Below are 144,179 nucleotides of genomic sequence, written 5' to 3' on the forward strand. Positions count from 1 at the left end.
TGGATCCTGACCCTTTATTATCTAAGTGTTCATCAGAAGAGGGAAAAGTAGCACAGATAGAGAGTATATACAGAGTGTAGGGAATAAGTCATTCCACAGTAGGAACAATGGGAGAAGATGAAGAAGCCATCTGTACACAGTGTGAAGTGCTGGGTCTATGCTCTTCACAACAGGACAAGTGACTGTTGCTGAGGATCTTTGATAGTGAGAGAAGAGTAACGACATGAAAGTTGAACGTTTATCGGCTTCACACTCCTTCACAAGCAGGAGTCTGTCCGAGGAATTAAAATCAAGCATGGAGCATGGGAGGAGATCATTACTGCAAGTTACAGCTGGTTCTGTAGATCCCAGGCCTATTGGAAACTGTACAACATCAAAGCGGAAAGAAAGGCTGAAAGTGCTTATAATGTTTTGCTAAGAAGGCGAGTTCTTCACCCAGTAAAGATGAAATGGATCTACTTTGTGGAAAAGAAGCTGTCAAAATGTATACAAGGAAGTAGAAAACAGTATGTAAGATGTTATGTTAAAGGTTTGAAGAACTAATTTAAATGCCCCAGGCAAATGCTTCCTTTTAATTTTAAACATCATTGTAGATTAAGATTATTTTATCATTGGCGTTTATATGCAGAGAGATAAAATAATGGATTTTTAAAATTGTCACAGCTCTTCAAGAGAAATAAGAAGGCAAAAATAATTTAAAAAAAAACAAGAGGGAAGGAAGGAGGCAAGTAAGATCAGGATGACTTACAGGCGATACTGAAGTAGACATGAGCGAAGTGAAGGGAGAGTGGGAGGAAGTAAAGGAGGAAGAAGATGATCAACCATGAGAAATAAAATGAACTGAAGGAGGAGATGAAACAAATTTAAAGTAGTAGTAATAAATTACCACACAGAGATAAAAGTGGATTTAGTATAACCTTTCTTGCAGATTAACAAGAAATAAACAAGTGTAATGAATTGCCAAGTAGGGAAAGTGAGAATATAAAAAGCAAATTTAGAAAAAAAAAATTGTCACAGCTCTTGTGATTTCATTTATGAAGGCATAGAGATCTACATAATCTATCTATCTATCTATCTATCTATCTATCTATCTATCTATCTATCTATCTATCTATCTATCTATCTATCTATCTATCTATCTATCTATCTGGCTTAAATCTTACAGATGTTTTAGCTATTTTTTGGGGAGAGGTCTGGTCGTGGGGCCTGAACTCTGGGCCTGGGCACTGTCCCTCAGCTCTTCAGCTCAAGGCTAGCACTCTACCACTTGAGCCACAGCACCACTTCCGACTTTTTTCTTTTTACTTATGTGGTGCTGAGGAAATCGAACTCAGGGCCTCAGACATGCAAGGCAAGTGCTCTATCACTGAGCCACCTTCCCAGCCCCTTAGCTATGTTTTTGATCATAAATAATTCCTTAAAATTATGGCTAAGAATACATGAGGTAATGTTTACCATCTTTTTTTAATACTGGTACTGGACTTGAGACATGAGCACTTTACAAGTAAGTTTCTCTCTCCTGTTATCTTCCCTGTTAACATGCTTCAATCAACCTTACATTTCCTGTAGCACCTCTGGGTATTGTCTTCTGTCTCCTGACAACTAGCCTCATTGTCCTAGAACATCTGGCCTATGACCCTCTACCATCTAAATGTACAGAAGAGGGAGAATTAGCAAAAATTAAGCACTTTATAAGTGCTCGTGGCAGGTACTTTACAATTTAAGCTCTACTTCCACTTCTTTTTTTCTTTTTCTTTTCTTTTGGCTGGCTCATTGGAGATAAGATTCTCATGGTTTCTGTCCATCCAAGCTGGCTCCAAACCACTGTCCTGAAGTTGATAACTAGGAATATAGGCATGAATCAAGTGTTTGGCTAAAATTTGTCGTCTTACCATGGATAATGTTAGGTTCTGTGATAGTAAGTATGCTAGCAATATTGTGCTACCATCACCATTATCGATCTCTGGAACTCTTTTGTTTTTCCTAATTATAACTTTGTACTTTTGTACTCTAGCTCCCCATTATTCTTTTCCCCAGTCCCTGCCAACCACAATTCTATTTTCTAAAAATCTAAGTACTATAGGAGCCTTTTCTGAGTGGCTTATTTCAGTTAGCGTAAGGTTCATCCACAAAACATGTGTCAGAAATATCTGTCTTTTTTTTTTCCCCCACAGAGGAATAGGCCTTTGGATGTACCTGTCCTATAGTGCCCATTCATTCATCTGTTGAACATTTGGGTGGTTTCTACATTTGGCAACTGTGAATAATAATCTGTGAGCATGGATGTTCTAGTCAAGTCTTGGCTTTAATTCATTTGGCTATATTAAATTCCAGGGGTGGAATTTCTGGGTCATACAGTAATTCTAGCTTTAAGTTTTTGAGGAGTGAGCATGACATTTTATGTAGTGGCTGCAATCATTTCACATTTCTACTAGCAAGGTTTTTTTCATTTCCACAAATCCTTGTGAACACTCATTTTGTGTTCTTTGGTTATAGCTTTCTTAGCCGATGTAAGGTGGGGCCTTACATTTGTGTTTTCTTAATTATTATATGATGTTGAATACTTTTTCATGTGATGATTGGCGATTTGTATACCGTCTCTAGAGAAATGTCTATTCATATCCCATTTGTTTTTGCCTCTTTTTTTGAATAATACTGAGGTTTGAATTCAGAGTTTTTGTGCTCACTTAGCTTTTCTTACTTGACTGTCTAGTACTTTCCCCATACCTCCAGCTCTGTTTTTTGATGGTTGTTTTGGAGATGGAGTATTGCAAACTTTCCTAGCCAGGCTGGGTTTGAGCTGAATCCTCTAGATTTTAACCTCTTGAGTAGCTAGAATTATAAATATGAGCTCTTTGCTTATTTTAAGTGGGTTGTTTGGTTTTGGGGGGAGATATGAGCTTTAAAAATATATGAGATGTATAAGTCGTTATGTGGAAAAATGAACTTTACAACTTTTGTGGGGGGGAGGAGGATTAGGTGGGAGGCGAGAGGAGGATAGGAAGGGATGGGAAGGGGAAACAGAGGAGGAGGCTACAATGCTTGATAAGAAATGTACTCATTACCTTGCCCATGTAATTGTAACCCCTCTGTACAGTATTTTTACAATAAAAAATTAAAAAAAAATAAATAAAATATAGTCTTAATATTAATCTCTAGACAATTTGCAACAAGTTTCTTCTATTTTGTAAGGTATCTTTCTACTCATTAATAATGTCCATTGATCACTGATCAAGCAGACTATCCATTGATCTAGCAGAATGGAATGGTCAACTGCTTTTTGTATTTGCCAGTATTTTCCACATTTCAGGTATATTTTTCCATTATTTCAGCACGTTAATAAAACATCTCTGTTTAATGTTTGTTATTTTTATTGTTCTTATAAAAGTTTATTGAATTATAATGATTTCTAATAAAGATTTTCAAACTCTCAAGTTAAATTCAAGAAATAAAAATCCTTGATAAGAAATGTACTTGTTATCTTGCCCATGTAATTGTAACCCCTCTGTATGGTATTCTCACAATAAAAAAAAAGAAAGCATGAAATAAAAATCCTCATCATATTTTAAGCTAATACCAGATTATTATATATAAACATTACATATAATTATATATTTATTAATATAAATGTATACAACTACATATAACAAATATAAATATGCATGTATCATTATTAATAAATATAAATGTGCACATGTAATACATTATATACATTATATATAGTATACCATAGCTAAGATATGGAACCAATCCAGATCCCACTCAGTAGATGAACGGATCAAGAAAATGTGATACATGGGGCTGGGAAGGTGGCTCAGTGGTAGAGCGCTTGCCTTGCATGCCTGAGGTCCTGGGTTCGATTCCTCAGCACCACATAAGGAAAAAGAAAAAAGCCGGAAGTGGCGCTGTGGCTCAAGTGGTAGAGTGCTAGCCTTGAGCTGAAGAGCTGAGGGACAGCGTCCAGGCCTAGAGTTCAGGCCCCACGACCGGAACACCCCCCCCTCCCCCCCCAAAAAAAGAAAATGTGATACACACACACATATACATACACAATGGAATTCTATGCCTCCATCAGAAAGAATGACATCGCCCCATTTGTTAGGAAATGGAAAGACCTGGAAAAAATTATGTTAATTGGAGTAAGCCAGGCCCAAAGAAACATAGGTCTCATGGTTTCCCTTATTTGCAATAACTAGTATATGTCTGGGACAAGCAGAAAAGCTCAGATAAGATTATGTTAAGTAAAATGAACCCCAAGATAGGGACACAAGTGGTTTTTTCTTCCTTGCTGTTGTTTCTAATGTATTTATAAGGCACCATGTGATTTTTTTTTGTTTCTTTGTATGTCCCTCCCCCACGGTATAACCCCTGTTTCCACTGTATTTGATGTTGGTATAATTTGGGGAGGAGAAGGAAAAAAACAAAATGTTTAAATAGGGATACAGATTGACCCATTGCAATAATGAGATGCACAAGACACTATGTTGAAAAACAAACTTTACAATTTAGGCAGGGGTGGGAAGGTGAGGGGTGAAGGAGTGTAGTTGAGGAGGTGGGAGGGACGGGATGGTAGGGGAAAAGCAAAAGAGGAGGCAACAATGCTGTATAAGAAATGAACTCATTACCTTGCTCATGTAACTGTAATCCCTCTGTATAGTATTTTCACAATAAAAAGCTTATTTAATAAAAAACATACTAATATAATATATAACAATATATAACAATACATGCATATTTACATTTATTATAAGTAATAAATAGGCGTAGTTATATTTATTTATTATATAGCTATTATATTTATTATAGAATGATATATAACCATATGTAGTTATATATGTGTTTATGCATTTATATATTATATAGTTTATATATAGTTATATGCAAGTATATATACTTATATATAACTATATATACTTATATAAACATATATACTTATATATAACTATATATTTATTATACATAATTAAATTTGCACAACAACATGTACTTACCAATAAGTTAATAAGCCTTTTCTTCAGCACTTTTATTCGAATTTCGAAGTCTGATCTTGCTATCTCTCCCTCTGCCTTGATTTTTTATAATAAAAATCACCATTCAATCATATGATTAATTTTTTAATGAACTTATTTACTGATTATTTTCCCTCATCTTCTGTAAGTGCAGAGCTTATAATCTACAGTAAGCAAAGATGAGAACTGAGAGGTCTGCTGTTCTCACCTGTTTGACTTAGCTAACACAAACTAACTTCTGGCTTTCTGCACTTTCTGCACCTTCTGTAGGACATGTTTATCTTCCTGGCCTGTGCTCTGTGTCATGATGTGAGGGTCATAGTGAGTGATGAGAATATCTTATAAATGGGATAGCTAACAATACCTCATCACTAGGTAGACATGATCATCAGCTTCACATATACATATATGTCCCGCTAGTCCAAAAAATTCTGTCTCCAAATTTCTTTGTAATCTCATCTTGGTAAACAGACTAGGCATGAGTACTGACATAGCAAAATGTAATATAAAGTATATTAATCAATTCTATATTTCTATAATATAGTGTGCCTGAAGCAATTAACTTTTAAAAAGTAAAGGCTGTTTTGTTTCTGGAGTTTCTGGAGTCCCACTGCAGCGTTGGGTTTCATTTTTTTGGGCCTCTGTCATGGCTGGTACATCATGGCAGGACTAAATGGTACACAAACCATATACTGACAAGCCAGGCAACAGTCAAGGAAGAAGATAGTGGAGTCTGACAAGCCCTTTTGAGAGCAGGATCCCAACTACGTGAGGATTTCACATAATGGCCCACTGCTTAAAGGTTTTAGTCCCTCCCAATAGTGCCACTGTGAGCACCAATCCTTTACCTTATGGAGCTCTAGGCAATAGCATCAGTATTCAAACCATGACAAAGTGTAAATTAGAATGCAAGGAGACAGCTGTTTTCTGTAAATTGGTTAAGGTTTATTTATTTTTGCCAGTCCTGGGGCTTGAACCCAGGGCCTGGGCACTCTCCCTGAGCATTTGTGCTCAAGCGTAACACTCTAGAGCTCTAACACTCTGGAGCCACAGCTCTACTTTTGGCTTTCTGGTCAATTGGGGATTAGGATCTCACAGAATTTTCTTCCTGTCTAGCTTCACACTGCAATTGTCAGAGCTCAATCTCCTAAATAGTGAGGATTATAGGTATGAGCCACTGGCTCCCATAATTTATTTATTTATTCTTTACTTTTTATAAGTTGCATATAACTAAGGCTTCTGACTACTTTGCTAGGATCTTAGCAGGGTCTGTCGAAGTGAGGGCCTTTGAAGCCTAACTTCATTCATTTCAAAGTAAGTCTGTCACTGAAGGCAAAAAGGCCTACTTGAAGAGGGAATGTTAGAAGGACTGGAGGCTTGAAGCAGACCCTGAGAAATCCACCAATTCCTCCCTATCCCTACCTATTCCTGGAAGGGCCTCAAGAAACCTTTAATGCTTCAGTTGAAAACAGCTGCCCTCTCATTTTACTTTCTGCTTCCTTTATGTCTTAAGAACTAGAGTTGCAGAAAGTAATGCACATTCTCAAATCTGGAGACAAAGCACAGTTTCTTTTCTGCCCAAAACTTTCATATTTTTAAGGACTGTTCCCCTGTCATTTATTATCAAAAATGTAATTCAAATCTGTCCTCCTGATCTGGTGACAAACAACCAGACGTTCAAAATCGCAGCAAAACCAAGCAGAAAACCCTCTTAAAGGGACATGATGAATCTGTACCTAGTGCTGCTGTGAAGGCAGCCAGAGGTAGGGCAGTCGGGCTGCAATTAGAGATGTATTACCTATGTCTGGCTGTCGAGCCATCAAACCAGGGAGTAGTGATTAGGTTGTACAATGTAAGTGCTTGCCCATATGAATACAATTCGGTAAGCAATTCATGAAAAGTTTCCAGCCCTAGCCAAGTAAGAGATGATTTCAAGACTCCCCAAGCATGCAATAGGCCTCATGACAGGAAAACTGCTTTCAGATTCAGTGGTAATCAGCTTCCAGCTGTGACCTTCTAGGTACACAGAGAAAAGATGCAGAAAGCAGCCCTCATTGATGGATAAAGATGCTTTATTCTTCCTTGTTGATGACCATAAATAGCACTGTAGGAAGTGGTATGGAGTTTAATTTCTGAAAAGAGAGTTCCTGCTTTTTTTTGGTAAATGCAATCTATTTTCTAATACTCACTCATAGAAACAGTAACAAAGCATAAATGGACGGTTCATTTATAAAGTATAAAACAGCAAATTTAGTGTTTGTGCAGGATATAAGGGGGCTACTAAAGCAGTGTCTAGGAATTTAGAAATTTAGATTGCCTGCAAAGAGTTAAATTAGTCGAATCTAAATAGCAGTGATTATCTGTGAGAGCAAGTAAGTGGTCAAGAAAACCGCTAACACTCCAGTTATGGTAACTGGAGAGAATGATGTATGGAGGGAAGACTGGAAGGCGATTGAAGTTGGGAAGAGGAAACCTCATGGTTGCAAGGTCCTGAAGACAGTAGTCGGCACGGAAGACCTTGGACACAGAGGTAGGACTCTTAGAAGAGCTATTGTTAATTGTTTCAAGCTTTTGGTTTTAAATTTTTTGTGTGTGCGCCAGTACTAACACTTGAACATGGGGCCTTTCATTTTTGCTCTGTGTTTTCCTTGCTAGTAACTCTACTACTTGAGCCAGATTTATCTGCCAGGGCAGGCTTCAAACCACTATCTTCAGAGATCCTCCTCCTAAGTAGTTAGGATTATAGGTGTAAGCCACTGGTACCTGGCTGTGTTTGAGTTTTTGATCATAATCTGTTCAAACTAAGTTTTGTGTGAGCTGTGAGATGGAGCTGTAGCTCATCATTCTTATAATTTGTACTGTAAAATTTCCAAACCTGGCTCTTCTATAGCATATGCATTTCATAAATTCTAGGATTTTGACTGGAATTACATTGACTCTGGATTTGTGAAGTGTTAGTATGGTTTTTAATTTGAATTTCCTATTGCATAACCACAGTCTGAGTCTCCACTTATTGGGTTATTCTTTTATTTTTGCCAGGGATGTTTTATAGTTTTCAATATAGAGATGTTAACACTTTTGCATATTTTGCATATTTTCCTGTTACGTTTAGCCGGGCTAGTTTTATTTCTTGACAATTATTGGTCTGTTTTTGTTGTTGGTAATGAAAACTGTATATTGAATAAATAATTGTGTTTCTCTTACTGGAGTTGTCATTAAAAATCTCAGAGTAGGGCTGGGAAGGTGGCTCAGTGGTAGAGCGCTTACCTTGCATGCATGAGGCCCTGGGTTCGATTCCTCAGCACCACATAAGCAGAAAAAAAAAAGGCCGGAAGTGGCGCTGTGGCTCAAGTGGTAGAGCTCTCGCCTTGAATTGAAGAGCTGAGGGACAGTGCCCAGGTCCAGAGTTCAAGCCCCATGACCGGACCAAAAAACAAATGAACAAAAAAACAACAACAAAAAAAATCTCAGAGTAAAATTCGTTTTGAATTTTTAGCAAACCTTCAGTTTATCTTTATCTTACTTTCATTTTTATCTTCTTTTTACTGTTGCTTTTTTTTAAAACAATCTTACTCTGTAGCTTAGACTGCTCTGAATCTCTTCATCCTCTTGTCTTACCCTCCCAAGCCCAGGATTAAAGGTCTGTGTCACTATATCCAGCCTTACTTTAAGAAGCATCTATAAAAGATGCATTTATACATTTATTTATATCATTTTTTAGAACAATACTGGATATATATATATACACATCTATATATATACATCTCTCTCTCTCTCTCTCTCTCTCTCTCTCCCTATATATATATATATATATATATTATATATATATATATATTATATATATATATATATATAATATATATATATATATATATATCCATTTGCTGGTCCCAGGGCTTAAACTCAGGATGTGGGCACTGCCCCTGAGATTTTTTTGCCTAAGACTAGCACTCTACTACTTGAGCCACTTTTACCTTTCATCAGTGGTTAATTGGAATCAAGAGTCTCATGGGCTTTCTTGCCCAGCTGGCTTTGAACCATGATCATCAGATTCCAGCCTCCTGAGGAGCTAGGGTGAGAGGCATGAGTTATTGGTTCATGGCATAATAGTCTTTCTTAGACCTTTCTTTTTATGTGCTCAGAGCTGGAACTTCATAAGTACGCAAGATTTCAAGGCTCCTATGTTTCTGTGAAGTTATATTGTTAGCAAAGCTGTGTATATGCATGCCACTGATTCTAGATGTACATTTCTCCCCCTTATTTAATAGTAAAGAGTCTAGATGTATTTTATAGCTGTGAATGTCTTATAGACTATATGTTTATAGTATTTGTGATGGTCAGGAGAAAGGGAAAGATTGTAGTTATTTACTTGTTATTAATTTTGTTTGTACATAAATGAAGACTTGCCCTCTCTATTATAAACCACATCACAGTTTTATCCGACTTCCTGTTTTCTATCTCTGGTAAACCTGATGCAGTTTTCAAGATGAAGTACAGCAATCATTTTCTTTGAGACATTTTTCTTATGTTGTGTGTGTGTGTGTGTGTGTGTGTGTGTGTGTGTGTGTGTATGTGGATACATGCACAGTTTCAACCATCTATTGACTCTTCCATTGTACTTAAAAATTGTTATTATAGAGGTGTTGTACAGAAAGGTTACAGTTACAGAGATCAGGTTAAGAGTTCATTTCTTTTGGATTCTGTCACTCATTTCCTCACTCTCTCCCAGCTTTTCCCTCCCATCCACAGTTGCTCATTTTCAACACAATGTCTAGTGAGCACCATTGCTGCATTTGTTCACCCTTTGTCCCTTCATTTCTGTGCCTCCTCTTACCCTCCCAAAGACAGATCAATGAACAAACAAGACAAACAGAAAATAAAACAAAAAAACCCTCTTGTTTCAGTTTTCTGGAGCTCATTTTGATAAAATGTTATTGTGTAAGATGAGCTGCATCTTTGTGTTCCTCTTCTAAGAGTGTCCTCATTAGGTCTCACTGTGTGTGAATGCCTAGAGTCTTATACCATTGTATTTTTGTAATTGTTTGGGTGTTGGAGTATTTGGCCTTAGGAGGTAGATATCTTTTGCTATGATCCGATCTTGGACAAGCTGCTGAAATTTTCTACTCAACTGTAAAATGGGATTACCATTGAAATGTCCCAGGGGATTTTTACAAGTTTAAATGAATTAATCCTAAAGATCATTGATAGGCATAGTCTCCTCCCCTTCCTTTCCCCTTCTTCTTTTCTTCTCCCTCCTCCTTATCTTTTTTCTTTCCCCCTTTTCTATTTTTCCTTCTTTTTTTCTTCTAGGTATTACTCCTATCTTGCATACTACAACATGAGCTACAGAAAAGAAAAGTGCCCAAACCCTGCCCTACATCTTTTATTCTGTTTTTTCCAGAACAACAAAGTGACTAATACAAGGAACTCTTTACTGGATGTCCATGAATAATTGAATATAAATGAGTGGACATAAATATTGTGAGACTAAACACCCATACAGTGACACATGTATCTACATTTTGGACAGTATAAAAATGGAACTATATTTTCAAAAAGCCCTAATGAAGTTGACCATGTATAATTATGAGTTTATTATCTAAATAATGTAAAATTCTTTTTGTGGAAAAAGATTCAGTAATTTATTTAACAAATATTAATTGAATGCCAATCTTATGTAAGATACTGCCCCCAACTACTTGAGAATATATATGTTTCAAGGAAATAATCTAATGTAAACAAATTACACTATGATTTTTTTTTTGGTTGTTTGTGGGGCTTGAACTTTGGGTTTGGGTGCTGTCTCTGTGCTCTTCAGCTCAAGGTGAGCACTCTACCACTTGAACCACAGAGCCACTTACAGTTTTCTAGTGGTTTATTGGAGATAAGAGTCTCATGGAGATAAGAGTCTCCTGCCCAGGCTGGCTTTGAACCGCAATCCTCAGAACTCAGCCTCCTGAGTAGCTAGGATTACAGGCATGAGCCACCAGTGCCTGGCTATACTATGATTTTTTAAAAAGATAATGTATTTGATGTGATAGTACACTGTCTTAAATTAACAGTTTTTAGTCACATATAAAGAAATAATAGTTTATTATTTAGTTTTTATGATTTAGTTTTGTTTCTCAAGCTTCAAGGGGTGATTTTTCATGTAATAATTTCTCCCCATTTTTTTGAACTAATCTATTTCCTTACTTATGCTTTGGTACACTAAAAGATGGTGTTAGATAGCTAACTACAGGTTGACATTTTCTTTTGAATGACTGAAACCATACACAACATTGGTTGTTATCTTTGTAAAATCCCTTGCATTGCTTGATTTCTTTTATTAAATTATACTTGAACTTACTTAGAACACCTGAAAGTTGTTAAACTGGAATTTGGTCTCTTGGGCTCTAGGTTTTGTTTTTGTTTTTAATTGATATTCACTTTGTTCAGCTTCTCAGTACATGAAGGTTGCCATTAAAATAAACACAGTTCTCCTTGGTTTATGTTGTGATGCTAAAATAGCAATAGCAATGAGTCTATTTCACTTTTTTATTTTTAAGAGAAAGTCCTTGAAAAATTTTGAATTGCATGGAATAAAATATTTCCTTGAGTGATATTCTTTCTTGCTTTTTCTTACATAAATTTTATCTTTTAAAGTTTTAGTTATCCCATATATTTTAATGCTACTTTGAAGCATTAGATGATGGAATTTCGCTTACAGTCTACATCTCAAGTGAGTGCTGTACACCAATTTATAATCCCAGAACAAGAGCCTGTCTCCTGGCCTTACCTATGAAAGAAGTTACTATTTAAGATCAGGCCAGTTTTGCTTGTTTCCACTTATTTGGCCAGATGGTACCACACTGTCAATGCTTCACCATTTATGAATCATTTGAGCATATCCACACTGGACTATTATGACTCACCAGCAACCTTTGCCAGAGCTCTCAGAATTTAAAAGGTATTTTCTTATTTTACCTTCACTTATTTTAACAAGGACAATTGGTGCCTGTACTTCTTTTCACTGTAATTTCAAAAATAAATACTAGGTGAGTGGGTCTTATACATAATCATTGACACATGGGATCTCTTGTTCTAAAACCTTACACACTTGTACATTGTCTATTATTGCTTCTAACCAGAATGGATGTAAAATTTAAATACTGTGAACTTTTATGGATGAGGAATGAGTGTGAACACAAACTTATTCTTGCTGGGCTCCAGTGGCTCACTCCTATGATCCTAGCTACTCAGGAGGATGAGATCTGAGGATCACTGTTAGAAGCCAGCTAGGGCAGGAAAGTCTGTGACACTCTTATTTCCAATTAACCACCAAAAAGCCAGAAGTGGTTCTGTGGTTCAAGTAGTAGAGCATTAGCTTTGTTTATAAAAGCTTGGAGACAACATGTAGACACTGGATTCAAGCCCCAGGACTGGGGAAAACACAAACAAAAAAACACCACTTTTATTTCATCTTCCTAAATTTATTGTGTAGGAAGATTATGAAGTTCTCTTTTTTTAGATAAGTTCCATATTTCTTTAGTATAGCGTTGATAAGATTTTTAAATAGGTTTAAGTATTCTTTATTTCAATTGGAAATATTTTTTTCTGTGAGAATTCTCCTTTAAAATTTTTATTTTGTTGTAGTAAGAACAGTTAACAAGAGATCTGCCTTCTTAAATTTTAAGTGTAAAATACATATTGTGACTATAGGTAAGACGTACAAAAGGTCTCTAGTGTTTATTCATCTTGCTTCCTGAAACTGCATGTCTGTGAGTGTTAGGTAATTTCCCATCTCTCATTATCCCAGTCAGTGGAGCACAACTACCACTCTACTCTTCCATTCTATACATTTGACTGTTTTAGATACTTCATATACATGGAATTTGGCTTTCTGTGCCTGAGTTATATCATTTAATACACCATCTCCAAGGGCCGTCCATGTTGTGGTATATTGCAGAATTGTAAATTGTTTTCTTTTCTTTCTTTGTTTCTCTCACTCACTCACTCTTTTTTTGTGCCTATGTGTGGGCTGATCCTGGGGTTGAACTCAGGGCCTGGACACTGTCTTTGAGCTTTCTGCTCAAGGCAAATGCTCTACTACTTGAGCCACAGCTCCCTGTTTGGTGTTTTTGGTAGTTAATTGGAGCTATGAGTCTCATAGGCTTCCTTGCCCGGTCTTTAGAACTTTTTAGATCGCAGCCTCCTGAGTAGCTGGGATTATAGGCATAAGCCATGGTACCTGGCTATATTCTTTTTCTAAGGCTAAATAGTATTCCATCATATGTATATACTACATTTTCTCTATCCATTTGTAGATGTGAATAAATTGTATGTTATGTATATTACATATGTATATATCATTAAACAAGTATGAGAATGCCAATATATCTTTAGGATCCTATTTTCAGATTTTGGATTTAAGATCCTGAAATGAGATTGCAGGATCAGATGGATGTTCTATTAATTATCAAAAACTTTCATATTGTTTTCTGTAATGTCATCATCATTTTGCATTCTAACTAACAAAATGCAAGGATTACAATTTACCCACAACCTCACCAACATTGGCTACTTTTTTTTTTTTTTTAATTTTATTTTATTTTATTTGAGAACATACTGTACAGAGGGGCTACAATTACATGGGCAGGATAATGCATACATTTCTTACCAAGCATTGCAGCCTCCTCCTTTGTTTACCCTTCACCTCCCTTCCCAGCCTCCCCCCTCCCTCCCACCCAATCATACCCCCCCACCCACCGACATTGTAAAGCTGGTTTTGACATGACATTTTGTACTTCTCGTTGCAACAGGTCCACCTGAATCCTTAAACGACTTGTTTGTCCCCATATCCTCCACATGTTATACTGACATCAAATATAGTGAAAGCGGGGGTTACACTGTGGGGGAGGGACATACAAAGCAACAAAGAAATAATCTTATAAATGCGTTAGAAACACATGCATGAAAGAAACAAAAACATTAAAATACATATTTGAGGTTTCGTTTTCCTAACATCACATTCTCTGACTTTTTCCGCTTGACTCATACCTATACTAGATATTGCAAATAAGGGAAACCATGGGACCTATGTTTCTTTGGGCCTGGCTTACTTCACTTAATATAATTTTTTCCAAGCCTTTCCAGTTCCTAACAAATGGGGCAATGTCATTCTTTCTGATGGAGGCATAGAATTCCATTGTGTATATATACCATATCTTCTTGATCCATTCATCTACTGAGGGGCATCTGGGTTGGTTCCATGTCTTAGCTATGGTAAATAATGCTGCAATAAACATAGTTGTGCTAGTAGCTTTAGTGTGGCCTTGTTTGTGATCATTTGGGTAAATGCCCAAAAGTGGGATTGCTGGGTCATTGGGGAGCTCTATGTGGAGTCTTTTGAGGAACCTCCATACTGCTTTCCAAAGTGGTTGAACAAGTTTACATTCCCACCAACAATGAAGTAAGGTTCCTTTCTGTCCACATCCCCTCCAGCATCTGTTGTTGTTAGAGTTCTTGATTTTTGCTGTTCTAACTGGAGTGAGGTGATATCTCAGTGTTGTTTTGATTTGCATTTCTTTTATGGCTAGGGATGTTGAACATTTCTTCATGTGTCTATTGGCCATCCTTCTTTCTTCTTCAGAGAAGCTTCTCTTTAAGTCTTTCACCCACTTACTTATTGGGCAGTTGTTTCTTTGAGGATTTGTTGTTGGGTGGTTTAATTTTTTGAGTTCCAAGTATATTTTAGATATGAGACCCTTGTCCGTTGTATGGCTAGTAAAGATCTTCTCCCAGTCCGTGGGCTTTCTATTGATCTTGCTAGCTATGTCATTTGCCCTGCAGAAGCTCTGCAACCTTATACAATCCCATTTGTCCAGCCTTTCTTTGATTTGTTGTGTTTCCGGGTCTCTATTCAGAAAATTTCAGCCTGAGCCAAGGAGACCCAGGGTTTCTCCTATTCCATCCTGTAATGTTTTCAGAGTGTCTGCTTTGACTTCAAGGTCTTTGATCCATTTGGAGTTGATTCTGGTGCAGGGTGATATATAAGGATCTAGCTTTAGTTTTCTACATGTAGTTAACCAGTTTTGCCAGCACCATTTACTGAAGAGGCTGTCTGTCTTCCATTCTATTGTTTTAGCTCCCTTATCGAAGATTAGATGGCTATAGGTCTGTAGGTTCATTTCTGGGTTTTCAATTCTATTCCATTGGTCCTGAGGTCTGTTCTTATGCCAATACCAAGCTGTTTTGATTACTATGGCTTTATAGTAGAGTTTGAAATTTGGTATTGATATTCCTCCAGCCGTGTTCTTTCCGTTGAGGAGCGTTTTTGCTATTCGGGGTCTTTTATTGTTCCATATGAATTTTTGGATTGCCTCTTCTATTTCCTTGAAGAATGAGGGTGGAATTTTGATAGGTATTGCGTTGAATTTGTAGATAGCCTTGGGAAGTATTGCCATTTTCACGATGTTAATCTTTCCAATCCAGGAGCATGGGAGGTTTTGCCATTTTTTAAGTTCTGTGTTGATTTCCTTTTTCAAGATTTTAAAGTTTTCATCATAGAGGTCCTTCACTTCTTTAGTTAAGTTAATTCCGAGGTATTTTATTTTTTGTGGGGCTATTACAAATGGAGTTGCTTTCCTAATTTCAGCCACACTTTTCTCATTGTTGGCATACAGAAAAGCCATGGATTTTTGGGGGTTAATTTTATAACCTGCTACTTTGCCAAAGTTTTGAATCAGCTTGAGTAATTTGGGAGTGGAGTCTATGGGATTCTTTAAATACAAGATCATGTCATCTGCAAAGAGGGAGAGTTTTATTTCTTCTTTCCCTATTTGGATCCCCTTTATGTCTGCATCTTGTCTTATTGCTGTAGCGAGGCATTCTAATACTAGATTGAAGAGGAGTGGAGAGAGTGGGCATCCTTGTCTTGTTCCTGAGTTAAGAGGAAATGGCTTTAGTTTTTCACCATTGAGTATAATGCTGGCTGTAGGTTTGTCATATACAGACTTTATTGTATTGAGGAATGTTCCATGGATTCCTAATTTTTCCAAAACCTTCATCATAAAGGGGTGTTGGATCTTGTCGGATGCTTTTTCTGCGTCTATTGAGATAACCATGTGGTTCTTATTCTTGCTCCTGTTGATGTGATGAATAATATTAATTGATTTGCGTATATTGAACCAGCTTTGCATCCCTGAAATGAATCCTGTTTGATCGTGGTGTATGATTTTTTGGATGAATTGTTGAAGTCGGTTGGCCAAAATTTTGTTGAGAAGTTTTGCATCAATGTTCATCAAAGAAATGGGTCTATAGTTCTCTTTCTTTGATGAGTCCCTGCCTGGTTTTGGGATGAGGGTTATGATGGCTTCATAGAATGTGTTCGGTAGTGAGCTTTCTCTTTCAATTTCATTGAAGAGTTGGAGGAGAATTGGTGTGAGCTCTGCTTTGAAGGCCTTGTAAAATTCCGCTGTGAAACCATCTGGTCCTGGACTTTTCTTAGCTGGGAGGTCTCTTATTGCTGTTTCTATTTCAATGCTTGATATGGGCCTGTTAAGATAGTTTGCCACATCTTGGTTTAGTTTTGGCATGTCAATATTTGCTAGGAAGAGGTCCATTTCTGTCAAGTTCTCGAACTTATTAGCATAAAGTTTTGAGAAGTATTCCCTTATAATGTTCTGAATCTTGGTTGTTTCCGTGGTGATGTTTCCATTCTCATCTCTGAGTTTATTAATTTGGGTGTGTTCTCTTCTTTTTCTGATAAGATTTGCTAAGGGTCTGTCAATTTTGTTAAGTTTTTCGAAGAACCAACTCTTTGTTTTGTTGATTCTTTCTATAGTTTTTTTGGATTCTAATTCATTTAATTCTGATTTAATTTTGATTATTTCTTTCCGTCTACTGGATTGGGGTTTATCTTGCTGCTCTTTTTCAAGGAGGTTTAGATGTGTCATTAAATTGTTAGTTTCAGATCTCTCCAATTTGTTGATGTAGGAGCTCAGAGCTATAAACTTGCCTCTGAGTACTGCCTTTGCTGTGTCCCAGAGGAGCTGGTATTTTGTGTGTTCATTTTTGTTGAATAGCATGAACATTTGAATTTCCTTTCTAATCTCTTCCATGACCCACTCATGATTCAGCAGTGTGTTGTTCAGCCTCCATGTGATACCGGACTTTCTTTGGTGGCTTTTGGTGTTGAGTTCTAATTTTATTCCCTTGTGGTCAGAGAGAATGCAAGGTATAACTTCAATGTTTCTGAATTTAGACAAGTTTGCTTTGTGGCCTAAATTGTGGTCTATTTTAGAAAACGTTCCATGTGCTGCTGAGAAAAACGTGTATTCTGATGCTGCTGGGTGAAATGTTCGGTAAATGTCTGTTAAGTCTAGTTGATCTATGCAGCTGTTTAGATCTGTGGTTTCTCTGTTGAGTTTTTGCCGAGTTGATCTATCTAGTGGGGAGAGTGGTGTGTTAAAATCCCCAACAATTAATGTCTTTGGATCTATATGGGATTTGAGGGAAAGTAGTGTTTCTTTGATAAATTTGGGTGCTCCATTGTTTGGCGAATAGATATTTAGAATTGTAATATCCTCCTGAAGGAGAGATCCTTTAATTAGTATGTAGCGACCTTCTTTATCTCTTTTCACGAATTTTAGTTTGAAGTCTATTTTATCTGATATTAGGATTGCAACTCCCGCCTGTTTATGGGGGCCGTTTGCTTGGTAGATTTTGTTCCAGCCTTTAACATTGAAAATGTGTTTGTTTTTACGGGCAAGATGTGACTCCTGCAGGCAGCAGATAGAAGGGTCTTGTTTTTTAATCCAACTAGACAGTCTATGTCGCTTAATTGGAGAGTTCAGTCCGTTAACATTAAGAGATAGGACTGAGAGGTATTTGGGAGTTCCTGCCATGTTATCTACCTTCTTGGGGGCTGCGAAAACTGGGTTCTTCCTATGGTTCTTGGGTTCTCAGTTTGGGTGCAGTTTCTTGGCCTTTATTGCGGTCTTGTTGGTTTTCTATGTGTAGGACATCTTTAAGAATCTTTTGTAGGGCTGGTTTGGTGGAGATGTATTGTTTCAATTTTTCTTTGCTATGGAAGGTTTTTATTTGGCCTTCAGTTATGAAGGAGAGTTTAGCTGGGTACAGTATTCTTGGTTGATAGTTGTTTGTTTTTAGGGCATGGCATACATCATTCCAGGCTCTTCTTGCTTTGATTGTCTCTGCTGAGAAATCTGAGGTGATTCTAATTGGTTTCCCTTTATAAGTGATTACCCTTTTCTCTCTGACAGCTTTAAGGATCTTTTCCTTGTTCTGAGTTGATCCTGTGTGGATTATAATGTGACGGTGGGATGTCCTATTCTGGTCTGGTCTATTTGGGGTTCTAAAGGCTTCTTGTATCTGGACAGGCCTATCTTTTTGCATGTTTGGGAAGTTCTCTGCTAGGATCCTGTTAAACAGATTTCCTAGACCATTAACTTCTGTTTCTAGGTGCTCCTCTACACCCATTATCCTTAGATTAGGCCTTCTGATGGTGTCTTCCAGGTGTTGGATAGATCTATCATATTTCTTGGACTTGTCTTGGATGGTTGTATGTTCTTTCTCTATAATATCTAGGCTGTCTTCAATCCCTGAGATTCGATCTTCTGCATGGTCTAACCTGCTGTCAAGACTCTCTACTTTGTTTTTTATCTCTTTTCCTTCTAGTTGGTCAGCTTTGATGGCTTCAAGTTCTTTGTTGAAGCTCTGTTTTAGGTCTTGTATGAATTTCTTTACTTCCTTAATCTGGTGTTCAGTGCTTGTCCTCAAATCACTTAGTAGATTGGTTATGGTTTCTTTGGGCTCCCATTCCTTCTGTTGGGTTCCATTCAGCATTCCCTTTGTGGTCTCCCTGACTTCCTTCAGCTCTTTGTTAATGGATTCCATGAATGCCTTTAGTGATTTTTGTGTGTTCTCTACCTGGTCTCTCAATTCCTGTATTACTCTTTGATTAGCTTCCTCCCGTTCGTGGGATTCCTGCAGATCTCTTTGAGTGTTCTCAGCCTGCTCACGCCATTCCTCTCTTTCTCTTTGAGTATTCTCAAGTTGTTCATGCAAATCCTGTATCAGTTTTTGAGTAGCTTCCTCACGCTTATGATATTCCTGTATAAACTTCTGGGAAGCCTCCTCTCTCTCCCTATCACGCTCATACAGAGTCCTTTGTACGTTGTCAAACTTTTCATTTATCATGTTTGCCAGCAGTGTTTGTAGAGCTGTTTGGGAACTCTCCTCTGGATTATTCATTATCTGTTCTAACCCCTGATTATCAGGATTGGGAATTGAGATACCCGAATTTGCCATTTTTCTTGTGTTTTTCCGGCTTACTCTGCCCATTTGAGATGAAGATAGCACCAGTTTTGTGCTAGAACACTATCTTAAGGCAACCATCAACCAAAGTTTGCATTTGTACAGTCAATAGTCTACAGATACAATCTAGTTCGACAGATACATCTATTCGACATCAAACAACTTTATGTTAAAGGACTTCGAACCACAGAGAAGAATTTGGAAAATCAGAAATTATTAGGGTTAGGGAGAGATGTGGGTAAAAAATAGGAATAGATTGGTGTGGGGAGGCACAGGGAGAGTTAACTATGTCCTAATCACAATGTAGGAAATAGGTTGGGTAGGATGTAAGTAGAGAGAGAGAGAAAAAGAAGAAAGGGAAAGGGGAATGAAAAGAGACCAGAAAATAAAATAGAAACGTAAAAATTAATGTTATTTTAGAGATTAAAAGACCATCTATTTATAGAGGGATATGAATATGTTGAGAGAAAGGGAGGGACATAGAGGAGATGAGAAAAACTTTTAAAAAATGCTTAAAATATTATATAGGTATAAAGAGGTAGTACTGCTATTAATGAATTTAAGTCTCAGAGGTTTTGAATTGAGTAATAAGTTTGTGGATTAAGTGTGTACACAATGGGGGATAGGGTCTACTGGTTAACTACGGGTTTATCTGAGGATGTGCAGGACAAGAGTTAAGTCACATAAAGATGAACAAAGAGGAAAAGATGGAAAGGATAGGAAAGTGAGAAGAAAAGATCAGAAGTTCAGTAGAGCTAGAAAAAAAAAACAAAAAGATAATTAAGAATGAAAGAAAAAGAGAAAGAAGACAAGAAAAGAAAAGAAAACACACATTCACGTATTCCTAAAATAAAAATTATAAGAGGAGAATAAAAAAAAAGTTAATGGAAAACAATTATTTTTTCAGAAGAGGCAAAAATTAAAGATTAATGAAAGTTTTAGAAAAGCAAAAAAAATTTTTTATATATATATAAGGTAACAAAAAAATGAAAAAAAACAAAACAAGAAAAAGAAAAAAAAGAAAAGATGAAGAAGAAAAAAAAAGTTCTTTGATTTTTTTTTTTTTTTTTTTTTGGGAGGGGTGGGAAGAGTCCTGTATCTCCCTTTTGTCTGTAATCAGAGTCTGGTTGGAGTCTCTGGTCAGCTTGAGGTCCTGTGGCTTGATTGGTTTCTTAAGTCAGTTTGTTGGAACAGGCAGAAAAATGCTCTGCTTTACCCAAGATTTTGAGATCCCCCTCCCAGGTTAGTTTACTGGGAGGCTGATCTGCTTTGAGAATCACAAAAGAGGGGGATGCAGTGGTGAGGCTAGGTTCTGGGTAGAGTTGAGGCCTTTCAAAGAACAGTAGCTTTTCCCTGGGGCTATTTTGTGAAAAAAAACTCACAGCACCCAGCCTGGAGCCATTCTCAGGGTTTCTGTTTTTCAATTGATTGTGGTGGCTGCTAGAGGGCGGGGCAGCCTCTGGCTCTGGTTACCCGGTGAGGAGAGCCACTCCAATGGCTGGCGCCTGAGCTGGGTGACTTTTCCCTGGATGGAACTGAGTCTGTGAGGTCACTTCTCCGTTAAGTTCTTGTGACCTGCTAAATGACTCGTTTTATTCCAAGGCCTGAGCTGGAGCTAGCCGCTCCTCCGAGCTTTGTCGGTATCCAAGATGGAGATCACCGGTGCTGGGGGGGGAGGGGTGGCCTTCCCTCCTCCGCTCCCAGAGAAGGAGTGAGGAAGTGGGGCTTCTACTCACGCGGAGTCTTGGATCCCGGGTCGTCTCTAGTCTGCAAAGTGCAGGATGAAGTTGTCCGCTCCTTGTCGGTTCTTGCTGGTGTTGAGTAGAATCCGCTCGTCCGCTGCGTCTGGCTCCTTCGTCCCGGACTGCGCCTCAGGTATGCCTCCGCGGTGGTGGTCGCTGCTGCGACCCTGCCGCCGCAGCGGCAGCTGCTCAGATGTGTCTGCTTGGCTTCCCCTCTCTTGACTAACTCTCTGTCCTGTGATGGCACACTTGGTGTGATTCTCTGGCTTGGGACTGTTCACTGGAACTCTGAAACTGTTTTCTATGCAAGAGCTTGTTCAGATTCCAGCTTCTCCTCCGCCATCTTCCCGGAACTCCATTGGCTACTTTTTATACTAGCCACTATGAAAGGTACGGAGTGATCATGTTCTAGCTTTGATGTGGGTGTTCTGAGTGATTGGGGTTGCATAGAACTTTTCATGTAGCTGTCTGACATTTGCATATCTTTCTTGGAGAAGTATCTATTTATTGTTTCAGCCCATTTTAAAAATCAGTTATTATATATACACAATGGAATGCTCTGCTTCCATCAGAAAGAATGACATTGCCACATTTGGGTTTTTTTTTGTATCTTTTTATTGTAAAAATACTGTACAGAGGGGTTACAGTTACATGAGTAAGATAATGAGGACATTTTCTATCGAGCATTGTTACCTCCTCCTTTGTTTTTTCCCTACTGTCCCTACCCTCCCACCTCTCCAATTACTCCCTCCCCACCCCCTGAAGTTGTAAAGTTCATTTTCAACATAGTGTCTTGTACATCTCGTCATTACAATGGGTCATTCTGTAATCTTCTTTCAGCATTTTATTTCCCTTCTACCCCACCCTCCAAATTAGAAAAATGTATATACAAGATTCAGGGCACTGGAATCAAATACAATGAAAACAGGGGTTAAACCATGGGGAAGAACATACAAAAGAAACAAAAAAATCACATGGTACTTTATAAGTACGTTAAAAACAACAGCAAGAAAGATAAAACCACTTGTGTCTCTATCTTGGGGTATATTTTGCTTAGCATCATCTTATATGGTCATATGTACATAGCTTTTGAGCTTTTCTGCTTGTCCTAGACATATACTAGTTATTGCAAGTAAGGGAAACCATAGGACTGATGTTTCTTTGACATTGTCCCATCTGTAAGAATATAGAAAGATAGAAAAAATGACCTTAAGCAAAGCCAGACCCAAAGAAAGATAAGCTGCCTGATTTTCTTTATTTATAATAACCAGGATATGTCTATAAATCTACAGGTTAATCCAATGGATAGTAAAAGACAATAATTATACTTGGACATGATTAATTAAACAGCACTCTAAGCATTCACACAGTGAGGATATTCTTAGGAGAGGATCAGAATGGCTCAATAGCTACGTGCATATGACAGTATAAAATGATGCTTATTGAGGGGCTGGGAAGTTGGTTAACATGCATGAGGCCCTGGGTTCAATTCCTTAGCACCACATAAGGAGAAAAAAAGCCAGAAATGGCACTGTGGCTAAAGTGGTAGGGTGCTAGTCTTGAGCTGAAGAGCTGAGGGACAATTCCCAGGCCCAGAGTTCAGCCCCAAGACCGACACATACACACACACACACACACACACACACACACACACACACACACACACACACACACACACACAAAGATGTTTATTGAAATGAATTCCAATAAATGGAAATGAGGTGTTTTAGTGTATTGTTTGTAGTTACTCCTTTTTTTCTCTTTTTTCCCCCTTGGTTTAGTCCTTGTTTCACTGTTTTTTATTTCTGTACCCTTTGTCTTGTATGTAAGTTTATTTGATCTGGGTAAGGAAATGGGAAATCACAGAAATGGTGGGAAAAAGGGTGAACCAATTCAGCAGTGATACTAGACACTATGTTGGAAATGAGCTCTCCAACTACTTGGGGGACGGAAGGGAAACTGGGAGAAAATGAGGAAGGGATGACATTGTTCAAAAGAAATGTACTCATCATTTTATTTATGTAACTAACACCTCTGTACATCACCTTTACAATAAAACTCTAATTAAAAGAATAGTCATTATTTTTTGACTAGTCTTCCTTTTTTGACTAGGAATCAATGAGTATTTTGAATATTTGTTTCCTGATTCCCTTGAGTTTTACTCTACTGCTCATTTCTGGCTTATTTATTTATTTTTTTATTCCTACCTGTGTTTTTGATGTTATAGTCATGAAATCCTTGCCAAAATCAATGACATGAAACTTTTCCTTTGTTTGCTTCTGAGGAGTTTCATAGTTTTAGGTATTATGCTTAAGGATTTAATCCACTTTGTTATTTTTTTGTGTATGGCATAAAATAGGGGTTCAGTTTCCTTTTCTTAACATTCAATGTCTAGTTTCATAATGCCATTTGTTGAAGAGTTTAACCTTTCCTCCTTGTGTATTTGTGACACCTTTGTGAAAGACCAGTGAACTGTCAACACAAGGCTTTGTTTCTCTTTCATTGGTTTGTATTTCTATGCTGTGCCAGCACCATACTGTTTTGGTTAGTGTAGCTTTGTTTGATTTTGGAATCAGGAGGGGTGATCCCTCCAATGTTGGTCCTCTTTCTTAAGACTGCTTCATGTATTCATGGTATGTTGTGGTTCCATTTAGATTGTACAATCCTTATTGTTTTGCCCTAAAATATGCCATTGGGAATTTTGTAGAGATTGTATAGACTACATAAATGGATTTAAGTTCTACAGACATTTTAGTAATACTAAGTTGCTATGGTTTATTTTGTCTTCCAAGGTTTCATGAACTCAAGTTTAATTCTTACTAAGTTTTAAGAGGATGAAAAGGTAATCAGGTATGATGTTTTGAGGAGAGGTCTTTGGGAAGTGATTTGATGAGTAAGTTTGTTGGTTTCTGATGATTATATAAGAAGAGGGATAGAGACCAGAGGAGACAGACAAGCATATGTACTTCCTGTCTCTTATCATGTGATGCATTGTGAAGCTTTGGCATTGTGGCAATTAAAAGGCCATTCCTAGTTGCAACCACTTGACTTTGTATCCTCAGAATTGTGAATCAAAATAAACTCTTTTCTTTAAAACTTAACCAGGTTGTGGTGCTGTTGTAACAATAACAAAAACAGGTGAATATGGAAGTCTTCCAGTTAGGAAAATGGGATATCTTCTTCTAAATTTTCTCTCATCAATATTTTTTTTGTTTTTAGTATATGTCTCTCACATCCTTTGTAAAGTTTATCCCTAAATATTTTATTTTTTGGTGCTACTAAAAAGGTTTTATTTTCCTCACATTGCTTTCAGATTGCTCATTGTTAGTGAATAAAAGTAAAACAGAGTCTTCACATGTTGATTTTGTGTTCTGTAATTTTACTGAGTTCATTCGTTATTTCTGACAGGTTTTCATATTTTTATTTATTACACAGTAAAATGCTCACTAGAGTAAAGTAGATTAGCATCTCTATTATCTCACACAGTTCACAGTTTTTTTACATGTGCTAAAATAACATTTAAGAATGTTAAAACTATTTAAGAAACAGAATTTTATTAACTATAGTTCTCTTGTTCTTCAGTAGACTTGTCCATCCTAATTTTAAATATTTGTGTCCCTGCTACTCTTCTATTCCTGTGGTTTGTTGAAAACCAACCCCCATTGTGTTAGCATGTAGGGCAATTGGGAGATGGTTAGGTTATGAGAACAGAAACTTTATAAATGGGATTAATGACTTCACAGACACACCAGAGTCTTTCCTTTCCACCATATAAAGACACAGGGAGAAGATGCTGTCTCAAATCAGGGAACAAATTCTGACAATTCATTGATTTTCAACTTCCTAGCTTCTAGAACTGTGAGAAATAACTTTTTGATGTATATAAGCCTCCCAATATTGTTAATGTACTCTAAGGAGGGTCAAGTAGTACTGTTATATCCTATATATTTGACTATGTGGTGGTTTTGTTATTATTTTTATCTTCAGGTATTTTCTAATCTTTTGATTTTTTTCTTTCTGTCATCTTTTTTTCTTTCCAGTACTGATGTTTGAACACATGTTTGCAAGTTGGATGGACTACCTATCATATACGCCATTCCTCCATTTTTTTTTTTTTATCACTTTAGCTTTTTATTGGATAAGATTTTAAATTTTTCTTTGAGTTGTTCTTAGGCCATGCTCTTCCTACCTATACTTCTCTCATATCTGGGATTATAAAGAATCCATCAAGCCCCACTCATTTGTTGTGAATGTAATTTTTACTAACTTTTTTTCTGGGTGTTTTTTGATCTTTCTGATCTCTACCTCCTGAGTATCTGGGATTACAGTTGTATACCTGACCCTTTTCATTGCTTGTTTGGGAGTATGTTGTTGTTTGGCTTTTAAATATTTGTGAGCTTCCCTATTTTCTTTTGCTATTGATTTCTCTGTTTACTCTGTTGAACAATAATGATGGTTACTATGGCTACAAAGTTCTTAAATTTGTTAAGACTTCATTTGTGAACTAATATCTCATCTATCCTAGACAAAGTTTCTGGTGCACTTGAACTCACTGGGTAGAATGTTCAGTAGTTGTTGGTTAGGTCAATTTAGTCTACAGAGTAGTTCAAATTCTTTTTTTTTTTTCTGTCTAGATTATTAATCAATTCTTGAAAGAGGATTATTGAAATCTCCCACTATTAGTATATTGGTATGTTTTGTTTTTGATTTTTCAATGTTTATTTAATATACATAGGTAACTCTATGTTGAGTGCACATATATTTACAATTTTTATAACTTCCTGCTGTATTTTACCTGTAATCAATTATAACTTTCTTTGCCTCTATGACAGTTTTATCTTAAAAATCTATTTTGTGTCATGCTTTCTTTTGGTTACTGTTTGTGTGGAATCTTTTCCCATTCATAATGTTCAATCTAGTTGTGTTCTTAAATCAGAAGTGAGTTTTTCTTCAGACAGCATATATTTGGGTCTTATTTTAAATCCATTTTACCAGTGCCTGTATTTTGATTTGGAAGTTAAATCAATTTACATTTGATGTTGTTATTGATGGAGAGTGACTAATGAGAGCTTATTAACTATCCTCTAGTTCTTTTGTGTGTCTTTTCTCTCTCTCTCTTTCTCTCCCCTCTCCTCCCTCCTTCCCTTTCTCCCTCCCTTCCTTCCTCCCTCCCTCCCTCATTCCCTCCCTTCCTTCCTTGTTTCCTTCCTTCCTTCCTTCCCTCTCCCTCTCTTTCTCTCTTTCTTTCTCTCTGTCTTTCTCTTTCTTTCTCTTCTTTCTTTCCTTCCTTCCTTCCTCTCTCTCTCTTTCTTTCTTTTATTTCTTCATTCTTTTTCTTTTTTTATTTATTGTAGGGCTTAAACTCAGGGCCTGGGCTCTGTCTCAGAGCCTCTTTGTACTCAAGTCTAGAGCTCTATTGAGCCAAAGCACCACTTCCTGTTTTTGAGTGGTTCAATGGAGATAAGAGTCTCATGAGCATCTTTAGATCTCAGACTCCTGAGTAGCTAAGATTACGGGCATGAGCCACTACAGCCACAGGTGCATGGCTCCTTTTTCTTTCTTTCTGTGCCATATCCTTAGCATGCATCACTTTTCCACATATTAACTTCTCCTCCGTGGGGTGGTAGATTGCTAAAATGAGAACATACACTGCCATATCATTATCATCTAAAGTCAATAGTTTACATTAGGGCTTATGCTGGCTATGTTGTTCTTGTTTTTTGGGGGGGGTCCGGTTGTAGGGCCTGGGCGCTGTCCCTCAGCTCTTCAGCTAAAGGCTAGCACTCTACCACTTGAGCCACAGCGTCACTTCTGGCTTTTTTCTTTTTGCTTATGTGGTGCTGAGGAATCGAACCCAGGGCCTCAGGCATGCAAGGCAAGCACTCTACCACTGAACCACCTTCCCAGCCCGGCTATGTTGTTCTTGATTGGCCCCTTCCCCCTTTCCTTTCCGCCCTTGGCCCACAGACCTTTGAATATACATACACATACACATATACATTTTAATTACATGTTATGAGTAATAGCAGATATTCCACATAATAAGATATATAAGGTACACCATTAATAAGATATAAAGCAATTAAACTGCTCTTTCCTGGCTTTCTTCATTTTAATTAGAGGGAATAATTTGCTGAGGTCAAAAATTTGGATTATTAACAAAGAGTTGGTTCTTCGAAAAAATTAACAAAATTGACAGATCCTTAGCAAATCTTATCAGAAAAAGAAGAGAACACACCCAAATAAATAAACTCAGAGATGCGAATGGAAACATCACCACAGAAACAACCAAGATTCAGAACATTATAAGGGAATACTTCTCAAAACTTTATGCTAATAAGTTTGAGAACTTGGCAGAAATGGACCTTTTCCTAGCAAATATTGACATGCCAAAACTAAACCAAGATGAGTTAAACCATCTTAACTGGCCCATATCAAGCATTGAAATAGAAACAGCAATAAGAGACCTCCCAGCTAAGAAAAGTCCAGGACCAGATAGTTTTACAGCGGAATTTTACAAGGCCTTCAAAGCAGAGCTCACACCAATTCTCCTCCAACTCTTCAATGAAATTGAACGAGAAAGTTCACTACCAAACTCCTTCTATGAAGCCACTGTAACCCCTATCCCAAAACCAGGCAGGGACTCATCAAAGAAAGAGAACTATAGACCCATTTCTTTGATGAACATTGATGCAAAACTTCTCAACAAAATTTTGACCAATCGACTTCAACAATTCACCCAAAAAATCATACACCATGATCAAACAGTATTCATTTCAGGGATGAAAAGCTGGTTCAATATATGCAAATCAATTAATATAGTTCATCACATCAACAGGAGCAAGAATAAGAACCACATGGTTATCTCAATAGATGCAGAAAAAGCATTTGACAAGATCCAACACCCCTTTATGATGAAGGTTTTGGAAAAATTAGGAATCCATGGAACATTCCTCAATACAATAAAGTCTGTATATGACAAACCTACAGCCAGCATTATACTTAATGGTGAAAAATTAAAGCCATTTCTTCTTAACTCAGGAATGAGACAAGGATGTCCACTCTCTCCACTTCTCTTCAATCTAGTATTAGAATGCCTCGCTACAGCAATAAGACAAGATGCAAACATAAAGGAGATCCAAATAGGGAAAGAAGAAGTAGAACTCTCCCTCTTTGCAGATGACATGATCTTGTTTTTAAAGAATACCATAGACACCACTCCCAAATTACTCAAGTTGATTCAAAACTTTGGCAAAGTAGCAGGGTATAAAATTAATCCTCAAAAATCAATGGCTTTTCTGTATGCCAACAATGAGAAAAGTGTGGCTGAAATTAGGAAAACAACTCCATTTGTAATAGCCCCATGAAAAATAAAATACCTAGGAATTAACTTAGCCAAAGAAGTGAAGGACCTCTATGATGAAAACTTTAAAAACTTGAAAAAGGAAATTAAATGGTATACACATCAAAATTCCAACCTCATTCTTCAAGGAAATAGAAGAGGCAGTCCAAAAATTCATATGGAACAATAAAAGACCCCGAATAGCAGAAACGATCCTCAACAGAAAGAACAGTGCTGGAGGAATATCAATACCAAATTTCAAACTCTACTACAAAACCATAGTAATCAAAACAGCTTGGTATTGGCATAAGAACAGATCTCAGGACCAATGGAATAGAATTGAAAACCCAGAAATGAACCTAAAGACCTATAGCCATCTAATCTTCAATAAGGAAGCTAAAAAAATAGAATGGAAGAACGACAGCTTCTTCAGCAAATGGTGCTGGCAAAATTGGTTAACTACTTGTAGAAAACTAAAGCTAGATCCTTATATATCACCCTGTACCACAATCAACTTCAAATGGATCAAAGACCTCGGAGTCAAAGCAGACACTCTGAAAATATGACAGGATGGAATAGGAGAAACCCTAGGTCTCCTTGGCACAGGCTGAAATTTTCTGAATAGAGACCCAGAAACACAACAAATCAAAGAAAGGTTGGACAAATGGGATTGCATGAAATTGCAGAGCTTCTGCATGGCAAAGGACATAGTTAGCAAGATCAATAGAAAGCCCACAGATTGGGAGAAGATCTTCACTAGCCATACAACAGACAAGGGTCTCATATCTAAAATATACTTGGAACTCAAAAAATTAAATCCCATATCAACAAATCTTCAAAGAAACAACTGCCCAATAAATAAGTGGGCTAAAGACTTAAAGAGAAACTTCTCTGAAGAGGAAAGAAGGATGGCCAATAAACACACGAAGAAATTCTCAACCTCCCTAGCCATAAAAGAAATGCAAATCAAAACAACATTATGATACCACCTCACTCCAGTTAGAATGGTTAAAATCAAGAACTCTAATAACAACAGATGCCGGAGGGGATGTGAACAGAAGGGAACCTTACTGCATTGTTGGTGGGAGTGTAACCTTCTTCAACCACTTTGGGAAGTTGTATGGAGGTTCCTCCAAAGACTCCACATAGAGCTCCCCTATGACCCAGCAATCCCACTTTTGGGCATTTACCCAAATGTTTACAAACAAGACCACACTAATGCTACCAGTAAGACTATGTTTATTGCAGCATTATTTACTATAGGTAAGATATGGAACCAACCCAGATGACCCTCAGTAGATGAATGGATCAAGAAAAGGTGGTATATATACACAATGGAATTCTATGCCTCCATCAGAAAGAATGACATTGCCCCATTTGTTAGGAAATGGAAAGGCTTGGAAAAAATTACATTAAGTGAAGTAAGCCAGGCCCAAAGAAACATAGGTCCCATGGTTTCTCTTATTTGCAATATCTAGTATATGTCTGAGTCAAGCAGAAACGGTTAGATAAGTTGATGTTAGGGAAATGAACCCTAAGATATGTATTCAAATGTTTTTTATTCTTTCATGCGATTGTTTCTAACACATTTATAAGTTTATTTCTTTGTTGCTTTGTATGTCCCTCCCCCACAGTATAACCCCTGCTTTAACTGTATTTGATGTCGGTATAATTTGTGGAGGGAAGGGGAAAAACAAATTGTTTAAATAGGGATACACGTGGACCCATCGCAACAATGAGATGTACAAATCGGTATGTTGAAAACGAACTTTACAACTTTCGTGAGGGGCGTGGGCGGCGGGGAGGATTGGGTTGGGGGGGGAGGATGGGAAGGGATGGGAAGGGGAAACAAAGGAGGAGGCTACAATGCTTGATAAGAAATGTACTCATTATCTTGCCCGTGTAATTGTAACTCCTCTGTACAATATTTTCACAATTAAAAAAAATGGAAAAAATTGGATTATTCCTGATCGTTCTTCTATTACCCTTAGGAAAGCATCATTTTCTAAGCGTACTTCTTGATATATGAATGCCTAATTTTAAAAATATTTTATTATGAAGGTGATGCACAGATGGGTTACAATTACATGAGCAAGGTAATGAATACATTTATTCTTTTTTAAAAAATAAGTGTTTTATTGTGAAAATACCGTACAGAGGGGTTACAATTACATGAGCAAGGTAATGAGTACATTTCTTATCAAGCATTGTTGCCTCCTCCTTTGTTTACACTTCTTTTCAGACAGTGTTAACTCTTCTCCCATTTTCTCTCACTTTCCTTCCCCCAACTCCTCTCCCTCAAAGTTGTAAAGTTCATTTACAACATAGTGACTAGTGAGTATAGCTGTTGCATTGGTTCATTCTTTGTCTTACCAGTTCTGTGATTTCTCTTCCCTTCTCTAAGTCAGATAAACTTATATACAAGACAAAGGGCACCAAAATGAGACCATGGGAAATTAACCCCTAGGCATTTACCCAAATGACCACAAACAATGCCACACTAAAGCTATCAACACAACTATGTTCATTGCAGAATTATTCACCAAATCTATGAACCAACCCAGATGCTAAGTAGATGAAGAGATCAAGAAAATGTGATACACACACACACACACACACACACACACACAATGGAATTCTATACTTCCATGAGAAAGAATGACATTGCCCTATTTGTAAAAAAAAAAAATCACATTAAGTGAAGTAAGCCAGTCCCAAAGAAACATAGGCTCCATAGTTTCCCTCATCTGTAATCATTAGTATATGTCTAGGATAGTCCTAGCAGGGGTTCATAATACCCCAATAGCTATGTACATATGGCCATATAAAATGATGCTAATCGAAATGAACTACACAATGTGTTTCTGTTGTTGTTTTCTTTTTCTTTTTCTTTTAGTGTACTGTTTGCAGTTATTTCTGTTGTCTTTCATTTTTTTCGTCTCTGGTTTATTTACCCATGGCCACTGTTTCAGGCTACGAATTTCTTTTCTTTCATAACAGGTTTTAGGGAAATGTTGTAGTTAGTAAAAACCAAAATAAAGCATGATTAAATTTCATGTGTGAACGCCTGACCTTACTGATTGCTGGATATTAGTACTTGACACTAGTACTTGACCACTTCAAGCCTCACTTTTTTTCCCATTGGTAAAATGAGAATTTTTGTAAATTCTACTGGCTGAAACTAGGCAAAGAATGCAAAAGTGTTTTACATACTTCTATATAATGCATGTTTTGGCTTACACTTTGCTATTCTCACTGCAAACCAAAGAAGGTAGTGATGAGCAGGGCTATTTGTTCCTGAACAATATCTTGATTCTCTTGTGCCTTTTCCTTTTTTACAATTTTATTTTATCGTAAGGTCCGTGTACAGAGGAGTTACAGTTACATAAGTAAGGCAATGAGTATTCTTGTCAAGCATTGTTAACCCTTCTCTTATTTTCTCCCACTTTCCCTCCCCCTTGACTCCACTCACCTTCCAAGTTGTAAAGTTCATTTCCAACATTTTGCCTTATATGTATTGCTGTTGCATTAGTTCACTCTTTGTCCTTCATCTCAATATTTTGTTATTCTTGTTCCCTTCCCCAAATCAGAAAAACATATATACAAGACACAGGGTACCAAAATCTCAAACAGTGACAACAGGGGATTAAACCAAAGGGGAGAAAAATGAAAGAAAAAAAATAACTTCACAGTACATTTTGATTAGCATCATTTTATATTGTCGTTTGTACATAGGTATTGAGCTATTGTGATCCTCTTCTAGGACTATCCTAGACATATACTAATTATTACAAATGAGGGAAACCATGGAGTCTATGTTTCTTTGGCTTACTTTACTCAAAATGATTTTTTCCCATCTCTTCATTTCCTTATAAATGGGGTGATGCCATTCTTTCTCATGGAAAGAGAATTCCATTGTGTGTGTATTTATATTATAAATACATATATATGCATTTTCTTGATCCATTCCTCTACTGAGGGGCATCTGAGGTTCTATATCTTATAGAATAATGCTGCCTTCTTTCTGTTAGAAATTCAGATTCATTCCCACACTGGAGGAATTTTAGGAGGGGAAAGGACTAAGGGTATGTGCAGTGGGAACAAAGGGCATAACAGGTAAACTCATTCAACACAATATAATTGCTACTGTCATTAAATGGGTCGATAGCAAAAAAAAAAAATCAAGACCATATATAGCTACATTGTGTGCCTCAATTTAGATTGACATTTGGTAATAGAGAGAAAATACTCAGCAAAGAAAAACGAATAGATATAAATTCTTTCTTGATTCTTAACTAGTGGAAAATATTATCTCTTAAGGATTATAGAATATTTTGAAAGTACCAAGTTTTGGACTTTGGGTGGTAGATTATTTCTCGAAGGTAACAAATGAGGAACTTTTCTAAATGTCATGATTGGGTGCAGCTGACACATTTCCTTATTGTGTGAAATACAATAAATGCTGTTCACAGTCTTCATCATTTCCTTCTATTTAGATATAAATATGTTTGAACAGAGATTTGAGCAGGTCGTATCATGCCTGTTATTTAAAAGCATTTGTGGTCCTTTTCTTGCCTTTTGGTATATGCTCTCCTGGTAAAGGTTTTTTTTTTTTTTTATATGCTTTAGTGTTTTTGTGAGCCAAGTTTTTTTTTAAACTCATATGAAGTATCACATACTGTTATTAATAGTCTATGGAGTTTTAAAAAATATTCAAACAGGAAAGAGGTAACCTACTGTGGTTGAATCGGTTGATTAATTATAATCAAGAAGAAAGTCAGCAAACCCTTCACATATGCTGAATACATCATGGTATTTGTCCAACTGCATTTCCTTCACTCTGCATTGCTGTCTTCATTAAGCTCTGATGAAATGAAGGCTGTGAGTAGAAATGCAGTACTCTTGGGTAAATGTAGTTGTCATCGAGGCCTAACATGTTTGATTAGCTCCATTAGCAAGACTTCCCTGCAGGGAAACTTAGACCAAAAGCATTAAAAACCTGGTTTGTCAACAAACTCTTAATCCTAGCTAGGCCTCATAGTCAATTTAGACACTAATTGCCTCAAGTAATTGGACTTACTAAGGTTATGATAGCGGTACTTTATGGAAGTTCTGATTCTCTGCTTCTTTCTGTGTGTAACAGGCCTCTCCTCCCTGGGTTCCACAGCACTGGGTTCTTTTTTGTTTTATTATTAACTGAATTAATGAAAATTTCAAGGCAAAAGAGGAAATAAAATATATATGCTCATAGTTAATGTTTTGTTCTGATTTTTCTATGTTGCTGCAATTCTTTAAAAGTTAATGTTTGTCTTGGTCAACCCTCTTGACGCAGTCAAAATGAACCAGATTGAATTGGGTAGTCTTTCTACCCATGTCCTGTTCTTGGGTAAACACTCCAGAGATTTTTCCAGATATAATCTCAGATTTATAAATGAGGTTTAAAAGTTATCTTCCTCCCCCAAAAATCTATCTGATTGATAGAGTTCATGTGATCTCTTTCAGATTGAATTATAGGTTTTATGTGCATCTTAATCATAAATCTAATAAATATTGTACTAATTCTTCTTCTATGGAGATCATGAATGGGCTAAATTAAGAGAATGTGTCAACCGGTTCAATACTTAGAAATACATATGTCCATTTTCACTTGCCCTTTTTCTCCATTATTGAGTCAGTTCTCCATTCATAAAAGGTATCTTTTGTACCATAAATTCATATTAATTTAAATTCTCAAGCCATTATTCAGTTATGCTCTATGAATCCTAAACAACTAAAGTAGATCTGCAGCCTACCTTTCTTCTTTCCTTCCTTTCTTCTTTTTTTTTTTTTTAATTTAATTTAATTTTATTTGAGAACATACTGTACAGAGGGGTTACAATTACATGGGCAGAAAAATGCATACATTTCTTACCAAGCATTGCAGCCTCCTCCTTTGTTTACCCTTCACCTCCCTTCCCAGCCTCCCCCCTCCCCCCCCAACCAATCATACCCCCCCTCCCCCCCCACCGACATTGTAAAGCTGGTTTTGACATGACATTTTGTACTTCTCATTGTTGCAACAGGTCCACCTGAATCCTTAAACGACTTGTTTGTCCCCGTCTCCTCCACATGTTATACTGACATCAAATATAGTGAAAGCAGGGGTTACACTGTGGGGGAGGGACATACAAAGCAACAAAGAAATAATATTATAAATGCGTTAGAAACACATGCATGAAAGAAACAAAAACATTAAAATACATATTTGAGGGTTCGTTTTCCTAACATCACATTCTCTGACTATTTCCGCTTGACTCATACCTATACTAGATATTGCAAATAAGGGAAACCATGGGACCTATGTTTCTTTGGGCCTGGCTTACTTCACTTAATATAATTTTTTCCAAGCCTTTCCATTTCCTAACAAATGGGGCAATGTCATTCTTTCTGATGGAGGCATAGAATTCCATTGTGTATATATACCACATCTTCTTGATCCATTCATCTACTGAGGGGCATCTGGGTTGGTTCCATATCTTAGCTATGGTAAATAATGCTGCAATAAACATAGTTGTGCTGGTAGCTTTAGTGTGGCCTTGTTTGTGATCATTTGGGTAAATGCCCAAAAGTGGGATTGCTGGGTCATTGGGAGCTCTATGTGGAGTTTTTTGAGGAACCTCCATACTGCTTTCCAAAGTGGTTGAACAAGTTTACATTCCCACCAACAATGAAGTAAGGTTCCTTTCTGTCCACATCCCCTCCAGCATCTGTTGTTGTTAGAGTTCTTGATTTTTGCTGTTCTAACTGGAGTGAGGTGATATCTCAATGTTGTTTTGATTTGCATTTCTTTTATGGCTAGGGATGTTGAACATTTCTTCATGTGTCTATTGGCCATCCTTCTTTCTTCTTCAGAGAAGCTTCTCTTTAAGTCTTTCGCCCACTTACTTATTGGGCAGTTGTTTCTTTGAGGATTTGTTGTTTCCTTCCTTTCTTCTTTTATTTTTCTTTTCTTCCTTGTTATCTTCCTATCTTCCTTCTAAGAATAATGGCAGATTAACTGAGCATGAATATTTTTAAGAATCCTTGTAGCCCTTCCCAGGGAATAAGCTATGCTTGCTTAAGTGTTCACTAGTGTTCTCGCTTATACTGAATAGATCCAACCTATTACACAGGAAAAGGAGATTTACCTTATTTTAAGGAAATATTTAGGCAAAATATAATGAGACTATCCCTGTGCAACTTGGGTTGAATGTGATGATCCAGAGAAGAGAGGTAAAATCCTTTATTGCTTTCATTCACTAGTTTGTGGATTTTGAATATGCTTGCCACTATAATCTGGATGGTAGCTAATGTGTACTATTTTTTCAAGAATCTCAGTCTTATCTATTTGAGTGGTAGCAATCCCATAATATACAGGTTATTTGGCTTCTAAGCTTACTTCACATTGTTTACCTATCTTCCTTATTCCTTCTTCTCTGAGCAGCAACCTTCTTCCTGATGTTAGAGGCCCAAGACAATATCTGATCCTTCTAAGGGTATGTCTACGCACACAAGGCCCTTCAGCTTCTACCTTCCTTTTGAAATCCTAGAATTTTGGGACTGTACTAGTCCTTTGCTTCATGTGATTTCACTGCCATTCAGTGTAAAGTGTTCTTAGAGTTTAAGTTTATCAATTTCTATGCCAAATCTATTACTCTTCCAGGTTTCTTACCCTGTTGCAGGCTCTTATCATGCAAATGAGCATTTTGTGCAAAGAGGTGTTATCTGTGTCTCTCTATTCTACTTCACCCATGTGTAAATATAAAGTTCTCTACCATCCAAGGCTCTCAGTCTACTATCATTTCTTGAAAACTTCAATTTTTTACTTCAAAGTTTGATTGTGTTTTGCCTGGATAGTTATCATGGCTTTCTATGTCAGATTCCAGTGCTGCTCACCTTTAATTCATTTTTTTTCTTCATGTGCCCCAAATGATATTTGTTAAAATGCAAATGTGACCTTTTATTTCCTTGCTTCAGTTTTTTCCCAGTGGTTTTTGAAATGACTTTAAAATAAAGCCCAAGTTTCATAGCATACCATAAAAAATCCTTTATGATCTAGGCTCCATCTAGTTATTCAGCATTATATCTGTGAAATTTTCCCCTTCTCACTCTAAGCTACTGCTATACTGAATGGGACATTGATAATATCTATATTAAAAAGTGTGAAATAGGACTTTTCCTATCGGTTTAGAATTCCTACAAAAGTTGCAAAGTTAAGTGTGCACACTGGATGTCTATCACTTCTCCCCTCCCACCAGTCTTGGGGTGCTACCCTTGAGACCTTCTTTATGCTCAGGGCTAGCACTCTACCACTTTAGCCCCAGTGCCACTTCCACCACTTCTGGCTTCACCTGAGTAGTTTATTCGAGATAAGGGTTTCACTGATTTTCCTTCCTAAGCTGGCTTGGAACTGTGGTCCTCAGATCTCAGTGTCCTGAGTAGCTAGGATTACAGGCATGAACCATCAATATCTATACACTATAGATATTGGGCTCTGGAGTGTACTGACATCAGGTGAAGAAAGGATTTCTGAAAGAATTTCCCTTGTTGTTTGGAAAGGTATGTGAATATAGAGCCTAAAAGTTTTCATTTCTTTGGTGAATTTGAAGTGTAATGGATGAGTACAAACGTGGAGTTAATAGCCAACAATGGGCAAAAGAAGCTTTCGTTAGGGCAATGAAGGGGTTGCTTGCCATTGATCGTGTTGGATGCATAGGAGGGACCACTCAACTCCTGCAAGGTGGCCGTAGCTGTATGCTCTGCTTGAGGTGTTCTCCAGGCATAGGAGCTTGATAGATTTTACCAAAAATTATCAGAGGAAGGTGGTGTTCTTAGAAAAATTACACTATAGAGGTTCTTTTGGAGGTCAGTGAGAGTCTCATTCTTTTGGAGGTCAGTGAGAGTCTCATTTTTTGGAGGTCAGTGAGAGTCTCTAAAGAACACCTAAGCATTGCATAAAACAACTACCTTCGAATGTTCACACTAGAGGAGAGCATGATATCTGTGTAGAGTCAGCCAAAAGAAAACTGAAAGCACTTGCTAGATAGGAAGCCCTCTGCCTTAGATTAGTAATCTCTCCTCCTTCCCTTTAGTCACTACATGGAGAAGCTGGAAGGGATGAGTAGAAGGAAGAGTGGATAAAGAATGTAAGCCTCCTATAAATTTATACCTATAAATCTATATGTAAATATGTTGGATGGTATGCAAGTGATTACAAATGAAAAAAAAAGAAACTAAACTGCTTCCTCACTGGGGATCTGGAGTCTTGGGCCAAGAAGAGGAAATGTTGGGAATGAGATCACCTCTTTTATTTGATGAACCTATTTTGAGCATTTTGCATCACCAGTCTAAATACAGGGAAATAAGATTTTGGACCTATGGATCTTATTCAATAATGTCAGGGGAGAAGTCAATGAAGATAAATAGTAAAAACAAGTTAAATATGTACAAAAAGATTATTGTGGAAAAAATGAATAGGAGAGGAAAGGGGAAGAAAGTAGGAAGGGAAACAGTGATAAGTATGTTCAAAGAGTAAAGTGTTAAGAGTATAAGGTAAGTGTAAGATAAGAATGCAAGTTAAAATGAGAATTTTTTCAAATCTAAATCTAAATATAAACTATAAATCAGATTCGCTGATGGATTTCCTGTGGGATATGAGAGACAGGGCAGTGTGATTTTTGTATTATTAACTGGAAGGCTGTGTTATTGAACTATTAGCTGAGAAGCATTCCTTTGTAGCAAGAATATGTTCAGATAAGTTAATTTTGAGACCTTCACTTTATATCTAAGTGCAAATATCATGCGGGCAGTTGGACTTAAGGGGAGGAGGTTGGGTCTTGTGATAGAAATCAGTGTGTGGTCACCATTTAAAGCTGTGAGACTAGATATGACCAAATGTTTCATTGACCTGCCCTGGAATTTTACAATACCTGGAATTGGAATTATTATTTAGGGCTGAAAATGACTGATACATAACATAGGAAAATGACACATGATAGTCTTAAACCAGCAGAGTCCCATTCTCTATGAACACTTGTGATTTTCTCTATCTCTAAAGTTTTTGAAGGTGACAAAAAGCTTTGTTGAGAAGGACATACTAGAGCAAAAATTAAATGCAATTTAGTATACATTTATCTTATTTGCAATTAAATAGCAGTTCCAAATCATATATGTGGCTATTTCTTAGTAAAAACAACTTATACAAAATTATCAATTTCCTTTCTAGTCTATTCTTTTCCTTAACTTTTTCCAACTTGGCTGCTGTTCACCTAGGGACATTACTTGTTATGTTCACCTGTGACATGCTTGTGTTTCATGTTTCTCTGGGGTTGTTGCTGCAGTTTTTAGGATGTGATGTAGCTGAATACTGTGAGATAGTACAGGGTAGAATTGGTGGCTACATTGCCACTGGAGACTTAAGCATTTCCTTTGTTCCAAGTATTTGTTTTTCAGTCCTCAAATGCCTCCATTTCTAAGGTCAACTCAGAATCCAGGAAGATTTTTGAAGTCCCAGCTATCATGAAGTAGAAGAAAATGAATAACCTTCCTCCCAAGAAAGGCAGGCACCTTTAATCAGCTCCTCCAGAGTCCTGATCAATGTTTCTATGCGGTTGGCTTCTGATTGGTCAGAATTTCAGTTCCATGACAACCACCTGCTGTAGTGAAGACTGGGAGATGAAGCCTTTTAGCCCAAGTTGGGGTTTGTTATTGGCACAAAGGAAATTGGTTGGCAACTGCACTACTCTGCTTTAGCTGTATTCTTGTATTGAGGATTGCCATTTAGCACACTGTCATTTATTTTATATTACTCTCCCCTTTCGTGAGAAATTCAGTTCCACAGAATGCCACACTGTTCTGTAGTCTGCTCTGAAAACCCAGCCTGCCTTCTCTGTGTGTTTAGTTTGTCTGCTTGGCCTTGCTGTTCCCTTTCCAACCTCAGCGCTCTGTTCTCACAGCCAAGCTGTATTCTTCTTGGAAGGTGAGATGAAGAGCAAGATTTTATTTTCTTTTTTCCTATTAAAAAGTCACTTTCGTGCCAGAATATGAGTTGAAAATCCAAACTAGCTTTGAGACACTTTTCTACCTTTTGACTGAAGGCTGAATGGGTAGGAGGGTGGGTCTCACCATGCCTTGACAGTGCAGTGGACCCACCTCCTGGGAACTCTTCTTTGCTGCTTCCTTTCCTGATGACCTTCTCCTGGCACCCCAAGACAAAGTCCTTTTGGTGCTGCTGCTGCCATCATAAAGGTGTCCCTTGAAAAATCAAACACTTGATTTTGTGCACTACCACCACATAAAGCTGTAAACATTTACAAGGCTTGACTTTAAAACTTGGGTAATTTCATTGATTTATCATGCAATGTAAGCTATGTAAAAATTAGGACTATTCACTGTCTAGAAGAGAGGCATTGGAGATGCTCTCTTTCAGAGACATGTTCTATTGCTGTTGCATATTTCTTTATTTTTTAAAAATTGTTAACCAGAGAACCCTTAATAATGCCAAATGTAGGCTAGTGTGATGGTTTAAGCCTGTAATCCTAGCTGCTTGGAGGTGGTGATCTGAAGGATTACAGTTCAGGGATTGTGAGACTCTATGTTAACCAGTGATTTGTTGCTGTTACTTGTACCTGTCATCCTAGCTTCATAGGGAAGCACATGTTGGGATCATGACCCTGACTGACCTGGACATAAAGCCAGACCCTATCTCAAAAATACTCAGTGAGAAAAGAGTTGATGGGTTGGCTCAAGTAGTATAGCATTCTAGCAAATGAGAGGCCCAGAGTTCAAACCCCAGTTCCCCCCCTCCCCACACACACACTCGCACACAGAAAAGTCAACTGTGATACTGTTATTTATAACTCATTGTTTATAAAATGGGGAAATAATACTAGAACTTACCTCATAGAATAGATATGAAGTATAAATTAATACAATAAAGCATTTAGGGAAAAAGTCCTACATATTGTTAACATTCAGTTGTAAGATTGTATTATTATTGTTTAAAAACAAACATCTGTTGCTGAAAGGCTATTTGTAAATCAGCTAGCTTTTAAAAAAAATATTTTCTTGTAAAGATGATGTACAGAGTGGTTACAATTACATGAGTAAAGTAATGAGTACATTGTTTTTCTCCTATTATCCCTTCCCTCTCCCACCTCCCCTACTCCCTCCCCCCAAAGTTGTAAAGTTCATTTTCAACATCGTATCTTGTATCATTGTTGCAATGGGTTATCCTGTGTCCTTGTTTTAGCATTTTGTTATTCCCCTTTCCTTCCCCAAATTAGAGAAATGTATATACAAAATGCAAAGTACCAAAATTAAATACAGTGACAACAGGGATACACCATTAGGGGGAAGAACATACAAAAGAAACAAAGAAAAAAAAATCACACAGTACATTAAAAGCAACAACAACAAGGAAAAGCCTCTTGTGTCCATATCTGGGGGCTCATTTTGCATAGCATCATCTTATATGGTCATGTGTATAGCTTTTGAGCTTTTCTGCTCATCTGATAAGATTATCCAAGACATATACTAATTATTACAAATAAATGAAACCATGGGACCTATATTTCTTTGGGTCTGGAGTACTTTTCTTTTCTTTCTTTCTTTTTTTTTTTTTGGGTCCGGTCGTGGGGCCTGAACTCTGGGTCTGGGCGCTGTCCCTCAGCTCTTCAGCTCAAGGCTAGCGCTCTACCACTTGAGCCACAGCACCTCTTCTGGCTTTTTTCTTTTTGCTTATGTGGTGCTGAGGAACTGAACCCAGGGCCTCAGGCATGCAAGGCAAGCACTCTACCACTGAGCCACCTTCCCAGCCCCGGAGTACTTTTCTTAATATGATTTTTTTCCAAGTCTTTGGAAGCATAGAATTTTCCAAGTCTTTGATGGAAGCATAGAATTCCATTCTATATATACACTGTTGCATATTTCTCTGGAGGGCAACTTTTCTCTGAACGTTGGAATACCTTTGTAGAAGACTCCTCTTCAAGTCAGAGGTCCTTGGTTTACTCTAGAAGTTTCTTCAGCAATTTCACCTAAGCAGTTTAGTTCTGTATTTTGGATATCTTTGGAGAAGCATAAAACCCCAAAGAGTTCATAGTCACTGTGGCAATACAATGCAAATTCCCAGGAGGGATCCAGAATAGATACTTACTAGTTGCAACTGTTCTCTTTAAAATCTTTCTCTGTCTGTCTGTCTGTCTGTCTGTCTGTCTGTCTGTCTGTCGTCTGTCTGTCTTTCTCAGCAAGATATATAGTTTGAGTCAACCCATGGCTAGTGAGACTTGTAGCTGAGACCCAGGTGTCCATTTCCACTCAGACACAGGGGAGCTATGTGTTTTAACTTTAAGCCACATTGGAAAAAAATCTAGGGACACGGGAATATGTTTGAAAGTGAAGATATACTGATCTAGATGTAAGAAAACTTGATTATTTTTTGAAAGACATATTTTGTTTTCTTTACAGCTTAGGAAGTACCTAAGACTACAAGTGATAGAGGTAGAAATGATTCAGTCTTTAATTTTTTTCCTTCTTATTATTGTTAAGTAGTTGCACAAAGGAGTTGCCATTTAACAAAGCAGTTTATGAGTACAATAATCTTGATCAATGTCACCCCTTTCAATATTCTAACCCATTCCTCCCCTACTACCCTTTCCTCACTCTTCTTAATTTTGTAGGATTTACACTGGATTCTTCTTTTTATTTATTTTTTATTTTATTGTAAAGATGATGTACAGAGGAGTTGCATGAGTAAGGTAATGAGTACATTTCTTGTCAAGCATTGTTATCCCTCCTTTGTTTTTCTCCTACTATCCCTTCCCTCCTCCACCTCCCCAACTCCTCCCTCCAACCAAAGTTCATTTCCAACATAGTGTCCTGTGGGTATCATTGTTGCAATGGGTCATACTGTGTCCTTGTTTCAGCATTTTGTTATTCCCCTTCTCCTTCCCAAATTAGATCAATGCATATACAAAACGCAGACACCAACATCAATACATACACAGGATTCTTATCTGCATTTTCCCCAAATCATTGCTCTGTTATCCTAGTATTTTTACATTATTGAAGACATTTATTTTACACATCACAAAATAGCTTAGTGATAAAAGACAAAACTGGATGTATAAGGGAATTTCCCCTTCTAAAATAAGATTTATTTAGGACAGGTTTAGGTTTATAGCAACATTGAATGGAAAGCACAGAAATTACCTATACGTATTCTGTATAATTTACTTTTTAAATCCAATATTCATTCATTCCTCATCCTGATGACAAATAATGATGAAATTCGACTTACATGCCATTGTGGGTAATCATTTTAGGACATAGAATGGCTTAACCATAACAGTACCTTCTCAATATTGTTTGTCATTTGCTGGTCTATCATGCTGTTTTTGAATTGAAGCAGCATACCCATCATATTCAAGGAAATTGCTCCATTCCAATGCAATTCCTTTATCTTTTTGATGAATGAACAAAGAGAAAATAATTTAGCTATCAATAAATCCTCTTGCCTCAGTTTAAGTAATTTGCTGTGCAACTATTGGGAATATCATGCCTCTGGTATTGTAGAAAGCATCTGTTGCCTGGGTTACTTTTTACTAGTAACTCTAAGCTTAATACTTCTTTATTTACCTAAAGAAACACTACTTACTCTGGAAACTATAAAAAGGGTTCTTATGCTAATTAGTGTTTAGAAGATGTCCTAGAGGAAGTGAATTTAGTGCCCCCCTTTTTCTGTGAGTTCCAGAGTTTACACTGAATTTTGTTCATTTCCATTGCTCTACGTTTTTTTTTTTTCTTTTATGGATTGAAGAGTTCTCTTAGGGAACAGAACCCTTAAATATGTATTTTAATGTTTTTTTTCTTTCATGCATGTTTTTCTAATGCATTTATAAGATTATTTCTTTGTTGCTTTGTATGTCCCTCCCCCACAGTGTAACCCCCGCTTTCACTATATTTGATGTCAGTATAACTTGTGGAGGAGATGGGGACAAACAAGTCATTTAAGGATTCAGGTGGACCTGTTGCAACAATGAGAAGTACAAAATGTCATGTCATAAACGAGCTTTACAATGTCGGTGTGGTGGGGGGAAGGGGGGAAGGATTGGGTGGGGGGGAAGGGGGGAGGCTGGGAAGGGAGGAGAAGGGTAAACAAAGGAGGAGGCTGCAATTCTTGGTAAGAAATGTATGCATTATCCTGCCCATGTAATTGTAACCCCTCTGTACAGTATGTTGTCAAATAAAATAAAATAAAATTAAAAAAAAAAGAAAAAAAATCCAATAGTGTAACAACTTGCAACTTCCATATTTTTACTGCTTAAGTTTCTAATTCTCTAGAGTGTTATATGTTTGTGTGGTAGAAGGAGAAATATACAGAAAAATATTTAAAAATATGGGGGGCTATTATACTGAATTTTATTAGCTAAATGGGTATAGATAAAATCCTTTTTTTTCTTTCACCCTTTCTATAGTTTGTAACTTAACTGAGTTTAACTATGCCACAGTATTGTGAATTTTTTTTGGGGGGGGGGTTCAGTCGTGGGGCCTGAACTCTGGGCCTGGGTGTTGTCCCTCAGCTCTTTAGCTCATGGCTAGTGCTCTACCACTTGAGCCACAGAACCATGTCTGCCTTTTTTTTCTGCTTATGTGGTACTGAGGACTCAAACCCAGGGCCTCATGCTTGCAAGGCAAGCACTGTACCACTGAGCCACCTTCCCAGATCCTAGTATTGTGAAATTTATGTAGTGATGTAATCTCAATAAAGAAATAGTTGGGAAAAATTTATAATTAAATTTTTTAAAAATTGTCAAACTTCTCTTCATGTTCCTTAGAGGTTGGGTATCTTCTTAGGAGAAATGGATTAGGCCTAAACTGTTGGATAAATCGTTCATAGATATTTTCCTGGAGGAGTATTTACTTGTAAATGTAAGAGTTTTGCTGAAGTTGGTAGATGCATGGTTTATATCTCTTTTTTCTATAATTAAATCTCCAGCTCTGCACTGAATGAATTTATCAGACATTCTTGCAGGTCCTGGTTAGGTGAAGTGAACAGCATATGGTTAAGGTGCAAAGAAGCTTACTTTCTTACTGGATAGACACACACACACACACACACACACACACACACACATCAACTAATAGTCTTGTGAAATTGAGGTAAGATAGACATATGCACAATGAGAACATAGATCAGAGAGGAGCAAGAAGGGCTCTGTATGGGTCCAGAAATAGACTGCATTTGAGCTGAATTTGGAATGGATAAGAATGAACTAGATGGAAAATGGAAAAGAAAACTGATTTGAGTAGAGGGAAGGCTGAAATAATGGATATGTTTAAAGAATTATTAATGTAGACGGAAGCAAAAAAGCCTGTGGAGGTGTGGTAAGTTAAAGTAGGAGGTGCTTAGTCACGAAAAGGTTTGTGTATGAGTGAAGAATTTTGAACTCTAATATGAAATCATAGGAATATGAAAACGAATGTTTAAGCAGAGAAAAATATACTTATATTTTAGGAATGTCATTCTGGCAATAATTAGGAGGAAGAGTTGGAAGCAGGCCAGATGGAGAAGGCTACTTTGTTATTGTAAACTGTAATATCCAGAGGATGGGTGTGCGGTTTTACACTTAAGGCAACAATGATAGAAACAGAGGAGAAAGACAGAGAAGAGTCTTGAACATGGTTTCTCTTCAAGAGACTTGAGGTTGTTGTTCTTTTTGGTATGTGATCCACATTCTTAGTTAAATAGGTAGGTTTGTGGTAGTAGTCCACAGCAAAGGAACTATAGAAGGAACAGTAGCTTTTTAGGAAAATAGTTTTGTTTTGGATCGGACTAGCTTAAAGTAACAATGACATATTTACCATAAAGATGAGTACATATGAAATTGGAAGATGCTGAGCTAATAATTGGAAGTCATCCATCTCATGAAAGCTGAAGCTGTTGAGATCAATGAGGTAAGAAAACCTTTGGGAAATAGGAACATTTATGAGTTGTGTGGAAGATATACTCATGCAAGACATGGTAAACAATTGATCTGTAATACTTACTTTGTCATCTACTTCACTCTTTATATTCTTATCTCTGAAATGTTTAATTTCACATTTTTATTATGGTAAAATACACTTAAAATGAACTTTACCATCGTAATCATTTTTAAGTTTTCAATCTGGCACTAAATGCATTTGTAATGTTGTGCAGCCACCATCACCAAATATCTTTGACTCCTTTTTGTCATTTTGCAAAACTGAAAGAAGTTTGTAAAACTGAAAGAATAACTTCTCAATCCTTAGAAACCATAATTTGAGCTGGGCATTAGGGACTCACACTTACAATTCTAGCTACTTAGGATCTGAGATTTGAGGATTGCCATGGTTCAAAGCCAGCCTAGGCAAGAAAGTCTTGATATTCTTATCTCCAATTAAGTACCAAAAAGCTAGAAATGGCACTGTGGCTTAAAGTTGTAGAATGCAAGCCTTGAACAGACAAAGCCTAGGGACATTGCCCAGGCCCTGATTTCAAGCCTCTTGACAGGCAAAATAAACAAAGCCATCATTTTACTTTCTCTCTGTAAAATTTTAACAAATCTAAGTATCCTATATGCTTAGAATCATCTAGGCTTTTATGATTGGTTTCTTTTACTCATTAGGCTGAGTAATGTTGCATTGTATGTGATTGCACATGTATACATATATGTTTATTATTTATTTGTCAATATTTATTATTTATCATATCATATCAAATCATATCTATTATTTATCAATGGATATTTTGTGTTTCTTCCACATTTTACCTAGTGTGGATAGTGCTGCTCTGAACCTGGACATATGCCTATACAAACATTAAAAATTAATTTTATTGTCAAGGTGATGTAGAGAGAGGTTACAGTTACATATGTAAAGTACTGAGTACATTTCTTGCCTAACATTGTTACTCTCTCCCTCATTGTTCTCCCACTTTCCTTCCTCCTCCGTACCCCCAACTTGTAAAGTTTATTTCCAACATATTGTCTGTTGCATTTGTTCACCATTTGTCCTTTGTCTCACCATTTTGTTGTTCCCCTCACATTCCCCAAATCAGATAAACATATATACAAGACACAGGGTACCAAAATCAAATACAGTGACAACAGGGGATAAACCAAAGGAAAAAAATGAAAGAAAAAAGAAATAACTTCATACAGTGCATTAAAAACAGCAACAAAGAAAAAAATTCTTGTTTCCATATCTTGGAGTTCATTTTGATTAACATCATCTTATGTACATGGCTATTGAGCTATTGTGAGCCTCAGCTAGGAATATCCTAGACATATAGTAATTATTATAAATGAGGTAAATTATGGAGCCTATGTTTCCTTGGGTCTGGCTCACTTCATTTAATATGATTTTTTTAATGACTAGGGAGATGCCATTCTTTCTGATGGAAGCATAGAATTCCATTGTGTATATATACCATGTTTTCTTGATCTGTTCATGTACTGAGGGACATCTAGGTTTGCTCCATATCTTAACTATGGTAAATAATACTGCAATGAACATGGTTGTGGTGGTAGCTTTAGTATGGCCTTGTTTATACAAATATTATTCAGGACCTTATAATTGTTTTAGATATATACTGGGAAGTGTAATTGCTGGATCATATAGTAATTTGATTTTTAATATTGTTTTCCATAGAAGTTGTACCATTTTACATTCCCACCAACAGTATACAAATCTTTGACAATACTTGTTATTTTCTGTAGCCACACTAATACATGTGAGATAAAACCTCATTGGCAATATTGAACATCATTCCGTGTGTTTCTTGGTTAATTGTACACCTTCTTTGGAACAGAGTATAATTCAGGTTCTTAGCAAGTTTTCAATTTTTTTCATATTGTTGTTAAATTGTATTTCTTTACATATTCTAGAGATTAATCTCTTGTCAGATGCATGATTTATAGCTACTCTGTGTTTTTACTGTGTCTTTACTCTATGGATAGTAAGTTTTGATGCACAAAAAATTTCTCACACAATTTGACTTTTTGTTTCTTTCATCACCTTCCTTTAATATCATATCTGAGAAACTGTGGCTAGTTCCAATGTTATGAAGCTTTTGCTTTGTATTTTCTTCTAATTGCCCTATTGTATTTGTTCTTTAGTCTATAGTGAATTGATTTTTTTGCACAACGTTAACTAAGGAACCAATGTTATTCTTTTGTATGTGGATATACAATTTTTCAGCATCATTTGTTGAAAAGATTGCCCGTTTCCCATTAAATAGTCTTAGCACCCTTATAAAAATCACATAACAATTTATGGGAGTATTTATTCCTTCCATTGGGCTATGCATGTGTCTTTATACCAACATGATAATGTTTTGATTATTATAGTTTCATAGTATGTTTTGAAATCAGGCAGTGTGAATCCTCAAGCTTTGTTCTTTCAAGATTATTAATTTATTTGGGCATGTCCGGCATTTCGTATGAATTTTAAAAAAAGTATTAAAAATGTTTTAAATAGAGTTTTGAGGGAAAAAGTAGAAGGGGGAGATAGTGAGGAGGTTAGCCTAAAGAAAAGTGGAAAGAAGTCTAGTACTTTAGAACTGAGTACTGTCTGAAGTTATGGCACTATAGCACAGGATAACACACCAAATCTGTATTAAACATCTGATTTAATTGAGGAAAACCTAAAGGTATTCCAAATAATTTCCATTATATATTTTAAGCAAAATTTCCCTGAATTTTCCATACAGATCCATTTCAGGGTAGGTTTTTGGCTTATGGTTGAAAAAAAAACCTATATCCTTTTGAGCTTTTTTGAAAATAGTCACTTCTCAGAGGACTGTGGGACTCATATTGCATTTTTGGAATTATCTGCCTATTGATTCTATTAGGCATAAATTTGTAAGCTTATTGTTGGCTGGGAAGTAAACATGATCCTAAAGAAGCAAAAGAATGGGGAGACATTATTGCCACAACATTTGTAGTGACCCTACAATACCTCCACATGATTCATCCAGTGGTTTAGGATATTAACAAAGAATAAATGGAGTAAGTCAACTTTAAAACTGATGAGAATGTTCAAGAACTTTATGTTACCAGACTGAGTATATAATATAATACCTGGCCTTCAGTGGATTAAAGAAATCATGTTTTGGAATAATAAAAATATTAATTTCTGAGGTTATCTCAAACAGAGTATTGACTCTACTTCTATCAAAGCTTTTTGACTTTAAATAAGTGTCCTCTCTAACATCCAATCTTTTTTATTTTACTTACATGTCCTTTCTTTTCTTACATGTCCTTTTTAGGAATCCTGTTTGTATGCCTAAAGATATGCAGTCTATCTCTAGTTATCATGTTATTATGGGTAGGAGACACCATTATGAATAATCTAAGATTCTTCCACATACAGAAGGGATTTAATAAAACTATTACCTTCACTCTTGGTATTTTTCTCTGTTTTCTTTTACTTTATGTTTCTAACACTTATAGATCTTTTCAGCTCTTTTTCTTAGCAAGGTTAGAAGAACCATGCACTGCTAAAACAGACTGTTAAAATAAGAAAAGATCATCTAAAAGAATCCAATTAAAGTCACAGTCATATTCTTTTTTTAAAAAATATATTTATATTGTAAAGCTATTTTACAGAGGAGTTACAGTTACATGAGTAAGGTAATGAGTACATTCCCTATCGAGCATTTTTACCCCTTCCTTTGATTTTTCCCCTACCATCCCTTTCCTTCCCACCTCCCCAACTGTTCCCTTCCCCCCATGGTCATATTCTTTAGATAAGAAAATTGAGAGACATCAGGAGGTGAAAATGGATCAGAAAATGCAAAAGCTCGAGACTGGTAATGGAAAAGTAATGGTACTTTTCCTTCTAAATTCAATCCCATCAGACTGTCTCTTGTGCAGAACTTTCCAGAAAACTGTCAGTCTCCAACTTCATAGTTTCTTTCTCAGGGGCTTAGACTTGTTCTCTTTTTCATGATTATCAAATAGAATGCTCAGTTAAATGTAGAGCTAATATGACATCAAAACATGTTCAAAGAGCAGAAGACTCCCTGGAACCCTAGTAAGAAAGCAATGACAAATGACTAGGCAGCAAATACATACCAAGCTCTTTGAAGCAGTGTTTATTAACAGAAGCTCAAAGATAAAAAAAAGTAGTGCTAATAAGGAGTGATCCATTTGCACTTTGGGATAACCAACACTATCTTACATCAGCTGGCATCACAATCCAAGAGAGAAGCCCTGTCTATGAAGTTAATTATGTGGCTGCTTGGGGAAAGTGAGCTTCTGAGCTAGCCTAAACTTGGGCACAATAAAGGGTCAGGCTTAGATCTTTGGTTCTCAGGCCTGTTTTTTGATCCCTGTATCTGCTAAGAAAAGCACCAGCATTTCAATAGGCTTGATCAGGAACCAGGATTCCAGTGTATTGTTGACATCCCTGTGATGGTGACCATGGTCTTGGCTACCAGCTCAATGACTGGAATTTATCAGGTTTAGATACCAGTTCTAGCTGGTTTTTGTTTTCTTTAGCTTTCTTTCTGAGCAATCATGACTAGACAAATTAACCATTTCCTGTATATCTTCTACAATATTTGTAACTACAAAAGTACCTTGCAACTCTATAGCAGGTCCTGTCAGGCAGGAATCCTAGGAGGACCATAGCCTCTTCCATGTGGTCATTAAGAGTCACTGTGGGTATACCTTACAACATAAGACAGACTTGGGTATCATTTTGTGTGTGTGCCAGTCCTGGGATTTGAACTCAAGGCCTGGACCCTGTCCTTGAGGTTTGTACTCTAGGCTATTGCTTACCATTGCCAAAACTCCATCTAGGATTTTTTTAAATGGTTAATTGGAGATAAAAGCCTCAAGGACTTTTCTGACCTGGCTGGCTTCAAACAGTGATCCTCGGATGTCGGCCTTCTGAGTAGCTAGGATTAATGATATGAGCCCCTGGAGTCAGGTAATGGGTAAGTCTTGCTTTTTTTTTTTTTTAAATAAAGGTGATGTATAGAGGGGCTACAGATATATAAGTCAGGTAATGAGTACATTTCTTTTTAAACAGTGTCATCCCTTCCTCATTCTCTGTTTTTCCCCTCCCAACACCCCCTGAACCCAAGTTGTATAGTTCATGCCCAACATAGTGTCTGTGAGTCTTTCTTATGTCAAACAATATTTTATATTGATTTAAAGAATCCTTCTTTAATAAAATGTTTACACTTTTTTTAGTATTAGCTCTTTCAGAACCTTAGGTTTTAGCACACTTACTTGCTAAACATTTGAAGTTTATATAACTGAAGCTAGTGGGTGCTTAGTAAGTATAGTGAAATTGGGCAAACATTATCATTATGTCTGTTACAGATAAGAAAAAATTAGATAGAGGCTTTGAAAGATGAACTAACTTATTCAAGTTTACATAGTTAACCAAAAACTGAACTGGAGTTCAAGACCAAGTTGATATGCCTGAATCCTAAGCTTTCTCAAATTGTGTGAAAATATAGGCCATGCCCAGATTTATGGGGTCAGTTTTAGGGATCTTATATAAGAGTGGCTTTTAAAATCTTCCCCTGAATTCCTATAACATGTTATCACATGTTGACATAGACATATTTCTCTCTTTAGTTTATCTAAAAATCATTTCTTTAAACCACTGATTAGTAAATAAAACTTGCTGAGTATTTCACAGAACAGTTGAAGGAGCTTACATTACTGTGATATAAATGACTCTAATTGTCATCATACCAGTACCATTTAAAAAATAGTCATCTTTATTTTGTCACCAGGAAGAATTTCTCTCATTTTTTACCAAGTTGACCTCTCTTCCTTTCTTCTCTTTCTTTCTCCATTCTTTGCCACTCTCTTTCAGGAACAAGCAAGCAGGAAAAACAACTAATGAAAAATTTTCAGTTTTTCCTGTTTTTTTTTTTTTTTTTTTTAACAGAGTAAATGTTTTTTGGGAAACTTTAGCATCAAAAGCAAGAACCTCTGTTTTAGGCACTTCTGTTTTAGGTACTTATGGGTATATCTTTCCTTTCCTTCCCCCTCAAACAAACTCACGTTGTAATGAATTCCAGCTTTCTTCTTTGTGTGATCAGCAAGTGGACTATACTGTTTGGAGCCTGACACATTACAGGAAGCCCAGCTTTAACATGGATATGTTGCTTTGCCCCATATAAAAGCACTTCTGCTGGAAAGATTAGTAAGGAAAAAGGAAGAGAGGGTTGGAAGGGCAAAGGAAAGGAAGAGCAATGAAAGCTGAGGAGGTCTGGTTTCTATCTTCATATTTTGGGGGATATGAAAGTCTATTTTGCATGTAGACTTTTGAAATGTAAATTATATTTCGAAAGTGCCTTTATCTTCACTATTTTACTTTTGCTTTAACTCAGAGAATGACCTTCAAAAATAAAAAAAAGCAGGGGTTTTTGTGGTAGGAGGAAATTTGGGGGAAGAGAGCAATGTTAATTGCTTTCATTGAGCTATCACATATGTTAGAAATTATAGAATTATTGAAATATTCATTCAAAAACTTTTTAAAGAAGGAAGACATAACAAATGTGTACTGCTTTCCTGTAAGTTTCCAGATTCTTTTTCTAAAGAACTTTTTAAGTGCTAGAAAAAAAGGTTTATACAAAGGAGGAGGCAACAGTGCTTGATAAGAAATGTACTCATTATCTTGCTCATGTAATTGTAACCCCTCTGTATGGTATTTTCACAATAAAAACAAAAAAAAGAAAAAAAAGGTTTATAAAACAAGAATATTGCTTTGTAGAATTATAGTCTTTTGCTTTTTTATTCTATTCTGGACCATGATCCAAGGTTGTTGTCTAAGGAATGATGGGTTGTTTAGTGTAAAGTTAGCCACATTTGTTCATCCTTCACTTTCAGCTTTCTTTCTTGTTTGCTTGCTTCCTTCCTTCTTTGCTTCCTTCCTTCCTTCCTTCCTTTCTTTTCTTTTTTCCTTTCCTTCTTCCTTCCTTTCTTTTCTTTCTTCCTTTTGTCGGTTTTGGGGCTTGAACTCTAGGCCTGGTGCTGTCCCTGAGCTCTTCAGCTCAAGGCTAGTGCTCTGCCACTTGAACCACAGTGCCACTTCCAGCCTTTTCTGTTTATGTGGTGCTGAGGAATTGAACCTAGGGCCTCATGCATGCAAAACAAGCACTCTACCACTGAGCCACCTTCCCAGCCACTTTCATTTTCTTTCTTGTTTTCAATGTTATAGACATGGCTTGCAAAGCCATAATTAAATTTTTTTATTAATAAAATAAAAAATATTTTTATTATCTTTTTATAGTTGTACAGAGGATTTGTCATTCCCCAAAGCAATATCTAGTCTTCTGAAGAACCTCTATCCTGTTTTCCATAATTTACATTCTTACCAACATTGTGTAAAGATTCTGTTTCTTCTACATCCTTGCCAACATGTGTTTATGTTCTTGATGATCACCATTTTTACTGGGGTGAGATTGGATATCAGAGTTGTTTTGATTTTTGTTTCTTTTCTAGACAAGGATGTTGAACTTTAAAAATATGTATTTATTGGGCATTTGTATTTGTTCTTTTGATAAGTATCTGTTGAATTCATTTTCCCATTTAATAATTTGATTTTTTCTTATTAGATATTTAATTATTTGAGCTCTTTCTATATTCTAGATGTTAATCCTTTATCCAAGGAACATCTGGCAAAGACTTTCCCTCTTTCTGTAGTTTCCCTACTGATTCTGATGATTGCTTCCCTTGTCTTGCAGAAACTTATTAGTTTAACTTATTAATTTGATGCCATCCCATTTGTGAGTTCTTGTTCTTATTTCCTGAACAGTTGGGGTCCTATTCAGAACGTTGTTAACTATGCTTGTATTTTCAAATGTTTTCCCTATGATTTTCTGCAGTTGTTTCAAAATTTTAGGTCTTAAATTAAGATCTTTGCTTTGATCCACTTTGGTTCTGTATGGAATGAGAGAAAAGATTTAGTTTTTGAGCTGTCTTTTGCAGCTATATTAATCAAACAAAGTTGAGGTATAAACTTTATTTTCAATGATGTCATGATCAGGTTTTGGTGAAAGATAGATCTATCTGTCTGTCTGTCTGTCTGTCTGTCTGTCTATCTGTCTATCTATCTATCTATCTATCTATCTATCTATCTATCTATCTATCTATCTATCTATCTATCTATCTATCTATCTATCTATCTATCTATCTATCTATCTATCTATGAAGATACAGTTTCTCAACACCATTTGGTGAAGAGTCTGTCTTTTCTTCAATGTATGTCTTTGGCATGTATGTTGACTATCAGATGATTGTGTTCTTCATAGCCTGTTCATTTTTCATATATGGAAAAGCTAATGATTTTTTATATTGATTTTGTATCCTACTGTTTTTATGAAAACTCTAGGTATTTTTCTTTTGTGGAGTCTGTGGGGATTTTTATGTACAGGATTGTATCATCTTCAACTAGGGATAATTTGAATTCTCATTTTCCTATGTGTATCCCTTTTATTTCTTTCTCTTTCCTTCTTGCTCTGGAGAATTCAAGAATTATGTAGTATAAGGAGAGAAAAATATAGATAGCCTTTGGCAATATTGCCATTTTCATGATGTTAATCCTCCCAATCCAGGAGCATGGGAGGTTTTTCCACTTGGTTAGTTCTGCTTTAATTTCCTTTTTCAGGTTTTTAAAGTTTTTGTCATACAAGTCCTTCACCTCTTTTGTTAACTCCTAAGTATTTTATTTTTTGTGGGGCTATTACAAAAGGTGTTGCTTTCCTAATATCAGCTGTGCTCTTCTCATTATTGACATACAGGAAAGCCATTGATTTCTGAGGGTTAATTTTATACCCTACTACTTTGCCGATCAGCTCAAGTAACTTGGGAGTGGAGTCCATGGGGTTCTTTAAATACAAGATCATGCCATCTGCACAGAGGGAGAGTTTTACTTCATCCTTCCCTGTTTGGATCCCCTTTATGTTCTGCATCTTGTCTTATTGCCCCAGGTTGGCATTCTAATACTAGGTTGAAGAAGAATGAAGAGAGTGGACATCCTTGTCTCATTCCTGAATTTAGAGGAAATGGCTTTAATTTTTTGTCATTAAGTATAATGCTGGCTGTAGGTTTGTCATATACAGCCTTTATTATATTGAGGATTGTTCCACGGATTTCTAGTTTTTCCAGAGCTTTCATCATAAAGGGGTGTTGGATGTCATCAAATGCTTTTTCTGCATCTATTGAGATAATCATGTGGTTCTTATCCTTGCTCTTGTTGATGTGATGAATTATATTAATTGTTTTGCATATATTGAACAAGCTTTGCATTCCTGAAATGAATCCTGTTTGATCGTGGTGCATGATTTGTTTGATGAGTTGTTGAAGTCGATTGGCCAAGATTTCGTTGAGAAGTTTTGCGTCAATATTCATCAAAGAAATGGGTCTGTAGTTCTTTTTCTTTGATGAGTCCCTGTCTGGTTTTGGGATGAGGGTTATGATGGCTTCATAGAATGAGTTTGGTAGTGAGCTTTCTCTTTTAATTTCATTGAAGAGATGGAGGAAAAAAGCTCTGCTTTGAAGGCCTTGTAGAATTCAGCTGTAAATCCATCCAATCCTGTGCTTGTCTTGGGTGGGAGGTCTTTTATTGCTGCTTCTATTTCAATGCTTGATATGGGTCTGTTAAGTTGGTATAAATCATCTTGGTTTAGTTTGGGCATGTCAATATTTGCTAGAAATTTGTCCATTTCGTCCAGATTCTCAAATTTCTTAGCATAAAGGTTTGAGAAGTGTCCTCTGATTATATTCTGAATCTTGGCTGTTTCTGTAGTGATGTTTCCATTCTCATCTTTGAGTTTATTTGGGTGTGTTCTCTTTTTTTCTCATAAGATTTGCTAAGGGTCTGTCAATTTTATTATTTTTTTTTGAAGAACCAACTCTTTGTTTTGTTAATTCTTTCTATAGTTTTTTGGATTCTAATTCATTTAATTTGGATTTAATTTTAATTATTTGTTTCTGTCTACTGGATTGGGGTTTAACTTGTTCATTTTCAAGGAGCTTTGTTTCAGATCTTTCCAATTTGTTAATGTAGGAGCTATCAACTTGCCTCTAAGTACTGCCTTTGCTGTGTCCTGGAGGAGCTGGTAGTTTGTTTGATCATTTTTGTTAAATAGCATGAACATTTGAATTTTCTTCCATGACCCACTGGTGGTTCAGACTCCATGTGTTACAGTAGATGTTGGAGGGGATGTGGCCAAAAAGGAACCCTACTGCATTGTTATTGGGAGTGTAAAATTGTTCAATCACTCTGCAAAGCAGTATGGAGTTTCCTCAAAAGACTCCACATAGAGCTCCCTTATGACCCAGCAATCTCATTTTTGGGCATTTATCCAAACGATCACAAACAAGGTCATACCAAAGCTACCAGCACAACCATGGTTGTTGCAGCATTATTTACCATAGCTAAGTTATGGAACCAACCCAGATGTCGCTCAGTATATGAATGGATCAAGAAAATGTGATATATATAGATAGATAGATAGATAGATAGATAGATAGATAGATAGATAGATAGATAGATAGATATAAATGGAATTCTATGCCTCCATCAGAAAGAATGACATTACCTCATTTGTTAGGAAATGGAAAGACTTGGAAAAATTATATTAAGTGAAGTAAGCCAGGCCCAAAGAAACATAGGTCCCATGGTTTCCCTTGTTTTCAATGACTCATACATGTATAGGACAAGCAGAGAAGGCTAAAAGCCATGTACATATGACCACATGAGATAATGTTAAGCAAAATGCACCCAAGACAGAGATACAAGTGATTTTTTTCTTTCTTGCTAGTGTTTTTAATGTACTTACAATGCACTATGTGATTCTTTTGTTTCTTTTGTATGTTCTTCCCCTGCAATATAACCCCTGTTCTCACTGGATTTGATGCTGGTGTTGTGCACCTTGTATATACATTTTTGTAATTTGGGTAGGGGAAGGGATATTGGGGAATGCTTAAATGGGGATGCAAGCTGACCCATTGTGATAACTAGATGTATAGGACATTATGCTGAAAACGAACTTTACAATATCGGGGGGGGGGGTGGGGTGAGAGAAGTTGGGGATGTGGAGAGGGAAGTGATGGTAGGGGGAAAACAAAGGAGGAGGTAACAATGCTCGCTATGAAATGAACTCATTACCCTACTCATGTAACTGTAACCCCTCTGTACAACATTTTTACAATATATATATATATATATATATATATATAATATAAAAACGGAAGAGAAAAATGAACATTCTGGTCCTATTCCTAATGAGAGAAAATGGTTTTAATTTTTCTCATTTCATAAAATATTTGCCATAGTGGTTTTCAAAAAATATAGTAATTATTATATTTTGGTACAAATACATTCACAGACTTTCCAGGGTTATTATCTTGAAGGAATGATGTATACCATTTCTATTGAAAGGCACATGTGACTTTATTTTTATCCTTGGTTCTCTTTAGGTGCTATATTAAGTTGATTGATTTACAATTAATTGAACCACTCACAAATCCATGGAATGAAGTCAACTTGATGATGATTCACGTGTTTTAAAAATGTATTGAAGTTTGTGAGTGTTTTTTTTTTTTGTTTGTTTTTTGGTCCAGTTGTGGGGCCTGACTCTGGGTCTGGGCGTTGTCCCTCAGCTCTTCAGCTCAAGGCTAGCGCTCTACCACTTGAGCCACAGTGCCACTTCCAGCTTTTTTCTTTTTGCTTATGTGGTGCTGAGGAATCAAACCCAGGGTCTCATGCATGCAAGGCAAGCGCTCTACCACTGAGCCACCTTCCCAGCCCTGTGAGTGTGTTTTTTGAGATATCTTTTGCATTGATATTAATCTAACAGAGTGATGTATAATCTTACATTCAATTATGTCATGATCAGGTTTTGGTATCAGGGTTCTTACTGGCTTCATACAATAAGTTTGGCAAGTTGGTGCCAGTGACTCAGGCCTGTAATCCTATCTACTCAGGAGGCTGAGATTTGGAGATTGTGGTTTGAAGCCAACCTGGGCACAAAACTCTGGGAGACCCTTATTTCCAACAAACTATGCAAAAGAGCCTGAAGTGACACTGTGGCTCAAGTGGTAGAGTGCTAGCCTAGAGCAAAAAAGCAATAAGATCCTTTTATGTAGCATAGGCTGGCCTTGAACACATGATCTTCCTGCCTCAACCTTCTGATGATCCTGTCACTGAGAACACAAGAATTGGGTGGTATACTGGTGTTTCAAATCTCACCATACAACAGAAAGACACCAGAGGAAGCAATCAACTATAACATATTGAAAAAGAAAAAAAGAAACTGCTAAATTTCTCTTTTCTAATTAGGAATTTATATACCTAAGTCTAGAATGGCCACATTCACCAAAGAAAGTTGAGAAGCTTTGAAACACTTACCATGCTGATCGATCAAAAGCTTTTCCTGGGGGACGCCAGTGGCTTAAGCCTGTAATCCTAGCTACTCAGAGGCTGAGATCTGAGAATTGTGGTTTGAAGCAGGAAAGTATGTGATACTTTTTCCTTCAATAAACCACCAAAAAGCTGGAAATAGAACTGTGACTCAAGTGGTAGAATGCCAGCCTTCAGCTAAAAAACCCAGAGACATTACCCAGGTCCTGAGTTCAAGGACTATGTTCAAACCACAGGACCTGCATAGACAGACAGACAGACAGACAGACAGACAGATACACACACAATATTTTCTTTACAAAACAAGTCTATGAAGACTGGGACACATAGCTGATTTTTTTTCAAATGTATGCAAAACCCAGAAGATTTTAGGAAAATGAAGAAGAGGGAAATAATTCAATGAAAGGAATAAAATAAATTTCCAAAAGTTATCTGAAAGAAGAGGAATTATAGTGAAGAGTGGTGGTATATATGTTCAGTCTCAGCCCTCAGAAGACTGTTTAAATGAGTCTGCAATTACAGATGTAACAACCAAACATCTCAAGAAAGAAAATTTTAACTGATAGTAAAACCTTCTTTGTTAGGCCAGGCTGGCAAGGGAGGTATTGAATCATGTCACTCTCTGGGAGCCAGGATATCATAAGAGTAATAGTTGATAATGTACTTATAAAGCACAGTATCCACAGATTATGTGTAAGAATAATCTTTCTTTTCTTTATATCTGCGTATTGGTATTCTAGTCTCTGCATAGAGCTCTAGTTTGTTGCCAGTATTAAGGTATACTTGGCTATACTTGGTGTACTTGGCTATGTTGAATACCATATGGTTAAATTCCTAAATTGCTAACTTATTTACCAATTCATCTCACAAATATTTACATAAATCTATTAGCTCTCCAAATTTTCAAGTGCACATTTCAGTGACATTAGATTACATGGCAATTAAACAAATGTTGTACCACCTTCTCTGTCCCTGATTACCAGTCTATATGTAGTATGATTTTAGCTGTGATAGTTTATTTATAGCTCTTGTAGGAAAATAATCACAAATGAAATTATAAGGAAAACCTGTTAATTTATACATTATTTAAATAACTATTCCCTATTATTACTGTAGTACAAGTTATACTGCTTATGTTGGTGGGGATGTTGGTTACAATATTGTTGGAAGTGGGGAAGGACTTCCATCTGTACTGTAGATCAAGAATGCAATAGGCTTTGTGTGTGTGTGTGTGTGTGTATGTGTGTGTGTGCGTGCGTGCGCGCATGTGTGTGTGTGTGCATGTACATGTGCACATGCCAGTGCTGGGGCTTGAGCACAGGGCTACACACTCTTGCCCGGGTTTTTCACTCAAGGCTGGCATTCTTCATCTCATTCATACATCTATTTTTGGCATTTTGGTGGTTAATTTGAAATAGGAGTCTCAAGGATTTGTCAGCTCAGGCTGGCTTTGAACTGAAATCCTCAGATCTCAGCCTGAGTAACTTGGATTACTTGTATGAACCAGTGGGGCCAAGTTTTTATTAGTGTATTTATTTCTAGATTAAATACATAGAAAAGTTGACTCAATGAATAAAAATGTTTCTATGAAGATTAAGTCCTATAATTTCTTATTAAACTATATTTGTGTCTAATCACAGATCTGGTTTTTGATGTGTATGCACACTTATACAGAGAATGAGCAATTTTATACTCTATCTTGTTTGTGTTTTCTTTCTTTGCTTTCTTTTCACCTTTGCTTCCTTTTTTAATTTGCTCACTCAGAAACCAAGCCATATCCATCCTGCTGCTACAGTGTTCCCTAGAAAAATCCTGCATACAACCTGTGATTAGCTATATAGTCTCTCTGAGGCTCAGTGTATAGTTTGACAAGATGCCAGTTTCTTATATTTGTTGTAAAGATTAAATGAGTTAATATGTGTGAGTACCTAATACTCAGTAAGTACTCAATAAACAGAGGGGAAGAAATGTTCTTGATAATAATGATGGACCTTTCCAACTTCATCTTCTTCCATCTGGTCAAATAAAGTTTCTTCTGGAGGCAAATTCCATTATTCACAAATATACCCTACATTTACCTGCTACCATTTTTGTCCTCTACCTGCTGAAATCTAACTCAGGGCTTAAGCTGAAATGCTTCTAAACTCACAGCCTGCACTGACCCTAACAGTGGGAAGTGATTTTTACCTCTCTGCACTCTCCCAGAGGCAGTCCTTGCCTTAGGCTGTCCATATCCTAGGCATTTTAAATGACTCCTAAGTTGTCTGTAGGGGTCCAGCAAATTAGTTGGTACCGTAAGGAACAGATATCTTCCCCTGTATTTTTAAGACATCATTCTGCGATGATTGCCTCCCATCCAACCCACAGCTGTCCACAGCAGCCGCAGCAGCCAGTTTTTGTCTAGAGCTTTTTTTCTCCCTCTACATCCATTGGTTCAAGTATTTTATAATAATTCCTTAGACTCCTTTCTGTGCTCAGTTGTTAAGCAATGCTGTATTTGTTTTCTCCATTTCCTATTCTCAATTAGAACAAATTATAGGGTTGGTGGTTAATTATATTAATTATTAATTTATTATTAGCAAACAATCAATTGCTAATATATTAATATATTTGCCATACATATGCTTGACTTGACTTTATCAGTTAGAATGTCCTTTTAAGGAATAATTTATTAAACCTTCAGCATCTAGCTATGTCTTCAATTCCATTAATTATTCCTTCATCCTATTGGGTTATGTAATTCAGTCCAAGGAGATTAACCTTCTGCTTCCACATATTCCTCTTAGTTTGGACTGTCCTTTTCCTGTTGATAGGCCCCATCTTTTCCTCTACTCCCAGTATTCTTCCTCATCTGGGAACTCTGTCCCAAGCATTGGAACAAACATCTTGATCCACTTTTCATGTATCTGATACTTATATTCAATCATTGTTTATGGGTGTTGATATTCATATATTTGTTTGTATTTTAATTTTAATTTTTTTGCTGGTCGTGGGGGCTGACCTTGACCTGGGCACTGTCCCTCAGTTCTTTAGCAAAAGGCTAGCGCCCCACCACTTGAGCCACAGTGCCACTTGTGTTTTATTTTTTCTGCTTATATAGTGCTGAGGAATTGAACCCAGGGCCTCATGCATGCTAGGCAAACATTCTACCACTGAGCTACCTTCCCAGCCTTTTATTTTATTTTATTTTATTTTTGCTTATATGGTGCTGAGGAATCAAACCCAGGGCCTCAGGCATGCAAAGCAAGTGCTCTACCACTGAGCTACCTTCCCAGCCCCCTTTATTTTATTTTTTAAAATGATCTTTAAGTAGTTGTACAAAGGATTTCAAGGCAATATATTAGTACATGATACAATGCATCTCGATCAATGTCATCTGTTCATTGTTTTCCCCTTTGGTTTTTATTTTGTGACTCCTACTTTCCACAAAAGTTTTGGGGATATAGACAGTAATATTAATCACTTCTATATTCTTCACAGTCGCTTCCTACGTGCCTTGATTTTAAGTAAATGATAAATGAAGAGCATTGATTAGGATTAGTGCTTGAATTTGAAGGTACCGTGTGTATCACATGCCATTGTTTCATGTATTTCTGTCCATCCCTATTTTTTCCCTTCCAGTTAAATACTTGATTTTTACCCAGGGCTTTTATGGTTGTGTAAAACTATGTAGACTTTCAGGGCTAAGAAGAATTACTCTACAATTCACCCATCAAACACTAAAGAGGAAAAAAAAATCATGGCTGAAAGCCGGGTGCTGGTGGCTCACGCCTGTAATCCTAGCTTACACAGGAGGCTGAGATCTGAGGATCACGGTTCAAAGCCAGCCCGGGCAGGAAAGTCCGTGAGCCTCTTATCTCCAATAAAGCACTAGAAAACCGGAAGTGGTGCTGTGGCTCAAGGGGTAGAGCGATTGCCTTGAGCTGAAGAGTGCAGGGACAGCGCCATGCCCAGAGTTCAAGCCCCACGACCGACCTCCTCCCCCCCCCCCCCAAAAAAAAAATCATGGCTGAAATAGTCCCTTCTTACTTTCCACATGCACAGTCTGACGCAAGTGAGAATCTGGCTTGGAAAGTTTACCTGGGCTGCAAGAGAAAGGAAAGGAAAATATTGGTTGACTTACAAAGTTCTCTGCATAGAAGTCTATGGCATTACTAGGCATAGTGCAAATATTGTCCAGGCTTTTCCTTGCTGCTGTCCTACCTATCTTCTAGTCAGGCTCATGTGCTCATTTTTCCAAAGGAACTTAGTGTGTCAGTGTAAGTGAGGTGTCATATGACTGAATAAAAATGCTTAAAGTCTGGCTGGGTGCTTATGACTTATGTCCATAATCCTAGCTACCCAGGAAGCTGAGATCTGAGGAACGTGATGAAGCCAGGTCCAGCAGATAAGTCCATGAGACTTATCTCCAATTAACCACCAGAAAACCGGAAGTGGTTCGAAGGTGTAGACCACAAGCCTTCAGCAAAAAAGCTTAGGGACAGTGCCCAGTCCCTGAGTTCAAGTCCTGTGGCTGACAAATAAAATAAAATAAATAAAAAGAAAAAAAGCTTAACATTTTTATTTATAATAAAAGATTTGTTATAAATTTATCTCTCCATATTAATATATATTCCATATCTATAGTCATTGGATGGATATCTAGATCTCTACAAATATATCTATATAGACAACTACATCTGTAGTAATATAGCTTTCTCCTTCTCTCTCATATAGATAGATATAGATACAGATACATATGTGTGTGTGCATATATATATATGCATATATATTTCTGTTGCTTGAATTCAGGGGGCCTGGGTGCTGTCCCTAGCTTTTGAGTGCAAAGCTAGCACTCTACCACTTGAACCATTTATCTACTTTCAGCTTTTTAATGGTTAATTGGAGATAAGAGTATCACAGACTTTTCTACCCTGGCTGGCTTCAAGCCATAATTCTCAGATCTCAGCTTCTTGAGTAGCTAGCATTACAAGTGTGAACCACAATCTCCTGAAAACATGTTCTTCATCCATTTATCCAACGTAAGGCATCTAGACTGTTTCCAAACTTGTATGGTGAATAGTACACCAGTGAGCATGGCTGTATAGGAATCTTTATTGTATGCTGATTTGTAATCTATTTTTTTACTCAATGTTTTCTCTTTTTTAAAAAATCTTTAAGTATTTGTAAAAGGAATTTCTATTTAGCAAAACAGTTTCTGGATACAATGCATCTTGAACAATGTCACTGTTTTCAACATTCTCACCTATGCAATCTTCTGATGAATGTTCATGAGTTGAACAGGATTAATCATAGGGTAGTTCTATTTTTAGCTTATTAAAAAATCTCCATAATGTCCTCTATTATGGTTGTGCTAGTTTACATTCAACCAACAAAGTAATAGGGTCCTTTTGCCACAAATCCTCACAAGCTTTCATTGTTGTTCACAATCCTTTAAAATTTTTTTTTATTGTAAAGATACTGTTCAGAAAGGATACAGTTCCATTAGTAAGGAAATGAGTATATTTCCTAATTTCCTATCCAGCATTGTTACCCCCTTATTTGTTTTTCTCCCTACCTCCCCAACTCCCCCCACCCCTGCAGTTGTAAAGTTTGTTTGAAAAATATATATACAAGATGTAGGGCACCAGAATCAAATACAGTGACAACAGGGTTACGCCATGGAGGAAAGGGAGAAAACATACAAAAGAAACAAAAAAAAATCACATAGTATATTAAAAACAACAGGGACAGATCCTTATATATCACCCTGCCCCAGAATGGATCAAAGACTTCAAAGTCAAAGGAAGCACCCTGAAAATATTACAGTAAGATATAGGAGAAACATTAGGGCTCCTTGGGACAAGCCAAAATTTTCTTAATAAGGACCCAGAAATACCAACAACTTAAAGAAAGATTGGACAAATGAGATTGCATGAAACTGCAGAGCTTCTGCATGGCAAAGCACATAGCAAGAAAGATCAATAGAAAGCCCATGGACTGGGAGAAGAGCTTCACTAGCCATACAGCAGACAAGTGTCTCATATCTAAAATATACTTAGAACTCAAAAAATTAAATCCCCCAACAACAAATTCTCAAAGAAACAACTGTCTGATTAATAAATGGGCTAAAGACTTAAAAAAAACTTCTCTGAAGAGGAAATAAGAATGGCCAATAGACACATGAAGAAATGCTCAACTTCTCTAGCCATAAAAGAAATGCAAATCAAAACACACATTGAGATTCCACATCACCTCAGTTAGAATGGCTATAATCAAGAACTCTAATAACAACAGATGCTGGAAGGGATGTGGCCAAAAGGAAACCCAACTGCATTGTTGGTGGGAGTATAAACTTGTTCAACCACTTTGGAAAGCAGTATGGAGGTTCCTCAAAAGACTCTACATAGAGCTCCCCTATGACCCAGCAATCCCACTTTTGGGCAATTACCCAAACAATCACGAACAAGGCTATACTAAAGCTACCAGCACAACTATATTTATTGCAAGCATTATTTACCATAGCTAAGATATGGAACCAACTCAGATGCCCCTCAGTAGATGAATGGATCAAGAAAATGTGATATGTGTGTGTATATACACGTGTGTGTATATATATATACACATATATAAATGTATATGTATACACACACACACACACACACACACACACACACACACACACACACACACAAAATGGAATTCTGTGCCTCCATCAGAAAGAATGACATCGCCCCATTTCTTAGGAAATGGAAAGACTTGGGACAAATTATAGTAAGTGAAGTAAGCCAGGCCCAAAGAAACATAGGTCCCATGGTTGCATGGTTTCCCTTATTTGCAATAACTAGTCTATGTCTAGGACAAGCAGAAAAGGTAAAAAGCGACGTACATATAACCATACAAGATGATGCTCAGTGAAATGAACCCCCAGATAGAGACACAAGTGGTTTTATCTTTGTTGCTATTTTTTTTAAAAAATCGGTTGTGTGGCTTGAACTCTGGGCCTGGGCGCTGTCCCTGGGTTCTTCAGCTCAAGGTGAGTGCTCTACTGCTTGAGTCACAGCACCACTTCTGGTTTTCTATTGGTTTATTGGAGATGAGAGTCTCATGGACTTTCCTGCCTGGGCTGGTTTTGAACCATGATCCTCAGATCTCAGACTTCTGAGTAGCTAGGATTACAGGTGTGAGCCACTGACACGTGGCCTTGCTGTTGTTTTTAAGGTACTTATAATGTACCATATGATATTTTTGTTTCTTTTGTATGTTCTTCCCCCATGTATTGATTCTGGTGCCCTGCATCTTGTATATACATTTTTCTAATTTGGGGAGGGAAAGGGAAATAACAAAATGCTGAAATAAGGATACAGTTTGACCCATTGGAACAATGAGATGTACAAGACACTATATCTAAAATGAACTTTACAACTTTGGTGGGAGAGGGAGGAGTTGGGGAGGTGGGGAGGGAAGGGATGGAGGGGGGGAAACAAAGGAGGAGGTAACAACACTGGATAGGAAATGTACTCATTACCTTACTCTTGTAACTGTAACCCCTCTGTACAGTATCTTTTCAATAAAAAACACACCAAAAAACAGCAACAAAGAAAAAAACCTCTTGGATCCTTATTTTGAGGTTCATTTCACTTAGCATCATCTTATATGGTCATACGTACATAGCTTTTGAGCTTTTCTGCTCATCTGATAAAATTATCCTAGACATATACTAATTATTACAAATGAGGAAAACCATGGGACCTTCTCTGGGTCTGGCTTATGTCACTTAATATAATTTTTTCCAAGTCTTTCCAATTCCTAACAAATGGGGGCGGTGTCATCCTTTCTGATGAAGGCATAGAATTCCATTGTATGTGTGCATACATATATGCATATATAATGTGCATCTACATATATACACATACATACATACATATCACATTTTCTTGATCCATTCATCTACTAAGGGGCATCTAGGTTGGTTCCATATCTTAGCTATGCTGTGACAAATATAGCTGTGCTGGTAGCTTTAATATGGCTTTGTTTGTGATGGTTTGGGTAAAGGCCCAAAAGTGGGATTGTTGTGTCATATGTAGTCTTTTGAGGAATCTCAATACTCCTTTCCAAAGTGGTTGAACAAGTTTACACTCCCACCAGCAATGCAGTAGGGTTCCCTTTTGGCCACATCCCCTCCAGCATCTGTTGTTATTAGAGTTCTTGATTGTAGCCATTCTAACTGGCATGAGGTGGAATCTCAATGTTGTTTGATTTGTATTTTGTTGCTCACATTCTTGATGACTGACATTCTAATCGGAGTAAGATCAAATCTCAATATTGTTTGGATTTGCATTTCTTGTATGTCCAGAGATATATTTAGTGGCTATTTATACTTCTTCTTCTGAGAAGTATCTATCTCCCATGCTCATTTATTAATCAGGCTATCACATCTTTGAGCAAAGGAGATGGATATTTCTGATGTGGTACTTATTTGAGTCCAGAATGACTTATGTTTGCAGAGCTCAGGATGAGGTTCAAGTGCTACATGTCCTGCCTAAGAAGTGCAAGACACTAAGTTCAAACCCCAGTTCACTCCCCTCCTTGCCCAAGTCACAATGATTACATTTGACATACTAAACTCATAGAAAACTGATAGGCAACTAATCTCCTCAGGAGTCTGTAAGTCTTCCATTGATGGATTCCTGATGTGATAGACATCAAGCTCTAACTCCCAGTAGTCAGACAAGCTTTGAAGCTTGTTAATTATCTAAGAAGTTGTCACTGACTAGGTAATTATGAACCGCACAGTGGATTTCAGTAAAAACAAATAAATACAACCGTAGGGAAAGCCCAAATGATAATTCAGCCCTAGGAACCTGAATTTATGGCACATATTTAATCTCAGATCAGATCCTCTAAGAATTCTGAGCAAGAAAGCTCCTCAGAAATTCCAAATTGTTCATTCCTTTCAAGTAAATCAATCTTAAGTATATATGTTATAGCCGGAGGCTGATCTCAAGTAAGTTGCTTCTTCTCTTATATCACCGGTCATCCACAAGCTAGAAAGTGATCATTACAGCTGCTGGGCAAGGTGTGACATTTGTGTTCACTGTGGGAGGTATCTGTTAGGAATGATCCACCATAGACCCAGGAACTGCTGATCAGAATCAAGCCAAATTACACAGGAAAGGGATTTATTTTGATCCTATACCCCTGCCTGTGCCTAACTTAGCCTGAATAAACTCATTATCCAGTTGGTACACACAAGCCATTTGGGAGCATGGCACTCCTTAGCCAGTGTTCTCACACACAGCCACCATTCTGTGATCCTAGAGAATCAAGTGTTAGCAAACCTCATGTTGTAGTCAGATTCTCCAGAAGGTTGTTGAATCACTTATTAGCCAAAGACAATGGGATTTTGGATGAAGAGACATGAATGTATTAACAGTACAGAATTTAGTAGTCTTCCTGAACTCACACAGCAATCATATATGTGAGATCTCTCTATCTCTCTTTCTTCATCTATCTATCTATATTCCATGTCAGTCATGCCTTTCCCACATTTCTTCTGATAATAACTCGCACTCAGTGTATGAAGGTTTTGTGTGGTTTCTTATTTTCAAGGACAAGGTAAAGCTTGATACGAAAAAGAAAACTGCTTCAATAGACATGCATTGATTTTAATTCATAGTGATATAACTGTTCTAGGTAGAATGTTCATATGATCTAATCAAGCCGCATCTGCCCATGCAAGATCCTTTGAGAATTTAGCATCTATTGTAAAGGAAAAATATCATTCTTCACCATTTTCAGTCTTTTATGTAGTATGTATCTTAAGCATTTTAAACTCATCAACATCTAACATGAATATGTAAGAAAATTTGACAGATGGAAAGAGTATTTAAGAAATAATAGAGCAAGGATAATGGAGTATTTTGTCAAGTGAATCTATTTTAACAACTGAGGTTTCAAAATTGCAGTGATTATTTAATAACTCCCTAACCGTCCTCCTTTCCCCTGATTACACTTTCTTGTCTAGACATAAGGCATATCGGCCTATTGTCCTCACTTGAGAGGAACACCATCAACATAATCTGAGTTTTTCTCTTATCTATCAATTTTTCCTTTTCCTCTAATTTTACCCTTCTTTATTGCTATGCTATAAGTTTCCCTTGCTTCATTGAGGGATGGATACTGAGGTCTGGAACCATAAAGGTTTTATTGACACTAACTAATTAACCATATTAATTGAGCCAGCTACTGGCACTCTATTAGTGCTTGTGTGTAAAGCACTGACTTCCAAAGGTAAATTATGCGTTTATCCAGAAACCATAAGAGTAACATTGTTGAGCAGCTTTCTATAGTCAAAGATTTTTTTCTCCATTTATCTAAGTAAGACATGTTTCTTTTAGAAGACTGTACAGGCTCTCTAGAGCATAATGGGTTTATGAGAATATTTCAATTCATTGAGGTAACAACATAAATTATCTCCTTTGTATCAGAGCTCTGATTGTATGTATTTTAGGATATAATTGCATGTTAAGTCATTTGTGTCTTGCATGATAAAATTGTGAAAGTGATTAATTGATACTCAGATATAATCTGCTTTTATACACATGCACTTTAAAACATGAAACAAGATATGAAACAATAGCAGAAAATACAAAAGGTAAATGAATATCATTAAATGTTAGGGTTTTTTTTTTGCCAGTCCTGGGGCTTGAAGTCAGGACCCAGGTGCTATCCCCGAGCTTCTTTTGCTCAATGCTAGTGCTCTACTACTTGTGCCATGGCTCCACTTCTGGCATTTTCGGTGTCTGTGGTACTGAGGAATCAAACCCAGGGCTTCATGCATGGTAGGCAAACACTCTACCAGTAAGCCACATTCCCAGCTCCAATGTTAGTTTTAAATATTTGTGGGGGGTAGCAAAGATGGCCTTGAGAGGAAGTTGAGTGGGCAGAGCCGGATTTGTTTAGGTTCAGTGTGTAAACATCTCATGAAAGCTTAGGTACATGATAAGCTGTGGCCTTTCAGTGATTGGTTGGTTCCATTTCCTCCCCTCCCACGCAGTCTTTTGCTTTAAAAAGGGGATGCTCCCTGTTAATAAATGAGTTCCTGCTTGACTTGACTCCCCGCTGCATGTGATTGTCTCTTGGGCTAAGGGAGGCTGGGGAATGGGCCAGCAGCCGCACTTCACACTTACCTTTCCTTGGACTCCGTCGGTCCAAAGACGGACGAAGACCCAACAAATATTGTTCTTTGGAAACTGGAATGGGGCATACTAAGCATAGGTCCTCTCATCCTGAATTCAACCCAAACATCTCCATGTGCTTCAGTTTTACATATACCAGGTACCTACAATGTTGGGAATATTGTTTCTTTTTTCTTCTTTTTTTTGTAAATCAAATTAAAGATACCCTTGGTCACACTGGCTTCATTTATGTTTCTGTGTAAGTGCTGACTGAAAACAATATTCAAAGCCAGGACACTGAAACCCAGTGTTCACAAAGCAATTATGTGTCTTTGGCTCCCAGAAGTAGAACAGTGCTCTTTGTGTGGGCTCCTTTGGTATACTTGTGTTTCACCCGTACTTTCTCAACTGCTCATGAGCAGATGAGTTAACAAAAGTTATTTCTCACAGGGCACCGGTGGTTTACTCCTGTAATCTAGCTACTCAGGAGGCTGAGAAGCCAGCTAATGCAGAAAAGCCTGTGAGACTTTTATTTCCAATTAAGTACCAAAAAGCTGGAAATGGAGCTGTGGATCAAGTTGTGGAGTACTAGCCTAAACTGAAAATGACCACACACTCTGCTCAAGCCTAGTTCAAACACCAAGACTGGTGCACATGTGAGTGCATGCACACATCAACACACACACACACATTTCTATTTCTGTCTTCATAGCTAATTCCAAGTAAAAAATGGATATGGTTTTAAGGAATGAGATGCTGAGGATAAGTAATTTATTATTTTAAAGTAGTTCCATGTTTTTAGATATCTCTACTGATAAAGTATAACCACTGGTCATCAGACCTGACCAGTTGTGAATGGAATGCTGAACTCAAACTTCCTTTTAGAACAGGACATGATAACATGGAAAATATAAAGGATTCCATTCTTGTATCTTTTATTGTCTTAGACTCATTCTAAAACAATTATGTTGTGCCTCCATATTCATTAATAAAGAGGAGAGTCAATTAATGTAAAATATTTAAGAAATGATTTCATTTGATTTATATTGCATAAAATGTGGTCAGCATGCCAAAGCTCCTTGTATCCCTATCCTTTGTCAAACTGTACTTGTTTATTCAATTAGGAAATATTAAGTTGCAGAGCTTCTGCATGGCAAAGGACATACCTAGCAAGATCAATAGAAAGCCCATAGATTGGGAGAAGATCTTCACACACAACAGACAAGGGTCTCATATCTAAAATATACTTGGAACTCAAAAAATTAAATATCCCAACAACAAATTCTCAAATAAACAACTGCCTGATAAATAAGTGGGTTAAAGACTTAAAGAGAATAGACACATGAAGAAATGCTCAACTTCTCTAGCCATAAAAGAAATGCAAATCAAAACAACATTGAGATACCACCTCACCCCAGTTAGAATAGCTATAATCACGAAATCTAGTAACAACAGATGCTGGAGGGGATGTGTCCAGAAGGGAACCCTACTGCATTGTTGATGGGAGTGTAAACTGGTTCAACCACTTTGGAAAACAGTATGGAGGTTTCTCAAAAGACTCCACATAGAGCTCCCCTACAGCCCAGCAATCCCACTTTTGGGCATTTACCCAAATGATCACAAACAAGACCATACTAAAGCTACCAGCACAGCTATTTACCATAGCTAAGATATGGAACCAACCCAGATGACCTTCAGTAGATGAATGGATCAAGAAAATGTCACACACACACACACACACACACACACACACACACACACATACACACAATGGAATTCTATGCCTCCATCAGAAAGAATGACATTGCCCCATTTGTTAGGAAATGGAAAGACTTGGAAAAAAATTATATTAAGTGAAGTAAGCCAGGCCCAAAGAAACATAGGTCCCATGGTTTTCCTTATTTGCAATAACTAGTACATGTGTAGGACAAGCAGAAAAGCTCAAAAGCTATGCACATATGAGTATATAAGATGATGTTAAGCGAAATGAACCCCGATAGGGACACAAACACCTTTTTTCTTTACTGCTATTGTTTCCAATGTACTTATAATGTGCCATTTGATTTTTTTGTTGCTTTGTATTTTCCTCCCCCACGGTACAACCCTTATTTTCACTGTATTTGATATTGGTGCCCTGCATATTGTATATATAATTCTTTAATTTGGGGAGGCAAAGGGATAAAACAAAATGCTTAAATAAGGATATAGGCTGACCCATTGTAACAAAGAGATGTACAAAACACTATGTTGAAAATGAACTTTACAACTTTGGTGGGGGGGGTGGAGGGCAGAGGGGGTCTGGTAGTTGTGGAGGTGGGAGGGAAGGAATGGTAGGGGGAAAACAAAGGAGGAGGCAACAATGCTCAATAGGAAATGTACTCATTACCTTGCTGTACAACATTTTTACAATAAAAACATACCATAAATAAAGAAAATAAAGTGATAATGGGTAGAAGAGATCAATCTCAAAATAAGAGAATTGTCATTCTTAAACCTATAACCATCACCTACACATCACCTAAAGTAAGATTTCTTCTCTACAGTCCTCGGCTCTACCAACTGAGCTATGGTAGGGCTCACGCTAAAGTAAGATTTCTAAGTGATGTTGGGTGCCAGTGCCTAACATCTGTAACCCTACTTCCTCAGGAGGCTAAGATGTGAGGATCATGGTTTGAAGCCAGCTTGGGCAGGAAAGTTTAATTGAAACTCTTATTTCCAACTAACCACCAAAAAAGCTGGAAGTAGAAGTGTGGTGGTAGAGTGCCAGCCTTGAGTGAAAAGACTATTAGACAGAACCTAGATCCTGAGTCAAGACCCAGCATTGCCAATAAATAAATAAATAAACAAATAAACAAATGAATAAGTTTAGCTTTCCTCAGTTTCCTGTGTAACACAAAGTGTTATTAGTCTTACATTTTTGTTTGTGAGTCATAAAGAAATTAGGAAGTCAATTTAGAAAATTCCTAAATACCTTCAACCTATTTTGCTCCACTATTAATACTTTTTACACAACATGAAATAAGTCAATATTAAGAGATTAACAGCATTGCATTTCTACTAACTAAACTTCAGAATTTATTTGGATGTCTCCAATTTTGCTGTTAATCTCCCCTTCCCCCTCCTTTTCATGGGTCTATTTAAAGATGCAAGTAACATGACAAAGTTAGTTGCTGTTTCTTGTCCCTTGTCTTCTTTGATGATTTTGGAGTCTTGCTTTTTTGTGACTTTGACAGCTTTTCAGAATACTGATGCCAATCTTATTTTTTAAAAAGCAAACAGCCGGTTACCAGTGGCTCACTTGTGTAATCCTAGCTACTCAGGAAGCTGAGATCTGAGGATCGTGGTTCAAAGGCAGCTCAGGCAGAAAAGTCTCAGTGAGACTCTTTTTTTTTTTTTTTTGTGAGAATACCGTACAGAGGAGTTACAATTACATGGGCCAGATAATGAGTACATTTCTTATCAGGCATTGTTGCCTCCTCGTTGTTTCCCCTTCCCATACTCCTCCTTTCTCCCCACCCGATCCTCCCCCCACCTTCCACTAAAGTTGTTAAGTTTGTTTTTCGACATAACGACTTGTACATCTCATTGTTGCAATGGGTCCACCTGTATCACTAGTTAAACGATTTGTTTTTTTTCCTTCCCCTCCACAAATTATACCAACATCAAATACAGTGAAAGTATGGGTTATACCGTGGGAGAGGGACATACAAATCAACATAGAAATCATCTTATAAATATGATAGAAACAATTGCATGAAAGGAAAAAAACCCAAAAAACATTTGAATACTTATCTTTGGGGTTCATTCCCCTAACATCAACTTATCTGACCTTTTCTGGTTGACTCAGACAAATACTAGTTATTGCAAATAAGGGAAACCATGGGACCTATGTTTCTTTGGGACTCTTATCTCCAATTAGAAAACCAGAAGTGGTAGAGGACTAACCTTGAGCTGAAGACCTGAGGGACAGTGCTCAGGCCCAGAGTTCAAGCCCCAGGAAAAATTGGAATTTGCAATGCTTTCATATACAATTGGGTATATAACACTGTATACATAATCAAAACTGCAGATTTCAGATAGAAATTTTACATTTACAGAGGTAATTTAATGGATGATCTGAGAAAGTATAAATTTCCTAATAAAATGATTGGACATAACAAACTACTCTAAAGATTTGCATTCTACTACTAAAAATGAAGTAACAGTAATTTTTGACAAACTATAATTTTATTTCATATTAAATAACTTTATCATCAAATAAGAGTGTCTGGAAAATAAATAAGTTCTTTAAAACCTTCTAATGAAATTTATCATGCACAATATTTAGTTTGTCTACAACCTTTTTATTTATCAAATACTTAACACATTTGCAGTGGTCTTGATTTTCAAGTTTTTCTTTTCTTGTATAGATTCACATTCTTTTGTACTCACTGCAATAAATGTGGCTTTATTTTTATTTATTTCCTTTTGTGTATGTTTATCAGTGTCTTCTTGGTTATGCTCAATTTTTCCTCAGGAATGTTTATTTATAATTATACAAATAGAGGGAGTCTGTCTTCTATTTACAGTTGTGATCTGAAAGAAATTTTGTTCATAGAAGAAAATAGCTGTCTCCTGAAAAAATAAATTTGTTCTTAAAGTCTGTTCCCAGAAAACAGTGAATAAAGTAACTTCATAGAATACTGGCAAAAGACACTTGAGTCTAAAGATGATCATGGTCCACACATAATATTCAAGATGGCGACCAGCCAGTCATTCTCCTTCATTCATGATGATGTCTTTATTAAGGCGTTGGAGCTAGCCAAGACTCTTTCTTAAATTACAATCTCAAAAATTATGACTTTTTTCATGAAATTGAATATCTGCCAATGGCAGATGTACAACATTATTAACACAAAAAATGAGTCACAGATGAAAAACACTGCTGATATTGTAGCATTTTTTCCTTAGGCTAAGGCACTATTGATTTCCTTAATGGGACCAAGAACTGAATAAAATAAAGTCCCACGTTAAAATCAGTCAATAAGTCATGTTTTGTTCAAATGTGAGCCAGATCATGAATCAATTCAATTTAGTATTAAGAAACCAAAATATTTCTGTCCTCCATTATAATAAGGAGTAAGCACTTATTTTATTTCATTTTATTATTTTGTTCTATATTTATCTTTTCATTTTATTACTGCATACTTGGATCAATGAGGGATATATTTAGTTATTATTTGCACAAAAAATTAATAGAAAGAAGCTGTGTAAATCAGGTCTTCAAATGATCTGTTTTCAGGTCAGCAGGCACACATCTGATAACTGATTTCCCTGTTGCACAAGTTTCCCATTAAGGATGGCTCTTCACTTTACTGTATGCCATCCCTCATTCACTCTCAGATAAGGTTTTATATTTAGTCAATACAGATCCTGTGTAAGAATTTTAACTGAATTCTTGCTATCATTTGCTGGGATTTGATGAGACATATAGATAGGACAGGATTTAGAATTATTGAATTTATCGACTGATTGCTGGACAAACACTGGGGAATTGATAACCTATAGAGGTTACTGATTAAGGGATCCAACTGCTAAGAAGAACAATGTCTAAGTGTTTAAGGAATCTCTGGTTATAATTCAGTTGGCAATGTGGTAATAACATGACGTATGTTGATGCAAAATGAGATTACAGTGACATCTCAGTGGAAAGGGAGCTATACTGCACCTAGGACTGAGTTTCACAGAGAGTTTTATCTGGAAAGTTTGTACCAGAATGGAAAAACCTCAGCTATTATGAGCATGAGTAGTGGTAGGTGTGGTAGTGCTGGGAACTCATAACAAACAAGTACTAAAGAAACAGCTCTGGTAAAAGAACTGATGTCTGAGACACAGAGACCAAAAATTACAGACTGGGAAGAAGATAGGAATACATTTTTCACACCTCTGGAGCATGTACTGGTTCAGGACCTTTGAAAGATGGCCATTAAGGCATCATTCAGAGTCAAGAACTTACTAGAAGAAAGCCACTGTATGAGAGAAAGTGGGGAAGGAGTTGTGAAAGTGAGCTCTCACCCAAGTGAAGGAGTACAAGAGGGAAGGTTTGGACAAAGTATCTTAGTCTACCATGCAACCTCTAGAAGATTCTGCAATGTTTGAGAATTGTTGAGATAGTGACATTCACCAGAGAGTTCTCAGTAAGAAGAGTCACTATTTTTTTAATATATATTTTTGTAAAGATACTATACAGAGGAGTTACAGTTACATGAGTAATGAGTACATTTCCTATTGAGCATTGTTACCCCTTTGTTTTCCCCCTACCTTCGCTACCCCCCCCCCCCCTACAAACTTGTAAAGCTTGTTTTCAACATACTGTCATGTATATCTCATTGTTACTATGGGTCAACCTGTATCCTTATTTCAGCACTTTGTTATTTCCCTTTCCCTCCCCAAATTAGAAAAATGTATATACAAGATGTAGGGCACTGGAATGAAACACAGTGGAGGAAGAACATACAAAAGAAACAAAAAAATCACATAGTACATTATAAGTTCATAAAAACAACAGCAAGAAAGATAAAACCTCTTGTGTCTCTATCTTGAGATTCATTTCACTTAGCATCATCTTATATGGTCATATGTACATAGCTCTACACCTTTTTTGCTTGTCCTGGACATATAATAGTTATTACAAATAAGGGAAACCATGGAACCTATGTTTCTTTGGGCCTGGCTTACTTCACTTAATATAAGTTTTCCAGTCTTTCCATTTATATATGTGTGTGTGTGTGTGTGTGTGTGTGTGTGTGTGTGTGTGTGTGTGTGTGTGTGTGTGTGTGTGTGTGTGTGTGTGTATATATTCTTGATCCATTCATCTATTGAGGGGCATCTGCCCTATTAATAAGTGGGCTAAAGACTTAAAGAGAAACTTCTCTGAAGAGGAAATAATGGCCAATAGACACACGAAGAAATGCTCAACTTCTCTAGCCATAAAAGAAATGCAAATCAAAACAACATTGAGATTCCACCTCACCCCAGTTAGAATGGTTATACTCAAGAAATCTAATAACAACAGATGCTGGAGGGCATGTGTCCAAAAGGGAACTCTGCTGCATTGTTGGTAGGAGTGAAAACTTGTTCAACCACTCTGGAAAGCAGTATGGAGGTTCCCCCTATGACCCAGCAATCCCACTTTTGGGCATTTACCCAAACAGTCACAAATAAGGCCATACTAAAGCTACCAGCACAGCTATGTTTATGGCAGTGTTATTCACCATAGCTAAGATATGGAAGAGTCACTATTTTGTCAAGTCCCAAACAAGAAAACTCAGACTTGAATTAGCTTTAGAATCTGCCAGATTGACTGTGTATGGAGAAATCAAGCAGCACACAGGGAAAGCGGTGAGTGGTGGAGAGAAGTCTGCTTTGGTTGAGTGTCAAGAATTTCTCCACTTTAGCTTTCTGATTGAATGTAGATAAATGGCTAAATGGTTCTTGACTTTGAACGTTATCATCTTGCATAATTTCAGAGGTATCAAAACCTTCCTTCATTTTCTTTTCTAACATTTATATCACCCCAATGCCAAAACATTTTATAGAATATTTGTGTATATTTTTTCATATTTCTCTTCGAAATAAAGTTTTCTAGTCTTTCATTTTTTTCACAAAAGCAGATACAGACTTTGTAGGACACAATAAGACCGAAACACTATTCTATACAGCTGACTCTGATCAGAAAATTTCGGGGCAATGTATAACTTAGTTGTGCAGATTGATTCGCACATGTCATTCTGATAGCTATTACCATAAAATATTCATGCTAGTAACTTAAATATTAATAAAGAAAACCACAATGTGAGAAGAAATTCTATGATAATTTATATTAAAGATAGCAGTTTTCCATGCTCTGTCTACTTGCTATGCAAACACTGTTGTTTTAGATTTACAGATTCAAATGTTACAAAGTGAAAAGCCATAAACTATCTATAGAAGGAAGCTTTGTGATATCTTTGGGCTAGGAAAATATGATCTTCTTGCATTAATGGTCTGGCACACCTCTATTCCTGAATTTATCTTCTTACATAATATATTTTTCTCTTAATTTTTTTTTGGTGACACCAAGTTTGAACAAATGGCTACTTGAGCCATAATCTCATCCTTTTGGTTTTATTCAGTTTTTAGATAGAGTCTTGCATTTTAACTCTGGTGAGCCTGGATAACAATCTTCCTACCAATGCCTCCTGCTTATCTAAAGTTACAGCCATGTATCAACACACTTGGCTTATTTGTTGAGATGGCGTCTAGTAAACAAGACTGAACTAGGCTTGAATAGCAATCCTCTCGATTGCAGCTTCCCAAAGTGCTGGGATTATGAGTTCATCTGCCTGGTCCTCTGCTCTATTTCAATTTTCATAGCTTGGTGTACTTACCAGGGCTTTATTGGTAAAGCAGCTGCAACTGAGTAGAAAGGATATAAAGATGGGACAAAAGTCATGACAGTAGGCTTGTTAAATTTTAGTTATCACAGACCCTATACTGAAGGCTGTTCTACAAGCTGTCTTCTAAGTTAGAAACTATTTAGAAGGATGATTTTGCTTTGCTTCTAATTAATTGGGAAAAAACAAAAGGACACATGCATGCATGCACACATGGATACCCACACAGACTCACAGTTTATATAGTTCTTACTCTTTGGAAGTTCTACCAATCATGTTATTGTTTTTCTGATCCGTTATTCAATTAGACTTAATCACTTTCCCTTCTACTTGTGTTTTCTTCAATGAGAAGTTTAGTAGCCACACACATTCTTTGTGATCTTGACTTAATTAAAGGTAACATCTTTGCTGAAACAACTCTGTCCAGTATTGACCTCACTCCCAGCAGATGACAAAATGAGGCATGAAAGCTTCTACAGGCAAAATAATTGGTGCCGTTTTCACTTAAGTGAATGGTTCTTACTCCTATGGACTTGTCAAGTGGCTGATGTGGAGCTCAATAGAGTTTATGTAGCCCACTGAAATTCCCCTGTGGTCAGTTGTGGCAAGAATGACTACAGAAAGTCACCCTTCTTCGTATTCACTCATGTTTTTGCTTCTGTGCTGATGTGCCACCATCTACTCACCTCACCAAAAAGACAATGCAGGCACTAAGTATTTTCCCCCTGTACCAAGGCTTCAATTCAGGGACCACACATATGCTTGGCTTATTTGCTCACAGTTGGTGCTCTACCACTTGAGTCATGTTTCCAGCATAATGGTTTGCTGGTTAATTAATACAGTATCCAATTTAAGTCACAGACATTTTTTTTTTGGCCAGGGATATCTTAGAACCTTAGTCCTCCAAGTCTCAACCTCCTGAGTTGCTATGGTTATAGGTATGAGCCCAGCAAGAACCAGGCTTTCAACCTCTGTGATGGTGAGTTAACCTTTTTCTCTTCCTAAATTATCCACTCCAGGTATTTGATTCTTTAAAGCCATCAGCTAAATAACCCTTTTCTCGTCATAGATTTATCTCAGGGAAACATGAACTCTATGTTAGTAGAGTATACATATTCTGTCATGTATAGTTTTTATATTATATATAATAAAATATATTGCTACTATGTTAGCATAGTATAAATACTATATTATGTATAGTTTGTATATTATATATAATATACTATATATATTCCTACATAGTATATATATGTGCATATATATATACTTATATTCTCTTCAAGGAGAAGTTTAGTAGACATAGTATCTATAGTATTATACTATACAATGATATATATCATAATATGTGTCAACACTATATATAGTATATATAGCCTATTATATATATATATGATTTCTATAGAAATTGTATATGTAGTTTATATAGCATACTATATATGGCAGTAATATATATAGTATCTATCATCTAGATATATATTTATCTATCTACATATGTATCAACTATCTAGATACTATGCTATATTATGTCAGATATCATAGCATTTCTGATGGAGCTTTTGTGAAGTGCTTAAAAGCAATTTTAACTGTCTGTCCCTTATAGGCTTGTCTGAAGTCTGCTTCTCCCATTTGTGATATGTAAGCTTTAATGCAGTTTCTCCTCTGTATTCTTGAATAAGAATGAAAGTCTTAGTTTTCTGATTATGGATGGTATTTGTAAGAGACCCCAATAGAGCCCCTTGACCTGGTTTTGGCTGGTTATCTGTAGACTTAAAGATTAGTTGTTTTTTAATTGAGAAAAATGTTCCTTATTATTTTTTGTTGTTGCTAGAAGGAAATTAGTGGTTGCTAAGCAACCAGTCGCCAATCATCTTCCTAAAGCAGAAGTAGTTGCTAGGTAAATCATCTGGTATTTTATTTTCAGGAAGGACTGGATTTATCCAAACATCTTTTAGATTTAAACAAATGATCTAGTGGCATCAGGAAGACAAAAAAATGACAAAACAATCTGGTCTTTCATTAGGCCACTGTGTTGTAATTCTGATGTTAAATGTATTTGTTGGTATATATCCTCCTCACTGATGCATATGGATGTTTCCTATTTCCAGCCATTTCATTGTCTCTCCAGGCCTCACCTGTGTGTTCCATATCCACAAGGTTAGAGTATGGAATAATGGGCTCTCCTCCATGAGTCCTTTCCAGAAATTGTGGTTGTTATACATTTTCAGTATCACTCCTGGAAATGACTATGCCATAAATTTCAATTTTGATTTAATCAGAGTAATTGATGGAACAAATGAGCAAAGCATATAAAATAATCAAAAAAACATGAGCCTGTAACAAAAGGAGCTTCTTGTGTTACAACTTCATAACTAACTACCACAGTACCATCTGTGTGGTCTACCATGTCCATACCTACATCATGTAGCTTTGAACTACATGCTCTGTGGAACATGATAGTGAAAATAGTGTAAGTTATTTTAGTTGACAATGTTCATCTTTAAGCTTAAATTACATCTTAACTTTAAAAATATAGGAGATTTAGGTAAAATAAAGCATAATTTGCAATGCCAATGGATGACATAAAAGTCAACAGCATAAGCCGGATGACGGTAGCTCAAGTCTTTAATCCTTCCTACTCAGTAGGTAGAGATCTGAGGATTGAGGTTGGATGCCACCCAATATAGGAAAGTCTGTGAAACTCTTATCTCCAATTAACCAAAAACCATCACCAGCACCACTACAATACATAAAACAAAATTAACCCCCCCCCCCCTCCCAAATATGGAATTGGAGCTGTGGCTCTAATGGTAGAGCACTAGCCTTGAGTACAAAAGCTCAGGGATAGCACTTAGGCCTTAAGTTCAAGTCACAGGACTGGCATATGTATACACAATAAAGAGTCAGCAGAGGGACTCTGACAGCAGAGACTATTAACCTCAGGAAACCCAGAAAGCTTTTGTAGGCAGCCAAATAAAGAGAAAAATAAGAGTTCTAGTTATAGCTTGTTGATATTTTTGAGCATGTCACTTTGAGGTTTTTCTAATCTAGGAATAGTATAGTAAAAGACACGCACCCCCAGCCCTCACAAGAGTGTGACAGTGGATTGAATGGCTTTTTAAAATCTCATCATGAGATTTAGAAGCAAACCTGTGAATCTTGCTCAATGTAAATGTTTCAGGTTAACTTAAGTAGACAACACCTCTTGGTTGCTTACGTAACCTGATCAGTAATCTTTAAAGAAAAGTGAGGGGGGGGAAGGAGGGAGGGAAAACAAAAGAATGAGGCTAGCAAAATGATAAGCTACAAAGCTTCAGGGCTCTAGCTTCATTGTGGAAACTTTAAGAACACACAGAGATTGGCTGAATTAACTTTGGAGGAGCTCTCAGAAGCAGTCAAATACCTATAGCAACTGGTATGTTCTCAATTAAAAAGTACTCACCTTCAAAATGGCGGGAAGTTTACTGACATTTTTACTTCCTTTTTTTCCAATGACTCCTCAGTTCACTGTGTTCTTGATATGGAGGAGTGGCAGCCCTATTTCTAGCTAGATCTCTGCTTAGAACAGGAGGGAGTAAACAGATCTTATTTGCAAAGTTCTAACCTGTTTAGGGGACTGTCAGAAGGACTGCTCACTGTCTTAGTAACTCAAATATCAAGGTGAGAAATGCAGCAGGCAGTGCTCATGAAAACTGCAGGAATATTACAGGCATCTAGGCTTCTGAGACAAGAGATTAAAGGAAGTATCATATAGTAAACCATCCCAGGCCCCAGGGGGAAGCTAGAGTATTGATTGTGACTATCTTGGGAAATAAAAAGCAACTATGTGTATGAGGAATTGTTTAACTCCATGTAAGCCCAGACAAGAAAATACATTCACAGAAAAACCTGGGGAGACCTGAGTCTCTTACCTAGAACTGATCTCCAATATCAGCAAGTTTTGCTATTAAATGAAGGGTATCCCTGGGTACTAACTCAATCTGCAAAGGCAAAAAAAAGGTTTAGCTGCTTCTTTTAGAGCCCATTTCTAAAAAGAACTTTTCACAAGGCACACAAAAGAGGAGGGAATTATGGCTCATTCAAAGAAACAAATTATGTTAGACAGCAATTGTCTCTGAGAAAAACATTGGATTTACTAGATTAAGACTTTAAAAGCACAATCTTAAACAGATTTGAAGTCAGAAAAGAAAACATACACACAGTAACTAAATCAAATCAAACTAAATCAATTTATTGATATTAACAAACAATATTAACAGAAGATAGAAATTGTAAAAAGGAAATTATGAATGTGAAAAATACTATAACAATGGAAAATTCATTAGAATTCAACAGAAGACTTGAGCACAGAGAAGAAAGACAGAACAATTGAAATGATTGAGTCTGACGAAAAACAATAAAATGGGCTGAAGAAAAGTAAAGCTTAAGGATCTTATGTGACACCATCACAGATAATGTATACCTTTGCCACAGAGTGAAGGAGAAAAGAGAAGAGGTGTTATTGGAAACCAAGGCCAGCTGCGAACTTTCTAAAAATCATAAAAATAATGGGTACACAAATAGAAGGAAAACTAAGAACTCTTGGATAAGTATTATGGAACTCACTGAGAAACACTATAATTGCACAGTTAAAAGCCAAAGACAGGCTGGGTGCCAGTGTTTCACACCAGTGATCCTAGATAATCAGGAGGCTGTGATTTGAAGAACTGAAGTTCAAGGCCATGCTGGGCAGAAACTTTTCATAGACTCTCTCTGCAGAATAACTAGCAAAAATGGACTGGAGGCATAGTTCCATTGGTAGAGCACCAGCCAAGCAAGTATGTGTGAGATCCTTAGTTTAAACCCCAAAGCTGCAAAAAGACAGAAAGAAAGCTGAAGGCAAAGAGACAATGTGAAAAGCAGCAAGACAGAAGTAACTTATCAGGTATAAAGAATCATCAATAAGATTATCAGTGAATTTCTCAACAGAAACCATGTAACCCAAAAGGCCGTGAGAAAATATTCTCACACATCATCGATAAGGTTCTGCAGAGTGCCTTGAGATTAGTTCATGCCTTTGTTATGAGGACCTGGTTCCCATCAATCATGTCAATCTTTCATATGTGTGTGTGTGTGTGTGTGTTTGTGTGTGTGTGTGTGTTTGTGTGCTGTTGGGTTTGAACTTGGGGCCTGGGTGCTATCACTGAGCTCTTGTGCTTAAGGCTGGCACTGTACCACTTTGAGCCACAGTGCCACTTCTGGTTTTCTGGTGGTTAATTGGAGATAAGAGTCTTATGGACTCTCCTACCTGTGCTGGCTTTGAATTGTGATCCTCAGGTCTCAGCCTCCTGAGTAGTTACGATTACAAGCATGAGGTACCAGTGCCCAACTTCATTCAATCATTCTTACTATGTCTTGACATTAGTAATTGGACCCAGAGAACACGAATAAGCTAAAGCAAGAAAAATGAGATTTTATAGAAGTCATGTTTTGTTCGATTGAGTTTAAGTTTTTATGAATTCAAATTAGATGGTTTGCATTTTGGTATGATGCATGTATTTCCCTTGGTACCCACAGAGAGAATATCTATAGAATACACACAAAAGGAAATGAGTGTATATCAAAATCTATCAGGATGCTTCAATAGTCAAAGGCAAAACACAAAAGAATATTGTGATCAGGTATGTAGAGGAAAAAGCCACAGGATTCTGTGATTTAATAAATGCAGCCATCCATTCTGAAAGAATGAGTTTCTGAACATTGATGGTGATGGCTTCATACAGTGTGAACATATGAAATAATTCTGAACTATTCACGTGCTTAAAGTGGTTAAATAGTGAATTATATGTTACTCAGGCTTAGCCACAATTAAAACAATAACAAAAATGCATGAAATGGTGAGAAGCCTAACTTAAAAGATATTGGTTTTTGAACATTTATTATGAATGCCATTGAGCTATTTTACATAAGAATAGCTAATTTACTCAACTCAGTAACTTCATTAGAAAAAAATGGAAAACTAAATCAAGGCTAGATCAAAGCTATTTTGTCTAAAGGTAACGCAGGATAGTGAATTCATATTTTTCTAAATAACAGCTCATGCCCTTGGAAATTTTATAGAAAAGAGAAAGAAATGCATGTGAAGTATTGAGAAAACTTATGATGAATGTGAAATGGACACTTTAGAGGTTACCTACATAGCAATAAAGTAACACCTCTTGTTGGACATGTTTGTGTGTAAACAAAATGAAATGTTCTGGCTTAATAATTCTATAACTCAGGGAAATAATTTATTAATAAAATTGGCTTTACTCAAGGCATTGGCAGAATATCTCACACACTTAGATGTCTTTTTATTCTTGAATCAGAGCTCATCTTCTTCCTAGTCTCTCTCCAGTAAAGAGTTATCATGTGATTGAGCTCTTCCCTTATTTTAAACATTTCAATATCTTTGCCCTCTAAAACCCTCCTTCCCCAATACCTTCCATCTCTTCTTCTTTCTGGCATTAAAAAAAGATAATATTTATTGTGACCTTAGTAATCATTACAATGGCATGATCTCTGTTACAAACAGTCATCAAATGATTGCAACATCCAAATGTCCTATGGTGTTTTACATTCACTCAGTATTTTCTAAGTTTGATAAATGAATTTCTTTTTGTCTGTAAGTAGTTGCACAAAGCAAGTGCCACATAACAAAGCAGTCTATTAATACAATACACCTTGATAAGTGTCACCCCTTCAACATTTTCATGCCCCTTTGACCAACCTTTCCCTTCCAATCACCATTTCTGATGTTCTCATCTGTGTTCTTTTTATAATCAGTGAGAATGATGAGGACTGGCCTATTGGCATGATGGCACAATGGCAATTTTCAGCACTCATATCCCTATGGAAATAGCTATTTGAATAACTGTTGTATTTGTTTTCAGATTCTGACAAAGCTCCAGGGAAAAGCCATCTTAAATGTAAGAAAGGTTTGTTTTGGCTTGCAATTCCAGAGGTGTCAGGTTCAAAGTTGAGCCTCCTTCAGTACCAGGCTAGAACCCATAGACCTAGACTCTAGGCAAGTCTCAGCAGACCAAGGCACCTCATGGCAGGCCAGAGCACCATAGATACAGGTCTAGGGAACAACAGTATAGAGAAAGTGTTTATAGTAGATACAGACAGATACAAACATATCTGTACAGATACACATTCTTTTATCCAACAGCATAATACACATTCTTCTCACATTCTGGAGAACATTCTCCAGAATAGATCATGTCTTAGATCACAAATAAGATGATCACAAGCAGATGGCATTAATGTTAAAGTTTTCCTCTCAAGCTTTAAGCATTAAACTATGGACTGTTTGTTTCCATCTCTTACTTTCTGTGAATGATGTTGCAATGAACACAGGAGCAAAGATATCTCTCTAAGAAGCTTGTTGTGTTTACATTGTCTATAGCTAGTAGAAGAATTGCTGAGTAATATTGTAAGCCAGTGTTTGCTTGTTTAAGAAATCTCTAAACAGTTTCCTGGTTGGACCAATGTACCTTTTCCCACACTCTCACCAGTATTACTTTTTTTTTTGATGGAATTCATCCTGTGGGGTGATAACACAGTGTATTTTGGAATTGCATATCTCCAAATGCAAGGGCTAATGAATAATAATATGGTATTGCATATTGAAATTTTGCTAAGAGAGTGGATTTTTAGGTACTAGCCACACAAATATATGAACACACAGATAAATATGGAGGGTGGTAGATAAATTTCTCTTTTTGTAATCACTTCATTACAGGTATATACGCATATCATACACTATATATGTATATATACACTCACACACACACACATATATACATATATGTATATATATATATATATATGGTGTATAATACCACAAAAACAAAACAACACTACTATAAGCCATGACCAATGCTAGGATGGCTAAAAGGACAAAAATATTGACAAAACTGGGGTTAAGGTATTAGGGAAAATATAAATTGGTATAGATGTTAAGTAAATAAAACTGCCGTAGGATCTAGCAATATCATTTCTGGGAATACATCCAAAGGACTTGAACATATAGTCTTTCTAGGAGATATCCACACTCCCATATCCATTGAATCATTATTCACAATAACCATGATTTTAAAACATTTAAAAACAACCCAAGTATCTTCCCCTCTCTACCTGCCCCCCCCCCCACCGCCCCAGGATCCAAACTTAAACTCAGAGTCTGACACTTTCACTCATAGCACTCCACCAACTAAGCCATGCTTCCAAGTACACCAAGTAACTTCATATATAAATGCATAGGAAATGGAATTTAATGTAATCTATGTATCTGTACTTATATATATAGGTGTGTGTGTGTGTGTGTGTGTGTGTGTGTGTGTGTATGTATCTGTCTATCTACCTACCTACTTACCTACCTACAGAAAATGAGATACTGATCAAAGGCTATGAAATTTCAGGTAGGCAGGCTGAGTCATTTCTGGAGGTCTAGTGGATAGTGTGATTGTGCTAATAAGATTGTGTACTTAAAATTTACTATGACCACGGGTCTTAGATGTTCTTACTACAGGAAATCGCAGCAAGGTGAGGTTTAGGTATGCTAATTGGCTAGACTGCTATAATGCTCTACTATATATCAAAACTTCATTATCATAAGTAATTAACAGTGCTATGAGTATAGCACTGAATGTGTGTCACTACAAATTGATTTATTGAAATTTGGTCACCACTGTGATAGAACTCATGAGGAAAAGCCTCTAGGGGGTAATTAGTGTTAAGTTCTCCTGTAAGTGAGGCCCCAGAGAATTACCTTGCTCTTCACAGGTGAGGACACAGATGAAGGTACTACATATGAACAGGAAAGTGGCCTTTCACCAGGCAGTTTGTGATGTCTTGATCTTGTACTTCCCAGGATCCAGAGCTATGAGGAAGAGAATACTGCTATTGATAAGCCACCCAGTTTATTGCAGCTACAATGAATTGAGACAAATATGTACAATTTGTATTTACCGATTATGTTTCAGTAAAATTGGGAAATAAAACAATATCTTTCATTAAAACCTAAACATTAAAAATAAGAGTTTTGTTTAAAAAATAATTACAAGGTTTGGCTATGACTACCAGTGGAGAAAATAAAATTGCCTGAGATTAAATTTACACTTATCTCGTTTAACCACTCCACGGCCAACTCCGAAGGAAGTATTGTGCCCTCTTGAATTGTTTTGTAGTTTGTGTTTTAAGTTTCTTGCATACAGTAGTCTGTAGTAAATTTTTAATGTCCACACAAACAAATTAGTTGTGGGAATCTTCATGGAAACTTGAATATAATATTCTTTGGTACCTTAAGTTTTTGTTTATGTTGTTGTTGTTATTGTTCTGTTTTGTTTTGCTTGTTCTCAGAGCCAGAGCTCTGAATCTCATGGATTTTCCTGGCCTGGCTGACTTTGAACCATGACTCTCAGATCTCAGCCTACTGAGCTGCTAGGATTACAGATGTGAGCCAATAGCGCCCAGCCTTAGGTTTTCTATTTTAAAGAACTTCTACCTCAATGTATGATGATAATAATGAAAAATTTTGCTTAAGACTTTTAAAGAGAAATAGTTTTTTTTACAGTTAGAAACTTTCTAGGAAAATAAATTTAGAAACTGTATAGCAGTTGTGCATAATTATATTTATACTAATAATTATAGTGCTGTGTGCATCTGTCATCACAAATCCATAAAGATCAATATTTGATCAAGCACAATACTCTATTATTCACAATCTTTAATATAAACTTGAATATTTCTTTTAGAGACAGTAATGTTAATTATGTCTTTCTTTATAACGATATACACTATCTTTGCATACTTAATAATTTTCATTGAGTAGTTTATGATTATGTCTATTAATGTACTTTTTGTCAAAATTACAAATCAAGATTGGAATACAATAAAATGTCTAGTTTTATGTAACATTTATGGATATAAAGGGAAATTTATTCACTTGTGTACATCCAGTTTGCAAAGCATCTGCTAAAATGTTGCACTAGTTATACTTTGAAGAGACATTAAGTTTCCTGGCTCCACTGAATTCTGTTGTTGAATGTTTTCATAGGATGTTAACAGATGCTTAATTTGTCCATCTATCATAAAGAAAAGAAAACTATGATTATGAGGTGATAAATTTACTTCTACTGTTTCATTGCATTGAAATATTGAAAATGCAAAAAAATTGTAGAAACAATGACTTACTAAAGTCATATATTACCTCAAGGAGGAGGAATGTGTTCTGAGATATGTATGTTTTCTCAGTGTCATCTTTCTGGGACCATCACTTTAAGCACTGACATAAATTTACATGGTATAATCTGATCCTCTAATGCAATGAAGAGTCATAGTAAATATGGCATATCTGAAGCTTTTGCTTGTATGACAAACCGTGCTCTAATGTGAGCAAATGAACATTTTATAATTAGAATACACTAGAGTAATGACAAAAAAACTCAGTATGGTAAATACATAAACTAGTAACACAGGTTTTTGTTACCATTATCAGACATTGTACTCCCAACAAGTGTATGTGCTACACTTCTGTATGGCTGGCAGCACAGTATATGTGTTTCCAACACGATCACCATAAAAATGTGAGTAATATGTTGTGTTACACTTCACAGTAGCAACCATCACTAGGTGATGGGGATTTTTCAGGTCTTTTATAGTGTGTGTGTGTGTGTGTGTGTGTGTGTGTGGCTTGAACTCAGTGCTTGGGTTCTGTGCCTGAGCTTTTATACTCAAGGCTTGCACTGTTTCCAGTGAGCCACCACCACTTTCAGCTTCTTGGTGAAAATTGGGGATGAGAGTCTCACAGACCTTTCTACCCAGGCTGGCTTTGAACTGCAATCCTCAGATCTTCGTATCCTGAGTAGTTAGGATTGCACCCAGCTTCCTCTAGAATCTCAAGGGACCGCTATAACAAATGTGGTATGTCATTGGTTGAAATGTAGTCATTTGGTACATGACTGTGAGGTGTTGAAATGTTATACACTTTTCAAGAAATTATGTCTTGATGAAGGCAAAATGCTATGAAAGTAACAAATGTTACTTTCAAAATGTTATAATTTTGTCTGAATTATTGGTCTTTCAATAAATTTGCATCTCTATGTGTACATAATTTCTGTTTTAAAGTCATGTGATGGTTCTCTGCAGCTTTGATTTAAATTCATTTTTTTAAAAAAAACTTTGATGCCTAAAATTTACTTGCACAGTTCTTTTTCTAGGTTATAAGATATAGCAATCACAGCCGTTTCAGCTCATCTCCTCTGCAAGTTTATGTCTGCCTCAAGTGATCGATGCTTCCCTAATCATTACTAGTGAAATGCATCTGCTTCTTTTTAAATTTTATTTTATTGTAAAGATGCTGTACAGAGGGGTTACAATTATGTGAGTAAGGCAGCGTCTGCTTCTTTCTATTTCCCTATATATATATATATTTATTAGATAACATACATTCTGCGTGTAGGATATGTTAACATTCCTGAAACTGTTGGTGATTATTTATTGTGGGACACAACTAATTTAATTAGAAACTGTTTGATCCTTTTGAGTCTTGCCTTTATTTAAGCACAGTTAAGAGGAATTAGACCCAACTATTGAGGAAAAAAGCACGTTTGAGTATTCAAAATGTCCTGTGAAATCTGGAGTTTTCAGGCTGGTGGAATCAGGAACTATTTGTGATCCTGTGTGAACATGGGCATAATCTTTTGGATGTTCCTTCCCTTCCCCCTTCTTTCCTTTCCCCTTCCCCCTCCTCTCCCTCTTATCAGTGAGCCACACCTCTAGCCTTGGTCTTTTGATTATTTTAAAGATAGATTTGCACTTCCATCCCTGGCACATGCCTGAGAGTGCTCTGCCTATGAGTTGGTTAGAGTTCCTGGTAACAAGAATTGAACAGGCATGTGCCACTGAGCTCAGCTTCTCACTGAGAAGGGGGTCTTGTAAATTCCTTTGCCCTGGCTAGCCTCAAACAAGGATCCCAACAATTTCAGCCTCCCCAATAGTTAGATTATAGGTACAGGCCACTGACACTTAGACCTATTCTTGTTCTTCTTTGGTATGGTAATTTGGTGTGGATGCTTCAATCAGTACACAGTTGAAGGCTTGAGGCTTTCTTCCTCAAATTTTGGTTCTTTGATTTTCTAACTCTGTACTATCTTTCCCTCCCTAGACTGTATCTGCCTTTGACTGCCTGAACTATAACATCATCTTATCTCGAGGGCCTACCAAGTGTGATTTCTCTTCTTAGGCATTAAACAGGGAATTGTAGGGTGTAGGGTTCTCTTCATTTCCATCATTTAGCAATCATTGGTTTCCATTGTCCAGTGCTTAATTAAGAGTACTGTTATTCCATATATTAAGACAAAATATAAACCATGAGCTGGTGGCTCATGCTTGTTATCTTAACTGCTCAGGAGGCTGAGATCTGAGGATTATAGATCATAGCTAGTCAAGGCAGAAAAATCCACAAGATTCTTTTTATTATTTTTATTGTGAAAATACTGTACAGAGGGGTTACAATTACATGGGCAAGATAATGAGTACATTTCTTACTAAGCATTGTGGCCTCCTCCTTTGTTTCCCCTTCCCATCCCTTCCCATTCTCCCCCCTGTCTCCTATCCTCCCCCCCCTCCCCGCACCAAAGTTGTAAAGTTCGTTTTTCGACATAATGACTTGTACATCTCATTGTTGCAATGGGTCCACCTGTATCCCTATTTAAACGATTTGTTTTTGCAATTTACTACCAAAAAGCTGGAAGTGGAGCTGTGGCTCAAATGGTAGAATGACAACCTCAAATGAAAAAGCTAAGGGACAGCAGTCAGGACCTGAGTTCAAGCCCCACTACCAGGAAAAAAAAAGTTTTCTTTTTTCCAGAAAGGATAGTATATTCATCCTCTGTCACTCATTTTACTTTTTTCTAGAAAAAAAGTTCCCCTTGGTGTTGAGCAAAATAGAGTCTTGTGATTTGGGAAAAGAATCTTTGGAAGCCAAATAGAAAAGCAAGCACAGTATCTGAAAGGGGAAGTTCCAGTTTTAAGGATCAGGGTTGCAGGTTGTCCCTGCAATCGTAAGCAGTGGCATCGTGAAATGAAAGCACAGAAGAGAAGTACTCCACTGCATAAAAGTAGAAACCAGTCTTTCAAGATGGCTTTTACGAAAACTCTATCTGCTCGTGCTATTTCTCTGTTTAAGTCTCTTAATTAATTTCCTGTTATAAACATATGTGGTCTTGAGAAGGTAGAGAAAGGAAAGTATATAATAGATAATGTGTGGCTGAAAAATGGCTATGGGATGTGATATAGTTGTTGGAAGAGGGTAGTGGGGAAAGAGCAGGACTGCTTTCACATGAAAGATGGCTCTTAAGATATTCTCCAAACTTCAACATCATGAATACTTCCCAGGTAAATGAAAGATGAGTACACGAAAACAAAGCAGCTGCAGTTAGGAATTCAGCTAAGGAATGAAGAGGTAGAATGTCTGTGGCTCAAGAGGTAGAGCACCTGTCTCACAAATGTGAGACTCTCGGTTTAAATCCTAGTACTTCTAAAAACAAAACTCAGCTCTTAGAAGATTTGCAACAGTTTCAAAGAACTTATGTTTCATATTTTAGAAAAGTTACACACCATAGACCTTCAGGGTCATCCACTAAAAGTCCCTGGAAAGATAAAAATTACAAAATGTTTCCATTCTATTATATATTTAACAGTGGTGTGTAAGTCAACATCAAGTCCAGCAGGACTAGTGCAGGAGAATTCCTCCTGGAGAACACTGGATTCCTTCCAACTACGCGATGCCTCCTGAGGCTGGTTATTGGTACACTTTTAAGGAAAAAAAATGTAGCCCACAGACTATTAGCAATTATAGATCATTTGCCAATTGCAAATATTGTGGGGAATGACAAAGAAAAGAGAAGCCATAGTCTTGTTTACATTTTTGGAGTCATAGCATGGGCATGAGTTGTAACATAGCAAAATGAATTCTCACAAATGATATAGCTGGAAATATTTTATCTTGTTCTAGCCTAACCAGAAACATTTCTCTGCTTCTTACATAAGGGTTCTATCATTAATAATTCTTTTGTTTCTGGACCAAATCAGAACCTACTTCCTTTAGTGCTCTCTTGGCTACCAAATTCAGAACCCAAGAAGAAATCAAGCTGAAATGGATATACTTCTTTCTCTTTAACTCAAGAGCTAACTTTTCACCATAGGTTTAACCTTTCCATAAAATTTTCATTTATAATATATTCTTCAACTCAGGCCAATATGAATACAAATTAAATTTATAATGCTTTGGGCTGACATAGGAAAGAATATTCAATATTCAGTATGAAAGCATGTATTAATTTAGAGCTGTATTAGATCCTGCATCAATTTTTTCCTGCAGGGTGGCTGTGATGAATGCTTGCATATTGAAGACAAATATGCAGACTCAACATGGTAAAAACATGCTCAGAATATGTATTATAAAATATGACAGGGGCACTGTGGGATCTATCCATCAATTTGATTGTCTAAAAGCAGATTGCTATTTAGATGAGTGTGATTTGTAGGTGCAGAGAAATCTGCCAATATTCATGGACAGTTTAGAGTATCTCATATTTATGTACATGTGTTTTTTGAGACAGGAGTTTGTTAGTTAAGTACCAATGGTGTTTTCTGAGAGATGAGGAAAAATTTCACATTGTATACTAATAACATGATTTTCCATCTAATGAACACATAGCTATGTAAATAAAATATGAAAATACCCATATTGATTGGGTCTTTTATTGAGACTGAAGATCTGATTCTTCAAGCATCTAGTCCATAAAAATACAGAATATATAAAGTTACTGAATGAAAAGAAAAGTGAAAACAAGACCTGTGAACATAACTTCCATATTAAGGGAGGTAACATTCTTTTAAATTAAGTAATGCCAATTGATATGATTTTGGAGTCTTTGAGAAAATATTCTTGTGTTTTTACCTCTTCTCTGTAGCTTACATTGCAACAGGCTCTTCATTTCTTCGCAGTAAGCTGGCAGCTGTTAGGTTTCAGTTAATGAGTTCATTTGAATGCATGCTCTTTCTTCAGTAAACACACTTCCCTGCTTTGCACACCATGAAGTAAATCTTCTGATTTTGTTAACTTATATTGGTTGTTGTTGGTTGCTGATACAGCTCCTTGAAATAGGCTACCTGACAATTTTGGATTAATGAAGACTGCATTGCATGGGGAGACATTTACAATCAATAGTCCAGCAGCCCACATTTATAATTTTAAGAAGGGAAGGGAATAGTCCAGCCTACTCCAACAAACTTATGCTTCTTGAAAAGCTGTTTTTGTAATAGTAGCAAGGTAGAGTTTCAAATGGTTCATTAGCATTTCATTCAAAAGCCAGGTCTTTATTTAGGCAGCATCCTGAAAGTGTTTTGACTAAAGGGCTCTTTCTTTGATTTCATGCTAAGCTAACGCCTGTTCAGTCTTTTGGATTCAGTGCTGGGGCAAACTTGTCTGTCTAGACTTCCTCACATTTAATCAGAGCCATGAGCATCTTAACACTATATCTCCTGCTATCTGCCATAATGCTCTGTTTACATGTCTGACAGTTTCTGCCACTCGGAAGTGGATTCTTTGGGACAATGGTATATTCTAAAGTTCTAAAGTTCCCAAAATGGACTAGTGATTGGGCTCAAGTGGTAGAGTGCCTGAACTCAAACCCCAGTGTCTCCAAAAATAAGTAATTTGGGAAAATGTACCAGACAGATATTTGACAGAAGTACCATTGGCCAATAAATACATGAAAAAATGATCAAAGGTCAATGGCCATAAAGGAGTTGCAAGTCAAAATGATAGTGAAAATGGCCGCCATGAAAAATACAAAACAACAACAAATGGTGGCAAGGATGAGGGGAGAAAGGAACTCTTTTACCTTAGTAGTGGAAATGTAAATTTGTATAATCACTATGAAATCTGTATGGAGCTTCCTCAAAAAGCTAAGACTAGAACTCCTGAGTATTTATCTAAAGGACTGTAAATCAGAATATAATACAAGAATGTACCTGTACACCCACATTTATTGCAGCATTATTCATAAATAACTAAGCTATTAAAACTGCCCAGAAGCCCTACAACTGATGAGTGAACCAAGAGAATGTGATATGAAATTGATGTGATATCTATCTTTCTATGATACATATGAACAGTGGATTGTTCAGCCATGAAGAAGAATGAAGTTATGTCATCTGCAGGGAAATGAATGGATCCTGACGCCATAATATTAAGCAAAGTTCAGAGGGAAAAAGTCACGTTTTCTCCCATATATGGATGTTAGACTAAAAGATAATCATACAAATAAATAAATATATATGCATATGCACATATATGTATATATACATATATCCATATTTTTGATTAATGTGACTGAATTATGATTATGTGATGTGACATACTATGATAAAACCTCTTTCACAACTAACATGAACTAAAAAAAAGATTGTTAGCAAAGTGAAACATGTCCTGTGTGGGGTACAGGCACTAGTGGGAGAAGAGTGAGTGGAAAGGAGAAATGAACATGAATATGGTCAAAGCACTTTAGGTACCTGTGTAAAAACTGAACAAGGAGGCTTGTTGAGATTTGTTTGGGACTGGGGGAGGGGAATAAGAGAGTGACGGAATGTGACTCTAATCAATTGTATGTACATTGTATGCATCTATGGGCATGTAAACATGAGACCCTTTGAACAATTAATGGATACCTAAATATATTCCCCCAAAGAAATAAACAAATAAACAAATGAATGAATACATAAAATACCTCCAAGTTGGTATTGGTAAGCAATAAATATCAAATAAAAAAATTCATAATCTAAAATCTTAAGGTTGGCAAGTATTCATGCCTTTTCCCCGATCCCTCTAAGTATGGCCTTTGACCATTAGATATATTTTTTATGAAGTAGGCTGGCAGAACATCTGTATTAATGAGGTTTTCTTGTTTTTCAGTTCATTCCTTTGGATACTTATAAACCAAGATTCCAAGTCTCCTATTGATCACAGAGATACTTGTCAGCACCAATTCTGTAGTGTCTGAATGTGCTTGAATGATCTGGAGTGACTGTCTGGGTCTAAAGGAGCTTTATAGTATTGATGTGATAGCTGATATCTTTTGTCTTTGTCTAAGGTTAATTTTTTTGTTATTGTAAAGATGATGTGCACAGGGGTTTCTGTTACATAAGTCAGGTAATGAGTACATTTCTTTTTTAACAGTGTCACCTCTTCCCTCTTTTTCCTCCCAGATTTTTGCTCCCAACTCCCCTCCCCCACGTTGTACAGTTCTTTTTCAACATAGTGTCTAGTGAGAATCACTGCTGCATTTGTTCCCCTTTGTCCCATATGTGGTCTCATTTCTGTGCTCCTTCTTACCTTCCCCAAACAGATAAACTTACATACAAAACAAAAAATACAGAAAGCAAAACCAGCAACAAAGGAAATTAAAAAAAATAACCCAGAAGCAAAGTTACACAAAACTTCTTGTGTCTATTTCTTGTAGTTCATTTCAATAAACATTAGTTACATGATCATATGTACAGCTATTGAGCCTTTGTGTTCTTCTCCTAAGAATATACTCCTTGGGTTTCATTGTGTGAATGACTAGAGTCCTGTATAACTTACCATGTCTAAGAGTACTTTTTGTCCTTTACCATCCAATGTGTTTACTTGTAGATTTATAGGCACTTTCTAGTTATAACAAATGAGGGAAACCTGTTTCTTTGAGTCTGGCTTAGAATGGCCACAATCATAAAACTAACAATAACAGATGCTGGTGGGAATGTGGCCAAAAGGGAACTCTACTACACTGCTGGTGGGAATGTTAACTTGTTCAACCAATCTGGAAAGCAGTATGCTGTTTCCTCAAAAGACTAAATATAGAGCTTCTCTATGACTCAGCAATTCCACTCCTGGCATTTACCCAATAGACCACAAAGAAGACCATGCTAAAGCTTCCAGCACAACCATGTTCATTGAAACATTGTTTACCATAGCAAATATATGGAATCAACCCAGATGCTCTTCGGCAGATGAATGAATGGGTCAAGGAAATGTGGTGTATATACACATGGAATTCTATGCTTCCACCAGAAATTATCATCCATTGTGTTTACTTGTAGATTTATAGGCACATTCTAATTACCACAAATGAGGGGAAACATGCACCCTATATTTCTTTGGGTCTGGCTTACTTTGCTTAAAATGACTAGGTTAATCACTGGTACTGCTTTGTGTGTTGTGCATATACAACGTAAACTAAAGCATCTAATTAAATTTATTTTAAAGAATATGAGCTAAGTCAGTTTTTTTCTTTAGTAGAATCTATCATCAGATAAACTACAGATAGGAAAAACACTTATAACACTCTTCAGCTAGTCTAACTAAATAATTGAGGGTAAATATATTTGACCAGATAATGAATGCTTGCACACATTTTGGAAGCTTTCAAAAGAGAATATAAAGCTACAAAATAAAAAAAGAAAATATCATTCAATGATATGTCTGAGGATGAGCAACAATGAATATTTTGTTTATGGGAAGCAGTTAATATTGACTATATGTAGAAATATCATACATGTATGAAATATGTTTTCAGAAGAGGACAAGTGAGTGTAGGCAAGCCATAACTGTGTAAAAAGATGAGAATAATGTTCAAGTAGCAAATGTAAAAAATATATCAGGTCCATCTATATTTTCACAAACTATGGTATGTCACATTGGCATCAATAATTTATATTTTATCATAATTTCTAATTATAGTTGACAGCCATCATTTCCCAGTTATTTTAAAGAAATACATGAATTATATCAAATAGAACTTGAAGGCCTAAAAAGAGGTTAAAAGATTAGTTTTATCTGACTGGGAGAATCTTTTTTTAAATTTTATTTTATTGTAAAGATACTGTACAGAGAGGTTAAAATTACACAAATAAGGTAATAAGTACATTTCTTGTCAAGAATTGTTACCTTCTCCTTTGTTGCTCTCCCACTATCCCTTCCTGCCCCCAAAGCCCTCACTTCTCTGCCCCCCCAAAAGTTGTAAAGTTCTTTTCCAATATACTGTCTTGTGGGTATCATTGTTGCAATAGGCCATCTTATGTCCTTGTTTCAGTGTTTTGTTATTCTCCTTCCCCTCTCCAAATTAGAAAAAATGTATGTGCAATGTGCAGGGTACCAAAATCAAGTACAGTGACAACAGAGGATATACCATAGGGGGAAGAACATAAAAAGAAAACAAAAAAGTCACATAGTACATTAAAACAATAACAACAAAGATAGACCTCTGTGTATAGATCTTGGGGTTCATTTCTCTTAGCATCATCTATATAATCATATGTATGTAGCTTTTGACCTTTTCTGCTAATCTGATAAAATTATCCTAGACACATACTAATTATTGCAAATGAGGAAAACCATAGGACCTATATTTCTTTGGGCCTGGCTTACTTCACCTAGTATGATTTTTTCCAAGTCTTTCCATTTCCTAACAAATGGGGAGGTATCATTCCTCCTGATGGAAGTCACATTTTCTTGATCCATTTATCTACTCAGGGGCCTCTGGGTTGGTTCCATATCTTAGCTATGGTAAACAATGCTGTGATAAGCATAGTTGTGCTGGTAGCTTTAGTATGGCCTTGTTTGTGATGGTTCGGGTAAAATGCCCGAAAGTGGGATTGCTGGGTCATAGGGGAGCTTTATGTGGAGTCTTTTGAGGAACCTCCATACTGTTTCCCAAAGTGGTTGAACAAGTTTACACTCCCACCAACAATGAAGTACGGTTCCCTTTTGGCTACATCCCCTCCAGCATCTGTTGTTATTAGAGTGCTTGATTCTAGCCATTCTAACTGGGGTGAGGTGGAATCTCAATGTTGTTTTGATTTGCATTTCTTTGCTAGAGAAGTTGAGCGTTTCTTTTTTTTTTTTTAATTTAATTTAATTTTATTTGTGAACATACTGTACAGAGGGGTTACAATTACATGGGCAGGATAATGCGTACATTTCTTACGAAGCATTGCAGCCTCCTCCTTTGTTTCTTCATGTGTCCATTGGCCATTTTTATTTCTTCTTCAATTTGAGTTCTAAGTATATTTTAGATATAAAGCCCTTGTCTGTTGTATAGCTAGTGAAGATCTTCACGATCTGACTATTAGAATAATTACGGACACATTCTTCATGATTGAACTAAAACTAGCAATCTCACTGTGTTTGAAAATCCATTTTTTGACACTACCAAGTGTCAAAACACTTAGAACCTCATGCCTATGGTTCAGCTTTTTGTGGTGTTTTTTGTTGTTGTTGTTGTTTGCTTTTTTTTTTTTTTTTAGATGGAAATTCCAAGACTTTTCTTCCCAGGTTGGCTTTGAACCACTGTCATATGGCTCTCAGCCTCTTGGGTAGCTTGGATTACAGGCATGAGACACTGGGACCTAGCTATTTTAAAATTTGTATCTTTACAATAAAAAAATATACAAAAATGTAAATATCTTGTTTTGGTCACTAAATACAACTAATAAAAAATGTTATGTTGACATGTAAGAATTCCATATATTCTAACGCAATTAGTGAGCTCCTTTAATTAATAATTTTCTTTCTTCACTAAGTATTTCATTTTGAATATAATGCAAATCCTGGTATTCAAATCCTGGTATTTAAATACTGCTGAAAATATCCAGGGGCTAGAATTTTTGCTTAATATTAAGTCTGCCAGAAAAAATGTAATATTTTAAAAATTGTATTATATAATTTTCTCTTTAGAAATTTCACTTGTATATATGATTACTTCCAAGAATATACTTACAAAATATTAAAAAATCCCTTCCCCAGAGGAAACTGTTTTATAGGGTTATTTTATTTTTGGAATCTTTCCCTAAATTCACATTTATTTTAAACAAAAGAATTTCCTGAATGTTCTGTAATGAATATAATCCACCCCCCCCAAACCCCCCCCCTCCCCCGCAGGACACCTTTAGTATCTTGTGTCTTTGAACAGCATGCAGAATGAAAATCTAAAGGTGTCTGGCAATTCTGTCATCTTGTGCTTAACATGATTAGTAATGGCTGGCATCTTGGCCCTCTCTGGCTGCCGCCACTGCCTGAGAGCTCCTATACTAGCAGCAAAATGAATGAGAGCCCAGCTCCAGTAGCCTGTGTTTATTTTGAGGCAGTCAAAGTAAGAACAAAAAGAATGAATCTTTGCATTGAATGAAGGCGTGATAAGCTTACCTAGTATTATGCAGTCTTTCTAACTTCTAGGTGACTTGAAAAGAAAACCCTGCATGTTCATATGTCTGTGGATTTGTGTGTCTTCTTGTATGCACTCTGGTGGCAATCATGTACTACACGAATGGGGGAAAATCTGGGTATTTCTCTATGAAGCAGAAGCCTAGTTCTGCCTTATTTTAGCAAGGGATTGTGATAAGATTAGTTTGACAGGATTAGTTTGTTAGGTTGGGTATAATTTATTATTGTTGATGTGTCGTATTCATATGCTGCTTTGTTAAACGGAAAAAATTCAATACATATCCTACAAAATTACAAAAAGTGATGAAGGAGGAGAATGTTGAAAGGGGTGACATTCATCAAGATGCCCTATATTCATAAACTGCTTTATTTCATGACAACTCCTTTGTACAACTACTTAAAGGTAGTAAAAATATTTTTTTAAAAAATAAGCTCCACTGTGGTATAATTGGCATGCAACAAATGACACAGATTTAAAGTATCAACTGATTGTATGTTTGGGCGTGCAGGTGTGCGTGAGCATGCATGCACACACTAGTACTGGCATTTGAACTCAAAGCCTCTCACTCTAGCTTAGCAGTTTCACTTCAGGCTGGCATCCTGCCATTTCAGCCGCAGCTCCACTGACAGCCTTTTTCTACTTAACTGGAGATAAGAGGAGTCTCATGAGCTTTCCTTCCTGGACTGGCTTTAAACTATGAGCTTTAAACTATGATCCTCAGATCTTAGCCTCCTGAGCATCTAAGATTACAGGCATAAGTCCCCAACTCCTGCCCTAATTTGGTAAGCTTTGACATAGGCATGCATTGTAACATCATCACCATAATCAATATAATGCACTGATCTGGACTGTTTACCTCTGAAGCATTCTTGAACCCTTTGCTGGCCTTTCCTCTTTCTTCCCCTGTATTCACCCAAGTACTAATCTGCATACTGATACTATAGCCATCTGGAATTTTCAACAATTATATGTATTTCAGTCTGGCTTCTTTGACTCAGCATAATTACTTGAAATTCATTTGTATTTTGTTCCTCCTCCTCCTCCTCCTCCTCCTCCTCCTCCTCCTCCTCCTCCTCCTCCTCTCCTCCTCCTCCTCCTCCTCCTCCTCCTCCTCCTCCCTCCTCCTCCTCCTCCTCCTCCTCCTCCTCCTCCTCCTCCTCCTCCTCCTCCTCCTCCTCCTCCTCCTCCTCCTCCTCCTCCTCCTCCTCCTCCTCCTCCTCCTCCTCCTCCTCCTCCTCCTCCTCCTCCTCCTCCTCCTCCTCCTCCTCCTCCTCCCCCTCCTCCCCCTCCCCCCTCCTCCTCCTCCCCCTCCTCCTACCCCTCCCCCTCCTCCCCCTCCCCCTCCTCCCCCTCCCCCTCTTCCCCCTCCCCCTCCTCCCCCCTCCTCCCCCTCCTCCCCCTCCTCCCCCTCCTCCCCCTCCTCCCCTCCCCCTCCTCCCCCCTCCCCCTCCCTCCCCCTCCCCCCTCCCCCTCCCCCTCCCCCTCCCCCTCCCCCTCCTCCTCCTCCTCCTCTCTATTTGGTTGATTACTAGCCCATATTATAGATATTTAATGGATAGTTTACTTATTTACTTGCTTAAGGACACTTGGTTTCATTCCAGTTGGAGGCTCCTGAGAGAAAACTTTATGAACTAGTATGATCATGTCTTTGTACAGATGTGTGCGTTTCTTTTTCTTATTACAGAATAGTATGGCAAGCCACATGGTCAGTGAATATTTAATTTTGAAGACTATCAAACTGTTTCCCAGAGTGGTTTATCATTCTTACATTCCCAACAGCCGCTTAAGAGAGCTCCAACTGCACAGCACCTTGTTGACATTTCATTTGGTTTTTGTTCATTTTGTTTATTTAATTAATTAATTTATTTTTCTTTTTTGGTGTTAGTCCTAAAGCTTGAACTCAGGGCCTGATACCTGTCCCTGAGCTTTTTTTGTGTGCAAGGCTAGAACTCTACCACCTGAGCCATAGTCACTTCTGGCTTTTTTGGTAGTTGATGGGAGATAAAAATCTCACAGACTTTGGTACTCAGGCTGACTTTGAACTGCTATCCTCAGATTTTAGCCTCCTAATGAGCTAAGATTACAAGCCCTGAACTACCAGCACCTGGCTGATATTTTATATTTTAATGTATATTTTTACATGTTTCTAATGAACAACAGTCCAACATCCTTTCTAGCATTATTTGTAATTTAAAATTATTTGTTAATGAGATATCTCTTTAAAGTATTGTTATCTCTATCTCCGTCTCTCTGTCTCTATAACTACCTTATTATTGTGTTTTGAATGTTCTTTATATATTCTAGATATATCTTCAATTAAATATGTGGCCAGCAAATATTTTCTCACTTTGTGGCTGTCTTTTCATTTTTTTTTAAAATCATTTTAAAGAGCAAGAGTCTGTATATTTTATAAAGTGCAATTTATAAAATTTTAAAGCTATATGGCTTGCCTAACTCACCATTATTTATTTGTAATGTAAATCTAGAAATCTTATAACTTTAGAGCTTACATTCATATTTGTGATATACATTGAAATTAATTTTGTCTGTGAGGTGAGTTATGAAGTTATTTACTGTTTCTTGTTCCTAATATGACCTTTTTTTTTTTATCATTGTAGTGTTTTACAGCTATTTTTGAAATCCTCCAATCTAAATCCTCAGCTACTTTTTCTTTTTTTTTTATTGTGAGAATACTGTACAGAGGAGTTACAATTACATGGGCAAGATAACGAGTACATTTCTTATCAAGCATTGTTGCCTCCTCTGTTTCCCCCCTTCCCCATCCCTTCCCATCCTCCCCTGACCCGGTCTTCCCCCCACCCCCCACCAAAGTTGTAAAGTTTGTTTTCAGCATAACGACTTGTACATCTCATTGTTGCAATAGGTCCACCTGTATCACTAGTTAAATGATTTGTTTTTGCCCTTCCCCTCCACAAATTATACCCACATCAAATACAGTGAAAGCATGGGTTATACCATGGGGGAGGGACATACAAAGCAACAAAGAAATCATCTTATAAATATGTTAGAAACAATTGTATGAAAGGAAAACAGAAACAAAAAAGCATTTGAATACTTATCTTGGGGCTCATTCCCCTAACATCAACTTATCTGACCTTTTCTGCTTGACTCAGACATATACTAGTTATTGCAAATAAGGGAAACCATGAGACCTATGTTTCTTTGGGCCTGGCTTATTTCACTTAATATAATTTTTTTCCAAGTCTTTCCATTTCCTAACAAATGGGGCAATGTCATGCTTTCTGATGGAGGCATAGAATTCCATTGTGTATATATACCACATTCTCTTGATCCACTCATCTACTGAGGGACATCTGGGTTGGTTCTATATCTTAGCTATGGGAAATAATGCTGCAATAAACATAGTTGTGCTGGTAGCTTTTAGTATGGTCTTGTTTGTGATCATTTGGGTAAATACCCAAAAGTGGGATTGCTGGGTCATAGGGGGACTCTATGTGGAGTCTTTTGAGGAACCTCCACACTGCTTTCCAAAGTGGTTGAACAAGTTTACACTCCCACCAACAATGCAGTAAGGTTCGCTTCTGTCCACATCCCCTCCAGCATCTGCACCAGAACCAACTCCAAATGGATCAAAGACCTCGGAGTCAAAGCAGACACTCTCAAAACATTACAAGATGGAATAGAAGAAACCCTAGGTCTCCTTGGCACAGGCTGAAATTTTCTTAATAGAGACCCAGAAAGATCTAGATCTATTGATCTTGACTTAGCAAGATCAATAGAAAGCCCACGGATTGGGAGAAGATCTTCACTAGCCATACAACAGACAAGGATCTCATATCTAAAATATACCTGGAACTTAAAAAATTAAATCCCCCAAAAACAAATCTTCAAAGTAACTACTGCCCAATAAATAAGTGGGCTAAAGACTTAAAGAGAAACTTCTCTGAAGAGGAAAGAAGGATAGCCAATAGACACATGAAGAAATGCTCAACCTCTCGAACCATAAAAGAAATGCAAATCAAAACAACATTGAGATACCACCTCACTCCAGTTAGAATGGCTAGAATCAAGAACTCTAATAACAACAGAAGTGGAGGTATTGCTCAAGAAGTGCCAGCCACTGAATGGCAGCTTGATGTCCTGTGTTACAGCTTCAGAATTGGAGGGGGTGGGGTGGAGATGCTAGCCCGCCAGATTCCCAAGGCTCAGGCTTCATTCTAACTACTTGGGAAGTTGGTTGTTGAGATTGAGCCTTTCACTGTGCGAGCCTGGGCTGAAAAAGTTAATGAAACCCCTTCTCAATGAAGAAACGGTCTTGGTGCTTCATGCCTACAATCCTAGCTATTGGGGAGCCTAACAAAGATTGATCTCTCACAGACATGCGTTGGGCCAAAAAGCAAGAAAGGCCTCATGTCAAAAAGTACCAGAAGAAAATAGAGCTGGAAAATAGGGCATGGTGTAGCAGTTAGAGCACAAAGAGGACTGGATTTCAACCCCCAGTATCTCCAAAGAAAAAAAGAAATGCTTAGACATAAATCTGTCAAATGATATGCATTGTACATAGAAAACTAACAAATGTTGCTGAGAGAAATTAAAGATGAGCTAAACAACTGGGGAGGAATTTTGCCATATTTATGGAACAATAAAACAATATTGATACAATTCCTTAACTTTATAATTTCAATATGATACCAATTTAAATCATGGCGCATTTTCATGGAGAAATTGGTAAAATGAGGCTAAAACATATGTGCAAAGAGAAGTGTTACAACAGCTGTAAAGAAAAAGTAACTGAGATTGTTTACCATAACTAAGATATGGAACCAACTCAGATGCCCCTCAGTAGATGAATGGATCAAGACAATGTGTTATATATACACAATGGAATTCGATGCCTCCATCAGAAAGCATGACATTGCCCCATTTGTTAGGAAATGGAAAGACTTAGAAAAAAATTATATTAAGTGAAGTAAGCCAGGCCCAAAGAAACATAGGTCTCATGGTTTCCCTTATTTGCAATAACTAGTATATGTCTGAGTCAAGCAGAAAAGGTCAGATAAGTTGATGTTAGGGGAATGAGCCCCAAGATAAGTATTCAAATGCTTTTTTGTTTTTGTTTTCCTTTCATGCAATTGTTTCTAACATATTTATAAGATGATTTCTTTGTTGCTTTGTATGTCCCTCCCCCCATGGTATAATCCATGCTTTCACTGTATTTGATGTGGGTATAATTTGTGGAGGGGAAAGGCAAAAAACAAATCGTTTAACTAGTGATACAGGTGGACCCATTGCAACAATGAGATGTACAAGTCGTTATGCTGAAAACAAACTTTACAACTTTGGTGGGGGGGTGGCGGAGGATGGGGTGGGGGGGAGGGAGGGAGTAATGGAAGGGATGGGTAGGGGAAACAAAGAGGAGGCTGCAATGCTTGATAAGAAATATACCCGTTATCTTGCCCATGTAATTGTAACTCCTCTGTACGGTATTCTCACAAAAAAAAATACCTCCACTTCTGTCTTTTTGATGGTTATTTGGAAATAAGAGTCTTATGGATTTGTCTGCCTGGTCTGTTTCTAAACAATTCTCACATTTCAGGCTCTGGAATTGTTAGAATCATAAATGTGAGCTGCTAGTGCCAAGCTTCTAGCTTGCATTTCTTTTGTTTTGCTTTTATTATACATGGCCTTTAAAGGAATTCCATACTTTATTGTTCATTGCTCTTCCATATGCTGATTTTGGGGGAAGAAAGGAGCTCAACTCATGAGTAAAATCAAGTATCTATTTTTTGGCTTGAACTCTGGACCTGGGTGCTATCTCTGTGCTCTTCAGCTCAAGGCAAGCACTCTACCCCTTGAGCCACAGAGCCACTTCGGTTTTCTAGTGGTTTATCAGAGATAAGAGTCTCTTGGACTTTCCTGGCTTTGAACCTCAGTCCTCACTTCTCAGCCTCCTGAGTAGCTAGGATTACACAGGTAAGCTATGGCGCCGGGCTAAGGTCAAGTCTCTTACTTTCAGATTTCACAAACCCTTCTACAGACATGCTAATAGCTATAACTAGGGATAATTTATTTATTCCCTTTTTATCCTCGATAGTTTTAGTTACTTTTCTTGCCTTACTGTAAGAAATAGCCTATGTTTGACAAATGTACTCACTACCTTACGTATGTAACTGTATGCTCTCTGGAACAGGAACAGTGTATCTTCCTCAATGGAAATACTCCCAACTACATACTAACTCTCCATGTCTGCCCCAGCTCTTAGCAGTCAAAATTCTAAAGGTGGGATTACCTGGATACCTCCTAAAATTACATTCATACAGTATTTGTCCTCTTGCAACTGGCTTATTCTATGGAATTTCATCTCCTCAGGTAGCATTCTATTGCATGTATGTACATTTGTTCATAAATCACAAGAGATTGGTTCCAGGACTCAACGTAATACCAAAAATCCATAGATGCTCAACATCTATGGCTCACACAATGGACTGCATAAATATTATGCAAGTAGTTTTTATGCTTTATGTTTAAAAAATGAGAAGAAGAAAGTCTGTATATGTTCAGTACCAGAACTTTAGTTTCTGAGATTATTTGAGTTCATAAACAGGAAGGCTGACTTACTTCATCGCATATCCATTCATTTTATGGACACATACAACAAAATTCACTATACCACCAATAATTGCACAAGTACACAAACTACTGTATTATAATGGCAAACAAAATATCTCTAATAGCAATTATTGACCTAATAATAGCACTTGCATGACAATGCACAGTCTCACACAGATTTACAAATAATTAGAAATATTAGTTATGGATAACAAATTCAAAATATTACTAAGTGACTGGTGTAATAAACTGCATTTATTGATAATATACTAAGCTTACATTTACAAAGTATATCTCTGCAGGAATTGGTGGAGACATGAGATTGAAAACAAGCACACAAATAAACACATTCCAAACTGGTTCCCTTCTTAACAACAGTAAGTTGAGTCCTGGTCCTCATCTTTAGACCCCTACAATGCAACCTGGGACTGTGAAGTAAATGGAGAATGAAAGTTTGTAGTGTTAAGCCGTAGTAGTTAGCTGAGCTTGCAAAATACAGGTTGTTGATAGATTTAACTTCTTCCTAAATATCATGCTTGAAGTCTGAGCTCAGTGAAAAGGGTAAATGGACTTTGTCTCATTAGACAGATGTTGGATTGATTATGGAAGACAGAAGCATTCATCTCCATAGTCTGTTGTTAGCTATATTTAAGGTTAGTGGAAAAAGGAGTCCAAGTTCATTGGCAATCTTTCTCATATTGGTGGAGATTTGGCTGCACATCTCTGAAAGCCCTGGGCAGGACAATGAAGCCATTGAAGGACTTAGATTTGGGAGACTTGTGAGATAAGCCCACATGGAGAAGTTTTTTCATTTAGAATAACACCACAAGGTACAATTTTACCTCCATAATCATGGATCCAATTGGTAAATGTTTTATTTTGCAAAATAATTAGTCTCATGACATTTTCATGGATACTTCACATATGTTTTGTGGCTCCATCATCTTTAAATTGCAGGACAGTGTTTAGCTTTTGAAAACTATTTGGTAAATTTTGTTAATTAACAAATAGTTAATTACTGCTATTTGTTAAGAAAGAATCTTTTCAAATAAGTGGTAAAGAATGAATATGCAGGGGCTGGGAAGGTGGCTCAGTGGTAGAGTGCTTGCCTTGCATGCATGAGGCCCTGGGTTCCATTCCCTAGCACCACTTAAGCAAAAAGAAAAAAAGCCGGAAGTGGTGCTGTGACTCAAGTGGTAGAGCACTAGCCTTGAGCTGAAGAGCTGAGGGACAGCGCCCAGGCCCAGAGTTCAGGTCCCACGACTGGCAAAAATAAAAAAAGAATGAATATGTATCAATACATGGTGTTAACTTTTCTATTATTTCTTGTGCTGTCAATAACCAGAACATGAGTTCCAGGAAGAAAGAAAACTTTATCTATTTTGGTCCCAGCTGTACCCTCTAGAGAAATGACTGATACATTGAGAGTGTTCAATAGTCTGCATAAATCAAATGTCACTTATATTATTTCTGTTCTGATTTGAGTTTTAGAGGTAAATGCCTTTTCTGTTGTTATTTAGAGCAGACAGCACTGTATTTAGTACCTTTATTCTGTTAGGTAAGCTGTTTGTTTAATCAGCTATTTATCTATTTCAGAAATATTATTGTTGTTATTATTATTATTGTTGCTTTGTGCTGGTCCTGGCCTTAAACTCAGAGCCTGAGTTCTGTTACTGAGCACATTTACTCAAAGCTATCATTTTACCACTTGAGCCACAGTTGTACTTCTGGCTTTTTGGAGATAATTCTTGCGGACTTTCCTACCCAGGCCTGCTTTGAACCTCAATTCTCAGATCTCAGCCTCATGAGTAGCTAGGATTATAGGCATGAGACACTGGTGCCCGGGGACATTTATGTATCTTAATCTTTGATGTATTTAGTTTTACAACCAAAAAATAAAGTGTGTAACAATATTATGCAAATGTAATATTTGCTTTTTCTGGAAACTTGTGCTTCTGAATTCAATAGAGAAATAGGTAAATAAATATAAATGTAGATTCATTTTTATACCTGCCAGTGAAGGCATTGGTGGCCTCATCTTATTGTTTTGCAGTTTTTTAAATGTTCTCAGTGTACATTCGCTGTGAATTTTTTCACACTGAGGAGTAAAGCAGGGTCACTGCTGAGTCACACATAGATCAGCTTCAGACTTATGCCATCTCTAAGTGCTTCTACATTTGGTTAATGAGCTTTGAAAGTCTCACTAGTATTTTATAAAGGGTCCCAGACTTTCCATTTACCTTGAACTTCCAAATGTTACAGGCCCCAATCACATAGCATCTAAAACAGAGCTTACAGTAAATTATTAGTAGGGGACAGAAAAGGTGCTCAAACACTAAAGTTGTTTTTAAATGAATACATTGATTAATTAAGATGTTTAAATATGGCAGGCTCATGCCTGTAATCCTAGTTTCTAAGGAAACTGAGATCTGGAGTGTCATGGTTCAAATCCATCCAGTCTGGGAAGAAAAGTCTGGGGGAGCTAAACTAAACAAGTGTGAGGATCCGGTTTCAAGCTCTCGTATCAACAGAATCCTCCTGCCAATACTTGAGGTCACAAAGCCGATTATAGGTTTATGTCCTGTGAAAGCAAGTAAAAGAAATTAAATTGTTACTTAGTAGAGCAAATTATTATCTGTGGCTTTTGGGGATTGTTTATAAAGTATTTGTCAAAATATATCCCAAAACCATTCAAGAATTTATTAGAGAGTCCATTGAAAACTATTTTGCTATCAGAGAATTTTAGAGAATATTATTTCTCCTGTATATGGCATATTATGAATTATAATGCTTTTGTTTGAAATTTTTATAGATTGCTTTTACATTTTACAAGGTTCAATGTTGGAAAAATACCATCTGCCTAACCTGACTAATATTTGGCAATGTGTTGGCAGAAGACAGACATAAAAGTCAGGGGAGATGAGGCCGGGCGCTGGTGGCTCACACCTGTAATCTTAGCTACTCAGGAGGCTGAGATCTGAGGATCGCGGTTCAAAGCCAGCCCGGGCAGGAGAGACCGTGAGACTCCTATCTCCAATAAACCACCAGAAAACCGCAAGTGGCGCTGTAGCTCAAGTGGTAGAGTGCTAGCCTTGAGCTGAAGAGCTGAGGGACAGTGCCCAGGCCCAGAGTTCAAGCCTCACGACTGACAAAAAAAAAAAAAGTTAGGGGAGATGACATTAGATTAATAACAGGAATGAAAGAAATCTCAATGTTTTTTAGCTCAACTTCAGAACTTTAGATTCACTATGTAAGTTACAGTTCATTCCAAATGAGTTAAAAGTCTACACAATTATTCCTGAATTAGTCTTTGTAACTGAGAGTAGTACTGATCCAAATGTCAAGCATTTGGGATGCTAGTCTTTTTGTGGTCTGTCCAGCCAAATTGAGAGACTAATAGTTTTGCAATTGCCACCCTAGTTCCAAATCGTCTGCTGAGATGACTTGGATAATGGTTTTGGATGTATTTCAGACCTAGAATTTCTGTCTGGCATAGAAGTACATTTTTAGAAAAGCAGTAGTGTGTGTTTGTGTGTGTGTGTGTGTGTATGTGTTTGAACATTTTATATTAACTTCCCAATAATTAGGTTAAGGCCAACAGTGATGAATCTGCTGACTTTGATTAAGTGATACATTATATTCTTACTACAGGATATTATTTCTTCAGGAAGAAATAACTGATCTCTTCAATCCTTAAGTTGAGGCCTAATGTAATAGAAAAGTCTTACTCCATAATGTGGCTTCTGCCAAACATTCTACTCAGGGAAAATGACAGAGGGAGATGAAGTTGAGATACTGCACTGTTGGCTGACAATTGCAACTAATTTAATTTTTAATGGAAAAATTTAACCAAAATGAGATATTGATTCAATTTTGAAACTATACTTCCTTGAAAGAAGTTTGTCTCACTTATTACAAATTAGAAATTATTTGGCTGTCTGTTATACCTGTGAATTTCCTCTCGAAATATTTTAAATAGAATTAGTGAACTATGTGGAAACTAGATTTAGTATATCAGTTTAAAAGTAATATATTGGGTGATATGCAAGCATATACAGATGTATTAACTGAAATATGGTAGATTCAAGGGAGTACTCAAATAGTGTAACGCCTGAGAAAGACAAAAGTGCAACAAAATAAAACACCAGGAAGTGGGTATTAAAAAGGGGTGGGCTGGGGCCAAGGGGAAAAGGATAAACAAATAAAGAGAATGTAGTCAAGAATCCAGTGCATAGCCTACAGAAGTAAGAAGAATTAGAAAAGGAGTGAGAATGTTGAAAGAAGTGACATTGATCAAGATATATTGAATTCATAAACTGCTTTGTTAAATGGCAATGAACTCCTTTGCACAAGTACTAAAAAACAATTTTAAAAAAGAACTTCATTTTAGTGTACTAACAATCAAGATTTTTGGAGAAAATCAATTTTTGCATATCAATTTACATTAAAATATTTTTTTAAAACAGAACAAAAAAGAATGCTCAGACTTCAGGTTCGTGATATACTTTAGCAGAATCATTAAATGTAAGTCTTTCATTTGGGGCTTTTAGCCTTGTAAGAGATGTTGAAAAGCCCTGACATCTTAAAAATACTAAGCTATTAATATAATATATTTTAGTGTTTTATTTGATAATATACACCTGTGGCTTCCTTTTCTATTTCTTATTACATTATCATAATAGTGTTTTGAAGATGTGACAGATACAAAAACATCAAATTATTTGACATCATTCTTATTTGAATCAGTTTATTACCATGTAAATATATTTGTTCTTTTGTAGTGATGACTATATTTCACTACCATGCCAGACTCTATGAAATAGGCTAACTTGATCAAAAAATAAATAAAAAGTTTTTGTTGTCTACCATTTTGAAGGCCCACGGTACAATGGGCAAATATGGACTCTTGTGAAGGGCCTGCTGTAGATGGCAGAACTCAATGGCTTGAGGAAATGTGGAAGGGAAGGGCTGCATCACCAAACCACAGACCAAAGAGTAGCTCACAGATTATGGGATAATGTATTTTTCTTTTGTCTGCAATGCTAAAAGAGAAGCAGAACAAACATCCAAAACAAACATCCAGATTCCTTTTCCTAGAAACAAAGCATAGTGACAAGACAGGAAAATTACTTTCAAAACACAAACCAATAAATACCTGTCTTCTAACATCTACATAAAAAAGTCAAAACTTTTATGAAGTTTCCTTTTAAAGGGAATCCTAGAGTCTTTCTCTACTGATAAATGTTTTCCTCTCATTTGTGAAGGAAAATATTGTCCTTAGTTTATTTAAAACAAAATGAAACAAAACACAAAGCATAGCTGAAATAAAACACATAATGATATTTTACCAGCGTTTACGTTCTAATTGGATTACACCTTGATGGAGAGTATAATTTATTCTCACTACAGGCCTAACAGTGCAATGGAGAAAATGGCAATAGATTGGATGTGATGCTTCTAACCAAGCAGAAACTTTAGGCTACACACTCCCCCTAGAAGCTCAGCTAAACTCAGTCTTCAGTTTCAAAACCCAGTCTTAGGGCCACAAACATCACTTTGTCACCCAGAGACACCTGCGGCTCTCACCTCCAAAAGTTGGTCCCAAGTCCAAAAGCTTGTAGGTGGTCTCTCTGTCTTGTCTGACCCTCTCACGTTTAGTAAAAATAATCAGCCTAAGTGCAATGTGTTATCAGTTCTTTACCTAGCCTGAGAATGGAAGATTATCATTGTTTTGCAAATTAAAGTATAGAAAGTTCTCTTTCCTTTGAGGTCAGAGGAAAGCTCATAGAAGTGGATGATGAGGAGTGGACATCTGGGAGGAGGAAGCTCACAGCCACCAGGGCTGAGTGAGGCAGGGTGTTGAGAGGTAGATGTCTGTAATGACATTAAAAAATATAAAATAATACATTTCTTTGTGTGTTTAGAGAGGACATCCAGTGAACTACTATTCTACACTACTACACTACTACACTATACTACACTACTATTCTAAAATAGTAGCCCATTAATAAAATTAAAAGAAATAAGAAATGAGAGTCAAATATTTCTTTTTGACTAATAGAGAGGCCAGATTTGTGGCCAAATGAGCTCGTTAGTTCTGAAACCCAGAGTGGTAAAATTGTGGGTAAAGACTCAGAGAAGCAGAAATAAGAAATTGTGCTATCTCTGAACAAACTTTGCCCTTGAGAAAGAGGTTACTTGCATTACCTGTTCTCTTTACTCTTCCCAATTTTCCTTATCTGGTCTCTGGGTCACCCAGAATTGTTAAATGGTAGAAGGAAGCCAGGCCTAGGCTAAGGACTGAGGAATGACTTCCTCATGTAGACACAGAGTGGGAAATTGTCATTCTCAAAAACTGATTTGGCAGGGGAGGTAGGGGCCAGATGAACCTTGGATGACATAACTGGATTTAAACTTTAGAGGAAAGGCAGTGGGTATTGACTAAGTACTTTTTAAGAGTAGAATGAAAGGAAACAAACTGGGCCTTGGGAAATCACTGTGCAAAGGGGTACTGTAGGGGGATTGCTGGGTATTAGGTTCTGTGGAAGAAAGATTAAAAGCAAGGAGGTCATGTAGGATTCTTTCCCCCCAACCCTGGTTAGAGCTCCAAATGCCTCACCTAAGATACTGCTGGAGATTTAGACAACGATTATTGTAATTACAGCCATCAACATCAACCACACAACTCACTGACCTTAACCTGTACTTTAAGCTACACTGTAGCATTTGCTACAGGTATAAATTAATAGGAGATGTTGGGCACTGGTGGCTCACACCTGCAATCCTAGCTACTCAGAAGGCTGAGATCTGAGGATGGTTGTTTGAAGCCAGCCTGGGCAGGAAAGTCTATGAGACTCTCATCTCCAACAAACTACTCAGCTCAGAGAAGGCTGGAAGTGGTGCTGTGGCTCAAGTGGTAGAGTACTAGCCTTGAACAAAAGAAGCTCAAGGATAGTGCCCAGGCCTTGAAAGTTCAAGCACTGAGAACAGCACACACACACACACACACACACACACACACACACACGAGTAAAATTATTACTAAGGCAGATTTACTTCCCTATATATCAATAGTTAAAGACAAATTATATGATTTGCCTCCAAGGACTGTATAAATGAATAGCTTAAAAGGACCATAATAAAGCACATTGATGCAGCAAAACTTTCACTCCTCATCTTAGCAGTTGTAGAGTTGACACTGGTTGTCGGCTGCTTGTCATCTGTCATGACATACTTGGTGTCGATGTCTCACTTCAATTATTGCCTGTTAGGATGACCCCTGACAGCCGACACTGATGCGAGTCTCATACTGGGAACATTAAATCTGTGCAAATTATTTATTCTTCTCAGTGAAAGCATTTCAAATGCCACTTCAGTCATTAGAAGAGGGAGCTGGGGATTAAGGCTCTCCTGCCTGCTCTTATTTGTTTATTAAGGCATGAGTATTATTTTCATAAAATCTTCCTACACAAAATTCAAACAATGCAGAAACGTACAGAGTAAAAAAAGCTTAAATTTCACATCCAATAACCAAAATTGATAAATCATTTCAAAAATCTTTTTGTCCACATGTTCAGATAGTTATTTGTTATTATTCTTGCAGTTTAGGGTTTGGGAGTAAGTCCTTGTACTTGCTAGGTAGGTGCTTACTTCTTGAACCAACACCTCCAATGCTGTTTTGTTTTTTCAGTTAGGGTCTTGAATTTTTTTTTTCCAGGGTTGAACTAGACCATAATCATTCTACCTATGTCTCTTGTGGAGCTGGGATTACAGGTATGCATCAGCATACATGGCTTTTTGTTATTGATGTTTTTATTTTATTTATTTATTTTTATTACTTTGTTTTACCTAAGCAGGCTATTAAGTGTGATCTTTCTGATTTCTATCTTCTACATATCTGGCAGAATAGATTTTTGCTACCATATCTGACCATACAGATAGGTTCTGAAAGTATCCTTTCAGAAAAATAAATAGATTACATTATAAACTCATCTTAAGCATTAATTTAATTTTAGCTATGTTTAACAGAGTGAATTTCTTTGAAATTAAAAAGGATTGCTAAATTATCTGACACACTGGATCTCTGATAAATGTTCTTTACCACCAGAGACGTCTTTTGAATTTCTAAATATGTCCCTAAAGCTAAAAATCTCCATAAAGCTTAGAGCACCCATTTATTTGTTTATATTTGATAACGTTATTTTTTCCCAGATTAGCCAGTTCCAAAAAAGATGATGGCATTAATTGTCAAGCTCATACTTCCCCTTGCTTTCTTCCTTAGGCAAATGCATATACCCTGACTTTTCTGACAGAATCCTTGATCATTTATAGGATTTTAAAGAATCATTGTAGATTTTTGATTTCCCCTAAAGATCCCCTGGTGTTAATCATTTTATATTAAAATCTCCTATCGGATTTCCTAGGACCCCATTTTAGTTTGGATAACTGCCCCCCTTTCTTTCTTGATACATAGCCACTTCAGTCTTCAGCTTTAATTTTTGTTTTGGTAATTCTTTCTTTTTTTTCGTTTGTTTTGGTAATTCTTTTGCTGTATTTTGAATCCCTCCCCTCTAGTTGCTCTGTTCTTCACATTATGAGCAACAATTGTCAGCCAACTCTCTCTCTCTCTCATATCTCTTAGCATTTTGTTTTCTGGGATGTCTTTATCTTTCTTTTTTGTTTCTTGGTCTTTTTTTCTTTTTTTTTTTTTTTTGTGCTGTCAGCTCAATTGTTCTCCTTAAAAAAAGATAATGTTCTTTAATTGTTTAAAAAGTCATAGTGAAGGCTGAGAAGGTGGCTCAGTGGTAGAGCGCTTGCCTTGCATGCCTGAGGCCCTGGGTTCGATTCCTCAGCACCACATAAGCAAAAAGAAAAAAGCAGGAAGTGGCGCTGTGGCTCAAGTGGTAGAGCGCTAGCCTTGAGCTGAAGAGCTGAGGGACAGCGCCCAGACTCAGAGTTCAGGCCACACGACTGGACCCCTTCCCCGCCCCCCCCCCCCCCCCCCCGCAAAAAAGTCTTTCAACATTTAAAAAATCTTTATATTTAACTTCTAGAATAATAACTTTCTGTTTGCTACCATTTTGTTTTGAGACTCGGTATCTGCTGGGTGAGAAGGAAGGGGGCGGGGCTCTGGAGAGCCCTACACAGTTACAAGTAGGACTTCGGTGCTGACTTTTTGAACAAAAGAGGAACTAGGTTATCTCCTCACTGATAGCATAACCCAGAATTCCACATCTCTTTTCTATCTCCTTAGTTCCACCTAACTTGCAATGATGCTGTACCTAGAACCTGAACTAGCTCTGATGTATTCAAACAGTAAAGACAGAATGAAAATTTACACAGAGAGGATCCTTCAGCTCCTCAGTGTGTGTTGGCAGAAATAGAAGCAGTTGAGAGAGAACCCAGTCAGTGTATTTCCTCAGTGCTTTGTTATTTTTAAGTGCAGTGCAGCTGCACTTAATGATGGTGAAATGATGGGAAATGATGGTGATTGGATGCTGCTTCTTCCTCCTCCTCCTTCCCCTCCTCCCTCCCTCCTCCTCTCCCCTCCTCCTCTCCCCTACTCCTCCTACCCTCCCCCTCCTCCTCCTCCTCCTCCTCTTACTCCTCCTCCTCCTCCTCCTCCTCCTTCTCGCTGGATTTACAGTTGTGTATTCAACCAAGTCCCACATTTGAGGCCACAGCTTAGCAACATATTGCTCTTAATTCCCAGAGAGTTGAACAGAGCTGCCAAGACAAACTAATAATGGTTTGCTTTAGGTTCAGTTTTACTGGGTTGATTTGGAACTTGACTGATGCTTTTAAGGGGATAAGATCCCAAGAGAAAAAGACCGAGGTCACTGTTCACTGCTCTGGAGAGGAGTTTCTCTTCCTGATGGTCAAGTGTCCCTGAATTGTGTCAATCAAAATTCTCTGTACAGGAATGATGTTGGGGGAAGTCAGAGTCCTTTGTTAAACTTCTTCTTTTCTTCTTTTCACAATTCCCAATTATATTGTGGGGAAATGTGATTATGGAAGGAATTCACTAGGAGATAAAAAGTCTAGGGAGGGCCATCTCCAAAATACTTATCCATAGTTTCATTAGCAACAGAAATTTATCTGTTTCTAGCCAATCAACACCATATATGTCATTTATGAAAATGTTTTATTTATATCAAGATAGATAAGGGGAAAAACCACATTCACTCATTAAAGCACTCTGCAAATAACATCTTCAACATTCTGGTGTGTTTCTTTGCTATGTAGCCTTGTTCTATGTGATGCACCTTCTACTGACTATGGAATTCTCAATGTTAAGGCTTTTTCTCTGGATGCTGTATTATAAATGTCTTTCTCCATTATGTACTCTTAGCAAACATAATTTTTAATCATGAGAAACAATCTAAATGAAAGAGGTTTTCATAATTTATTCAATTCTTCCTTTGTTGGATATTTATGTTGCATCTAGTTATTTTTTTGCTATTATAAATAACATTGCAATAAAAATTTGGGGGCATAAATATTTGCCTGAGTCTTGTGTTTTTCCTCCTTAAGGCAGATTTCTGACTTATTGGCTCAAAAATATAAATATTTAAACCTGTTCTGGCAAATATTTATTATTCAGACTTGACACACATTTATTCCAACTTTCTAACTTGTCTTGATGATTTAGCCTTTGTTACTAGAAGGATTTGTGCATCTGTAAAATGTCACTCCCAGACTAGGAGTTGGTAGTTCATTGGTACTGTTTAAAGATGTATGCATGAATGCATGCATGCATGCACGCACCTGCACATAGGTGCATATATGTGCATACACATGGGTGAATGTATGTGATGCTTTTGCTAAGCTATTTTTCATGCAGCATTAGATTGATGAAGTGCTATAGCATGTGCTAAGGAGGAAATGGCTTGTGTTTGAATAAATGCTGGAACACTAACTTAAATGTTGTTATATTTTCACTACTTATCTACCCAAGGCTAAAGTCATCTTTGAAAAAGCCTCAATGAATTGTATGGAATTAGAGTTTATGATTCCTGAAAGCAATGGTGTCATGGGATGGCTACCTTAACTATTGCTTTTTTTTCACATGGGGAATAATTTTGGAAAGCTGAAAGAAACACAACATGTTGATGCTCCTGCCTCATCTTGTATGGGAAGACGTGGGAGGAAGAGGGGGAGGTGTATAGGTCAGGCGGCAATATGGTCCCTGAAGTAATTGGATCAAGTCTCTAGGGCCCTGTTGCCCACCAAAGTGTATAAGTCATTAATGCATTTTTTTTTGTCGGTCGTGGGGCTTGAACTCTGGGCCTGGGCTCTGTCCCTCAGCTCTTCAGCTCAAGGTGAGCACTCTACCACTTGAGCCACAGTAGCACTTCTGGTTTTCTGGTAGTTTATTGGAGATAAGAGTCTCATGGACTTTCCTCCCTGGGCTGGCTTTGAACCACGATCTTCAGATCTCAGCCTCCTGTGTAGCTAGGATTACAGGCATGAGCCACCAGCACCCGCTGACAAGTGCATCTTTTTTGATATTTCTTTTACTTATTAGCCTAGAAGGAAACATAATTCCAGATATTAGTCAGAATTGTATTTTCCCACGTAGTAAATATTGGTGTTCTAAACGCACAAGAGGGCAGAGAATATCACAGATGTAAATACTTAGATGCAAATATACCTCTGGCTATTATAGTTCAATGACCAGAAACATGGCTGTTGGCAACTCTGTTATTCCTCATTCTCTCTACAGGGACCAGTGGGAAGCATTGCTCTGGATGACCTGTAAAATTCTTACACTGGGGGCTGGGAAAGTGGCTCAGTGGTAGAGTGCTTGCCTCATGTGCATGAGACCCTGGGTTCAATTTCTCAGTACCACATAAACAGAAAAATGCTGAAAGTGGCACTGTGGCTCAAGTGGTAGAGCACTAGCCTTGAGCTGAAGAGCTGAGGGACAACACTCGAGCCCAGAGTTCAAGACCCACACCCATAAAATAAAAATCTTACACTGATGGTGGCTGCAAAGAAATGCAGGGCAGTCATTATTATTTACCCAGAAAACAAGCACTCTGATTTGTACTTCCTTAAAGAAAATAATTAAACAATATATAACACATATTCTATAAGCCACTGCAGAATCAATCAGACCTTTGTTATATTCAGAAACATTTTTACTTTTTGTAAGACGTCTGCATTTTCTACAGAAACTGCAGTCTTCTCTTTTTATAACTTTGGCAAATTAGTTTCTATGAAGTTCAAGCAATATGAAATATCAAGGAGGTTAATGGATATATCATAGAAAAGAAAAACTACCATAGAGTCAATTGTAAGTTCTCAGATAAAAAAATTATAGGGAAGATGATTATGCTGAATCTTTTTTTAATCACAATTAATTTCTACTTTTTGATCCTAGTTCTGCTCATTGGAGTTACAGAGAATAGGTCTAATTCTTCTCTCAATAGCAACCTTTCATGTATTTGAGAGCAGCATCATGGTCTCCGAAGTGACACAGGTTGTTGTGTATTTACCTTTGGATTTTGTGCTAAGATATTATTTTAGATAACTATTCATTGAAATATGTATATATACATATTGGGTCCGGTCATTGGGCCTGAACTCTGGGCCTGGGCGCTGTCACTCAGCTCTTCAGCTTAAGGCTAGTGCTCTACCACTTGAGCCACAGCGCCACTTCTGGCTTTTTTCCTTTTGCTTATGTGGTGCTGAGGAATCGAACCCAGGGCCTCATGCATGCAAAGCAAGCGCTCTACCACTAAGCCATCTTCCCAGCCCTCATTGAAATATTTTTATGTCTGTTAAATCTTCCCTTTTAGCTCTTCTTAATAATTAGGACAACACAGATATGTTCACATATATTTCTGCACACGTCTGTGAGTGAAGCTGAAGTTGTGAATTGGGACTACGCTGTACCGCAAGGTCCCTTCTTTTCCTGATGGCCTTCCAGGGATCAAACTTTTAACCCCATCCTGATCTTGAGACATGTATTGGCTCACTGAAGTCTCTTTAGGAATTGAAAGATCAGCACTGAAGACCACCAGTCCCCAACACCCTATTAGCAAATTGAGTTTACCTGTTTTCAGAAATGGCAGGAAACCCAGCTTAAAGATAAATTGCAAGATGGCTCTTTCTCCTATCAATTGGCATCCTAGTTCCCAGAAAATCAGACAATTTGCTTATTTGTGTGAAACCCAGGTCCATTATACAGGAGCTAAAAATTCTCCCTTTACTCATTGTTCTCATTTTGTTGAAAACTCATTAAACAATTTCTGTCACCTCAGGACATCCCAAGATTGCAGCTAATGCTGATTTTTAGGATAGGCCATGGTTAAAAGACACCTGGTCAGGATTCTAAAAGCTCTTGGAAGTTAGATAACATATTCAAAGAATAAGTAATTTTTAAGTAATTCATGTGGCATTTTCAGAAACAGAGGTCAGCCAGGCACTGGTGGCTCATGCCTGTAATTCTAGCTACTGTAGAGGCTGAGATCTGAGGATTAAGCTTCAAAACCAGCCTGGGCTGAAAAAAATTCTGTGAGGTTTATCTTGAATTAACCACAAAATCCGGAAGTGAAACTGTGGCTCAATTGGTAGAGTACTAGCCCAGGCCTGGAATTCAAGCCCCATTACTGGAACAACACTAACAGCAACAACAAATGATGTCCCAGACACCTATAAGTCTAAAAATGATTAAAAATTATTGAGGAAAGATACTTACAATCTTAAAAATGCAATTTAGAAAATAAATTCTGCTTAGGTCAATTTAATGTGATTTTTAATTATAATTACTGCCTAGACTCAATTCTAGTCTTTGGGTGACAGTCTTACATTCATTAATATAATAGGACTATTGATAATCCCTTTCTCCTGGGGTTTTGCTTTGATAGACAGATAAAATATTATTTTTACATTTTTATTGCTATTATTAAAGAATGATACAAAAGGGTTTCAAGTCTATAAGTCAGTTATGAATACAGTGCTTTTTGAACAATATTACTCCTTCATTCTCCCCCCATGTTCCCTCTCCCTCCCTTACCCACAAGTTAGAGCTCATTTTTTGCATAGTATATATTGAATACAAATATTCATAATTGCACAGAGTATCATCTGTAATTAGTGTTCCATATAATCAAGTGAAGAAACCAGGGTCTTATTTGTTTGAAAATGACTTGAGAGGGGTAACTTGGGCTCTCGTATACTCACAGAAATAAATACTTATTCTTTTGTTTTGTATTTAAATGGCCAGCTGTGATTTTGTACTGTAGCTTAGCTTTTTTCCAACATGTTATGTGCCCTAGGATAAAGTTTCATCCCAGGCTTCACCTGCACATGGAGTAAGAAATTGACCAAAAGGGAACAAATGGGTAATCCTGAGTCTTTGCAGTTGGCTTAGTGGCCCTGAGTTATGTAGCTGGAAATGAAAGAATAATCTGATGTCTATTGAGTGTATTGTGGGTGGGTGATTTTATTGGACCAGTCTCTAATTGATTATTTGATTAATTAAGCAACTAAATTGACTTGCTGGCATGTGGATAATTGATCTGAGAAAATGAATTGTAATCCATCCAAATAACAGTGCTATAAATAAAATTAAGAATTTCCCAAGTCAGATTTTGTCTTGCCTTTCAGTTGTAATGTTTTTCACTTTAGGGAGTTGGAATGTTTAGTTATTTAGGGGATCCACAATAAAAATACAAATACAACCTTTAAATATGGTATGGGTAGAATCTGGGGAGTGTGTCAGAACCTGAGCTGTCAGAAAAAGCTATTGGAGAGTTTGTACCTTTAACATCCTTTACTTAATACATTATTTTTACAATAGAATGAAAAAAAACATATAAAATAGATGTAGAGTTTTCCAATAGTGGTAATTACCCAAGCTCCTCTTTTGCTATTTCTCAAGTAAGGGTTTATTTTCCTCTGAGGTACAGAGAACACTTGGTCTTCAGATGAATATGATCCTTGAAATCATGTGTTAAATGATGAGCAATACACCTGTGTTTCCCATAGTCTATCAGTGCCCATCTGCCCGTGATGATAATTTTGGGTGGCAGAAAGTGATGCTCTAAGTATCCAAACAATCCCTTGTCAGAAATAAGGTTTTCTACCCACCACAAATGAAGCGTATTTTGGTATCTCTTATTGGTTTTATAAAAACCAATAAATGGACTGAATAGAGTCAGACAAAAAGAAAACAAACCCCAAAAACGTCATACAAAATTAGCAGCATCGCTTACCTAATACTGTAAAAGAGTTGTATAATAGGTAGTGTGAGAGAAAAGGATGCTGAGTCTAAATCTCCACTGTTGGGCCATGAGAAATGACATATACCAAGAACAAAGGAACGAGGGAAGAATTTGTACAAATCATAGAGGTGCAAAAAAAAAAAAATCTGCCTGGGTAAGAAATCGGGATTATTTAGTTTCTAGGACAGGCAATTAGTTTTCAGTGCAGGTAAAAACCACAGAAAACCCATCTGATGGAGAAGTATGGAATGAGAGGAGATATGACCCTACTTTACCTGATCAGGGAATTTGGAGTTTATACCTTAAGCTATGGAAAAGCCAAAGACATTTCATTCTTAAAATAAGGATTTTTATTCTAAAAAGCAAATTCTAGATGTAGAGAAGTAAGCAATGTTGTCTCTATACTGTTTCTAAACCATTTAAGGTATTCAAATATTAAACTAATTTTCATTTTGAAATTGCTATCAAGGATGACAGGATATTTTTCCCCAGACTGCATTTTAAAGATTACTTCAGATCCTTTTATATATTTGCAAGTTCATATCCTTTTTTTCTCTGGTTAGTAGTAAGAAAAATAATTTTGGTAGCTTTCTAATTTGAAAAATTATGCTAATTAAATAAGGTTAGATATAGTCAAAGGAAATTATCAGTTTCTTTTCACTTTGAAGCATTTACTTTTTTTCCTCTAGAGGAAGTAAGTACTGTTTTTAGATCCTTTATAACACAAGAAAAATTATCCATCTCCTTCCTAACAATGGTTGTATCAAAACCTAACAGTTCTTATATCAATTGGTTTTGGCAACTGATTAGTAAGATCTCACAAGTTCTTTGGCAAGATTAAGGTATAGGTTTCCTTCCCTCCCTCCGTCCCTCCGTCCCTCCGTCCCTCCCTCCTTCCTTCCTTCCTTCCTTCCTTCCTTCCTTCCTTCCTTCCTTCCTTCCTTCCTTCCTTCCTTCCTTCCTTCCTTCCTTCCTTCCTTCCTTTCCTTCCTTCCTTTTCTCTTTCCTTCACTAGGTAAGCAGTCTACCACTTAAGTCAGACTCCCAACTTTTTTTGCCAACTCCCAACATTTTTTTTTTTTTTTTTTTGCTTTAGCCCTTTTTCAGATAGAGTCTTGTACTTTCTACCAGGCCAGCCTCAGATTGTGATTTTCCTGCCTATTCCTCACAAGTAGCTGGAATTATAGAAGTTTTTTTTTTTTTTTTGTCATGCTAAGCCTCTCAGATTTGATTCAAGATTTTGGATTTAGACTTAATTATATTTCTATGAAACCTCTTTTTCCCTAAGGTTTACTAATGGCAAATCAATATCTTTTCTTTGGAACCTGTCATTCTTCCTCCACAACTATACAAAAGAGCACTTAGATGAATCTCAGGTGTTTTCTCATCCATCAGTGTCTCTCATTGTATAATGCTTATGTCATTATTTCAAAGGAGTTTCCAAACAATTAGGAAGCTTATAATCCTGTTAGAAAATATTACCTACAGTTGATAGAGCATTAAAAGAAATCATTTTTGAATAATAATGTCATGTATAGATTTCTGTTATAGTGAGTGAAGGTTGAGCAAATATGATCTAATGAATAATATTAATTGGAAAATACAAATTCAAAAGGAAATGCACTTAGTGAATTACTCTTCTTTTTCTTTTTTGAGGTGTTAGATACAATAAATCATATGCATACCTATGTTCATTGCTGCACTTTTAACCATAGCTAAGTTAGGGAAACAGACCAGATGTCCTACAACTGAGAAATGGATCAAGACAATGTGAATACACACACATACACACACACAGAGTATTTTATTTATCTATCAGCAACAACATGTCATTTGCAGAAAAAGAGACATGGAAAAATTATGTTGAGTGAAATAAGTCATGCTCAGAGAGACAAAGTCTTTCTCATATATGGAAGTTATATCTAAAATGAAAACAAGTATGTGAAAACATGCAGGTCAGTATGCATATGCACATGAGCAGACTGATTTAATTATGGTACATACAGGTGTGGATTTCCATGGTATAACCCCTTTGAACAATGAATGACAAAATAAATAATAACATGAATATAAGGAAGCTGAAACATGTCTTGAGAAGGATGAGGCTAAGGGGAAGGAGTTGACAAGTGGAAAGAGGAAGGATAGTTATAATACTCAAAGTTCATATGTGGAAATAGAACCGTGTAACATAGCTGGAGTTGAGGGAGAATGATGGACAGGCTGTCAGTGATTAAGATGCAATGCACATATGCATTGACACGCTGAATTAAAAGACATTTGTACAACTATTTAAATATATTTAAACTATTTAAAGACATTTGTACAACTATTTAAATATAATAATGATAACTTAAATACAGCTTTATATAAAAAGCTGTATAGCTTGATATAAAAACCATGCACAATAAAATCCATTGTAGGTTCATAATTGTGTGAGTCAAAACATGCATAAAGTCAATCTAGAAAACATTTGTATCATCCTAAAGCACTCTACCTTGTGCCTTTCAGTCACGCTCCTACTTAGCCAATTGTTGATAACTAATCAATGTAGACTAGATTGCTTTTCCTAGGACTTCCTTTCTGTTGACCCATGGAATTTGTATTCTTTTTTAATATTTTTTGTCAGTTGTGGGGCTTGAACTTTGGGCCTGGGTGATGTCCCTCAGCTCTTCAGCTCAAGGCCAGCGCTCTACCACTGGAGCCACAGTGCCCCTTCTGGTTTTCCGGTGATTTATTGGAGATAAGAGTCTCAGAGACTTTCCTGCCTGGGCTGGCTTTGAACCGTGATCCTCAGATCTCAGCCTTATGTGTAGCTAGGATTACAGTCACCGGCGCCCAGCGAATTTGTATTCTTTTAAATATTGCTTTTTCATTCAGTATAATATTTTTTGAGAGCTATCCATGTTATGTGAACTAATAGTGAACTAATAGACTGTATTTCTTACTGGGTAGTATTCTGCATTATGGATATACCCAAATTTGTTTACCAGTTACCTATTTGAAGATATTTGGGTTGTTTTACATTTATTGATACAAAGCTTCTGTGAACATGCATGAGCATACATGCTTACATTTTTATCAAATATCTAAGGATAGAGTTGCTGTATTATCTGACAAGCACTTGCTTAACTTTTGTGAAAAAAAATTGTCAAAGTTTTTTTTCATGAGGATTTGTTCATTTTATACTTCCAGCAATGTGTGGTTATTTCCAGTTTCACATTCTTCACAATATTTTGTCACTATCTATATTCTTAATGTTCATTATGATTATAGGTGGTGACAGCATGTGGGCTTTTAATTTGTATTTCTCTGATGGTCAATGATATTAAGCATATTTTCAGATGCTTATTATTGATTGTTTATCTGTTTTAAATTCAGTTTATATATGTGCATAAAATATGTTTTCTGCTAATATACTGACTTACATCAATTGATTTTCCAATGTTAATCTAACCTTATATTTCTGAGGTTATGCCCATTTACTGATGACTTTGACCTTTTTAATATAATTTTATGTGCATTTTAACAGACATTTTCATCTATGTTTATGTGATAAAATAATCTGACATATTTTCATAGAAGGTCATCTGCTTTGGTTATCAGTTAATTCTGACTTTTGGACTTAGAGTTTTCTATCTATGCCTAATTTATAAATAGTATTAAAGCAAATCCTTTTTGGGGTTTTTACTGAATGCCCAGATGCTCAGAAAGGAAGTTACCATAGCTAGTCAAAACTCAAAAATCCCCTTGCTTCATGGGAAGTCTTGATCTTATTTCAGATCATGTTTTTGTTTGTTTGTTTGTTTGTTGTTGTTGTTTTTCCTCTGCCCTCTGCATTATGGCTTTGTCGTCAGCAAGAGCAAAGGTAGCTGCTGTGTGCTTTGGGGACCAATTCTTTCTGCAGTGCTTTCCCTTTTAGACTTCTGTTCTTTCATTTCCAGAAACTGCCTAAAGTGCACTGGGCTGTGTCTTGTCATGCATGAGGCATCTGTGTTCTGCTTTAGGTCTTCCCTCCTGAAGCACGGTCTCAATGATGTTTCCAGCAAGAAGAATTATGTTGGGAGAATTATAATAGCCATGTTTCTTCTTTCTTTCTTTCTTTCTTTCTTTCTTTCTTTCTTTCTTTCTTTCTTTCTTTCTTTCTTTCTTTCTTTCTTTCTTTCTTTCTTTCTTTCTTTCTCTCTCTCTCTCTCTCTCTCTCTCTCTCTCTTTCTTTCTTTCTTTCTTTCTTTCCTTCCTTCCTTCCTTCTTTCCTTCCTTCCTCCTTCCTTCCTTCCTTCCTTCCTTCCTTCCTTCCTTCCTTCCTTCCTTCCTTCCTTCTTCCTTCCTTCCTTCCTTCCTTCCTTCTTTCTTTTCTTTCCTTCTTTCTTTTCATTCCTTTTAGATTGATATTCAGCACTTCTTGTGCTCTAATGCCTGGGCATGAGTTTTAACAGCATCCTGGCTTTTTGCAGAACAGGTAAGTTCCTTTCCGTTTTCTTCCTCATGGCCAGGGGCAGAAGTCCTGCACCCTACATTTAGTTATTTCAACCTATTTAGTTACACACAGTGTGTTACCCTTCACCTTTGGATGGAGTGAATGAAATACTGCCTGAGTGAAGAAAGCATTGGGCTGTTTTTGTAGTTGGAGGATAACATGTGCCATCTTACTTCGAGGAGGCCATAAAGAAGCAGCCATTCACCCCAACCACTGGACAGCCACTGAATCTGAAACCAGTATGGGTAAATCACAAGATTTAGAAACAGACCTGGGATGCCTGAAAGCTAACTGTTTACCTAAGATCCAAATATTATTTACAAATGATTAAAGCAACTCTGGCTCATATTTTATAGAAAACAAATTAGGTTTATTTAACCATCACTTTTACTTGCCCTCAGAAATAGAACATGCATAAACTTCTTAAGTTATTTGGTACTTTAATTTATTTATTCAACTTATTTCATTTATTTTGGATAATTTTAAATAATTTTTATCAGCAGGCTTAAATTAGTAGCTAAAGGAACTGAGGCCTTCAAAGAGGAATATTGCATTTTATTTTCTGGGACATTTAAAAATGGATTTCATTTATGAATTGTAATGATGCTGCTGAGGATCCACAATTATGACAACTACTTATATGGTTCACCCACACTACTTCATTTATTCCTTTTCATGATTTGAAAAGTAGTAATAGAATGATTGTTTGGAGTTAGAGCTTAGCCTATTAATTTAATAATAATAGCAATAGTGGGACATGAATTTAAAAGAGGCACAGTCCCCCTATTGTGAGAAGGAGGAGAGAGAGAAGAGAGAGTACCAGGACTGGAGCAGTTAGAAGTATATTACATGTATATGTATGAAGATTGTATAATGAAACCCACCAAATACTGATTGAAAGGCAGAGGGGGACAGACAGGAATGGAATGGAAGGGGTGAGTTCACTCAAGGTACACTGTATACATCTATGAAATATTCACAAATCAACTCCTTTACACTATTGTGATTCCTAAAAATCAAAATACATAATTAGAAAACAATTACTAGACAAAACTATCTATTTAGACTGCTGGTCTACTGAATATATCAATCATATTCATTTTGTATATTCTTGCATTGAGGTATAATGGGAATATGGTTTGAAATTATTAATGTGCATTTCCTTTTTGCTTTTTTAAAAGTAAGACTTTTGACCTAGTTTCCCACAGGTAGACATTTCTTGGGACAACTCTAGGAACTGATAGTATAGCAAACAAAGAGAAAGACATAGTTAATATTCAGCTGCTGACATGCAAATAAAATTATACCATGTCTTAGCCTTATGCATCTTATTATAGCGATAAAAGAGTGCTGGCTAGATTCATTATTTCTCTTTTTAGCATATGACAAGAAAATTAGATGGATACTTTCCTCCAGAAGTGGGAAAATTCTCACTTCTTTCTTCAATGACAGACTTCTAATAAGAGGAGAATGTGGCATATCGAAAAGAAGAGAATGTCCTTTTCCTCTTAAGGCTACTTTAGAAATTTGCAAAAGCTTAGGGATAAAAGAAGATACCAAAATATTTGTATGCATTTGTCCTAATTTGGTTCCATTGATTACAGCTACTAACGGGAAGTTTATGGATTTAGGGGGCTTATTAAAAGTTGAGGTCTGTCTTCTCATAGTTTATGTTTCATTGTGACATTTTTATATGTGCATACAATGTATTCCAATCACTCTCACCTCTTCCATCAATTTTCCTTACCTCTTTCCTGGTTAGAAAACAATTTCAACAGGTTTTTATTGTTCTGTTCTCACATCTATGAATAAACTAGCTGGATTATATCCACTTTCATGGCCTACCTCCTTCCAACTGCTACCCATATCCCAAAAAAGCCCATTTTGTCTTACTGTAATTTTTTTTAATGTGCACTGATTATACTAAGGATTTTAGATATGTATTTAGAAGTCAGTATATTTTAATCACATTATCTCTCTTGCTCTCTTTCTTTCTCTCATCCTCAATTGATTCATAACTTTCATAGAGATTCCTTACAACATCTTCGTACATCTCCCCATTTCTGCTCAACATCTACATAGCTCCATATGTGTATATTTATATCTATGTACATAATCATGATTAGGTATGTTCTTCAAGTCTAACTTCCACAAATGAGTGAAAACATCCAAATATTCATCTTTCTGAGCTTAGTTTATCTCATTTAACATGATGATCTCTAGTTCTATCCATTTAACATTTTATTATGTCATTATTTACATCTTAAAAAACTACTTAGTTCATTTTTCCTATGTATTGTTTGAACTATTAATTTTCTTGGAAACTCATGGAATATTGGATGATGAGCATTTGTTAGAACAAAATAAAGAAGCCTCATTTTCTATGCATGCAAAATTTGAACAAAAAGAAAACAGTTAATCGATATTTATATCTAAATCAGTTTCATTGAAAGCATTAAATTCAAATACATACTGTACTATTGGATGCATGATTTAGCAGCCACATCTGTGAGTGTGATTATTTTCTATCATTATCTACCCTCTGTTCTTCCCATTCTCCACTCATACCAAAAATATTATAATTACTAGTTTAAAGGATTGCTTTTTTTTTTTACTGAGACAGTAAACAGGCTTTAAAAGTTTTCAACATAGCACAATGGACAGTAATCATGTTGGTAGGGTAGGAAAAATATATTTTGCCATCAATGGAAGAAGACCTTAAAGATCTTTAAGATAAATAAATCTTTGTGAGCAGTGCATCACTTGCTCAAACAGATGAGCCATTTGGAGAAGTTAAGTAGCAAACCAGATATCCCACAAAATGGGGTCTGTGACTAGTGGAGTCATGACTACTACAGGATTTTAGCATAGAAGTAACCAAAGAAAATATTTATTCAAGATGCGGCTGTTGAGGTGCACCAAGAATGAGATTGGGAAAGGAAGAAACCATAAAGAGGAAAATCTACCCATCTCATGAGTGGCCCTCAAATTCCCACATATATTTGACCAGGTCAAGTATGCATCCTAGAAACCATCTGAAATCCAGGAACAAAACCTCATTCTGCTTTGTGCTTTGTGAACTTTGACAGGTGACTTGGGGTTTTTCTTCTTTTTTTAATATTTTTTATTGTAAAGACACTATACAGAGGGGTTACAGTTACACAAGTAAGGTAATGAGTACATTTCTTATCAAGCATTGTTACCTCCTCCTTTGTTTTTCCCCTACTATCCCTTCTTCCCCACCTCCCCAACTCTTCTCTCCTCCCCCAAAATTGTAAAGAGTTGCAAAGTTCATTTTCAACATAGTGTCTTGTACGTCTTACTGTTACAATGAGTCAACCTGTATCATCGTTTCAGCATTTTGTTTTTCCCTTACCATCCCTTCCCTCCCACCTCCACAACTACACTCTGCCCTCCTCTCCCCCCCAGCCTAAACTGTAAAGTTCGTTTTTCAACATAGTGTCTTGTACATCTTATTGTTACAATGGGACAACCTGTATCCCTTTTTAAACATTTTGTTTTTTCCCTTCCCTTCCAAAATTAGACCCAAAATTATACCGTGTGGAAGGAACATAAAAAGCAACAGAAAATCACGTGGTACAATATAAATATGTTAGAAACAATAGAAAGAAAGAAAAAATTGTGTCTCTATCTTGGGGTTCATTTTGCTTAATAACATCATCTTATCTAGTCATATGTGCATAATTCTTGATCTTTTTGGCTTGTCCCAGACATATACTGGTTATGCAAATAAGGGAAACCATGGGAACTATGTTTTTTTGGGCCTGACATACTTCACTTAATATAATTTTTTCCCAGTCTTTCCAATTCCTAAAAAAATGGGACAATGCCATTCTTTCTAATGGAAGCATAGAATTCCATTGTATATCTATACCACATTCACTTTTTTTGGGGGGGGGGTCTGGTTGTAGGGCCTGAACTCTGGGCCTGGGCGTTGTCCCTCAGCTCTTCAGCTCAAGGCTAGCACTCTACCATTTGAGCCACAGCGCCACTTCCAGCTTTTTTTTCTTTTTGCTTATGTGCTGCCCAGGAATCGAACCCAGGGCCTCAGGCATGCAAGGCAAGCGCTCTACCACTTAACCACCTTCCCAGCCCATATACCACATTTTCTTGATCCATTCATCTACTCAGGGGCATCTGGGTTGGTTCCATATCTTAGCTATGGTAAATAATGCTACAATAAACATAGTTGTGCTGGTAGCTTTAGTATGGTCTTGTTTGTGATCATTCGGGTAAACGCCCAAAACTGGGATTGCTGGGTCATAGGGGAGCTCTTTGTGGAGTCTTTTGAGGAAACTCCATACTGCTTTCCAAAGTGTTGAACAAGTTTGCACACCTACCAACAAGGCAGTAGGGTTCCCTTCTGACCAGATCCTCTCCAGCATCTGTTATTATTAGAGTTCCTGGTTATAGCCATTCTAATTGAGGTGAGGTGGAATCTCAATGTTGTTTTGATTTGCATTTCTTTTATGGTTAGAGAAGTTGAGCATTTCTTCATGTGTCTATTGGCCATCCTTCTTTGTTCTTCAGAGAAGTTTCTCTTTAAATCTTTAGCCCACTTATTTATTGGGCAGTTGTTTCTTTGAGGATTTGTTGTTGGGGGATTTAATTTTTTGAGTTCCAAGTACATTTTAGATATGAGGACCTTGTCTGTTGTACGGCTACTGAAGATCTCCCAATCCATGGGCTTCCTATTGATCTTGCTATGTCCTTTGCCATGCAGAAGCTCTGCAGTTTCTTGCAATCCCATTTCTCCAACCATTCTTTGATTTGTTGTGTTTCTGGGTCTCTATTAAGAAAATTTCAGCCTGTGCCAAGGAGACCTAAGGTTTCTCCTATTTCATCCTGTAATGATTTCAGGGTGTCTGCTTTGATTTTCAGGTCTTTGATGAGTTTGGAGTTGATTCTGGTGCAGGGTGATATAAAAGGATCTATATAATGATCTAGGTTTAGTTTTCTACAAGTGATTAACCAATTTTGTAGCACCATTTACTGAAAAGGCTGTCTTTTTTACATTCTAATTTTTAAGCTCCCTTATCAAAGATTAGGTGGCTATAGGTCTGTGGGTTCATTACTGGGTCTTCAGTTCTATTCCATTGGTCCTCAGGTCTGTTCTTGTGCCAGTACCAAGCTGTTTTGATCACTATGGCTTTGTAAGAGTTCAAAGTTTGGTGTGAATATTCTTCCAGCACTATTCTGTTAAGGATCGTTTTTGCTATTCAGGGTATTTTATTGTTGGATATGAATTTTTGGATTGTTTCTTCTATTTCATTGAAGAATGAGGTTGGAATATTGATAGATATTGCATTGAATTTGTAGATAGCCTTGGGAAGTATTGCCATTTTCACAATGTTGTTCTTCCCAATCCAGGAGCATGGGAGGATTTTCCACTTTCCAAGTTCTGTTTTGATTTCCTTTTTCAGGTTTTTAAAGTTTTCATCATAGAGGTCCTTCACTTCTTTGGTTAATTCCTAAGTATTTTATTTTTTGTGGGGATATTGGAAAAGGAGTTCCTTTCCTGAATTCAGGTGTGCTCTTCTCATTGTTGGCATACAGAAAAGCCATTGATTTTTGTGGGTTAATTTTATACCCTGCTACTTTGCCAAAGTTTCGAATATGCTCCAGCAATTTGGGAGTGGAGTCCATGGGATTCTTTAAATACAAGATCATGTCATCTGCAAAGAGGTAGAGTTTTACTTCATCTTTCCTTATTTGGATACCCTTTATATTTGCATCTTATCTTATTGCTGTAGCTAGACATTCTAATACTAAATTGAAGAGAAGTGGAGAGAGTGGACATCCTTGTCTCATTCCTGAGTTTAGAGGAAATGGCTTTAACTTTTCACCATTAAGTATAATGCTGGCTGTAGGTTTGTCATATACAGCCTTTATTGTATTGAGGAATGTTCCATAGATTACTGGTTTTTCCAGAGCCTTCATCGTAAAGGGGTGTTGGATCTTGTCAAATGCTTTTTTTGCATCTATTGAGATAATCATGTGGTTCTTATCCTTGCTCTTGTTGATGTGATGAATTATTTTAATTGATTTGCATATATTGAACCAGCTTTGCATCCCTTAAATGCATCATTTGATCATGGTGTATGATTTTTTGGATGACTTGTTGAAGTCGATTGGCCAAAATTTTGTTGATAAGTTTTACATCGATGTTTAGCAAAGAAATGGGTCTATAGTTCTCTTTCTTTGATGAGTCCCTGCCTCGTTTTGGGATGGGGGTTACAGTGGCTTCATAGAAGGAGTTTGGTAGTGAACTTTCTCGTTCAATTTCATTGAAGAGTTGGAGGAGTATTGGTGTGAGCTCTGCTTTGAAGGCCTTGTAGAATTCAGCTGTAAATGTCAGGTCCTGGGCTTTTCTTGGGAGGTTTCTTATTGCTGTCTCTATTTTGATGCTTGATATGGGTCTATGAAGTTGGTTTAAATCATTTTGGTTTAGTTTTGGCATGTTGATATTTGCGAGAAAATCGTCCATTTCTTCCAGATTCTCAAACTTATTAGCATAAAGGTTTGAGAAGTATTCCCTTATAATGTTCTGAATCTTGGTTGTTTCTGTGGTGATGTTTCCATTCTCACCTCTGAGTTTGTTTATTTGGGTGTATTCTCTTCTTTTTCTGATAAGATTTTCCAAGGGTCTGTCTGTTTTGTTATTTTTTTCAAAGAACCAACTCTTTGTTTTGTTGATTCTTTCTATGGCTTTTTTGGATTCTAATTAATTTAATTCTAATTTAATTTTAATTATTTCTTTCTGTCTACTGGATTGGGGTTTAGCTTGCTGCTCTTTTTCAAGGAGGTTCAGATGTCTCATTAAATTATGGGTTTCAGATAGATCCAATTTGTTGATGTAGGAACTCAGAATTGTAAACTTGCTTCTGAGTACTGCCTTTGCCGTGTCCCAGAGGAGCTGATAATTTGTGTGTTAATTTTTGTTGAATATCAGGAACATTTGAATTTCCTTTCCAATCTCTTCCTTGACCCTATCATGATTCAACAGTGTGTTGTTCAGTCTCCATGTGATACCAGACTTTCTTTAGTGGCTTTTGGTATTGAGTTCGAATTTTATTTCCTTGTGGTCTGAGAGAATGCAGTGCATAACTTCAATGTTTCTGAATTTGGACGAGGTTGCTTTGTGACCTAAAGTGTGGTCTACTTTGGAAAATGTTCCCTGTGCTTCTGAGAAAAATCGTGTGTTCTTATGCGGCTTGGTGAAATATTCGGTATATGTCTGTTAAATCTAGTTGATCTATGCATTTGTTTAGATCTGCGGTATCTCTGTTGAGTTTTTGTGGGTTGATCTATCTAGTGGGGACAGTGGTGTGTTAAAGTTCCCAACAATTAATGTCTTTGGATCTATGTGAGGGAAAATAGTGTTTCTTGGATAAAAAGTGTTTTGTGGGTGCTTTGTTGTTTTGTGAATACATATTTAGAATTATAATATCCTCCTGAATGAGAGATCCCTTAATTAGTATGTAGCAACCTTCTTTATCTCTTCTCACTAATTGTAATTTGAAGTCTATTTTATCTGATATTAGGATTGCAACTCCCACCTGTTTATGGGGACCATTTGCTTGGTATATTTCATTCCAGCCTGTCCTTTTCAGAGTATGTTTGTTTTTATGGCACGTTATTACTCTTGAAGGCAGCAGATAGAAGTATCTTGCTTTTTAATCCAAGTACACACTCTATATTGCTTAATTGATGTGTTAAGTCCATTAATATTAAGAGTTAAGATTGAGAGATGTCTGGTAGTTCCTGCCATGTTATCCACCTTCTTGGGGGCTCTTATAACTGGGTTCTTCCTGTGGTTCTTGGATTCTCAGTTTGAGTGTGGTTTCTTGGCCTTTATTGTGCTCTTGTTGGTCTTCTATATGTAGGACATTTTAAAGTCTCTTTTGTAGGGCTGGTTGGTGGAAATATATATATATATATATATATATATTTAATTTTATTTTATTTTATTTGAGAACATACTGTACAGAAGGGTTACAATTACATGGGCAGGATAATGCATACATTTCTTACCAAGCATTGCACCTCCTCCTTTGTTTACCCTTCACCTCCCTTCCCAGCCTCCCCCCTCCCCCCCCCCCCCGCCCAATCCTTCCCCCCCTCCCCCCCCAAACCGACATTGTAAAGCTCTGGTTGGTGGAAATATATTGCTTCAGCTTTTCTTTGCTATGGAAGGTTTTTATTTGACCTCCCATTATGAAGGAAAGTTTAGCTGGGTACAGAGTTCTTTGTTGATTATTGTCTTTACAGTTTGGCATACATCAGTCCATGCTTTTCTTGCTTTAATTGTCTCTGCTGAGAAATCTGAGCTTATTCTTATTGGTTTCCCTTTATAAGTGATTGATCTTTTCTCCTTGACAGCTTTAAGGATCCTTTCCTTGGTGTGAATTGATCCTGTGCAGACTATAATGAGACCGTGGGATGTTCTTTTCTGGTCCGGTCTATTTTGGGTTCTAAAAGCTTCTTGTGTCTGAATAGGCCTATGTTTTTGTATGTTTGAGAAGTTCTCTGCTAGGATCCTGTTAAATAAATTTCCTAGACCATTAACTTCTGTCTCTAGGTGCTCCTCTACCCCCATTATCCTCAGATTAAGCCTTCTGATGGTGTTTTCCAAATGTTGAATAGATCTATCATATTTCTTGGATTTGTATTGGATAGTTGTATGTTCTTTTTCTATAATATCTAGGCTGTCTTCAGTCCCCAAGATTTGATCTTCTGCATGGTCTAACCTACTATCAAGACTTTCTACTTTGTTGTTTATTTCCTTTCCTTTTGATTGGTCACCTTTGATGGCTTAAAATCTTTGTTGGAGCTTTGTTTCAGATCTTGTATGGACTTCTTTACTTCCTTAATTTGGTGTTTATTCTCAAATCACTTAGTTGTTTGGCTATGGGTTTCTTTGGACTCCATTTCCTTTTGATGGGCTGAATTCAGCATTCCCTTTGTGGTCTCTCTGGATTTCTTCAGCTGTTTGTTTATGGATTCCATGAGTGCCTCTATTGATCTTTGTCTATACTCATCCCACTCACACAATGACTCTATTACTCTTTGATTAGCTTCCTCACGCTCAAACAATTCCTGTATTTCTCTTTGCCTGTTCTTGGCCTGCTCACACAATTCCTGCATTAACCTTTGATTAGCTTCCTCAAATTCATGAGATTCCTATAGTAATTTCTGGTTAGTCTCATCATGCTCATGCAATTCCTCTTGCTCTCTATCTCTCTCACACTGATTCCTTTGCAGGTTTTCAATCCTTTCATTCACTATATTTACCAGTAGTGTTTGTAGGGCTTTTTGGGAATTCTTTTCTAGATTATTCCTTAACTGTTCTGACACCTGATTATCATGACTGGGAACTGAGATACTTGGACTTGCCATTTTTCTTGTGTTTCTCCAGCTTGTTCTGCCTATTTGGTATGAAACTAACACCAATATCATGCTAGTAACACTATTTTAAGGCAAGCATCAACCAGAGTCCTGTAGTTGCACAGTCAACATGGCTGCAGGTACAATCTAGTTCAACAGATACAATCTATTCAACATCAAACAACTATAGTTTAATGGGCTAAGAACATCAAAGAGGGATTCAGCAGACCAGAAATTAATAGGTTTAGGGAGAATTGTGTTGAAAAATAAGATTAGAGAGATGTGGCGTGGTAAAAGGAAAGAGTGAATTTAACAAAGACCTATTCTCAGAGAGGAAATGGATAGAACAGAATGAAAGAAGAGAGATAAAGAAACAAGAAAAATTGAAAAACAAAAATTTAAATTTAAAAAATGAAACACTTTAGAATTATGTAAGTGTAAAGAAATAATATTGAGAGAAGAAAAAGATAGGATGAGAGGAGAGAGATAAAAATGAAAAATGAAAAAATAAAAAATAAAAAATTTAAAAATTGGAATACTTAAAAATCATATAGGTATAAATAAATAATACTACTATTAAAGAAGTTATGCCTAAGAGGTTGTGAACTGAGTAATAAATTTCTGAATTAATTATGTACACAATGAGGGATAATGTCTAATCATCTATGAGGGGTACATATTTGGGGATGAGCAGAACAGCAATTAAGACACACACACAAAAAAAAAGAAAAAAAGGACCAAAAGCTTAAAAGAGTTTTTTTTTTTAAAAAAAAAGAACACACACACACAGACACACCCTTAAAATAAAAAGTATGAAAGAAAATATAGAAAACACTTTTTAAAAATTTTTTAAAAATTGGTAGGAAGAAAGAGTCCTTTGGGTTTTTTTGGGGGTGGAGTGGGGGAGAACTTGTATCTCTCCTTTGTCCATAACCAGTCTCTTGGTGGAATCTCTGGTTTGCTTGTGTTTGGTTTTCCTGTGGCTTGATTGGTTTCTTAAGGCAGAAAAAAGCTTTGCCTTACCCAAGACTTTGTGACCCTCCTCCCAGGCTAGTTCAGTGGAAGGGAGATCTGCTTTGAGTATAACAAAAGAGGGAGATGGCTGTTTCCTCTAGCTTGGAGTTGCTGTGATGAGGCTAGTTTCTGGGTAGTGTTGAGGCCTATCAGCAATCAGTAGCTTTTCCCTGAGGGGCTAGCTCCTGAAACACTCATAGAGCCCAGCCTGGAGCCATTCTCAGGATCTATGTTTACTGAGTTTCAATTACTTGTCACTTACCCCTCCCACGGCTGAGATTGCAGGCTTAGGCAGCAGTGGGGAGGGACAGCCTCTGGCTTTGTTTACCCAGTGAAGAAAGTCACTCCTCTGGGAGTGGAGCTTCTTCTGCCCTTGCAGGGTGATTTTCCCCTGGGTGGAGCTGAGCCTGGCAGGTCAGGTCAGGTTCCTGTTACCTCCTGAAAGGATCCTATTGTTTTCTTCCAAGGCCTGAGTTGGAACAAGCTGCTCCAGCCAGGCCTTTGTCACTATCAATGATGGAGATCTTCTCATGTGGGGGAGGTTCTACCTCCCACTGCTGCTCCTTGAGAAGAAATGAGAATGTCTTTGATCTACTCATGCCAGCCTCTTGGTTTCTGGGCCATCCATGGTCTGTTATCAGCTGGATGAAGATTTCTGCTCCTTGTCAGTTTTTGTTGGTGGTAAGTAGAATCCACTCGTACAAAGGGTCTGGCGCCTTTGTCCTGGACTCTTTCTGTTATGGTGACCCAGGCAACAGCCACTGTCACCACTGCCACCACCACAGCTGTGGACACTGGCAAGTGCTCAGATCTGTCTCCTTGACCAAACTGTCTGGATTTTCCCTCTTTGGCCAAAATCTCTGGACTGTGATGGCACACTTGGTTTGATTCTCTAGCCTAGGACTGTTCACTGGAACACTAAAACTTCTATATGAGAGCTTGTTTAGCCTCCAGCTTCTCCTCTCCATCTTCCTCCAGCCCTAACTCTTATTTTCATTCTGTTCATCTTGCCTTTCATCTCTTTTGACTCAGAAAGTCCTATTACAGATGATTCTATTTCAGATAGTCTTCCTTTTTCCATTATTGTTTTGTATCATAAACTGATAATTCCTGTTATAAGTTTAGAAAGGGCAATTTTAAACAAATACTTAAATCACAAAACCAAGTGTACTTAATTTAAATGTCATAGATTTAAGCAAACATACCTTTGCACTTTACATAAACTCTACCTTGTGCCCCACAAAGCCCACAAAACACAAAATATAATACAATGTGTTATGTTTCATGAATATAATAGTTAAAATTATTTTGTGTTCCACATTAAGTCTTCTTATGTGTGTATGAATAATATCATGTGTTCTTTGTTTCAGTTTAATCCATACAGTGTATCAAAAATTTACACCAAGAGTAATTTAGTCATAGGTTCTTATAATGCTGTACATCAGGAAGCCTGAACTCACCACCTCTGGTTTGCTTTGCTTATTCCTGGCCCTCAGGATAAACTGGGGAGAGGGAAAAATGAGGAGATAAACACACATGAAGTTAATAAATTTTCTGAGTTCAGATTCAGATTATAATTAATTCGATGATGTAACTTCTCAATTTCCGCTGGAAATAAAAATTCACATGCATTCTGAACACCTGTGTGTTAATCCATCTGTGTTGAAATCATATTTCCTGAATTTTACAGAATTTATATAGAACATGGGATCTTGCCAACAAGTCTAAAAGTCTGTATAGCTAAGTGTGCAATGTAGCAAGGAGGGTTCTGAGTTCACAGGAGATCAATGCATATACATGTGCATATATCATATATAAACCTGTTTCTCTCTCTCTCTCTTTCCTCTTTCTTTCTTCTGTCTTTTCCTCTCCTTAGGAATACAGAAACTAAAGAATATTGGGTATCTATAAAGAATAGAAGCAGATAGAACATTTGTAATTGACTTTTTTCTTGCCCTGTATAGTTTATGATTGTGGCATTCTTAACAATTCTCTTCTTGCTGGAGTTAGGACAGATGCTAAAGTTTGCTTAGTTTCTTGCTCTTTTGAGGCTACATTTCAAGAATATGTATAATATGTGTGCTTCTGTTTGAGGAGTTATTTTGGCATATCAATTTCTCTTGGTTCATAAATTCAAGTCAGAACTGGTGATGTTCACTGGGTGGGAAGATGAAATCAATGCATGAATATCTCTGCAAAAAGTCTGAGCATGCGGTTTTTGAGTGTCTGGAAGAACACTGACCTCTCCAAATAGGTACTATATCCTTACAAGATCCTACTTCCTGTTATAAAATTCACATGTTCTCCAGGCTTCCTGAAATGGAAGGGTAAAGACAAAATGCTGGGAAGAACGCATGTTACAAGAACAATTAAGAAATTTATAATCTGTGAATTGGTTCATGCTAGCCATTTTTCTGAGATCTAAAGCTCTGTAAAGCACACTCAGATTCTCTGGTTTCTGGACTAATGTGAAGTTTTGGATTATTGGTTATTAAGGCCTTCTTCCTGCGGTATTTCAAGTTTTTCTTAGGCTCAGGATGGTTGTTGGTTGAACATCAGTTCTTACGACAATGATTTTAAAGTGCTAATCTAAAGACAAGGACCATCACTAACCGAAGTTCTAGTGTTTAAAGATAAAATACAAAAAAACCTGAGGTTTTTTTTTTTTTAATTTATGGGGACAAAATTTGAGATGGCTATGAAATCTCAGGATCAGGAAACTATATCCATAATATACTAGAATAAGTGCATAAAATGATAAAAATTTTTCAATACTATTTTCACTTTCCTGCATCACAGCAGCACACAGACAACTGTGCAGATTTAAAAATCAGTAGTTATTCTCTTGTTCTTAGCACAATTTTTAAAATTATCCTTAAGTAGTTTTTCAATGGAGTTGCCATTCAACAAAGGATTTCTGAATACAATGCATCTTGATCTGTGTTACTCCTTTTGCCATTCTTATCCTCCTTCCTAACCCTGCCCCTTCCCTCAGTTTTCTTAACTTTGTCACATATACACTTAATTTTATGACTGCATCCCTCCCAATACACACCTCTTCCTCTCTTTAAGCATTAAAGTTTTTAAGTTAGTAAGCAACATTGGCCTCTATAAGCTAGGAAATATGGTAGAACATGAATTAGTTGCTAGTTTATACTTTGCTTATGTAAAAATGATTATATACCATAGCGAACTCCATTTTCAGAAATTACTAAGGAAGTTTACATAGGAGAGATGAATGCTGGAGAGAGTTTACAACTGTAATTAATTGAGAGATTCAGATAACGTCTCTAACATCACTGGATCATCAGTCAACATGTGTAGCATCTGGGCAGAATTCAGACAGCTTTTATATTGCTTGCAACTATACTGTGTGAGGTTATTACTTGTTATTTCCCCAGTGTGACTCACCTTGACATGCCCACTAGACATGACTAACAACAGGAGAATCTATGATTTTTCTTATTTGGCACAGTCATATGTTTCTGAATTTCAGGGTACCAAGCAAAAGTTCTTTAATCTGTGTTTGTTTGGTTTCTTTTGAACTATCATGCATGTTTAGACCACACTCAGTTTTTTTGCCAAATTTAAACTCTTATCAAATAATACAATGCACTATTGATTTAACATTTATCAGTGGAAGCTGGTGGCTCATGCTTGTAATTCTAGCTACTGAGGAGGCAGATATCTGAACATTGGGGTTCAAAGCCACCAGAAGCCCGGAGATTGTGCTTCTAAGCCTGGGCAGAAATGAGACTCTTATCTCCAAAAATCTACCTACCCATCCCTCCCTCCAAAAAAAAAAAAAAAGGCTGAAAGTGGAGCTGTGGCTCAGGCAGTAGAGTGCAAACCTTGAGCAAAAGAAGCTCAGGGACAACACCCAGACCCTGAGATCAAGCCCCAAGACTAGCACAACAACAAAACATTTATTAATGTATTGCTGTGAAGTTGCTAATTTGGAAGACAATACCCATGGGGCAATTCTCCTGTTCCCAGGACTCTTAGTAATGATATGGCTTTAATTTTTTTTGTAATGGCTAATATTAGGTGGTACTTTTAGGTAGCTAGAGATATATGGAGCAGTTGCCTAGGCCTCAGTAAATGCAACAATATATATGCCATACTAATTATGTACCATTTCATTAGTCACTATGTACATGTTTTACTTCATGTAAACATTTTAACCCTATGAAATAACTATTATTATTATTATCATTTCCAATTTACAACTGAAGCATAAAGACATTAAGTTATTGTCCAAAGACACAATGAATGCTCGAGCCAAATTGTTTGACTGAAGGATACAAATACTCAATTCATTGACTTGGTTGTTGCTATGGAAGGGTAGCCTACACATACAAAGGCCATTATTGCATTTCTTTTATTTTTCATTATTGCATTTCTAAGCTTCAATGAAACAAAGACTTTGGGAAGGACCTAACATGATAAGAAAAAATCAAAGTCAGAATAGCTGAAGTAGCAAAACTTCAGAAGTACAAGAGATAAGCTTTTGATAAGGCACATGTTGTACTGATATCTCCTACTTCTCATCTTTTGTTCTGCTCATCCCTTGATTTTGATGAAGATACAGGGAATTCCATGTGGAGAGGGACAAAATTAAGTGGTATTCATGAAAGGATGTTTTCTTTTTTTTTTTTTTTTTTTTAAATTGTGAAAATACCATACAGAGAGGTTACAATTGCATGAGCAAGGTAATAGTACATTTCTTTTCAAGCATTGTTGCCTCCTCCTTTGTTTCATCTTCCCATCCTCCCCCCTCCAGACCCCCGTCCCCATGCCAAAGTTGTAAAGTTTGTTTTTCGACATAACATCTTGTACATCTCATTGTTGCAATGGGTCCACCTGTATCCCTATTTAAACAATTTGTTTTTTTCCCCTTCCCCTCCCCAAATTATACCAACATCAAATAGAGTGAAAACAGGGGTTATACCGTGGGAGGGGGAATACAAAGCAACAAAAAAATCATCTTTTAAATATGTTAGAAACAATAGCAAGAAAGAAAAAACCATTTGAGTCCTTATCTTGGGGTTAATTTCGCCTAACATCAACATATCTGTTTCTGCTTGTCTCAGACATATACTAGTTATTGCAAATAAGGGAAACCATGGGACCTATGTTTCTTTGGGCCTGGCGTACTTCACTTAATTTTTTTTTCAAGTCTTTCCATTTCCTAACAAATGGAGCAATACCATTCTTTTTGATGGAGACATAGAATTCCATTGTGTGTGTATATATATATATATATATATATATATATATATATATATATATATATATATATATACACCACATTTTCTCGTCCATTCATCTACAGAGGGACATCTGGGTTGGCTCCATATCTTAGCTATGGTGAATAATGCTGTGATAAACATAGTTGGGCTGGTAGCTTTAGTATGGCCTTGTTTGTGATTGTTTGAGTAAATGCCCAAAAGTGGGATTGCTGGGTCATAGGGGAGCTCTATGTGGAGTCTTTTGAGAAACCTCTATACTGCTTTCCAAAGCAGTTGAACAAGTTTACATTCCCACCAACAATGCAATAGGGTTCCCTTTTGACCATATCCCCTCTAGCATCTGTTGTTATTAGATTTCTTGATTATAGCCATTCTAACTGGATTGAAGTGGAATCTCAATGTTGTTTTGATTTGCATTTCTTTTATGGTTAGAGAGGTTGAACATTTCTTCATGTGTCTATTGGCCATCCTTCTTTCCTCTTCAGAGAAGTTTCTCTTCAAGTCTTTAGCCCACTTATTTATCGGGCAGTTGTTTCTTCGAGGATTTGTTGTTGGGGAATTTAATTTTTTGAGTTCTAAATATATTTTAGATATGAGGCCCTTGTCTGTTTTATGACTACTGAAGATCTTCTCCCAATCCATGGGCTTTCTATTGATCTTGCTAGCTATGTCCTTTGCCATGCAGAAGCTCTGCAGTTTCATGCAATCCCATTTCTCCAACCATTCTTTGATTTGTTGTGTTTCTGAGTCTCTATTAAGGAAATTTCAACCTGTGCCAATGAGACCTAGGGTTTCCCCTATCCCTTCCTGTAATGTTTTCAGGGAGCCTGCTTTGACTTTGAGGTCTTTGATCCATTTAGAGTTGATTCTGGTGCAGGGTGATATATAAGGATCTAGCTTTAGTTTTCTACAGGTGATTAACCAATTTTGCCAGCACCATTTACTGAAAAGGCTGTCTTTCTTCCATTCTATTTTTTTTAGCTCCCTTATCAAAGATTAGGTAGCTATAGGTCAGTGGGTTCATTTCTGGGTCTTCAGTTCTATTCCATTGGTCCTGAGGTCTATTCTTGTGCCAGTACAAAGCTGTTTTGATCACTATGGCTATGTAGTAGAGTTCAAAATTTGGTATTGATATTCCTCCAGCACTATTCTCTCTGTTAAGGATTGTTTTTGCTATTCAGTCTTTTATTTCTCCATATGAATTTTTGGATTGCTTCTTCTATTTCATTGAAGAGTGAGGTTGGAATATTGATAGGTATCTCATTGAATTTGTAGATAGCCTTTGGGAGTATTGCCATTTTCACTATTTTGCTCCTTCCAATCCAGGAGCATGGGAGGTTTATCTACTTCCTAAGTTCTGCTTTAATTTCCTTTTTTAGGTAAAAAATAGTATTACTTTTAAGTCTCATTCAATATTTCTATGGTTTTTAAAGGCTAACATTCCATTTCTAATTTCTACACTTAATTTCAACATTTTCTCAAATTTATTAAAATTGTTTCTAAATTTCATTGAATTTATTTTACAAGTATCATTTTTTAATTTTTTTATTTTTATTTTTATTTTTTTGTCGGTCATGGGGCTTGAACTCAGGGCTTGGGTGCTGTCCCTCAGCTCTTCAGCTCAAGGCGAGTACTCTACTGCTTGAGCCACAGCACCACTTCCAACAAGTATCATTTTTCTAAATTTAATTTTATTATCAAGATGATGTACAGAGGGCTTAAAGTTGCATATATAAAATGGGTACATTTCTTGTCCAACATTGTTACTCTCTCCCTTGTTTTTCTCCCACTTTTCCCTCCCCCCAACTCCTTTCCTCCCATGTTGTAAAGTTGATTTCCAGTCTAGTGTCTTGTGAGTGTAGCTGTTGCATAGGTTACCATTTGTCCTTTGGCTCATCATTTTTTTGTTCCCCTTCCCTTTCTCAAATCAGATAAATGTACAAGAAACAGAGCACTAAAATCAAATATACTGACAACAGGGGATAAACCAAAGGGGAAAAAATGAAAGAAAAAGTACTTCAGCAAGGGCATTCAAAAACAACTACAACAAAGAAAAACCTCTTGTTTCCATATCTTAGAGTTCATTTTGCTTAGCTTCATCTTATATGGTTATATGTACATAGCTATTGAGCTATTGCAAGCCTCTCTCAGCTAGGACTATCCTACACATATACTAATGATTGCAAATGAAGGAAACCATAGAGCCTATGTTTCTTTTTTAATAAGTTTTTTTTTATTGTGAAAATATCGTCCCGACCCCAGCCTGTTTCTTTGGGTCTAGCTTACTTCATTTAATATGATTGTTTCCAAGTGTTTCGATTTCCTTACAGGGCTGGGAAAGTGGCTCAGTGGTAGAGCGCTTGCCTTACTTGCATGAGGCCCTGGGTTTGATTCCTCAGCACCACATAAGCAAAAAGAAAAAAGCCAGAATTGGTGCTGTGGCTCAAGTGGTAGAGCGCTAGCCTTGAGCTGAAGAGCTGAGGGACAGCGCCCAGGCCCAGAGTTCAGGCTCCACCACCGGACCCTGCCCTCCCCCCCCCAAAAAAAAGTTGTCGATTTCCTTACAAATGGGGTGGTCATTCTTTCTCATGGAAGCATAGGATTCCATTGTGTATATGTACTGTATTTTCTTAACCCATTAATGTACTAAGGGCATCTGGGTTGGTTCCATAACTTATCTATGATAAGCAATGCTGCAATGAATATGCTTGTGCTGGTAGCTTTAGTATTGCCTAGATTGTGGTCATTTGGGTAAAATGCCCAAGAGTGGGAGGCTCTATGTTTAGTCTTTTGAGGAACCTCCCTACTGCTTTCCAGAGTGGTTGAACCAGTTTACATTCCCAGCCACTGTGTAGTAGTGTTCCCTTTTGGCCCCATCTCCTCCAGTATCTGTTGTCATTAGATTTCTTGATAATGGCTATTCTAACTGGGGTAAGGGAGAATCTCAATTTGGTTTTGATTTGCATTTCTTTTATGGTGAAGATGTTGAGCATCTTTCCATGTGTCTATTGACCATTCTTATTTGCTCTTCAGAGAAGTCTCTTTTTAAGTCCTTAGCCCATTTTTAATGGGGTTGTTGTTTCTTTGAGGATTTGTTTTCGCAGGATTTAATTTTTTGAGCTCCAGGTATATTTTATATATGAAGCCTTTTCCATGCATCACTGAAATATTTAAAGCTGATGCTAAATCCTCTTATTGAAACTTTCTTTTTCTTTTATTTTCAAACTTCAAACACTATTCTCTGTTTGTGGCATTTATTTGATGAGAATCTTTGAAATCCAGCCACCTTCAGTTTGCCTTAGTATATGGATTCCTAGAACACAGTATTTATGGATTTTCTTCCCTTGATTTTGGGACAGTGGCCTTGTCAATATTTCAATATTGGATTTCTTTTTAGCTTGATCAATAACAACTGGATTCTATAACTAAATTGAACTCAAATGAAAAACAAGTTTATTTCCTTGTCTTCCTATTAGGAGATTAAAGAAAAGTAGTA

The sequence above is a fragment of the Dipodomys spectabilis genome, unplaced genomic scaffold, assembly GCF_019054845.1.
Source record: "Dipodomys spectabilis isolate Male_0828 unplaced genomic scaffold, ASM1905484v1 ptg000436l, whole genome shotgun sequence".
NCBI classification, from domain to species: domain Eukaryota; kingdom Metazoa; phylum Chordata; class Mammalia; order Rodentia; family Heteromyidae; genus Dipodomys; species Dipodomys spectabilis.